At 40.2% G+C, this 133,327-nt stretch overlaps 4 protein-coding genes and 1 long non-coding RNA gene across 9 annotated transcripts; 4 read left to right on the top strand and 1 right to left on the bottom strand.

The window, feature by feature from the left end:
* Positions 1-15,068: 15,068 nt before the first annotated feature.
* Positions 15,069-61,597, top strand: LOC138611490 (RNA-binding Raly-like protein). Of its 4 annotated transcripts, XM_069684642.1 has the most exons (9): positions 15,507-15,557; positions 32,033-32,307; positions 54,043-54,118; positions 55,572-55,619; positions 56,352-56,545; positions 58,551-58,664; positions 58,851-59,008; positions 60,112-60,149; positions 60,864-61,597. In XM_069684642.1, the coding sequence occupies exons 2-8, from the start codon at positions 32,052-32,054 to the stop codon at positions 60,142-60,144; spliced, it is 879 nt and encodes a 292-aa protein (XP_069540743.1). In that variant the 5' UTR covers positions 15,507-15,557; positions 32,033-32,051; the 3' UTR covers positions 60,145-60,149; positions 60,864-61,597. The 4 variants fall into 4 exon arrangements, with proteins under 4 accessions (XP_069540741.1, XP_069540743.1, XP_069540740.1 ...); XM_069684640.1 differs by lacking the exons at positions 15,507-15,557; positions 60,112-60,149 and adding an exon at positions 15,069-15,124; XM_069684639.1 differs by lacking the exon at positions 60,112-60,149.
* A 4,545-nt stretch (positions 61,598-66,142) lies between these two features.
* On the top strand, positions 66,143-79,860 carry lrrcc1 (leucine rich repeat and coiled-coil centrosomal protein 1). Its single transcript, XM_069685171.1, has 19 exons — positions 66,143-66,195; positions 66,628-66,833; positions 67,003-67,068; positions 67,158-67,325; positions 68,321-68,487; positions 69,803-70,018; positions 70,465-70,664; positions 71,408-71,567; positions 73,192-73,340; positions 74,403-74,607; positions 74,922-75,061; positions 76,229-76,430; positions 77,045-77,230; positions 77,472-77,646; positions 78,114-78,277; positions 78,502-78,710; positions 78,892-79,029; positions 79,300-79,435; positions 79,650-79,860. The coding sequence occupies exons 1-19, from the start codon at positions 66,152-66,154 to the stop codon at positions 79,758-79,760; spliced, it is 3,042 nt and encodes a 1,013-aa protein (XP_069541272.1). The 5' UTR covers positions 66,143-66,151; the 3' UTR covers positions 79,761-79,860.
* Positions 79,861-80,533: 673 nt separating this feature from the next.
* On the top strand, positions 80,534-88,266 carry e2f5 (E2F transcription factor 5). The gene is made up of 8 exons (XM_069685408.1): positions 80,534-80,665; positions 82,558-82,667; positions 82,810-82,971; positions 83,505-83,613; positions 83,931-84,255; positions 86,904-87,041; positions 87,375-87,413; positions 88,033-88,266. The coding sequence occupies exons 1-8, from the start codon at positions 80,537-80,539 to the stop codon at positions 88,107-88,109; spliced, it is 1,089 nt and encodes a 362-aa protein (XP_069541509.1). The 5' UTR covers positions 80,534-80,536; the 3' UTR covers positions 88,110-88,266.
* Positions 88,267-90,080: 1,814 nt separating this feature from the next.
* On the bottom strand, positions 90,081-96,579 carry ackr4a (atypical chemokine receptor 4a). Of its 2 annotated transcripts, none has more exons than XM_069684713.1 (2): positions 96,245-96,579; positions 90,081-93,577 (listed from the first exon to the last, which is right to left on the bottom strand). In XM_069684713.1, the coding sequence occupies exon 2, from the start codon at positions 93,568-93,570 to the stop codon at positions 92,464-92,466; it is 1,107 nt and encodes a 368-aa protein (XP_069540814.1). In that variant the 5' UTR covers positions 93,571-93,577; positions 96,245-96,579; the 3' UTR covers positions 90,081-92,463. The 2 variants fall into 2 exon arrangements, with proteins under 2 accessions (XP_069540814.1, XP_069540815.1); XM_069684714.1 differs by lacking the exon at positions 96,245-96,579 and adding an exon at positions 95,684-95,752.
* A 15,853-nt stretch (positions 96,580-112,432) lies between these two features.
* Positions 112,433-116,354, top strand: LOC138611459 (uncharacterized). The gene is made up of 3 exons (XR_011309612.1): positions 112,433-113,422; positions 115,079-115,147; positions 115,743-116,354. It is a non-coding gene; the product is annotated as an uncharacterized lncRNA (long non-coding RNA).
* The last annotated feature ends 16,973 nt before the right edge of the window (positions 116,355-133,327 follow it).

The following is a 133,327-nucleotide window of genomic DNA, read 5'->3' as shown; positions in this document are numbered from 1 at the left end:
ATTAAGGATGAAAGGTGAGTTATAAAGTTATGCTTTCGTTGAGGCAACATCAAGTTGGTGGTTGATGGATGATTGTCAGTGTTAAATCGTGTTTATTGGACTCTGCAGGCCACTTGAGTAATGATTTGGCTCTTTTAAAATGATCTATCATTAAAGTTATTCTGTTTGTGTGGATGGCCCTGAAGGTGGGGACAAAGCTAGCTTGGCTCTTTCTCACGGTAGCATAATCTGCCTACCAGTACTTCTTAATCTCACTATAAAACAATAAATTGATTGATTTGTAAATATAATTAATTAGTTTTAAAAGTGCTGGTTGGTGGATTTTGTTGCTGTTGTACACAGTCTGGTATTGTTGCTAGCCATTACACTAAGCTAAGCTAACAGGCCACCAGCTTGAATTGAACAAGTGAAAGCCGGAGTGCTATCGATCTTCTTACGTAACGTTTGGCAGCAAGGACATAAGAGTGTTTCTGCTTTCTTTAATGAAGCACTAGGAACTGAGAAACACAGAAAATAACATGATAACCCTTAACTTGTACTCTCTTCTACTAAAAGAAACACCTTGACTGCTTTCCTGGTGTACTCTCTGCTTTCTTTTCTTTCATTTTTTATCTCTTTCTTGGCTGCTTCTTATTTACTTTTTAAAAATCGATGTACGGCAGCGTCTTTGGGTATACAGAGCCGTGAAAACCCTGGAAAATTGCAGAGCTGATCATTATCTCGGCAGTAGGGCTTTTTTTTTTTTATCTACAGGTTTATGTGCTTTTAATTTGGTCTGTCTGTGGCGCACAGAGCTGACCAGTCTGCAGCTCGGAGGCAGCCGTACGGAAACAGATGCTCGGCAGATGTCAAGGTTAAAACGTACTCGGAGGAATTCACTTTCTGGTTAATGGGCTGTTGTGAACATGCTTTTCAGGTGTAGCCTACAGAAGAGGAAATAAGGTCTTGTGGAGGTTTATGTGTATGTTTGGGTTGCTTTTGATTATGAGCAAACACGCAAGAAGACGGTTAACCTTTTCTGCTTAAGTGTTTGCAACCAAAACTCCACTTTTCTTTGTGGTTTGGTGGTTGGATAGTAAAAGAAGAAACCCAGGTCTCAAGAGTACGGTGAATTGAGATGACACTTGCTGCTCTCTCGTGTTAGATTGAAGGCGGCTGGCAGCCACGAAGACGATCATTTTCAAGATTTCATCTTAAGATGGAGCCCTGCTGCCTTTTAAAACTTATAAAAGCCCAGCACTCATCTTTTCAGGGGCTACATGTGGGAGAGAAGCCCCAACAGGGAGTGAAGAAAAGGCTGATTCGTTTTTCTGAAGCTGTCAGCGCTATGCGAAAACCCTCACGGGCTTCTTTCAGAGACGTTGAACTCTTCCTGCTGCTTTGTTCCCATTTTGACACACATTGAACGTATTTGCATACTGATATTCGTGACTTTTATTTAAAAAAGAGGGACAATAAAAGGGGACTGATCAATATTCTGTTTAATTATATGGAAACAATATCATGTCGTCTCTCTGGGAGGGTGCTGTGAGTGACGGTTTGAGATTTTACAGCGCCGTAGTGACGGAGGGGGCTGTTTCATCTTTGACAGTAACAACTTCTCAGCACAACAGCCCTCCCATTAGCTCAAGGACTTCCATTAGCTCGCAACTATCCTCACATGCACAAACTGGTCTCCGCAGCTTATTTGAAGGAGCCTGTAGCCTTGAATGTCTGTTAATGTTCCAACCTCGTTCAACCTTTATTTTTTAGCTCATAAAAATGCATCTGTTCTTCCTTCTTTTGTTGTTCTGTTGCCTGACATTGATGCTTGCATAAACACGAACCGACTACCTGAAATTAACAAGGCTGTCTTTGTTATGGAAAGGCAAGAGTGGTCACAATAGTGCGAAATTACCCACCTGATGCTCGGCGGTATGCGCCAGACACACGCACACAGGGAATTGCTTTGCTCTTTCAGTATTTGATAATCAGCGGCAGGAAAAATCAGAATGGGAAAGGAGCAGGCGTAGAAACGTGTGCCCCTCGAGTGCACAATGCATGCAATAAATATGAATGCAAATCACTCTCGCTTCTTATCCTCAGCCAACCCTGCTCTGCCACTGCTAGTAACCGCTGTTGATTTATTAATCTGCTCTCACTAATACCCTCCAATCATGCCCCGTATTGTGAGGCCTGCAGGGACGGAGGTTCAGCCGCACTGTCCACCTCTCGCACTGTGCCACCGCTCCGGGTCACCGTCAGGTCACTGCAACAGAACCTGTTCAATAATTCAAGCGCTGGACTGCAGGGCTGGGACCCACATGTCACACACAATGAGGAAGCACAGGACACTAAACTCCAGCCAGGCGCTCACAGCTCATCATCAGCCGCCGACGGGTAATGAGCCTAAATGACCTGACACGAGCAGAGAGAGACAAATGAAGTGCTGCTGAAGTGGAGAGCACACGCAGGGAGCAGATCTGGGTTTAAGACGCCACCTTTATGCGTAATGTTTATCTAATACTCTTATGGAAATGTGCATAATGAGAGTTAGATGAGAAGATTGCCACTTTTATGTCTGTACCTTAATTACGAAGCTATATCCAGCTGCGATTTAGCATAAAGACCGGAAACAAATGGAAAGAGCTAGCCTGGCTCTTTCAGGCTGAACCACTCTAAAAGATTTTTAAAATCTTAACAGATGTTGAAAATGTGAGACGACAAATAATGATAGATTGAACAGTTTTGTTGCTGTAGTGTGTGGAGAGCAACGATATGACCCAAACAGCACACCACACACAAAGGCCGGAGATATACTTGCTTTTAACTACGCTTTTGCGTGCGAATGATGGCTGCCAAGCGTTCCCTGCGTGTGTAAGGAGCATCGGCTGTGCACGTCCTCAAAAATGAACTGCGTGAGGTGCAGTGTGCACATGAATGGTAGAGGCAGCGTAGAGGCAGAGGGGATGTGACAGTGTCAACACAGCAGCAGGGACAACAAGGGATGATGATAGATCAAGTCCGCAATCCAGATCCGATCCAGATCTGTACGATGTGTCATCACTGCACAGCAACCAACATGCCTGTCAAAATAGCTGGATAAGTTCCATTTTAGAAGTCGCGGGGAAACATGAAGTCTGTAATCATTGCGTCGGTGCACGGAGGAAATTGTTAGAGAAACGGAGCGAGGACGGTGCTGGCGGTGTGTTCTGTACACCGAACACACAATAGCTGTCACTTTTTCTGCCCTGATCTCACAGTTAACATAACAGTAACCTCCTCGAGTGTCGCCATGTCTGTTATTTATATCCCGCACATACAGCAGTTGCATACAGCCTGAGCTCTCTGCTGTGCCCTCTAGTGGTATCCTCCAGTAACACACATGTAGTGCATAGACAAGTAGGTGAACAATTACGTTCTTGACGCAGCCGCTTGTGTATGCGAACGCAAGTATATCTCCGGCCTCAGGGATTCCATTCACCGACAACCAGAGACCCGACTCTCGAAACAGGAAATCTTACAAAATCTCTCCCGGTCGAACGAGACTTTAGAGTAAACAAACATGGCAGACGAAGGGCAGGAAGAATTGGCGATGATGGTTTTTTGGACTTTTTACTGAAAATTCACAAAGAAAAAAACATGGATGAAGTCGTGGAGATGGCGTGAACATAGGCTGTACATGTTACATTCTTATAGTATGATATTCTTGATGAGATTCCTCCTTCAGTCAGTTTCGTTTCACGTGACAATCCAGAGCGGGTGCTGTCCTCGGGGTTCCCCCTACACAACAGGATATCGAATCTTAAATATTGTACATGTCATATATTTACAATTTGAAATCGGCGTGGCCACGACATTGTGGTGAGCAGATCAGGGGAAGTCAAATCACTCCTGACATACCTCACACCACATGAACATCTGATAAGATAATCTTTAGAACCATCAAATATCAGGACTTTGCTTACTCTAGTCAGATGGGAGCATCGTGCATTTTCTTGTAGTGTGGACCTCGCCTGCCAAAGATAACAATCTACAAACCAGCTATTCTAAAGTTCACAAATTAACATCTTGTTTATTTTAATTGTACAAAGTGGAAGTGTGTATACAAATATTCAGGTTTTACAGGGTATGGGCTGGACTATTTCTTGGCTGGGGCCTGTTACTTCCTGGATTCTCTGCTGCTTGCCTGGCATTGCTCCCAGCCAAGAAATAGTCTGGCAAATAGCTCCAATAAAAGAGAGAATTATTGATTTAACACTTCAGTAAACAAGTGAGATACAGCTTGTTACACAGCGCGCTTTAAAGTGGCTTGCAGGTAGTATGATGGAAATCTGGCGCTGTGATTGAAGATGTTACAGGAGACCAAGACGTCTTGTTCACAAGTGTTTTATTGAAGCTCTTACAAAGAGAATTAAGATAAAGAATAAAATAAGTGCACACTGGGTAATGCCTGCCAAATCTTACGATTTACACACTGGGGGGGAATATTTTAACCTGGACGATGCAGAGATTTACTCCACAGTTATTACTTACCAGACTAAAGAGATGATTGTAAAACAAGGAATAATCTGAGCTAATTCAACCTGAATCATGTTGCATGTCTTTGTGTCAGAGCTCATATTTGACAAGAGACAGTTGTGTTGTGTTAAAAAGTCTGGTGTTCAGTTCAGCATACCCGTGTATGTCCTTGGTCTCCTGGGAAACTGGGACCATTCAGCTCCATCAGGACAGCCGAGGAGTCAAACAATCACTGTGTGGACTAAGAGGTGAGACCTTCTGATCGCAGGTTCGCAACTAGAATGCTGAAAGTGACCAGTTGATGTATTGTGTCATTATGTAGAAACCCCAATGTAGGAAAATATCTTTACTATCTTTCGTAGGAAGATGATTTTTTGTTGAAAATGGATCACCATTGCCGGCGTGTTGTTTTTGTGGGGTAAAACTTCTTGGTTTCATGACCCTGGCGTCTCACTGGAACTACTTGTTCTACGTCCGGAACCGGGCAGAACTCCGACCACGGGACTCGGTGAGTAAGCCAATAGCTTTGCATCCACCACACTACTGGCAAGTATTTCATACAACTTGGTGTCCAAAAATCCGAACTATCCCTTTAAGGCCATTGACCAAGCTTCTGTATTTGAGGAGTTGGGAGCGATTAATACAGTTAAAAGAAAACCCTAACATATGAAGTTAAATCATCATTTTACGCACACTAAAGGGAAGAAAAGAGATTAAAAAGTCTTTTAAGGCTTTTTAGACAGTTCTGGCCACGTAGCAGCGCAGAACAATCTGGAACACTGACAATGTTTGTGGTAATAAGGGAGGGCCAGTTCTTTAAAGGTTTACAGTCAACAGGATGGTGCATCGGTCAGGATACAGTAATGGAGGTGAGGATATGTAGTTTCTTTACATACGGCCTTGGAATCCAGCGTTTTTTATTTAAACTCTTTGTTATTCTGTATTGTCACCAGTGTTTCGTCATTTACTCAATAACTGGAATAACACTGCTTGATCCCAGAGGAAGGAAAGGGAGGGATGTAATCTTGCAGGTAGGAACTTAGATTAAACTTTGGAGCGTGGTGAACATGTGAACCATCTCCCATTCATTTCCCATACACCGAGCATGATCAAGAATGTCAATTACACAGAAACGTTGCCTCCTTTTATACATATGAACATATAAAGTCTTACACCTACAGCTGATGAGGTCACCTTTTCCTCTTACATTGCTACATTTAAAGTAATGAGAATATCACACCCCCAGCCCTCTTCAGTTACCCTTGATGAAAATTTAAGTCTGAACCTTTACTGGTGACGGTCCCAACAAGTACCAAACGGATGCACTGAAAGTTTTGACATCTCATGAACATGATATCAAATTCCCTCAATGAGCACCCCATGAGTTTAAACTAAGAGAGGAGTGAACTGAGCGAGAGCATCAGACGTGTCCATCAGCTGAATTAATCAGGAGCATGAGAGTCCTCTCCAGAGTGCAGGCTAACATAACATCTAATGACTCCACGTCTGAGCACAGGGTGTCCCTAATTGAACTTTAAACACTTGAGAAAGACAAGGAGCGAGGGGACGGAAATAACACTGTGTACCCATTACTCTGTACACAGCCGAGGGAAAGTTCAGGCTGAATCCTCGGCGGGATACAAAGATGCGAGTTCCTGCCGAGGTTGAAGGTGCAAGCAGCGAAGCAGAGTCACCATGAATCCTCAGGGTTTGCAGATCACGTCTCTTCTTGGAGCAGCTGCAGTGTCTCGGGTTTGTTCTTACTGAATGGGCATTTCCAGGGAGCAGGTACTCATTGTGCAGTAAGACCTTGCTTTGTACAATAGGCGCATATTCCCAAGTGTGCCATAATACATCATGGAGTTTGCATAGCAGGCAAGTCGGTAGATTCACATTTGCAATTCAAAGCAGCTCCCCCCACACGTCTGCTCGCTCTCTGGAGTAATAGACTCCTGTCATTGATGAGTCCCCGGGGTGCACACAGCGAATCCTTTCTCACGTCGGTATCGATCGGCCCGACAGTCCTACCTGATTTACATTGACAAGAGCATTGGGGTCCAAATGAAAGTAAGCATGTTTTCCAAATTGGAAACACAAGGGACACGTCGCTCCGCAGACAGACAGCTGGGAAGGTAAACGCTGACGTTACCTTGGACTGAACGCTGTGAAAGAGGAGCTGACTTGGCTACTTTTGTAACACTTCCTTGAGAGGCAGTGGTCAATTTAAACGCAGTGTGTTCTTGCGCTCGGATAATTTAAGGCCTGTTTTGTTTAGATAAGGCAGAAGCAAGCCAGAATGTGGAGACTGTTGTGTCAGCATGTGGATGTTTTTGAAGGTTCAATTTTTGGTTTACAAGCACAAGAGTGGAAGATTTTAGCAATTACCCTGCTTTTTTTTCTCTCGAGCAACCCTGTGGTGATGTTTTTCTGTATTATAATTATGATATTGATTGTGCTGTAAACTCACTCAAATGGATCTCTTTCAAAGGTTTGAATCCAAATGTACTTTGATTGAAATTAAAACAATGTATAAGTATGAAGGTGAAACAACAGTTTAAAAATACTGCAATGAAGGTTGTATTACAAAGTATGTAAAGGCTTTTTAAACAATTGTGCCCCTCTCATGGGAGCAGAAGAAACTGCACACATTACTGACATGTTACATTAACAGCCTATATTGAACATTATACAACAGTTGGTTCCAACCTTGAAATCTGATTGGATAAAAGGCATTCCATGAGTGCAGATATAGAGAACGACATCACTGGGACTTTTCACTCTGTGTATCCCTCCGCCTCAGCCAGGTGTTCTGAATACTCTTAATTAACATTACAGCAGACCGTGTATGTCTACATTAATCAAGCTGGTACCTCTGCAGACTCTTACTTCACTGGTTGATGATAAATTAAAACAAACAGATGAATGTACATGATCAAAACACAGCTGATCTGTGGTAACATATAGACACAGAGAATGTTTGGGTTGCTCGGCAACAAAAGTCCAGTTGCTGAACTAGTTGAGTTGGAAGAGCCAAACTGTTGTATAAAAGCAATATCACACATTAGAGGTCATGATGTTATACTGAACGGCACGGCTAGGATTATCTGTGGCCTCATGCCTACGACCGAATTGCAGCTGTGATGATATTCAGTACATCACTCCCTCTCATGTGATATTGCTTAAATATTAGCATTCATTTTGGGCCATGTTTCTGACCACATGATGAATATAATTCCAACATTTACTCTCACAGAGAGCTCCATTTTGGTCTCCACCAATTCTTGAGAAAAATATCTGGCTCTGTCGCTGCGAAAAGCTTCACTACTTTGGTTCACCAGCTACAAACTTAGGGCCCGATCAGACAGGATGCATTTTAGCAGCTTCGGGCCGTTTTTTTATCATTGTTTTCAATGAGAGGGACACTTTTTGCGCGGTGGTTTTGCTTTGCAGATTGTCTCGCTTTTTTCCGCTCTGTGCGCCTCGCGTTTTTGAGGAAACACTCCGAGCGCCTCGAGTTTAAAAAACTTCAACTCAAAGCAGAAAAGCGCCCGACGTCATGGGCGTTTTTTCTCATTGTCCAATCGGATGAAAGGAGAGGCGAGCCTTCTGTCAGTTTACAATGTAATGGTTAGGTTAATGACAGCTAATGATTCGGTGGTTGCCTTAACAACAGTAGGAAAAAAAGCCGCTCCTAGCTGCTAAAACGCCTTCTGTCTGATCGGGCCCTTATATTGTCTTTCTGCTGTTTGGAGCTGAAGAGGTAGAAAACGGCAGCATCTGCGAATAAAAAGCACTGAGAGTGAATCAAAACATTAAAGGGCCAGAAAACCAAAACAATGAGCTGAAAGATGCTAAAATGCTGCTCAGAGCTCAGAGGAACAGTTGAGTCAGGTGATACATTTCTGTAGTTTCCGACTACAAACAGCATATGTCGAATTACATCAAGTGTTTTCCTCCATTTTTATCCAACAATTGTGCAGTGCAGGTCAGCTTTAAAACCACAAAGTGTATCAATGCCGACAGAAGCGCTTTGCAAAGTTTGCATTCCATTATTTTTTTTTCACGCACAGTCGAAGCTTCACTTTCAGTCTTCTGTTCACTAAGAAGAATAATATCATGAGGTGAACGGCTGAGTTTGCCAGGTTAACTCACAGTATGATACAGAGAGCAGCAGCATATGGGCGGCCATATTGAGGAGCCAGATGAACAGATGGACTAAAACCCACATAGTCATTAGGTGTCAGGGCTCATTTAAGAGTCGGTGCCACAGCCTGGATGTGTGATTTTAAAAAAGACAGTATTGCTTTTTAATTTCAGAGATGCAGTCGATGACACAGAGTGAATTATCACGGTTAGTTTTCTTTTAAATTTACAGCTTAGCTACTTTATATTATGAAGTCTAAAGGGCGTTATATGGACCGTTACTGAGGATGCTCCACTTGTACAGGATCACCAAACGACATCACGCACACACACAGGCGGAACATTTTGTTTTAAAGCAGAAACATGAACTTGAACAGTCGTATTTGATGGGGGGGGCAGCTGAGGTAGTGGAGCTGATGTAATTATGTTGTTGACGTCGGCTTTGTGTGATACGAGAGCTGACAGGGGCAGCTCAGGGAAATGTGAGCCTAAAAAATGTCAAGGGTTTCAGTTTCACAGAGGAATGCAACAGATCTTGGGGAAATGTCAGTGTGTAAACACATTAAAAGGTTACGCTTCATCAGACACGTGCACGCCCGGCAGAGGCACGGGCAGACGCATGATCAGCAAGAGAAACGCACACACAAATACACAAACGTAAACAGCGACTGAACCCGTAAATGACCTTTTTGTCTAATCATTATTTTTGAGTAAGCAGCACAAATGGTGTTTTCATGAATCTCGCAGACATTTAAATTGCTTTCTTGTGCGTAATTTCTTAGAGATATGGCAGCGTGTGCAAAGAGAAGCCTGAAAAATGGGGCCGAATGGAAAATACGAGCAACAGAGGGGAGCGAAAAAAGCAGGACAAGCAGTCAGAATATCCTCAGAGCTGTAACTTAGACACCATTAAAATGCACATTTTTCCCCCAGAGGATCCTGAATAATACTGCCAGCATTACACTAGGACAAAGCTTATTTGGTTTGCATACACACACCACTCAGCCACTCGCTTTCACTTCCATTTCTACATATCCTAAATTGTATTTAATAGCTCCAATCAGTGTGCGGATGGTGAATCCCTGCTGCTAATGCACTATGCGTGTTTAAAAAGGGGACACTGTGGGCGAAGCAGCAGTCCCTTTGCCATTAACGTTGCATTACATGTCCTGTCCCTCACTATAATTACAGCTCTCGCTCCGCCAGAGTGCAGACTCATGACTCGACCTGAGGCACAGAATAAATCCAGCCCTATCAGGTGTTATGAGGAAGAGACTCGGCCTGCAAACCACACTAATACACACACACACACACATACTCGCACCTTGTCTGCGATCGCCTCCTTCGCCTGCGTGGCTCGGAGCTGCGAGTGTCAGCCAGAGTATCAACTAAGATGAGCTCCGTGCCAGATACTGTTGGACCCTGCACACAGAGCGTTTTGGTCCCAGCCAGAGAAATCACCATGTGCACTCGGGTGGAGGAAGGTGGATGGAGATGAATAGATGCAGAAGTCCTCGGTCACACTGTGCTGGAGTCGCATCTGCTCAGAGACTTTTGTGTGACGCTGAGCAGAGAGGACCCGCTGTGATTCTTTTTTAGCGCTGCTTTTAGCTGAAGTGACATGCTACGGCGCTGTGATGTGTTGTGTAGGGATAGCAGGCTACAGATTTCCATAACAGGGCCGACAGGCCTCTACTGCAACCAGCTCCAGCAGCAGTTCCTCCAGCTTTTTATCCATCGTGTAAGTTGTGTTTAACCTTTCAGAGTGTCTAGAAACCACTTATTAGTTTCAAACAGGATGCACCGATCGATTCTACAGCAGTCTCTCTCCCTGTAGTCCGCTTTCTCGGCCTATCAGGTCGCGACAGATGGCTGTTCACCAATGAGTCTGGTTCTGCTTGAGGTTTCTGCCTGTTAAAAGAACATTTTTATCTTGCCACTGGCTCTGATAAACTGACTGTATGCTACCTGTGTGGCATGAAACAGCCAATATACAAGTTAATCGACTAGTGGTAAAACATTGTGGAGCATTTCGCAGCTAAAGAACCAAATATTTCCCTCAAAATTAGCTTAAAAGAATGAATACTAACTAATGTTGGTTTAAGAGTTCATTTTATTGTGTTAATACAATAAAGAATAAGCAGGGAATCAGGTAAGGCAAGTCTATTGTATTTAATATTAACATTTTCATCAGTCTAAAAGCGATGTTGGAAAATGCTAACCTAACCAACGTTGTCTGTTGTCTAACACATGGGTCACTGTTTTTGTAGGGTACATTGTAGGCTTCTCCTGTGACTGACTACACTGCAGATTTTAAAATGACTGTTACATGATGGTAAAACTAAACAGTGGTTCAATATATTGACATGTACTAGATGGACAAAACAACAATCTACTCAAATAGGAAGTTCTTCGATGTGTTTGATTTAAATATTGCAGCCTGTTTCAGAAAAGGTCATGATTTGGGCTAAAATAAAAACCAAAGTACTTTTGGTGCCTTAGCCTGACTAAACTGCCACCATGTGTCGACTGTTTCGTGAAGTGGTCAGAGTTTCGTCAAGTTTAAGCACTTCTTCGAGTTTAGGGAAAGGGATTTTCGTTTTGGCTAAAATGATACGTTAACATTAAATTTTAGTTTCACAGGAACACAGTGGTCTGCTGAAGCAGCTTTGCATGCGCTGCTACGTCCTGCACAAACACGGCCATCAGGGTGTTTTTAGGAGTCGTTTAGATGCATCTTTTTCTGCTTCTGTAACTTCCTGTTTACATAATTAACAGCTTTTGATTGGAGGGCGCTAAAGATATTTTCTGGCAACTAGTTTGGGCATTTCTTAAATTCTAATAGAACAATCAAAAACTAGTTTAAGCTTGTTAGTCGTAATTAGGAAAATACAAACGCTATATCGCTGGTGGTGTAAATCTCCACTTTGCAAACGCGTACATTCCAACCAGGCATAAGTGCAATCAGCTCCTTCTAATTCAAGTTATTTGTCTTTCACAAAAAAGAAACTAGATAATTTTAATACCAACAAGTCGCACCTTATAAACTCACCAGAGCACAAGAACACGTCTGACAGACATCCCATGTATTTGCCAGAATCTATCAAACACTGTGTCCTTGTAAAGAGAAGACAAAGAGGCCTGGTAGGACGCGTGCTGCCCTTGCATCTGTCTGTCTGTGCCTATCAGCCCCTTGAGAAGTCATTGATCCATACAGACCCTTTGCTCATATGCCCGGCAGACGCTGCAGCTACAGCACAGACTTCTGCTCCGCCCTGACAGCACGACTGCTCGAGTTTCCATCAAGCACGGGTAGGAACCCTGCAGCTGTCAACCTTACAGAGCGGGATCAAGTGAAACATGATGACAACAGGCCGGGGTCTAGATCTGCACCTTTAATGTCCTGGAGTTACCTTCAGTCAATACTGCGTCTCACCTGTGGGCTCTGTGAAGTCATTACCCGACATTTACTGAGCTTTAAACCCTGTTAAGAAGTGCCTGAGCGTTCAGATCCTCACTATTGATCAATATTCTTATTACGCTCGATTGAACCTCGGTTGATTTATCCTTTAAGTAGTTTTTAATGAGAGAGAAGCAGGAGGTTTGAGTTGTGATGATAAATTGAAACCTTCTTCAATCATTCAGCGTAAGATAACAGCCTTCAGCTGCGAGGATAATTAGCAAAAGGGACCAAATTTATGTAAATAAAATAACGAGCCACGAGGAGCAATGACATGAAAAATGCTGTTTGACTTAATTGTGACAAGATATTCTCTTTCATGTTGTTAGTTAGCTTTGGCCGTCATTTCTGTGACTTGGGAGAACACTGAGCTCCCAAAGTAAATTTCTGTGAGACGAAGACACAAACAGCGAGATCATGAGACAAGTTTTAATGAACCCCTGGTTACACAAAGTTATTAGGGCGAGAAAAACAAACTTCTGTCTGATGTTAACATTCATCACAGCGTGCTTTGACCTACTCTGATCCTCCTGGGCAGTGAGGGATTATTAGCAACTATTCAAATGTGCTTCCTTTTTTACCTCAAAATAACGGACACCTGACTCTGGTTAAACTTTATCACCGTACAACCTGTCCGATCGCCTGACTGCTCATGTTTCTTGCAATCATTGTAGCAATGTTGTTGCTCTTCTCCCAGATCAGTTATTACATTGGTAAAATGATTCATGGGAACAAGCAAAAAAATGGAACTGAAGTTATACTTTGATGTCCCCGGAGTTGCCAGTAGCTTGATTTTGTTACTTGTGGACGGAGCCATACAGGCTGTGTCCTCCATTTCCAGCATAGGGCATAGACATCCACACCATGAAGTAACTATTTGGACTCAGGGCAGTCGTTTTAAGCTTGGATTTTGGCTTTTCAGCCACAGCCATCTTGATTTTGTAAAGCCAGGAGAGAACATTTTGGACTAGAGGGTAGAGCAAGCTTAAGGATGCTAAGTTATCAAAGTTATAGAGTCTATGCCGAGGCTGCACAGCGAGCCATGTCCTTCACAATATTTGCGAGCAAAATTCTCCAAAAGGCACCAACAGCACAAACACGACAGAGGGGTCACACATAAAGTAGCTAAGGTGACACCTAGCAGACAGCTAGCTAACGTGTTTATCTGCTGAAAGGTCCATGAGGGTTGACTCGCTTTTGGAGCTAACCTCAACTGGCAAGTTGAGAAACTGCTTCATTTTTCAGCCAAGACGTTGCAGCTTGTTTCTCTATTTTAAAGCTAACTGTTGATAGCTTTAGCCTCATACATTGTAGGCTACAGACACCATCATATGCTAATTGTTCTTATTACAAACCCTTAATACAAAGACCTTTTTGTATCAATGTAGGGACAACATCCAAGGTCTTTTTTATTTCTGGTTTCCCGCTGGACTGTCTTGGTGCTCTGTAACCATGAAGATGAAGCTCCTGTAACTGTAAGGACTCATTTGTTTTTCCACCCTAACAAAGTGGGTTTGTGGTAGTTTGGCTCAAGTGTCAGGGAAGGTGGCAAACTCGGCAGACTTTTTGTCTCCCCAGAGGTGCTTATTAACTTACAGTGTCAGTCAATTACACATGAAAGTCATTAAAAATCAAAGAAAAACTTAAATTACCTTCTAATTTTTACCTTTAATTAACTTGAACAAAGTGTTTATACGGCTGCACGGCCTCATCTCTCTCCCACTATGGGAGCAACCCTAACTGCCTTTATAGGGAGTTCAATTGAGACCCTAACTTGCATCAGCCTGTACCAAAACCCAATATGGGGTTCTTCTACATCGAACCCTTAGACATAGAAATGAAAACTCATCTTTATTCAACCTTAGCTGATTTACTCAACTAAATTTAATTAAGTAGGTAAGTAATGTTTATACTGTAACTCAAAATGAATGATTCAACACAAAGAAAACATGTCTCAGGAGGGAAAAACCCTACACATGGTGCGGCCCAGCGATGTCACAGATTACATCACAGACACTTCATAAACCAGAAAATGCTGGGCTGGCCCCCCTTCTAGCAGCAGTGCTGCATGAACACACAAAGGTAAGTACGGGCAAAGAAACCACCAGTTATCATGTAAACCTGCAACTTATTAAAGTGACTGAAACTAACTCGTGACTGTGTTTGCTTTAACTTACTCAATTACTTTGATGTGACCTGTTACGTAATGCTAACCCAAACAAACCAGTGATCGGAAGTGCTGCAAAGTTACCAAAGCCAAGGATTATAGCAAAAGGAATACATGTACAGAGGAATGTGATATATGCGAGTGAACATTAGGGACAAGCAGTGAGAAAGGAAAGAGGTCTCACCCACTGTGTCACACTGCCCAAACCTAACCAGGCCTGAATCATATCGCTATCATTTGTTGTTTATGACAAACGGCAAATTGTGACTCCATTTTAATAGAATTTTTCTGGATTAGGTCCTTATGAATTTTCAATTACAGAGCATCTTACATTTGACTCATTTATAACAGAACAGTAAAATAAGTGGAGTTTGATGGGCTTATTTTCAACTTAAATGTTGTGTGGTAGAAAACATGTTCTCTTGGGCCTACTCCTGTCAAGCCTTTACTTACATTGTTATTTAGAGCTGCACTAATAACCCGACTTCATGCATGTATTCACTTTGGTAACCAGGGCAATAAAAGAATAAATGGAGCCTTTTAGGAAACCCTCAGTGTAACCGGTTGATGCAAAGACCCTATTCTGAGAGAGACGAATATCGCTCGGCAGAAAAGAAATCAATGACATTAGCAGAGAAGCTCGTATCCATTACATCGCTGAATGCCTTCGTGTGTGAAGCCCGGACTGATTCAGAAACTCTGGCCAATCCCGAGTCACGTGACCAAACCACCGGCAGCGACTGCGAGCGCAAAAGGGGGGACGCAGAGCCTCGGTGCACACCAGCCTGCACACCACCAACCACCACCGCTATACGCCCAATTTCTTTTTAATAGAAACCTTTTACTCCCGCTCGGTGAGTACATTTTCCACTGCCTTTTTCTTACGCATATTTTTCTCCTCTTTTTCTTGCTTTCTTGTCTTGGTGTTGCGACATGGGGAAAATGTTTTCTCGTTTTCTGCATGCAGTGATTTAAATCTTTGGATGCTGAGTGTTGTTGCTCCGGCGACATCCACAGAGACATATCTCTACGTGATTGCGGACGCTCTTGATATTTTTTCCCCTCCTCTCTCTCTTCCTCTTCTCTTCCCGAAGCAGCTTCTTGTTAGAATCCCCACCTTTTGCTTATTTTCAGCCTTTTTCTCCTCTATCATGGCTTGTTTTGGTGCTGTTTTGGTGCTTTTCTCTCATCTTGCAGTGTTTCTCTGGTGTTGGAGGCTGTGCGTCTCCGAGGGGGGAAAAATATCACTTTTGATTTTCATCTTTGAGGATTTTGCTTTTCTAATAGGTGAGGAATTGAACTTTGCCGGAGTTTGTTTTGGCGTTTCCTTTGTACGTCTTTACGCAGCCTTAACGAGCAACGAACTTTTTGTTTTTCAGGACGAGAATCTCGGACTGAACTGGATTTTTAAATAGTTTTAGATCTTTTATTATAGAACATATCTTTAAAACTCAAGCTGTAACACACATCAAAATCCATATTCCTGTTTCTTTAAAGAATTAATAAAAAGTGATAAAATATGCCAAAAAATGCAGGATTTTTGACCTTTAAAGTTTCCTTCAAGTGACAACAATTAGAACAATTTCAAACAAGTCTAATGAATGCAAATCACTCCTGTGCGAAACAAAACAAAACAGGAGCTACAACACATTCCTGCCAATTGAACCAGACACAGCTGTTCTTCTCCGCCCTGTTTCTCCTGCTACACACACACACACACACACACACAAACCTCGTTGCGTTTGTGAGTGATAACTGGCGGACACATCACACAGAGAAGCCTGGTAACTTAAACCGGCTGAATGAGTCAATGGGGAGGAAGAGAGGAGGAAAGGGTTGGAGGGAGGGGGGGCGTTTAAGGCCCTGGCAAAAATTGTTGCAGCAGCTCATTATGCAAATGAGGCTGATAGATTTTGATGAATAGTTTGACCTTGACATGGAGCCAGAACTCACCCACAAACCTGCAGGCGACAAATTAAAAAACACACAAAACCTCCCGCAATTAGCAGGCTGAAAAAAAGGCGGCTAGGATCACCTCTTTGAAATCTTTCACCAAAGTTTGTTTTTGTGTTCTGTTAAAAAAAAAAAAAAAAAAAAAAAGCTCCTTTAAATCATCCTCAACAGATCCGAGTGAAGGCATTTGACAGCTACTCCAGCCTTCAGACTTTGCAGGTCAGGGAACAGGTGGGGGAAGCCGAGCATGAAATGTGCTGCTACGCAAACAATACTTATCTCTCGCTGGGGATGAAGTGGGAGGCTGCTGCTGGAATAGCCAGCCTATATACGCATGCACAGAATCACATATGAGCCGAGAGGGAAGGAAGGACGGATGGAAGGAAGGAAGGAAGGGAGGCATAAAGTTTCCAGCGTTTGTGGTCCGGTCAGTAATCTGTCCCCGCTCAGCCTGTCTGTACCTTTCTGCACCCGTGGGCCCGGATGATCATTGACCCTTAGCAGGTGTAGAACGGCGGGCCGCCTCAAAGCCACGCTCCACAGAGTCCATCTTCTAAAAGATACGGATGAAAAACATTTTTGAGCTGCTCCAGCTTTCAGACATTAGGTCAAAGAACAGATTAGGGGAGCTGCTTCTCTCGGTCTCTTTTTATATCCCTGCATGTGGAAGATAACCAAAGAGAAAAACTCAGGGGGAGGCAGACAAATAAGAAAAAAAAGGAGAAAAAGTTTTTATTTTATGTTATCAACTTCTCAAAGAACAGTTCTGTGTTACATTATGTATGTTTCAATACCCACTGCTCCTTATTAGATCTCCTATTCTTGGATCTGCAGGCTAACATCCATGCCTGCATTAGTCACATTCAACACGTTTTGGGTCCTCTTTTTTTCAGCAGTTTGGATAAACAACTGCCACTGTATATGCATGCACCTGATGCTCCGCTCTGTTGTGATTCGTGCCATTAGCCCGGCAGCGTCAGTATCTCAGCACCACGGCCAGCTCCTTTTATTCTCCCTTCAAAGAGATTGTGCTTGATTTCAGCACCATGGACAGCAGCCAGCACTTTATTGCTCTGGCAGCTGGAGCGAGCTGATTCCTGCCTGGAAGTCTGGAGTGTCTCTTCTCACTAACCCCTGGCCTCTCCACCGCACACGTTTTATTCTGAGCTATTTCAAGCCCGCTGGCCTCCATTCAAGAGGTTAAAACAGAGGTTGAACCCGAGATAAGACGCAAAATGATAATACTTTCACAGAGTTCCTGTATTTTATTAAATTGTAGAAAAAACTTAATTTAATCTTTTTCAAACTGAGACTGAAATAGCTTCACGTTGTGATGGTAGATCTATGTGTACATCAGGTACTGTTGTTTTTCAATACTATGAGCACCATGAAAGAAGCTTTATTGCATGAATATACAGTAGTTTTGAATTGCTCTATACTGTCAGATAAATCGATTATAAAATGCTTTTCAACAGGCTACATAACACCCAAGATCAACTTCCCTACTTTTTTAGACAAAGTTGCTGTATGTTTGAAACTAGAAGAAGTTTGGTGATACTTTATATTTTCTCACTGACCTTAAAACCTGTGATCCTCAGTGACATAGACCAATGACTCAAAACATGCAGTCTTGTAATCCAGAGAGTTCTTCCGCAGCTGCCAGGGAGTTCATGGAAAGACTGTTAAGTAACTCAGCTCATGTGATATAAGAATTATGATCTGAGGAATAAAAAAAACATCACATATTTGTGTTTATGGGGCAAATAAACAAACATGTTGCAGTGTGGATAATCTTTAGTGTATTTGCCGTCTAAACAACCAATAAAACACCAGCTGTTATAGGACAAACCTCAGCTTCCCACCACTGCTGTAACGCTTAAACAACACCTGTTTGGACTTTGTTTTGCACACATGAAATCTATTTCATGTCTGCCTGTCCTGGGAGGAGTGATCACTCCTCTGTTGTCTTGGGGGGAGTTTACATTTCTGTACATGGACATGAATTTTCCATACTTTTTCATAGGCTTTCCTCCAGAGAACTATCTCTCTGCTTAAACTGGGAGACTGCTGTTCATGCCCTGGGTAAAACTTGAAGTTGTATTATTTAAGCCCAATCCATTATCTTTTGACAAATATCTAACCACATTTTTTGTGCTTAAACTGTTACTGTTTCCAAACACTTTAAACATGTGGAAAATCTTGCAAAATAGTTGGTTAGATTTAGGCACCAAATTTACTTGTTTCATTTTAGGAAATTGGTTTCCCGCAGGACACAAACTTCCGTCTACTAGATGTTTGTTTGACCCATCCATCCACTATAACCTCCTCCCTAACCAAGTGAAAGTCACATACATAAGACTAGAAGCTTGACTGCCATGAAAAAAAGGGAAACTAATCTCAATGTACATTATATAAGATTGACTAGATATGCTGAGAATGAGATCATAAAAACAAGGGGGAAAAAAGCGAGCACGGAAGTTAAACACACATCTAAGAAATTAACAATTTATGTCTCATTATAATATTGTTACAATATCGACATATGTACTAAATTATGTAAATGTACACCTAATGTAAAAGCCCTTGAAAAGAACACATTGGAAAAATTAGACTGATGTTGCCATAGATTTTTTCCATTGTGCTGCTGCTGTAAACACTTACTAAACTACTAATAATGTATTAATCCACACGTGAAAATAGTCCCTAATAAGTTATGTTAAGTTAAGCTTTATGCTTCTGTTTGAGCAACATTTGTAAAAAACTATACTGCCCAACTGTCTTAGGAACGTATTAAGCTTTTAAAGAAATGAAACTATGAATTATTACCTGTTTGTATATACTCACATCTTTAACAGCAGCCAATGGACCTAGTCAGAGCTAGGTTAGGGATGGACTTACACTCTGTTGGTTTTAGTCAATGACTGTACATATAGATGTATATATGTATGGACGATGCGTCTCCATCTGCTCTCATTGTACTGAATTGATGCCAAAATAACCCCAGTGACGGGCGCTGCCATCTTGCGATGCTGATGTCATTTGGAGCCAGAGTTGCGCAGTAGAGATCACACACTTGACTTACCGAAAAAACAGTAAGGATCCTGCACGTCGCCGTGTTTAACAGCTTCTTGTGTTGGTCTGAAGCAGACGTTCACAGATGTGGAAACTTCAATGACTGTAGTGATTGTTTGAGTTACGTTCCAGAACAGATCGGCTGCAGGAGCTGTATTTGTCAACAGAGCTGTCAATCATCCTTTTCACAGCATCAAATAACTAATTAAAACTAAACTTGTCAGAAAAATGAACACATGGACATAAATCAGCATGATAAGAACTAACTATAATGACAGAAACCATGTTTGAGAAAAATTTATTTGACGTGTATTTTGATTTTATAGTTTGACTCATGTCCCATCTGTTAACATGGAGGAGGCGGGCTTTATGACCTATACTGCAACCAGTCAGCAGGGGGCGATAGAGAGGTTTTGGCTTCACTTTTAGGGAGCTGTCATGTCGTCCATCTTTTTATACAGTCTATGCTTAAGTCTTTATTGAAAAAATTACAGAATTTCAACATCTTAATATCCAGAACATTCCTGCTAAAGTAGGTTCTGATGTATAGAATATAAAATGTATTTGTGTTGTTTTAGACCACAAAAAAACCCATGGACCCAGATTTACCATCGATTTGAATGACTCTAACAGTCCCACTAAAGAATAGACACTGAGCTTTACAGATGTCACATTCATTGCATAAATATTGGATGGATTGCGTTAGATTGTCAGGTGTGGCTGTTATGAAATACTTGAGAAAAGAAACTAGACAGAAACCTTTTTCTTTTCTGTCTCAATGTTTCCTGGTGCTAACACAGTGCATGTTTGTTTCAAATAAGTGTTATGTTTGTTGTTTACTAGTTTTAATGTAGCATGTTCTCACACTTCTGTCACTGTCTACTAAATCTGTTTCTTATCTGTTACACAAAATACTGAAAACACTACCAGCTTGTGATGTTTAAAAGCAGAGCAGAGCCCATTTTTTTTCCATTTGAATTGCAAATTGTTCCTGAAACGAAACCATAATCAGTTCTTAGTCTTGTTTTTAGTATTCACAGAGAGGAAACTCCATGTTTTAAATATCCAGCTCAGCTTCATTCAGATTAAACTCTTCCTGCCTCTCGCCCACTTTGACCTTTGACCCCTCAAACCGTCACCTCGATATGACTTTGCCTGTCACTCTGCAGCCTTCTTGTGCCTTAAAGCAGAAAGCAGCTAATTACTCGCAGCTCTAGTGACCCAGTTACTTTAGCCTAGTGGAGCGAACGCTATATTTGGCAGTCACACAAGAGGGGAATTAAGGAAATGGAGAAATTTGTCGGTGCCAAGAGATATGGGAAAGCGTGGCATATGTTCATATGCCCTGGAGCATTGCTGTGGACTCCCCCTGCTACGACAGCAGGTGGAGTCTTTTTCTCCCTCTTTTTTTCCCTTCAAATGCACATATTGATGCAGGAGTAATCCCTCGTTTGGAGTGTTTTCCTCCGTGTGGGAACAGGAAAAGCCTCCAGATAAAACAATAAATAAACTTTTAAGAACACTCAGAAGGCAACAGCACGATACACGATGATGCAACAGAGATTTTCTGAGGCACAATAGTCGGCAAAGGCTGCTGGCGGAGAGAAAACGGGGTTAAAAATGTTCTCTTGAAACAATATGTCCCAGCGGAATCAACAAACATCATCTAAGGCTCTGTTTGCCATCAAAGTCACCCAGTTAGTTGCTCTGTGTATCACTTCTGTAACTGTTTACAGAAGCTAACAGTGCAAACAGTTGTAAGTCCCACAAATGATGCACGCCGACCTCAAAGATTGTCAAGGCACACATAACCTCCCTGATTATAAAAAAATCAGCCCTGCTATTTTTGCACGATGCAATCTCAAATGTATTGCACGGACACCGCTTCTTCTCTGCTCGCTGTATAGGTCACATTGTGCTTTTATCTCCCTGCTGTCATCGCCGGTCGGGGCTATAGGTTGCCGGAATCAGATTATGGTACAGCTCATTTTAGGCACGTGGTCGTCTGCCCTCCGTCGCAACGCTTCACAGAGTTGCCCATAAATTCACTTTGAAGGGAGGAGGGAAGAGGAGAGATAAAGCTGATGGAAATTGGAATGCATTCTCTATACAGAAGCTCTGTATAAGCGTATAGATCACACAGGGGAGCACTGCCTTACAGTTCAAAAAGTGGGTTCATTAAAGGTATGAAAAATATATAAATGATAAAAGGCTGATAGCACGGAAATATAAAAGGATGGAGTCGTAGTAATAATTTATAAAGCAGCCTTACCTACCTACCGCATGATGTATGCCTGCGTTTCCCATCTTTGATATTCTGGTCTGAGGCCCAGTTCTAAGCTCCTTGAAGATGATTGGCATTGCAAATGTCTTTCTCCACCTCTTTTTTTTTTTTTTAAACTTCTCTCATTCCCTCCGTCCATCTCACCCCCTTTATTTCCCTCTCTGCGTCTCTATCTCTCTCCTTTTGTTGCCATTTTCCCTCTCTCCTTCTTCAATTCAAACTCCAGACAGGTATTATGTAGAAGGTAATGGGGTGCAGGAAAAGAGGGGGGGGACGGGACATAGTGCTCCTTCCTTGTTAAGATGTACAGAAAAATACATTCCAGCTACATATACTGAAATAAACAGGCCTGAAAACTGCAGAGCAACTTGCTCATTATATGTGTGCAGAAACAGGCTCTTCTCTATCTTCTCTGCACCGTTCGCCGGTATTTACTGTACAAGTCCTGCAGGAGAGATTAGATTCCACTGGGCCGCTCTGGGCGGGGAGCAGAATGACCCAACAAGGACCTCTATTCATTAAGCCCTTAATTGCTAATTGAGGTCTTTGAATGATTCAGCAATAGCGGCTGCTGTTGGGGCATTAGCTGAGTAATTTATGGCTGCAAGGGAGCAGGCAAAAAATGAACAAGGGCGAGAAACTGTTATTAAAGAGGACATTGGTGCCTGCGCAGCGTTGTTATTAAACAACAACCTCATGTTAACCCCCAATAGTCTGTTTAATACGCTTTTAATGGCTGGTTTCACCATTTGTCTGTGTGGAGTTCAGTTCATTACATACTGTGATTAAATACCATTTAGCTGTAATACAGTTTGACTTTCCACCCCTCATTCAATGTTAATTTAATATTCTTTTTTTGTAAGCACATTACTTACTTTGTGAAAGTTCTACATTTTTTAAAAACATCTTTTTTTTTTTTCTTGTTTTCCGAATGACTATCAGAAAATTATAGCAGTCGGGCCAAAATCATTATTTCTTGCTAGAAAAACCTCCCAGTGGTCCTGTCATTCCTGTGCTCAAAACACAGCAGACAGAGGAAAACAACCCACAGGCTTCCTGCACTGCAGCACAGTTAAATTTAGACTGTAAAAAATGAAATTAGATTTCAGTCCATATTTATTCCCTTGTGATGCCTTTGTCTGAAAAAATGTGTCACAATGAAGAATAATATAAAAATGTAAGTCTGAACAATATATAAAGTACGTAAATAAAACTATGAATTAATGCTAGTTTAATATAAAGATTATTATCACCTTTTTGTCACCGAGTTACACAAAGCTACATCCAAAAGACGATAAGCTTAGTTTACAGCTAACGGTTGGTTAGCGTTAGCCTAAAATCTAGATGCAGCGGGGAAACAGTCAGCGGTTAGCTTAGCTCTGTACCAAGAATAACAAAGATTTAATAAATGGGATATAACTTGTTAATTATAAAGCTTAAGAGGTGCTTACAGGTGGATATTTTACCTTTAGACAGAGCTGGATGTAAGTGACTTGCTTGCTAAGCTAAACTCTGCTACAAGCCTCTTATTAGCACGCTGAAATAAGAGGGGTTTCAGTCTTCTCATCTCTCAGCAGGAAAGTACATGACTACACACAATCTGTACTATACACTTTTTATTGTTAAATTTAAGGTATGTATTACATGTACGAGCTACATTTAGTCTGAAAGACAACGGTGTGAAAACAAATTAGGTTTTATGGGGACGGAGCCAGGCTAAATGCTAGCTACCTTCAACGCCAAGCTAAGCAAGTATCTTCTGGCCAGGGCTTCGTATAACAAAGAGACACAGGAGTGTTATCATTTATGATATTAAACTAGTTCAGTACTTAATGTTAGTTTTGGGGAATACAAATTGAATAAAAAGTATTAAAGAGCTATAGAGATGCTTGTAAATCAGTGTTTTTCTTTGAACAGAGCTACATGTAGTGGTTTCCCACTGTTTCAACTATGCTAATGGTAGCTAAGCTAAACTGCTCCTAACACAAGCTTCTTAAAAGCACACAGAGAAAAGAGCTGCATAAATCTTTACTAATGTCAGAAAGAAAGCAAATTATTACCTCTCATGTTAGCTATCAGAAATCTGTTCAATGCTCATTTCTCTTTATAGCTAATCTGAGTTAAAGTCATCATCACACAGTGATTAAACGCCATTTAGCCAAAATAGAATTACACCCTCATTTGCTCGAGCAGTTTGAATGTCTTGCTTTTAATTCAGAAGTTTATTGTAAAAAAATATATATTAAATGATGCTTCTTTCTTTGTCTGCACCAGACAAATGAAAAAATGTAGCAGTCAGGTCAGCTTCAATCATATATTCATCTATAAAATCTCCCTGTGGCTTGGTTATTGGGTGATTTTTAACACTATATTCTGCTTTTATATGAGCATTTTGATAGACCCTCACTCTTAATGCTGCATATGTGCTCAGAAAAACAGCAGGAAAATAACCCATACCTGCACTGCAGCACAGTTCGTAAATTTAGACTGTATAAAAACGTAATTAGATTTCAGTCCACATTTATTCTCTTGTAATGCATTTGGCTGTCATTCAAAATGAATGAGGCACAAAGAAAAAAAAAAGCTTATTATGGACGCATATTTCATTCTGAGAGCAGACATATTTTTTCCAGGGAGGCAGTAAAAGTTGAGGCTTAGTTTGAGAGATGTTTGTCTCTGGAGCCTGAGAAGGCAGAAGGGGACGTGTCGATGTCTCTGCAGGCCGGCTATGAAGGCATCTACAAGTTAAACTCAGCTTTATTTTCCTCCGTTGAAGATAGTTGAGGTTAGATGCTTTCGGTTGTACACTGTCAACTCGCTACAGATAAAATACTGTAAAGCAACATTAAAGCAGTGGGGAGCAGGTTTGGCCTGAATGCAGCCGTCACATCCCGTATGCATTTGTCACATTGCATGAGGAGTTTTCATGTTTGAGTCAGTGAGGAGAGATCAGGGAGGGAGGACGTGCTAAAATGATTACTCTCACCACTTCCTCGCTTCTTTATCTCAGGAGAATTCAGACTCTGAAGCCCCTGACAGCCGGTGTGAAAAGGCCCAAAGAGGATCCATGAAATACTTACACTTGGAACCTTTGCAGCACAGGAGGAAGCTGCAGAAAATCGCTGTCAAGCACTCACTTCTCTGTTATAAGAAAGACTTTCAAGGGAAAAACAAAAAGTCTTTGGACGGAAAAACATGCCAGTGATGAGTTGGGAAGCATCCACAGCTTCACTGATGCATGAAGATGTTATTTAGCATTAATTTCCAGAGCGAAAAGTGTGCCAAGATGAATCCAAACCCAGCTCTCTCCTCCTGTCAGACCGCTTTGAATTCAGTGAGTGTGTTTCCTGGCCTGGGACGTTTCCACCAGAGTTTGCCAGCAGTAATGCCACATGTTCTTCTTAAAAGTCTTTGAGGATCTTAGAGAGTCATGAATATTGTACATCTTTTTTTTTGTTTTAAATTTTGAATGAGCTAGAGAAATAATCTAAAAGGCTTTCAAGACCATTTTCATTAAAATCATATAATTAAGGGCAATTAACAAGATAATCCTCGAGCAGATCTGGGATGTTAATCTACGATGATATACTGTATATGTGTGGGAAGAGAAAGCTTATGAGGGCCTCAGCGGGCCGCAGACTGCCTGCAGTTGTTTTCAATACCAGCTGCAGCCTGCGGTTTTCAGAGCAGGAGTTCAGTGGTTGCTCAGTGACCGTTTGATGCTGTCAGCTGCTAATACAAGTTTACAGACTTAGTAGAAAACTACGAACCATTAGCCGAGCTAATGTCTTGTGTCCTTAAGCAAGTTTGCACCAGCCTTGAAATTCAAAAGGGACACAGTTACTGTTTCTTAGTGGTCCATAGTTTATGATACTGTGTCTGCAGGCTTTAAAGAGGGTTAGATTTGTTTTAACAGTGAGGGTCGGATGAGACGATGAGACCAAGCTAATGTCTGTGTTTAAGTTTTGAGACTGCAGCAAGGCGACAGTTAGCTTAGCACAAAGACTGGAAACAGGGGGAGGACAGTTAGCCTGGCAACAAGTGAATTAGAAAAAATCAGCCTAACAAAACCTCTCTAACTTATTTGTTAAATTTGAACACAAACTGAGGTTAACCCATCCAAGAAACAGTCCCTCAGATTACTCCAAAATTCGTTTTTCTTCTGTTGAACAAGTTTAAGTTTTACAGGACGTTACATCCTTTTTCTGTACCGCTCATCCTCAGGGTCACAGGTGGGGGGTGGGTGTCGAGCCAATCCCAGGGGTCATTGCACACACAGTGGGGTATAATGCTGACACATTGAGACAGACAACCAGGCTCACAATTACATATGGGCAGTAACCTAACCTTAACATGTCTTTGGACTGTGGGAGGAAGCCAGAGTACCTGGAGGGAACACACACACACACACACAGGGATAACATGCAAACTCCATACAGAAGTCCAAACCGGGATTCGAACCAGGAACCATGAGGGCTGTGAGGCAACAGCGCTAACCACTGCACCTACGTGCAGCCCCATGACGTTACACACAGTAGCTGTTTCTAGCAAACTACACAATGCTAGCCGCTTTCCCCTGCTTCCGGCCTTAATGCTAACCTAAGCTAACGGGCTAAACTTGCAGCTAACTGTAGTGGCTTCATACTAGCTGCGCAAACTTGACAGCGGTGTCCATTAATGTCATCTCTTCCAACAGAGTATTTTGCAGCAGATATTTCTGTCTCTCTTTCTAATTTCTCAGAACCCTCCTCACATTTTAAAGTGGGCGGCGCTCAGTTGGATAAATATGATGTCACAAACATTTGTGCACCAATCAGAGTCAAGCTACATTTGAATCAAAGTCTGATGACAGTTGGTGTGTTCTTTGACTGCCTCGCAGTCCTGATAAAGCAGCATAACTTAAATAAAATACAATCTATATGTTTTTAAATCAATGTTCTTATATACTGTTTATGTTATAAAGAAATACTTTAAAAGGCTTTAAGAGTGATTCTGCTGTACATACGAGCCACATTTGAGTTCTTCCTGACTAGCTACTGCAGTCTTTCTAACAAAACAACATTCAGTCACACATTTCAACACGTATTTATTAATAAAAAGCCAATTAAAGCTTGCATTTGGAACTGCATCCCAGCTCTGCATGGGCCTCAATTAGGAGACTCACATTTTCTACCATTAAATCTTCTTATGAATGTGTCCTTCCTTGCCCAATCAAGCGTCTAATGGCCTCACCTCTGTGCGTTTGCCTTATGGAGGCCATTCAACGCGCATCACATCCATCAGTCGCTCAGTTGGTCGGACGTAACGCGGAGCTGTGCGGCTGTTCAAAGGTGGAGACGGAGTGAATGGGTTGTGATTTGATTGGATTGACTGGTGGGCTTTTTAGTCCTCGTCTCTGTTGATAATTAAGTTAATCAACTCCATAAAACTCAATGACGGCATCGCCACTTTATGGGCCTGCAGCGGTGTTAAATTATCTCCCTTTCTGTGAGGTGCAAAGGGAGATTTTTTTAAGAACATCAAGGGGGATTTAGACTGGATTATGTGTGGGTGAAGGCAAAGGATGAAGGGAAGAACAGGTAGGATGGGGAAAATTGTGATGGGAAGTTTGCCCGAGAGACGAGCGACTGTGGAGAGCGTGTGTGTAAGTGTATTATTATGCGTGTGGTAGACATACATATATATATAGAACATTTCTGTACACATCATTACATTTTCTATCCTTTCTCTGCACTGACTCATTTCTATTCAGGCTCATTAGGGTTTGAGTTGGAGGCATAAAGACATTCACAGATTAAAATACATTCACAGGAATGTCGGTCGTCTTTCATTCGGAAGGTTGGCGGTTCGATCCCCAGCTCCCTCAGTCTACATGTCAAAGTGTCCTTGGGCAAGACACTGAATCCCAAATTGCTCCCGGTGTGTGAATGTGATGACTGACAGTTGGGCACTTTACGTAGCAGCCTTTGTCATCAGTGTGTGAATGGGTGAATGTGACATGTAGTGTAAAAGCAGCTTTGAGTGGTCTCAAGACGCTAAGTAAGTAAAGTCCATTTACCATTTACAGAAGGAGTCTCCTGTTCTGCTGAGCTGCAAGTCTTCGACAAGTTAACAACTTGTCTCTCATGGGTGATGCCCCAAAATTTTCCGGCCAACAACCCACAAAATGACTCAGATGAATCACAAAAAAACACCTTAAACTCTCAAATCCATAGGGTTTATTATTAGACTTAAGAACCAAATCATTAAACAACAAGACCAGCTAACACAACAACACAAAAAGCCCCATCTAAGAGGCGGAAAGACAGCAGTCTAAGCAGCCTCTGACTTCTGCGGTCGGCACTGGATTTCTCAGCACTGTTCAAAGACCAGGTGCACCTCATTAAGTAATCCATTGGGAATAGACTACAGAAGAGGAAAAGGGACAAACACAACAGAACAGCTGTGTTTGAAATGGCATACTATATACTGTGTACTTTATTCTACATACTACATGCTGCGTTCAGTGGTAGTATGTAGTACGGAGCTGTTCAAATATATTTTGCGTTATGGTAGGCGGCAGCTTCCAGCTTTGGAAAGCAGAAGTAAACAATAGCCCGCCAATAGCAAACAGCTGCTTCTTAAACTGAAGCAAACCCCTTCTGCTCTTCTGCTACTGTCTGACATTTCAACTGCCGATACATACTGGTGATTTTTTCCGAATCAGTACGACATCCAAGTATTTTTGGGATACTGTAAATTTAGCTATTGTTTGCATACTGCACACTACCACATTTTGGCCATGGACAGTACGTACTGCTTAAATAGAATGCCATTCCGAACACAGCCTTAGACTAACTAAGCGCTACGAGAATAAAAAAGTGGATGATTTAGCCCAAGGTGAATGGTGTTTTTCCTTGGGCTTTGGAGAATTAAAACCACTATTGCACCATTTTCTGACATTTTACAGACAAAACAATTAACCAGCAGATAAACCGATAGTGAAATAATCATTAGCAGCAGCTTTAATCGAGAACACCAAAGGAAAAGCTTTGAAGACATTTGGAGAAAAGTAAAATGTGCACATTAAAAGCCAATAAAATGTCCAAAAATACATCAGAGGCTTGTTTTGTCCACAAAAAGCTGCTGATACTCATAATTAAAAGCATGGAGGCAGAGACATTATCCTCATTAAAACTTAACGTGATTAATTTATCAAAATACATTAACATAATAACATATTAATTTTAATTGGATCCATTGTTTAAACTTCAGCATGAACAACAGTATTTTTTTCTGTAAGGTGAGTTTACCACAACTGAGACTCCTGTCCAACAGTTTTACAGATTCCTGCTCCTCCAGCCTCCTGAGAGCGTCTCCTGTGGTAATAATGTGTGAACAGTTTGTTGAATCTGGGTTTAAAAGCCCCGTGGTGGAAGGATAAACACACACACACACACACATGCACACATACACACACACACACACACACACACACACATACACACACACAATTCCTCACCAACAGGGAATTTAAAGAACAACCTGAGAGGTCCTTCCGTCATCTGTGAGTGTGTGTATTGCCATGGTGACACTTCCTGATCCCCCTCCAGAGGCATTATGGGAACAAACAGTGCAGGCTGCAGGAGGGCTGTCATTTACTAAGAGTGATAGTGTGTGGCTTCATCTTTTTTTCTTTCAGTTTACCTGGTTTGTATTTCACAGAAATGAAGCTTACATCGATGCACTGTGCAGTCTGTGTTACTTTAAGAGCAGTGGAAGACATAGTCAGAATCTTTGGCTAAATAAAAGTACGAATTCAGTTAGTAAAAGTGCTCTATTACAAATAAAAGTCCTGCATTCAAATTTAAAGTAATATTACTCAGAGTAGAACTTAAATATCAAAAGTAAGAAGCAGGAAAAGTTTAATTGCTGATACACCATCAGCTTTAACTGTTGCTGTTGATTATGAAGTCACTGCAGGTAGTTGTTTCCAAAGCTGTGGTCAGGAACACTTGAGTATCACAATCATATATTTTCTGATACTACATTGATCCCTAGAAACACTGTCAATTTTTTATCCAAAGTTTACTTAGAATTGTATTTATTTTTAAGAATTTTGTTTGTTGACATTGCACAAAAAGTAATCTCTATTTACAGATTCGACATAGAAATGTAGATGGGGACGTGGATTTCCGGGAAGGCAAGTGTTCTGTTTGAACTACACTTGTAGTCAGAGTAATATTGACCAATCACATATCAGCAGGCTGTGGTGTATGCAGGAAAAACAGTCCGTGAGGAGAGCAAAAGCAGGCGGAACGTGACTCGCCGTAATGACATCCCGGCTCCCATCAGCATCATATTACGCTTCTTATTAATCTCTATAACACACATCAGCATGCTAACAGCTAACAATCTGTTCTAGATCTAAAATTTAACTTGAGATGAATTCCCATGACGCTGTCACAAAAGCCGTTCAGATTTCCCGACGTCCTCGAATGCATCAGGTCGATGCGACCTCCGTTCAACAAACGAGCATTTTAAAAGTTTTCTTCTCCTCTTGAGGACAGACCTGACAATGCTTCAATTTTACTTCTTACAAATCTGCATCATGATGTTGAAATTTCAGCAACGGTAAGACCCGTTAATAACAAATAAATCACAAGAAAACGGTTTCTCTTTCTGTAACAGTGTGGCACGCGGAAAAGGAAGTCTTGACGGGAAGTCGTTTATCGCTTACTGCCTGGCACGTTCACCGGTGTCCCCAGAGGTTATTTGGTCTCAGACTATAGCCGAGTGGATCCGAGATTGAACAAGAAGTAGTTCAAACTAGTTTCATGTTTCATATCCCAATGTTTTGTTTGGAAAAAAAACATTAAATTAATGTGTGAATGTGTGTGTGAAAGGATGAACGCTGACATGTAGTTTAAAGGGCCTTGAGTGGTCTAAAGACTAGAAAGGAACTATGTAAGTGCAGTCCACTTACTAATTACTATTTGCAATGATATAAATAGTATATAAAATTGAAATATGTCGCCTTACATTATTGCAATACATATAATATATTGCATTGTAACCCCTGTATCGTGATGCATATGTTATTACCACATTCTGGACCGATAAAAGGGTCACAGTGATTCCCGGCCTCACTGCAGGACACAGAGTTTTATATGCTGATCATCTGGTTTACATAAATATCTTAATCTGTAAAGTAACTAGTAACTATAGTTTTAAATACAATGTACAATATTTCCCTCTGTAATGTAATAATATAAAAGTATAAAAAGCACAAAATGGAAATACAAAATACCAGAAAACTGTACTGAAGTATAGAACCGTCAACCATCAGTACTTGGAATACCTGGAAGTGCCTGAACCACGTGTAAAGGCTTCTCACGTGGAGGAAAATATGAGGTGAAACAGTAAGTGAAGATCCTCGTGAACTCAGTGTGAAGTTTCTATTTTCAAAGGTGGGAACACAGATCTCATCTATAGTGAGAATCACACGTCTGAATTTCAGACACCAAGTCAGAGTTTCTCTTCCCTCCTGCAGACACAAATCTGCCCTTAAAGAAAAGACTCAGATTACAGCGCACAGGTGGAGATAAAAGGAGAGCCCCCAGTGCAATACGATGATTCCAGAGCTGAAATGACTTTTTAATTAATCAATTTGTGGAGAAATGTAATGAACACGTTAAAGTGGTTAGTATTGGCATAACAAAAATGACCATAATTCGCCAGTTTTAGCCGATATAATCTGGCAATTTGTCATCTGTTATTATCAGAGTGAATTACTTTTAGGTTTAGGGCCAAAATGATTTGGTTCCAGCTTCTTGAATGTATCGTTCCTCTGTTTTTTAGTTTATCTTATCTTTGATTTGAGTTATCTTTGGGTTCAAAACTGTTGGTTGGATAAAACAAGACATCTGAAGACATTACTCTGGACTCTGGTTTGGATGGGACGGACATTTTTCACCATAATTTATTATGTTTTTTTGATGACTGCATGATTGATTGAATAATCAGGAAAATAACTGACTTACTAATCAATTTAGGAAGTAATAATAGTTGCAGCTTTAATCACGTCCAGTGGTGCTTTTCAAAATCGTGATAAAAACACAATTTTCTGAATCTGTATGGACAAAATAATTACCCAGAAAACTGAGTACAGAAAATTAGTAGTTGCAGCCTCTTATTATTCACTAAAGTTGCAGCTCTCAAAAAATCCAGCCTGCGAGCAGCACATTATAAATCTTCAACATGCTTTTCAAAGCTTAAGAAAGCATTTTTTCTTTATCCTGTGGGGTTTAAAGTGGATTTGTAAAACACAGATTATTAGAAAACGTGCTATTATCTCCAACATTTCCAGCTCTGACATGTTGTCTGGTGCTCTCTGTGTGGCTCTCTGTGTGTAACCTCCTCAGTCTAACCTTCCTGGCTTTCTGAGCACTGTGCAAACTGTGTCTCCCAGCAGGCATTGCTGCAGGACTAGGATGACTGGGAAGACCCAGACCAGCAACGTGACCAACAAGAATGACCCGCGCTCCCTCAACTCCCGCGTCTTCATCGGCAACCTCAACACGGCCGTGGTAACCAAGGCCGACATCGAGGCAATCTTCGCCAAATACGGGAAGATCGTGGGCTGCTCGGTGCACAAGGGCTACGCCTTCGTCCAGTACGCCAGCGAGAGGAACGCCAGGGCCGCCGTGGCCGGGGAGAACAGCAGGGTCATCGCCGGACAATCACTAGGTAATGATGCTCTGAACAGTTTTATATTCTAATGCCTGCAGACCACAATGTAAATATATATATAAAACAGAAATCAAACTGGAAACTACACTTAACTTGCTGTGTATGAAGTCTGCACATGGTGGACCTACACTATTCTATAACAGCTACTCATTAGGGGCATGTCCAGGCTTTCTTGACTGGGGGGGGGGCAAATGGGGCACTGACTTATGCAGGGGGGCATGAAATATGAATGGGTGCACACACATGGCTGAATAGCATTTATTTACCTTTTCTATCTCTACTAATCATATATACTTTAACTACTAACATTAAGATATCTTACATATGTTATATTCTTGTGTGTAGGGTTTTAATAAAACAAAATAATATATAACATAATAAAAAATGTATCTCTAAAAGTCACTGTATAAAGTACTAACAAAAGAAAATGTGCTACATTGTAATGTACACAAGCTACCAGAAGCAACAGACCCCAGTTAGATGATTTGAACATGAGTCCCGCCTCTGACAGGGAAGATAGCCAATCATAGTTTAGGATTATGGGGCGGCACTTGGTTTGGCCAATCAGATTTTAGGGGGGGTCCTATGCCACCCCAGGCCACCCCCTGGAAACGCCCCTGCTCTCTTCCACTTTCTATCACTTATTACCCAATGATATGACAGCGCATAAAAGCTGCTTAAGGTTGTAACAAGTAGTCAATACAAGTTTTGGTTGTTAGATGGACCTCAAAAGGTCATCACTGTTCCCTATGCACATACTAATCTGCTGGCTTAAATTATTCCGCAATCACGGCAGTAGCACGACTAAACTGAACACGTCTATAAATGAAGAGGACAAAGCTGGCAAGAGGTCTGCTGGGTGGAGGCTCACCATCAGCCTTGTGTAGTTTATCCCTCGGGAGTTAGTGGACCCCGCTTGGTCCTTTGTCGGCATGATGTTCAGCAGGCAAGCAAATACGAGGATATAGTGGAGGTGATGAAAAGAAAAACATTTCTAGCAGCAAAGAGCAGAAATGACAACTAGCCCTTTGTTAAAGGCCAAAGGTGTTATGTGTTCGGGTGGTCCGTTTGTTTGTCCCGTTCTCTTGAGCATGATATCTCTGAAACACCTCAAGGGAAATTCATACACTTTGGAAAAAATGTCTATCGGACTCAAGGATGAACCGATTTTTTGGTCAGAGGTCAAGGTCACTGTCCAATGCTTCTGATACTCTGTTATAAGGTATTCACTGGAATCATACATGTAAGAAAACTCCCCACCAAGCACCAGCAATTTAAACTGTGACACATGCATAAGTCTGTTTAATGCACCTGTGTGAGCAACAGAGACACCTACATGTTTCATCTTCACCGAGGGGGGAAAAAGAACATGCATATCTAGTTCAAATAGTTTCAATAACTCCTTTTTATTTAGACTTTTAAAAAACATTATTGTGTCTAAATCTATATTATTTGTAGCAAAAGCAATAAAAACTCAACAGGAGGCAAGGAAAGAGTCATAAAAGAAGGGTCGATACCAATAATAAAAGATAATTTCATAAAAGCAAGCACATTCAAAATGAAGATTGTACATATGATATAAATAAAGTCAGTCTGAGACCTTAAAGCATGTTCTTTCAAAATAAAATAAAAATGATCAACTCTTATTTTAATCAATATTGCCTGCAGACCTCTGGTTCACAGAAGCTCTAAGGTGAATCTTGATGGAAAGTTTAATAATTTGAAATAATAATAATAATCATAATAGAAATAATAAGAAAGGTATGACGAGTTGGAAGATGCTAAAATAGAATAATTAATTTAGTTACATACAGGCTTCAGCAAGAACGAGAGACAGGATCTGACATATAGAAAGACAGTAACAAGGAGGAAACATTCAGGGCCCACTCCTCTGAGGCCTTCAGTGGATCCCTGTAAATCTTCCTTATATTACTTATTGATCAGCTCACAGCCTCCTCTCATGGAAAATAAAAGTCTTCCCCGAGCCCTGCTCTCTCATTAAATATGAATAAGAGTGCTCCGGGGTCACATCTGTAATTCCGCCTTGTGTTTGCTCGGTTTCATGCATTTTTGCTGTGTGAAATTACACAAGGGAGAGGTAAAACTGTAAGGCTGAGTTGTGTTCATACAAGTCATTATATGAGTCAGTATTACTATTGTTAAAATTTATGACTGATATCCTTTAGTGCCTGTAGCAGAACTGGACTCAAGCTGCTGGTCAGAGCCAACTCAGGTTCTTTTTGTGGCAATGTACTTTTTAACCTCATGTACAATGTAACTTTATAGATTAAACACTAGTCTTGTTATTTTTGTACTTTTGACAAATTAATAACACTGTACTTGAAAATGTGGCAAACACAGTCAAAAAAAGAGAGGCCTGATCCGTCACGGTTTAAAGAGAGTTAAACTTTTGGAGTCAAAAACTCCAGGTATTTGTAGTTTTGATTTTCCTGTTCAGTGAGGGATTATTGCTCACATTTCAGATATGCTTACTTTCCCTCCAAGTAAAGAGGTTTAGATAATCTGTCTGAACTGCTGGCTGTTTGAAACCTTATGAAGAGGAAGAGCAGCAATTTACTAGCAATTTACTGTCTCAAAGTGAGAGTGGAATAAACTTCCCGAATGCAACTCAAAAACACATGAGGAGCGTTCTTCTGTCAAAACATTTTTTGCTTCACATAGCAAAGAAATTTGTATTATTTCTAAAAAACAAAACAGAAAAACTTGGAACATCTGATGACTCCTATTTTTGTATTTTTATCAGATTTTGCGAAATTGTTGCAATGGTCCCAGAAATTGGTATCAGTATACAGTTCTGTCAGATGAATTCACTAATTAATTCTAACCTAAATGTATACCACTACTGGCTGTATATATTACTTATACTCATGCTAACAGATTCAACATTAGCCCACCATTTAAGCAATGTATCCACTACTTTAGCTCACTATTTAAAGTAAGCTAACTATTGCAGCCATTCATCCAGTACTTTAACTAACCATTTAAAGTAAGCTAACTATTGCAGCCGTTTATCTACTACTTTAGCTAACTATTTACAGTAAGCTAAGTATCGCAGCCGTTTAGCCACTACTTTAGCTAAGAATGTAAAGTAAGCTAACTATTGCATCCACTACTGTAATGCAATGTATCCATTACTTAAGCTAAATGTTTAAAGTAAGCTAACTATTGCAGCCATTCATCCACTACTTTAGCTAACTACTCAAAGTAAGCTAACTATTGCAGCCATTTATCTACTAGGCCTACTCTAGCTAACTAATTAAAGTAAGCTAACTATTGGAGCTGTTTATCCACTACTTTAGCTAACTAATTAAAGTAGGCTAACTATTGCAGCTGTTTATCCACTACTTTAGCTAACTAATTAAAGTAAGCTAACTATTGCAGCTGTTTATCCACTACTTTTGCTAACTATTTATAGTTGGCTCACTATAAAGCCGTTTATCTACTACTTTAGCCAACTATTTAAAGTAAGCTAACTATTGCAGTGGTTTATCCACTACTTTGGCGATCTATTTCAACTGTAAATGGCCTTATTAGCCATTGACTACAAACGTTTTCAATGTAAGCTAACCATTTATCTTACCAACTATTTATCTTACACTTTGTGTTTGTGCTGGCTTGTAAACGAGTTTCACACAGTCATACATAATTTCAATATTGTGTTCAGGTGTAGCAGCTTATTCAATATGTCGATATGTTCTTTTCATGTAATCATATTTTCACATCATGTCTTATTAGTTGAGCTACCGCATAATCTTTCCATCTGCGGAAGTGATAAGTGATAAGGCTTAAGAAAAAAAGATCATATGCCTTGAAGTGTCATGCTGTAGATTTTTGCAATCCTGGAGACCTCATTGGCTCCTTTTGCTTGCTGAAACATGCTGAAACATCTTTAAAGGAGGCATTTGAAGCTCTTTCTGGCACCAGTATCAATAAAGTGTATCAATCAGACATTCAGGTAGACATTGGACCTCTGATTAAAGCTGTATGTAAAGGCTGCTCATTAATAGGCCCTGATTTCTGACAAGACAAATAGAGCACATTTATAAATACCACAGTGTTGGATGTTTCCGCGCTACAGAAATATTTACACTGTTGTCACATTTCCTGTCTGCATCACTGCATCCACTTAAAGAGGCTCCTCTCATTCCTCGGCACACTGACAAACAACAAAACTGTTATATTTTCTGAGAAACACAAAAGCATCATGGTTTACTCAGAGAAAGGAAAGGACCTAGGTGAACATGTGTCTCCTAAACAAAGGCACTGGGATGTGAAATCACGCAGAAAAATGCTTCATACTGCAACAAAGGTGAAATATTCCTTTGCATACTGTGGCATATTGCTTCTCTTATTGCTGCGTTTCTTTTATCGTCTTTGGACACACATGCACACACACAGTAAATTCAGTGTAATAACAGTGCACCGAAAGTGTCAGAGGTATAAGAAAGCTGCCTACAGTACCGTGACGTCTCTTTGGAAATCATCTTTTGTGCCTTTATTCTGCTGCCCCTGTGAAATTTAACCCTCGCGGTCATCATCTTTTAAACATGAACTTTGTATTTGATTAGGCTCGGGGACGATATTGCCAGAAGTGGGTTCCGTCTGCACGAGATATGAATGTTTGATATTTCCTTGAGCACATTCTTCTTTTATTAAATTACACACAGAGAGGAGCGGCACGAGGGAAGGTTGTGTAAAGGTACGACATGTGACAGGAGGGTCAGATGTAAACCTGTATAGTCCCAGAGTACCCAGCATGCATCTCGGCCTGAAGAGCAACCAGAACGTCCCACGCTTCACTAGATTTAATAGCTGAAGCTCCAGAGATTGCTTTCCTCGATTTAATTCCTTCTGACAAGACTGGATTGCCGAGACAATGGCTTTAAGTAGTTCATGCAAATAAAAGTGACAGTCGAGCTCTGCAGTCGGCTTCAGACAGCAGCTACTTAGATGCTGATGAAGATGTCTGCAGTGGGAGGGTTTCATTCTTGTTTTCTCTTCGACTCAGCATTTCTACTTTCTGCTGTTGTGGATGAAATCTTGACGTAGATGTATTGATATTTTTTTTAAGGCTCATTTCTTATCATCAGAGCTCGGTGTGATCTGCTATCCAATCATCTTCTGGTCAAAGAGTGTAAGAGACTTCATGTGTGAAAGCTGTCTGATGGTCTTTGAGCGTCTCTGTGTGGTTGAAAAACTAACTGCAGAAGCCCATGTTAATTTCAAGGTACTTTAATTTGGTAATGGAGGTTACATAAAGATGATTTTTTAATGTGATAAATTCTTTTGAAATCGGTTAGGAAGCTTGAAAAGTGTAGAAAAGCTGGAGTTAGAGACAACTGTGAGGAAAGGTGTCTGCATTTCAGGTGAAAGTGAAGCATCTGGTCTGCCATTCAAAACCTCAATCTAAAAGTTTGCATTTCTTAGAAGAGCGTTATTTATCGGTTTACGTAGATAGAGACGGGAATAAATAAGTGTATACTTCATCTAACTCCTCTTCCGACATGTACTGTTTACTTTGTGTTTAGTTTTGCAAATGAGATTGTTGTTTAGGTTCACTCTTCTTTCTTTTGTCGTAAGTTTAAGTCTCTTATTTTATTTACAGAAACAAAGGAATGAATCAATAAAATATAATTGTAAAATAAGGGAACACAGTATGAATCAAGTTATAAGAAGTTTCAATCGAAGTATGATTGAAAGATGGCATCTGTTTTCATCATGTAAATGCTTAATGTTCACTTGATCATTTTTGAATGTCTATCTCAAACTTTACCCTGTTTACTCTGAAATATTATCATACATCTGCTCTGTCTACCAAGCAGTTTTTTCCTGGCATTCATGAATTTTTCATCTGCATGAACACTAGATGGTGCTGAGAGAATAGCAGTGAGGGCGCCGCCGCCATAACTGGGACATCTTCTACCCTCCCTCAGCATGTATGATTCATTTATATCCTCAGCAGTCAAACTCGTGCAGGAATAGCCTGCGTGTTGTGCAGAATATTCAATCACATTTTGCTGTTTATGAGGCATTAAAAGTTGCATTTTTTAGCAGCTGTCTATGCTGTTTGTGTGACTTGGAAACTGTTGACACATGGAGTGTTTTTTATTAAGTATGACAGTGATCACGCTGCTGCGGCTGCCACTCATGCTTGGTGGTTAAAATGAGGATAAGGAGCCTGGGATAACCTTCAGTAAAACCCCAAAAGAGAACATACAGCATGTCTTATGTCTTTTTCTCTCCCTACATCAGATAATTAAAGATGTATTTTTAATATTTCTCCAAAGATGTCCAAGTAAGACAGCAGTTTGAGGACGTTTGATTCCAGCGGCCGGCCTTGAAATAATGAATCTGTCACACTCTATCTTTCACCAGCTTCTTGTCTTTTCTTTACGAGAACAAAGAAACTCGGGGACGATTAAGACACCAGGCTGCCTGCGAGACAGCTGCACACCCTGTGTCAGTGTAATTAGATATTACAATTACAAGGCTTCATCTACAACCCGAGCGCAAAGGCTGCAACAGCTGGGGAATCAGTCGGCAGTCTCTCCCCCCTTCCGGTGCTCTCTTCTTTTTCAGTCGGTCCCTTAAATCCACAGTCATTCTACTTTAAATTACATTTAAAAAAAAACAGGAGATGAATGGGAGACGGTGACAATAAGAAGCTGATTTTCTATTCCGGTGGATCAAAGTGTGACTGTTAGACAAGCGAGGTCAAACTGTATTCTTCTGCATGTTTAAAGGGAGAAAAAGCAGGATGTATTTTTAAGACCAACCTTGAATATCAAACAGGAGCCGTTCATTTCTGACACTTTCAATTAAGTTTGTTACAGAAGAGTTCTGTTAGTGAGTCTGAGAGAATTAAGACAAGCTTTAAAGCAGGACATTTTTATCTGAACTTTCTATTAATGTAATAAACAGCACATCCATTTTTCTCACGTATCAGGAATACTAATTTTATTCCATGCAACATAAAGTCCTTCTTTTTTATTATTATTAGTTGATTTATTCACTTTACCCTTTTTTAATGTGTGTTTTATTTAAACATCATGCCAATAAAGTTTTGTTCAATTGAGAGAAGAATCTTTGCATTTACGAGAAAGTATGACGAATAAAGTAGTTTGACAATGACAATACAGATAAACAAACTTATTCAATAGAATATACAAATGGATATTATAGAGCCTGGATAAATACATTGTATCGGTAACAGACTGTGTGTGCATGTGAATATTTATGGGTCTTAGAGTGTACTTTACATGTATGTGACCACTGACTCCTTTAAAACTTAAGTGTTTACATCCCTGCTGCTGTTTAAAGCTACACCAAACAAAATCCCACATAGACTGAGCAGTTCGCCGTGCAGTTTAGTGTCTTTCAGCTCGTTGTTTTGGTTTTCTGGCCTCCAGTTGGTTCAATCTCTATGCTCTCAATGAATTGTTCTCAGTTAAAAACAGCTCTCATAAACGTATTTTACAGTTCCTTTCCTGCACCAAGTTTGCAACTATCTGATGAACATCATGGAGCATTTGGAAGAATTGGTGGAGACCAAAAACAGAGTTAAAAGGAGTGTGAATACTGGATTTTGTCAGGTGGACAGATCATCTTTCAGATAGTTATCAACTATTTGAGGTCCAGACTGTTTGCTGGTTATACAAAACATTAGAGGTAATGTTCTTTTTTTAACGTGTGATCTTAGTTTTTCACTATTTTCTGACCTTTTAAATAGCAAAAACAAGAGAAAAAGAATGTTTTAGTTGCAACCCTACACATCATGTGTATTTCACAGCCTGACTCCAGCATGTTAAGACTCTTTTAGTTTCAAATTAGGCCGGTAAATATATTAAGGAATTCTGTATTGGTTTTTTTTTAACACAGTTAAAAGATAACTTAACAAATTTAATTTAAAAAAATGGTAAATTAAAATGGTTAGTCATTTTTTTCTAAGGTAGGTTCTACAGCCTAGAAATTACTTATAATAGCCAACTACTTTATTGTATAGACAACATTTTTCCTTAACACACACCTTTAAATATTTGGCTTCTTCTGCTCCCTTTTAAACTGCTACACAAATAAGGGAGGGACAGACTAGTCCAAATACTATGACTTAGTTTGTAACTTTGATACATAAGCTTTAAGATTTAAATGTAATGTAAATTCACACCGGCTAATCTGTGCATCTCATAATGTTGATATTTAGTTCAGTTTCTGCTCCTGTGTTTGGAGCATGGAGGAGTATTTGAGGAGCGAGCTCCCCCTGGGATAGTTTGACAAATGGTACAGTCTGAAGCGGCTCTGCTGTGAGTCTGGGGCTGGAAGTGCTTTTCCGGCAGTCTGCCTGTTTTTGGGAAGAGGAAGACAGAGAGTAAGAGGGAAGCGGAGTCGTCTCAGCCACAGCAGAGTTAACCTCGTTATGACCATGTACAAAGGCAGGCGTCGCAACCAGAGATGTGAGTACGAGCCGTCAGTCACTGATGACGAAGTGTTTATGTCGCTCAAGTTTACGATGCTAGTTCTGACGTAAAGTTGATTGATTTCAGTCTTTCTAGTGGCTCGTTTCAATTATTTTACACTGCTATTGCTGTACTAGAAATATAAGTTAATTTGAATCATAATTTCTTCAGAAACTTGCTGATCGACTCAACATGTATGCCGTGGATTTGTGTTGTCTTTCCGTTGATTGAAATCTGTCTCTACACTGTCTGTCCTGTTTCCTTCTGTTGCTCAGTGTGTGATAGCATTCAAATGTAAAAGAAAGAAAAGTAAACCGCTTTTATTTTGAAAATCACTGTTTAAAATAGTGTTGTAGCACATATCATGCGAGATATGTGGAGAATGAAAGTAAGGCTACTGACGCAAATCATACAGGGCAATTATTTACACACTTATGCTAATATGATGGTAATTTACCAAATCAGACAACATAAATTCATTTTCATTCATTTTTTAAATTTGAACAGGAACTGTGTGAGACTTATTGTTCTCAAAGACTTGACCACAGAAAGAGATGGCAGCCTAAAGGGCTGAACATGTATCTAAATCTGATTGGTTTCTGTGAAGAAGAAATAAGGGTGGTGGTCTTGTGATGCTCAGAGGGTGTTGAGAAGTGCTGTACTGTGAGTAAAGTGAGTCGGCTGGTAAATTTAGTGCAGCAGCAGTGAGTGATGGCAGCTCCAGGTGTGCTGTGCACCTGTGTACATAAGAGACTACGTGCTGGTGGAGATATTAAAGCATGGCTAGCAGATCTGTGACTAAATATAAACATTAAAAGTACTTACACCTATATGCACTGAAAATCCAGTATGTTCTGCTACTCAAATCCTTTTATTTAAATATTTAAATTTAGTGCCACAATAGACCATGGTTTTCATGAGCATACGGCCTTTCTCACTGCACACATTTTGGCTTGTCACTGCAGGAAAACAAAGGCGTTTCTTTTAACATCAGTGCTGGTTTTGTTCAGTTTAAATATAATTCAGGACAGTTTGACGGTGAACCAGCGTGCACGGAAGCACCAACATCATTCATGTTATTATCTACCCCTGTGCTACATCTCTCTTCTACCGTGGCATGTCAAAATATCTCAGTGAATAAGGCCTCTTAATAGGTCTGCATGATTATGGCCAAAATGATAATCACAGTTATTTATCACGATTTTTTATTGTACTTTCACAGACACAGGTTTCATACACTCTTTGCATATATTTTTCTTGCTTAAGGGACCGTTTCGGGGGACCAGCTCTTCGTCTTCTGTTTCAGACATTTGACTGTTTCTCCCAATGACTGTATCTATAGATGGACAACGCGTCTACATCTGCTCCCATTGTACGAAATTGATGCCAAAATAGCCCCTGTGATAGGTGCTGCCATCTTGCGATGGTGACGTCATACGGAGCCAGAGTCTGCGCAGTAGAGATCGGCGAGTGAAGCGGCCGTAGCCACTTCCGCTAACCCAAACACACACACTTAACTTACTGAAAAAACGGCAAGGATTGCGCACGCCGGCGTGTTTAACAGCAGAACAGCTTCTCTGTGTTGGTCTGAGGTTAACGTTCACAGGTATGGAAACTTCAATGACTCTAGTGATTGTTTTAGTTACGTTTCCACTCGCGGATCGTCCTCTACTCTTCTCACCAGGAACAGATCGGCTGCAGGAGCTGTGTTTGTCAACAGAGCTGTCAATCATCATTTTGACAGCATCAAATAACTAATTAAAAATAAACTTGTCAGAAAAATGAACACTTGGACATAAATCAGCATGATAAGAACTAACTATAATGACAGAAACCATGTTTGAGAAAAATTTATCGGGCGTGTATTTTGATTTTATAGTTTGACTCATGTCTCATCTGTGAACATGGAGGAGGCGGGTTTCATGACCAATACTGCAGCCAGTCAGCAGGGGGCGCCCGAAATGTTTTGGCTTCACTTTTAGGGAGCTGTCATGTCGTCCATCTTTTTATACAGTCTATGGTTTCTTCCGACCGTCTCTGTTGTTTACTATTCCACTCTAAACTGCTGCTGCAAAGTAGGCGCTCATGTGAAGACAAACCTCTCGATCGCCCCCTGGGGGATGGGCTGTTAGGTTAGAGAGCGCTTGATTTGATATGCAGCAGAGCACGCATTTTAAACGCTAATATCACCGTCAATCAAAAGCCAAAATTGTGATTGCCAGAATTGTGCAGCCCTACCTCTTAATCAAGCTATTTTTTCCTCAAGTAACTGATTAATAATTTGGTCAGTTGAATGTGGAAAAACGGGGAAAATTTCCATTTATTACTTACCCAGTAATTTCTGAACACATAAGAAGAGCATTTAATGACGTAATTTTAGGCAGCAGGAAATTTCTTTTTTTCCCTTTTCTATCCTGATAATTCTATCAGAAGATCTCAGGTTTTATTTGCAACCCTTTTACTGAAGGCGGGATCCACAGGTTGGAAACCGTTTACATAAATTAGCATCAAACGTCAATGTTTTGCAGGATTAATCACCTAATCGTTCCTGCAAATAGCAGTGAGTGATACATAATGCTGGGCAGATTTGTGATGCTTCCAGTTGTTACTTGGCACTGTGTGTGCTGTTGATGTTTCCACAGTCATGTCACGCACGAGGAGGCCAAGTTTGAGCTCAGAAGTACGAGTGGTTTTCAGCAGGTGGCAGCTGCTGGTTAGTTTTCCAGCTGCTTGCACAGATTCACCAGCCTGTGGTTTTTGTTGAAGTGATGGACCTCCTCGAGGGGTTAAAATGTTTGAAAGTGTTGCACTTAGGAGCCACATAGTTTCATCATGAGACAAAAAAAGGCAAAGGAAAAGGAAGGAAAGTGTATTAACAGCTCAGGAGAGATGAAAGACTAAATGATTATTACCTCAGGCTAACGGCAACATGCTCATTATGATTTAATGCAATAACATGTACCAATGGTAAGACGTATCACAGCTGGTTCAAAAGTTAACTTCTGTACTGCTGCTCTGCGTCTTTGCCTAATAATTATACTCCCAATGCGATATAGTGAACACTGTCAACACGAAACTATAGCTATCCCACGTCATGTTCTCCCTAATGGACCACAGCTCAGCAGGTCTCATGAAAATAATTTTATCATAAGAACGGGAGCCCGGGGACGAGCTGCCAAATTTATGTGCTGCCAAAAAAAACATTCTCCTTAAGAGGGCGAAAGAGCAAAGTACAAGAAAGTCATTAAGCAAGGACAGGCCGCTGTGCAATTAATCCAAGTGTCCCCTCGAACCATAACACAAAAATATTAAAGCCTCAAGGTTCTCGTCATGATTGGAATCACTCCCAGCATAATACACTCTGTGGTGTGTGGCCTCGTTTTACAAATGAACAACAAATAACGCAAGTTCATGTAGCTTACAGTCCATCACTCGGAAGCACGTTGGGTGATAGTCGTTCCCCGCCCTGTGTCTATGGTTTTACATACAATATGTAAGCCAAATATACGGTGGCCCTGAAGTGCAAATCACAACGGCAAAAGAGAAAACACAACAGCAAATCAGAAAACAACGTTTCATGTCGCCCTACCTTTTCCGGTTTGGTTAATGTTGTTGTGTTTTCTGATTTGCCGTTGTGATTTGCACTTCAGGGCCACCGTACAAATATGATACATGTATAAGATTTCTACAGTTCAATTCAGGATATTCAAAACTTTATCTTAAAATAGCCCTATATACACTTTATGTTGGCAAAATTCAAGATATCTCTTATAGGGGTGGGAATCGCAGGGTAACTCACAATAAGATATGATACGCGATACGTGACCCACGATAACGATAACATCACGATACAGCAATATCTGATAACCTGAAGAATATAAAATGCTGTAAAAGTAAAATGCATGATTAATATATATTTATTTTTATCCTGCTGTCAACTTCTTCTTCAGCTAATTCATTTCCGTTCACGTCACCCTCATTCATGTCATAAGCGCCACTGCGAGGAGTCGTGAAGTAGTGACGGGGTGAGTCAACATCACTGGGGAATCGAGTCAGGAAGACGATATATTGCCGTAGTAATACTTGGTCCCAGCCCTAATCTCTTAGTACATAAAGAATGAATCATTGAGTTGTATGGCTAATCTCATTAAAAAGGTTCTTATTTAATCAATTATTTGTCTCAATGTCTTTTAGGCGATGACTTTACAAGGCTTTTTTATTCAGCCAACAGACTGAAGCAAAAAAAAAAAAAGATGGATAGTTGAAGAGGTCAGCTGTGACTGTGGGTGAAAACATGTAAGCACCAAAGGGAAACAGCAGGTCTCATTGTTCATACAGTGATGTGCTTTCAACCATCACAGGCTGGCAGCCCGGTGGGCCCTTTGATGTAGGCCCCTTTTGACTGGGACCTCTGGGCCAGAGTAACGTATTCTTGCCTCTGGTCGTAACAACTTTTCTGCTTGGCTTAGCGTCTAAGAGACTGCAGAAAAACTAAGCTGATAAATAAATAATCACAAAAAGCTACGATAGAAGGAATATAGATAATGCTCCATCGAGGGCATTTAGGGTTGAATATAAAAGATTCCTTTCAGTGTTTTCTTTGTCACAGATTTAATTAATGTGGCATGTGACACTGTACGTTTCATGGAACTCTGATAGAAGCGGTTGCTATAGTAACGGAACTGAACTTCAGCTGAAACCAACTGGTGACAAAATACAATTTTTAAAGTGAGACATTTTACACTTGTGTTTTGTACTAAAGGCTAACAGTAACACACATAAGAGTCAAAATCATATAATTAGCATGCTATTGCTGTCGTTATCATCCGTCTAATGTTAGCTGACATAAGCTATCATTAGCTACAGCACTGATCATACAGGGGCCTGTTTTACAAAGATATTTTAGACAGGTCTGATTTTCAGGCCAGTCTTTACTTTGCTCTTATAGTCTAATATAACTAAGACTATTTAACAGAAAATAGACAGAATAGCCAATTTTACCCTTTTAAGTTAGCCCCGCTGGCTAACTCTTATTAAGAGCTGTTATTCATGGAAACAATCAACGACTGATCAGACTGTTTTAGTTTGTTGCCAGTGTTTCATTATCTGCTTTTTTTTGGTAAATGATAATCCTACCTGTTTGGATTTGGTTGAATAGTCAAGAACTAGACAGCTTTAGAATGAATTTAACCACCTAACAGAAGCGTGTTTGATCTGTGCCAAAGTCGAAGCCTATTTTTGTGAAGCTAACATAAAAATGGTTGATTGACTCTCCATAATAACACTCCATATATCTACAATTGCATTGCCAGTATTTATAATTAGAGTGACAAAAAAGAAATGTGAACAGAAAGGTCATTATGTCCACACCAGGCACACGCTCTTTCCCAACCTGTCACTCACCCCCACCCCGCTTGAGAAAACACACTCTCAGGTGTAATAAAAAGCCGAGGCTGCCTGTGCCCTTGAGCCCACATCGGAGATTATTCAAGTCCACGCTGTCAGATTTACAGGGGTGCGAGAACACTGTATAGATTGAATCTGCAATCGCTGTCACGCAGGATGTCTTTGAGTCACACATTTGTATTCACACAGGTGCCTGGATGATCTCTTCATCAAATACTGCTCACCTGCTCTCAGGATGCGTGTCAGAGCGGAGTTTGTTCTGAGCCGGGAGAGATCCTCTGCCTGCCAGAGATTATGTTTAGGGATTAGTTCAGAGAGGAGATGCATTTTCTCATTACTTCTCTTGGTCTACATTAATCACCCACATAATTCTTTTTACATATAGGAGAGGAAGCACTTGTTTAAAATTAGGGCTGCATAATAAATTAACCCAAAGATTAATTGGTGGCAATTTAGTTGTTGACAAAAACTGCTTTTCTGGTTTTTATTTTGGATTCAGGAGGGACACGTTGCAAACACAGGCATTTGGTAAAACATGCAGAACAGCAGCTAGACTTGAAAACTAAGAGCTAATAAGCACTTAGTATTTGTTTATTTATCACACTCTATATTGCTTATTGCAACATCATACAATGTAATCACACAATACAGAGTTTTCTCATATTGTGCAGGCCTTTTTTAAATAGACAACCACTTACATCTCTTCCTGTTTAACATTTAAGCAATATCAAACAAGGCAGCGCTGTTGTGCTGAATATCAGCACGACTTTGATTTGGTCAAAGGCATAAGGCCGCAGGCAGAGTGCCGAAGATAATCATAGCGTGCCGATATTCAGTACAACAGCACGACCTCAGGTGTGATATTGCTTTCATACAACAGTTCTTCAAGCGGCGAAGTAAACAGTAATAAGCAACAATAGATTGATATTTTTTCGTTGTGTAATCATAGCTCCGCCTACACAACTACTTCAGCATCTTTCCCTGCACTCTTGCTACTCTGTTTATAAAAATACATGTTATCACAGACCATTTATCTGTCTGCAACCAGTAAAAATTAGAGACTGTTGGCGGCTTAATCAATCTAGACGAAGACCTTCTGCTGTACTGTTAATTAACTGTATTCAGAACACCCAAGGTGGACTGATGCACACTTAAAGTTGAAAGTCCCTGTGCTGTTATACTCTTTATCCGCACTAATGGAATGCCTCTTGTCCAATCAGGAATTATACAACAGTTCGTTTCAGCAAGTAATCTAACAGCCGATAATCAAGCAAGAAAGAGTTAAAGGCCAAGTTGCCTGAAAATTGCTTACACTATAATACAAAGTTTGCTTAACTTAATAGAAGCAGCACACAAGCGATTCACTTCTTTTTAAACCAAGCTCATCCCAGTGGACCTATTTAAATGTGTGTTTGTGTTTCTGCGCCCGGCCCGGCTTTAATGACTCGTCCACACCTCCAGAGACAAAGAGCTCAAGGGCACGCTGAGCTGAGCAGTCTATAACTAACTAAAATAGACACACACACGCAGCGTCACACACACGGGTGATTTAGCTCAGCTTCATTAATATGAATGAACCCAAACTGTGTCAGAGGGCCCTGAGGTGGTGATGATTGTGTTCCTGAAGGATCCAGCAGTGGATGGATGAAACTATTAGTGAATGCAGCCACATGTTAACAGTGGCTCGGTTAAAATAACATCCAGTAAAGCTGGAAATTGATGCTTTTATTTTGTACACAGGGGCAGACGATGTCAAGAAAAACAACCCTTTGTAGTCTGGTGTGTGACCATAGACTGTATAAAAGGTTGGACGACATGATAGCCCCCTTAAAGTGAAGCCAAAACATCTCTATCGCCCCCTGCTGACTGGCTGCAGTATAGGTCATTAAGCCCGCCTCCTCCATGTTAACAGATGGGACATGAGTCAAACTATAAAGTCAAAATACACGCCAATGAAGAATTTGTCAGACGTGGTAGCTGTCATTATAGTTAGTTCTTATCACAATGATTTATGTCCAAGTGTTCATTTTACTGACAAGTTGAGTTTGAAGTAGTTATTTGATGCTGTAAAAAGGATGATTGACAGCTCTGTTGACAAATACGGCTCCTGCAGCCGATCTGTTCCGGATTAGCAGAGTGGAGGAGGAAACCTAACTAAATCAATAACTACAATAAGTCATTGAACTTTCCATAACCTTTAATATCTGCTTAAGACCAACACAAGGCGCTGCTCTGCTGCATACTGAGTAGACGAGCAGGATCTTTGCTGTATTCTCGGTAAGGAAAATGTGTGTTTTGGGTAGCGGAAGAAGCGGTGCTAGGCGATCTCTACTGCACAGGCTTGCAGGATTGCAGCACCTGCTTCCAGGGGATATTTTGGCTTCACTTTTGTATAATGAGAGCAGGTGGAGACGTGTCGTCCATCTTTATATACAGCCATTGCGTGTGACTTACAAACTAGACCGAATAAATCTGTTTTACCAGCTCTAGACAGTCGAGTGGCTTGCTGAGGGCCACCCTCGCAGCATTGTCAGACAGCATTGAAATCTTTAAAAAAAGCCTTTTAGGGGTGGAGAGGGGATAGCAGTGGTTTTACAGTACCTCTGTCTGACCCTTTTTTTTGTTGCCTGTGAATACGTCTGCTCTATTCTTCTGCGACCAACTTTCTCATAATGCCTTCAGCCTGGAGTAACTTTTTATTTTCCCCTGAATGTGATCTGCACAGTTTACAGTATCAATCAAGTCCTAACTGGCTATTGCTTAGCAACACAGCCTCCATCTCTTTTATCTCCATCCTCAACCTTTTTATGGATACACGTACAAACAAGTCGGTCTCTCTCACACACACACACACACACACACACACACATTCATGCCATTATATGAATGTACATGTATATAATTAGTTTAATGACTGTAATTAATCAGAGGCTCAGTGTGTGTATGGGGTTGATGGGGGAGTTGGTGGTGTTTTGTTCGAGAGTGCTTTTCAGTGCTCCACTCTCTTTGATGACCCCAACATGGGAGCAGAGGAGAGAACACTTTACAACATGAACCATTCCTCACGTCTTCCTGCCGCCTAATGATAATGATACAGCTGTTCCTGTGCACCTGAGAGCTACCGATACATCCTCGATCCATTAGTCCATTAGAGAGGGAGCGAGGAGAGGAAGGAGAGAGGCAGAAACATGGTTAATCTGCAGATAAATGTTGGAGGAAGCAGACACAGGTGCAGCTGCTGGAGTGTGAATTTGGAGGTGTGAAAAAGAAACACAGAGATCTTTTATAATGTAGTCAGAGATATCTTGAGTTCTTTACTTCATCAGTGCATAATTACAGCCATAGACTATAAACATAATAGATGTGGCCACCGTGACGTCGCCTTTTGGTTTGTCGACTGCCTTTTTGAAGCCTCAAGTTTGGCATTTCAGCAGCCGTCATGTTGGTTTCCTGTTACAATATTTAGACGAGCGGGTGGAGCTGGAGAGGAGCGAGGGGTTAGCACACTCAGTCGTCAAAGCTAAAGAGTCAATCTCTGATCCCATCGGCTAAAGTCTGAGACGATATAGCCTCTGGGGACACCGGTGAACGTGCCGGGCGGTAAGCGATAAACAACTTCCCGTCAAGACTTCCTTTTCCGCGTCATCAAATGAGAACACTTGCCTTCCCGGAAAATCCACGTACCCGCCTACAGATTCTACAATGTAGAATCTGCAAATAAAGATTACTAAAGAGTTTATGCTGTGGCTAAATCTTAAGCTAGTTACCAGAAAAAAATATTTAATATGTCATAGTAGCTGACTGAAGTTATTCTTTTTTTTATTACACTAATGAAGCTATAAGAGTGTGTAGAACTTAGACGACTCGCCACTAGCTCGTCTGAATCTCCGATGAGAGTGCGTCACGTACCGCTTAGCCTAACTTAAATAACCGGTCTTTTCATCACTACCCTCCTCCGTAAGCTCTCTGGGGAAAAGCCAAAAACATTCCCGACTCCTGTGCACTGGCCAACAAATACATAAATGTACGACAAGCACTAAACAAGCTAACAAGCCAAGTATGCTGAGCGCAGACACGATACCTGCTGATTAATGCTAGCATATACATAACGTAATACTAAACTTTCACTCACCAAAAAACTGGAGCACAGACTGCTTGGATGACCTGTTAAAACAATAAACAACTCAACAAGACATAATATTTGTCCCGTATAAAATCTTCAAAAGGCTCAAAAAACACGGTCAAGAGGTTGAGTTTAGCGACTGAATTAGCGGAAATGACACCTAGCATACAGCTAGCAGCACCCACCGGTACTCAAAGCAACCACATAACCACCTAATTATGTAAAACTTTCAGCCTTAATACAATTTAAACCCTTGAGTTATATAAAAACTCTCCTCTAATTATCATCTTAACCAATGGGGAGGGAAAAAAAGTTTGAGCTGCAACGCTTTCGGCGAACGTCTTGACTTCAGCTCCTGTTATGACATTTACTGCTGCATCATCCCTAAAGACAGTTGATGTAAAGCTGCTGTTTTATCTGTGCAACTTTCTGCAGCTGTCGAGGGTGACTCATCCGTCAGACAGGGATCTCTGCTGCTTTGTCAGTGTGAGCGCCTGTGTGTGTGTGTGTGTGTGTAGTGGAGGTGGCGATGATATTTGTTTGTGTTTTCGTGTATGACCTTGAGCAGCACTCAAGGCTGATTGAGTTTGAGTTTGAGCAGAAACGACGACGACGACGAGCCAGCAGACTGAACGCAGTGATACCAGCCTGGTTCAGAGCAGTGTGGATCTTGGCAGGTGGAAGCAGCTGTCAGTCTTGAAAAGAGCCATGTGGTGTGTGCGGATGAGTCACAGTTGTCGGCTTTTTCATCTTTTCTTTTTACTAATTGAACAAAAAGTTCAGAACACTTTTTTTGGCAATTCATGTCTCAGTTGTCCTCTTTATCTATGTCTCTTTGAGGGAGCCGGTGGACTGAAGTGAAATCACTAAATAAATCAATGCTTTCTACCTGAATTCACCTGACTAGGCTCATCACACACAACGCTATACTGTAGTTTCCCAGACAGCACAAACTTCTGCAAACTAAAGGACCGAATCTGGGACTTAAAACCACGATGACTTTCAAACCGCAAGTTTTGCTGTCCTTCCGACAGCTCAACAGAAAATCAGTTGCCAATTAAATAAATTGGCAACCAATTCTTGGCCTTTGTCTTCCATTACTGGACACACTTTTTAACATACATTAGCTACAACAAACAGCAAACCGTGCTCCCCCAAAATAAGTTTATCTCATTATCTCATATCTCATATCTCAAAATAATATAGACCTTCTCTGTAGAGAAAGTGTCATGAGATACTTTTGTTCTGATTTTGAGTTTTATTGATAAAGACTGATTGGACAACAGCTGCACTACTTGAAATGGAAATGTGTTTACTGATTGAAAAAGATAGAATGATAAAACAGTAGCTGTGTCCCAACACAACAACACACATTCATCCATTGTTTTAACTGGCCAGCATGATAGCGTCATTCCTGAAAAATGGTTTTATAACTTTTAAGTGTATTTTAGATGTCACATAACTCGCCACAATTTATCGTTCAAAAGGAATAGTTTAGATGATAAGAAAGATACCAAATATCTCTCTGTTAAACAAGAAGCTAACTCTAAGCAGCTAGTTAGCTAAGGTTAGCATAAAAGCTGTGTCCCAATCCAGGGGCTTCAGCCTTCAAAGGAGGCACTGTACAGAGGATGAGTCATTCATCACCTGTGTAAGCCGAACTGAAATGAGATGGTCTGGTCTACGGAGGATTTCCTCTTTGCGTCACCAGTTGTTCCCGCCCTTACCCTTGCATCACCAAACGCTGCTCCTATCGCCTAGCAACAGGTAGCTAGTGGGCTAACTAGCTAGCATAACAAATGTCACGTAACTTAACCTTTTATTTTAAAGAATTTGTTTCAAGGGCCCTTTCGTTTTTTAAACATGTGTAACGCTAGCTATTCAATTGAGTTGAAACCATAAAACTTTTACATTTAAAGTGTATTCCTCGGCCGCGTACGAGTCCGCCATCTCAATGAATCACGAGATACGTTGGGCCGCAAAGGATACACCTGATGGATTCTTCGTTGCCCGGGAAAAGGAGGACGCATTTGTCGGCCACATCTGAAGGAGCCTTCGAATTGGGACAGCCTTCGACGCGCCACTGTGACGCAAACGGCCTTCAAATAAGTGTTCGAAGGCTCCAGCCCCTGGATTGGGACACAACTAATGTCTGCAAAGAATTTTGTTTGAGTAGTGATTAAGTAGTAATCAGTAATAAAGCTTAAAAACATTCTTTTTCATTGTTAAGTTGATGTATAACTCAAACTATGAAAGGACTAAAAACGGAAACCATATTTTCACCACAAAAGCTGATGTCTGCTCGTCAGCCTTGCAGCCAGTTTTGAAAAGTATTGTCGAGTGCTAGCCATGTTTTTGGCGCTCACAGTATAATTTGTGTGTATTGTTGATACAGTTAGTGATACTGTTATTGCTACTTTTGTTTTTGCCATGAATATTTAATAATAAGGTGTCGTAAAAGCTCATTATTCATGCCTCTTCTTGCATTGTTTATGAAGCATATTCTTAAAACATTGACTGCAGGCTTTTATTGTGAAAGTTCAGCTTTGTGTAAAGCTGGAAAAGTTTCCCACAAGAAATCCATTTCTGGAAGATTTCAAAAAAAAAAAAGAAGAAGCGAGGTTACCCAAGAGGTGATATTTAGAAGACAGACAGAACGAAGTCTGTTTGATGTGTCGGTGTCAGAGAAGTTGTTCAGGGGAATCAGCTCTCAAGCGTTTGTCAGCAACACTCTTCCTCTAATCTCACCTTGCACTCTCATCCTCCTCAAGAGAAAATCCTCTAATAGGCCGTGTCACTCTTCTCCCAGAGTTGTGACTGAAAGTTGCTCTGCTGGTTTTTACATTACTTTTGTCAAAAAAAAAAAAAAAACCCATTGATGTTTAGTGTGGTGTTTTTTCTTGGAGAGGATACATCGTGTTCCTGGGGTTTGTGTTGAATTATTTGTGGTCAAAATATACAAGTTCTTCGACTTTGATCAGACTGTAGCAGATCAGATTTGTTTCTCCACAATCATACTTTTTAAGTGACCGGATTTGATTTGTGTGTCTAGACCACCAACCTATCTGTGTGGGTTCTTGTAGTAATGACATAGGTGTTTGTAACTACCGGTGCATACACTGTTCATGCGGCTTTCCAATGTGGAGGCCTGAAAGATGGAGCTCCATTACCTTCCCTTCCAAACAATCAAGTTGTCAAGTTGTGTTGCAGAATTCCTGGAGGAGGCTGGTATACATCCAGCTCTGCCAGCAGCAGCATGAATTCTGCTCAGCCACTGAGCGCAATTGTTTTCCCACAATAAAATCAGGTTTTAGAAACCAGAGCCTCCAGTCTGAGACACAGAGATACATAGAGACATTGTAAAACTGCAAATAACATTAGAGTGTAAATACATAGTATTCTTAATAGATGAATCTATCTAATGATGGTTTTGATAAATTATTTTGCCTGCAACCTATCAGTTAATGATGGCTTGTGTTGTTTCTTTAACTCGTCATGCATACATCCAAATTGTGATGCTGCATTCCTTTCCAAGCTTTTATATCTTCCAGTGACCCTGAACTTACATATATGGTAGCATGTCTTCAATTGATGTTCTTCTTTCACCTTTAAAACTAAATATAATCTGGTAGATGAAAATGTGTGCTTTAAAAAAAAAAATTAAAGACCTGTTTTCTTTATATTGAGTGCTGTTCCTGTGAGAGATCAATAAATTGATTTTGTTTCCAGATATCAACATGGCAGGAGAGCCAAAACCATACAGGCCCAAGATGGGCTCCAAGAGGCCTCTCTCGTCCCTCTACAGGTCAGTGTGAAACACGTCTTTTTTTTACTATGTCAGTTGAATATTTCTTTGCTGACCTACTTTTCCCTCTGCACTAACTTTCTGCGACATCTGTGAAATATGTGCTCCTGCACCTCACTGGTAGGTCTAGCACTTCTGTAGATAACAGCCGACACAGCCTGTGCACCACTATGTCTCCTGCTATTACACAGTTTCTCATTTTTGACATTTTCGAGTGCTGTTCAAAGCAAAGAAAAAAAACTTTGCACAGGAAGGGACATGGTTGACATCTGAACACACTTAGAAAAATACAAAATAGTTTTTTGTCTGGGGTTTTAAGGAGATAGTTTGACATTTTGGCAATCGCTTAGTCGCTTTCTTGTTAAGAGTTAGATGAGATGATCGATACCACTCTTAAGAAAGCTAAACAGAAGCTGGAGCCTGGAGATTGTTAGCTTGGCATAAAGCCAAGAAACAGGAAAACGAAATCTACCCACCTACACCCCTTAAGCACACTTATAAAATATTACATCTAATTGGTCAAATCTGTAAAAAAAAAATGGAGTGTAAGAATGACTGCTGTTGCCAGATGTTTTCCCTGTTTCCTGGCTTCATGCTAAGTTAATTGGCTACTTGCTGCTTTATATTTAAAGCAATGGCAATATACTCAATTTCTGGCAGACAGAAGAGTACCAATAAACTAGTTTCATATCTGACTCGTAAAAATGATGCTACAGTCCTCAGCTAGTTAGTTTAGCCTAGCTGAGTACAAGGACTGGAAACAGAGGAAACAGCTAGCCTGCCTCTGTCTGATAGCAGAACATGTTGCTTAACAACCCAAGTTACGGTGTTTACCTTTTTTATTGAATCTGAACCACAAAAACATATTTTAAAAAATCATGTTGTAGTTTTATGTGTGCTAAGGCCTATTTGTTTTGACAAGTTATTAAGTCATGCTAGCTGTTTAGCTCTTAGTCTAAGCTAAGCTAACCAGCTGCTGGTTATTGTTATACCAGATGTGTTGGGAAACACATATTTATTACATATTTGCTTTCTGGCAGAGCATTAGATAAGAATAAGAATCTTTACTACTCCTTTATTGGCACAGCTAGAAGCTAGTTAGCTTAGCTAAGCACAACTACTGTATTTGTTCTTCACCAGGAAATACTCCAGCACATAAAACATCAAACAGGGAAATTGTTGTTTTTGCTCTTTGTCTTATGTGCGGCTTGAACACACAACATATACTATGTTAACTAACAAGCTTTAGAAAATGTGTAGCCTAATTGTTGGATAAAACTATTCTAGCTGTTTCTAGTTAACCTAAGCTAGCCTGCTCTGGCCTTATATTAACTGTTCATACGAGTGGTGTCCCAGACTGTCCACTTATGTCTTCAAGAAACCACAAAACAGATTTCTTATTCATTTCCTCTCAATCTTTCCTGTTTGTCTTTTGTTTCTGTTTGTATCACAGTGGCTACGAGTTTGACTATGACTACTACAGAGATGATTTCTACAGCAGGTATGTAAAACACATTATTGTGTGGCAAATAAAACCGCACTCTCTGGCTGTATTTTGTCCCTTTTTATAAAACTTTCCATCTCGTTTTTCAAGCCCTCTTTCTCCTGATGTTTCGCCCTTTACTCTTCACCTTCCTTTTCACTTCATGTCTGAGTCAGCTCCTTGGATAAAGATGAGTTTTGAGCAGAATGGCCCCATTTCCATCAGAGGCAAAGTAACTACATTATCATAGGCATAATGAATGTCGTATCGGGGAGGTTTTTATTCCTCTCCGTTGGGCTTACTAATGATGCTTTTATCCGCATAGGCGAGTACAGAATGTCAGATAGTCCCCCGGCTGGTCATTTGCACTGGTGAGGCAGAGGATGTATCTTCCTTCTGACATTTTCATTGGTTTGTTTACTTCCTCTAGTTTGCAATATCCCTGAGAGTCAGATCCCTCAGCTTTGAGTCATTATTGCTATTTTGGCAATTTGGTTTGTCATAGGCAGCGGGAGAGAGGATTTGATTGAATGGCTGTGGTGTTGTTCAATATGTACCACTTCCATTCAAACATCCTCTGCAGCTTTTCTATTAAGTGGTTTGTGAGCCCCTTTTGTTGCTCTAATAAAAACACCAAGGGCCAGCAGGAGTGACTGCTGGAAACCACAAACTTGACACACAATGCCCATTATATATTTTCAGAAATGCCTCATAAAAATGTGTTTCTCTGTACTGTTTTTGTGTCTTCAGACTCTTCGAGTACCACGGTCGTGTCGTACCCCCGACCCGGGCTGTGATTCCCATCAAACGTTCGAGGCTAGTTGTCCCGTCCACACGCAGAGCCAAATCCTCCTTTCCAGTCAGGACCTGTTCTTCCTCTTCCTCCTCCTCCTCTTCCTCCTCCCGAGCGCTCAATGTCGGCTCTGCCATTACAGCCCCTAAACGTATGTTCTCTCTATCCCTTTCTGCTCCTCTGAGTCACCTTTTCTTTCTCTGTTAAGAGGAATATTCCTAGTTTGTTATGAGGGGTCTTATGGGTGTAGTTTTGACCATCATTTCTTTATGATGTGATTAGAATTCACTCACTAAAGTAATTAATAACATCTCATCTTTAATTGAAGTTAATCTCCCTGAAAAATCTACAACCAAATAAACCAGCATATCTTAACTTAATTAAAGTTTGGCTGACCGTAGCGATGAGAAAACTGGTTGTTTAATTTTACGTTTCCCGGTACGTGTCATTTACCCACCGATATCTCACCGAGCGAGCAGCGAGTCGGCTACCTCTTTAGTCTGATAAATAAACAACTGCAGTTAGTCACCACCACAAAAAGAATTTCCTCTGTGGGAAACACGAAGTTCAGGAGTTAATGGATCAGACAGAGACTGTGGCACAGAAGCCACTCGGTCCTCTCCAGCACCACCCTCTCATCCAAATATGGTCAAATGGCTCCAGAAAACCAACATGCCTGCCATTTTTCGGCTACATTTACACAGTCGAGAAAACGATGGATAACGTCACGGTGGCTATGTCCATTATGTATACAGTCTATGCTTCAAACCAATGACTGTATATATCGATGGACGACGCGTCTCCATCTGCTCTCATTGTACAGAATTGATGCCAAAATAGCTCCAGTGATAGGCGCTGCCATCTTGCGATGGTGACATCATTTGGAGCCAGAGTCTGCGCAGTAGAGATCGGCGGTGACACGGCCATAGCCACTTCCGCTAACCAAAACGCACACTTGAATCACCGAAATAACAGCAAGGATCGGCCGGAATGTTTAACAGCAGAACAGCTTCTTTGTGTTGCTCTGAAGCTGTTGTCACAGATATGGAAACTTGACTGTAGTGATTGTTTTAGTTACTCTCTCCAATCCTCCTCTACTCTGCTAATCCAGAACAGATCAGCTGCAGGAGTCAATCATCATTTTGACAGCATCAAATAACTAATAAAAAATAAACTTGCCAGAAAAATAAACACTTGGACATAAATCTGCATGATAAGAACTAACTATAATGACAGAAACCATGTTTGAGAAACATTTATTTGCCGTGTATTTTGATTTGATAGTTTGACTCATGTCCCATCTGTTAACATGGAGGAGGCAGGCTTTATGACCTATACTGCAGCCAGTCAGCAGGGGGCGCTTGAAATGTTTTGGCTTCACTTTTCATGTCATCCATCTTTTTATACAGTCTATGGTTCAAACAGACATCATTACTAGTTGGTAAACATTTAATGTAGCTGCTATATAGCCAGATATTTCCCAGATGGTGGAGAACAAAACAGATAAGAAGAGGGTAAACATTGGACTTACATTCATCCAGAAGTGGTGTCCAGAAACATGACATAATGTTGCTCTATAATGATCTCTCCTTATCAACTTGGTCAGTATTGTGTTGACAGCGTGTTGTGCTGCACCCACGTAGCCTTGAAAATCAGTAAATATAGGTTTATAGAAATTGTTTTTGCTTACATTTTTTTATTACAACAATTTAGTAAAAAGTACTTATATTCTTTTTTGTTGATAGTTACCTGGGAAGACTATTATGTGTGTCTGTTAAATATGAGACGACAGCTGGTTAGCTTAGCTCAGCACAGCACAAAGACAGGAAACAGGTGGAAGCAGCTAGCCAGGCTCCGTCTGTAGCTATTAAACTCAGCCAACTAGCACATTCACTTTGTAACTCTTTGCCAGAAAGTGAAGTAGCAAATAGCAATAAGACCAAAAATGTCCAACTGTTATAACAAGTATTTTCCTCGCAATGCAAAACAGTGAAGTACCATAAACCTTTCACTAATTGTGCTTCAGACATATTTCTGACTGTTAACTGTCAGACTTGTCAGAGCACTACAGAAGATGTATCTGTTGTAACTGTGTCTGTCTCCTTTTAGACATCATATTGATTATTCTTTATCGCTTCATTAATGTATGCTCGCAGTGAAGACAGACCAGCTCCTGACAATCAAGAAGGAGCTGTCACAGATCAAGACCAAGATCGACTCACTGCTGGGAAGGCTGGAGAAGATCGAGAGGCAACATCGCTCTGACGCCGGTGAGATTTGACAGCACAGACTTGTCTGCATGCATACATGGAAGAGACGGAGGTTTTGAAATGAAACAGGGCAGAGTGAAACAGAAAATATTAAAGCTTTATAGTGTTTTAAAAATAAATCAGTCAGAATCTGTCATGCTCTGATGCTAACTACCAGTCTCTCTCCGTGCCTCTCCTTTTCTCCAGAGATGCAGAGGAAACAAGAGGAGGTGCGTGAGTGTCTTCATGGCGACACTGCAGACCACTCCGGTGAGGAGGAAGCGGAGGGGACGGCTGAGGTGGAGGCGGGGGAGATGACGGACGGTGGTGAGGACGACTTTGAAGACGAGGGCACCAGCGATATGGTGAGCGGGCCAAGTAGCCATTTACAGTCTGAACAAAGAGAGAGAGCAAGTGTACACATCTCTTGTGTGTGGTTGTTTGTATTAGCTGTACATCAACCCTATGTGTTATTTTCTCATTTTGGGGGGAAAATTAGATTAGAAGATTGATTCCTCTCTCATGTATGTACATTAAATATGAAGCTACAGTCAGGGTTTAGTTAGCTTAGCTTAGCGTAAACAGGGTGAAAGAGGTAGCCTGGCTCTGGCAAAGTGTAACTTAATTTAGCTCCCAGCACCTCAAAAAAACTTTTTATCTTTAAAAGTACAAAAGTGTTAAAACTTCTTTGTAAGTTTTATGAGCTGTTATAATTCTTGCCTCTGAGCAGGTGCAAGGCCAGCATGAAGTCACTGGTCCCATTTAAATGATAAGCTGTGTCCCAATCCAGGGGCTGCAGCCTTCGAAAGGCGTATTTGAAGGCCGATTGCAATTCGAAGGCTCCTTCAGATGCGTTGGACAAATGCGTCCTCCTTTTTCCGGGCCACAAAGGATCCACCAGGTGCATCCTTCATGGCCCGACACATCACGAGATTCGTTGCGCGCCAATTCAAACGAGATGGCGGACTCGCACGTGGCTGAAGAATAAACTTTTTTGGTTTCAACTCAGTTGAATAGCAAGCGTTACACATGTTTAAAAAAATGAAAGGGCCCTTGAAACAAATTATCTTTACAATAATAGGTTAAGGTTACGTGAAGTTAGTTATGCTAGCTAGTTAGCCCGCTAGCTACCTGTTGCTAGGCGACAGGAGCAGCGTTTGGTGACGCAAGGGTAAGGGCGGGAACAGCTGGATATGCAACAGGCTGCAGCCCCTGGATTGGGACACAGCTTTTAAGCTAACGTTAGCTAACTAGCTGCTTAGCATTAGCTTCTTGTTTAACAGATAGATATTAGGTATCTATCTTATCATCTAAACTATTCCTTTTGATGATAAATTGTGGCGAGTTATGTGACATCTAAAATACACTTCTAAGTTATAAAAACATTTTTTCAGGAATGACGCTATCATGCTGGCCAGTTAAAACAATGGATGAATGTGTGTATCTCACTGATGTCTTTTTATTGCAGATAGAGAATCACATATCGGACATTGACAACTGAGAAAGGTCAGTTTTTGATCCCTGCTCGAAACGGCATATTTTTTTATTTATATGGGAACAAACCGTCAATTTTAGATTGTACTAAAATCAGGCAAAATGTGCACATGACCTCTTTTACCCCAGCAGCAACATGAACTAAAAAGATCTGATCTGTTATTTTTCCACTTTTAAGTAGAGCCAGAAACACTGCTCCTCTAAATGGCCTGTCTTTCTCTGCGTCGGAGCGAGCGAGCGTCAGGAAAAGCAGCCACTCTGCAGTTATCACTGATGACTGTCTGAACAGCCGCATAGATACGACTTTGTCTCATCCGCTCTTTCCATCAAACAACATTCAAATTCCCTGATTTTCTTTATATGAACAAATAGCTTTTGTTCATAAATATTGTTGTTTAAGATTGAATTTGCCTCTTGGCTGACATTTCCTCCGCGCTGTCCTCAAGTGCCCGATAACGGAAATAATTTTCGGCCGCTCTGAGCGTGATCGATCGTTAAGATGAAGGATTAATGAACTGTTTGTGTTCAGGTGGATATCTCATATCAGGAGCATTAGTTTGTTTTTAATGTTAGTCACAGCCCACACAACACCTCTGTTTATCCACCCACCTCACAGGAAAAGCACCTGAACTGTTGCCACTTTTTTTCCTACATACTGTGAAAGAAAGTCTGGCAAATTTAATGAATTTTCACAGCATTTTGTCTGTTCTTCTCATCTTTTTCAAGTTGGGGAAGTCTATCTACAGTACAAGGAGTTGGAAGAATAGATACCAGCATTATCCTTCTTCATGAAGAAGGTGTATTTGAAATTTAAGGAGAGCTACAAGGGGAGTGACTGGCAGCTGAGGAAGAGTTTTTCCGACTTGTTTGTTGCTTGTTTGCCTCATTAAAACGTGACACTCCTTCATCAAAATGCTGGTTATGAATATTCTCCAGACTACTGCAAGATCAACTGGAAAGAGCAATCAATAACCCCCCCTTTCAAACTGATTGCCTCTCTGAAACATAAGGACGATATATTGTGTGCTTAATATAATATGGTCTGTATTGTGCATAAAAATACAGTTACGTGATCAATCCGATGAACCATGACCTTCTGTTGTCCTTCAAATGTTTGTTCGTTCTGTTTCTGTGCATTGAAAACTATGACGAGCCGCGACGCCGGCAAAGAGCTGAATATGAATGTAAGAGGAACACGTTTTCTTTCACACTTGATAATTCAGTGATTTATTTGTACATTTGGCTGAAATGTACAGTCTGTAATTTATTCACATTGCGCCCACACAGTATTGTATGCATATCATTTGTTAAACATAAGATGCATTTTCGAATTCTGTTTTTTTTTACTATCAGCATGTTAAAATGTGTCTGTTATGGATCATTTGTACTCATTGCATCTGTTGTACAGCTATGGATGATATCAGTTTTTTCAAATAAACCCGTTCATCCCCCCCCAAAAAAGAAAAAATGGTGCCTGTCTGAGCTTTTGGCTTTTTTTTTTCAAATATAATCTGGAAAAAAATGATACACACTGTTTCTGTGGAGCTCTTTTGCTCAGTGCTAAAACTTTTGTTTCACTGAAGGCTTTCAAAACAACTTGCACCATCTTTTTTTATCAGCCTTGTATCAAGTTTTTCTCCAGCGTATAAGGATTTTTGGATTTGCTAAAGTTCCTGTATGAACACGCATATGTCTGTCTTTCAGTAAGTTGGTGCAACACATTAGTCAAGTAAGAAAAACCCAAACAACTCAAGAACAGACTGTCATGAAATTTTGTACAGACATTGGTAGTTCCCAGAGGATGAATCCTGCTGACTTTGGTGATTCTCTGACTTCTCCACAAGTGCAGCACTTTAATTGTATTGGCAATCCATCCAACACTTTTTGAATTATTTCATTCAAAACGACAAATGTCAACCTCATGTTGGCACTGAAGTTCAAATTTGAGGTACGTGTGCTACACTATACTTTCTGCTCCACTACATTACAGAGGGACATGTTGTACTTTATACTGCAGCTTTTTCACTATTTTCTCAAGCTTCACAAATCAAACAATTAATTGACTAACGTGAGAAATATATATTAAAAATATATGATGTAATGAACACTAAAATTCTGTTTATACATGTATACATGAATGATAATTTAATTATAAATGTAAACCTATCATTTCAGGTTTCATTTTTCTGCATTGAGTGGTTGGACTTCTGAAACTTAAAAGTTTATGAATACTTTAACTTAGGTTACATTTTCAATGCAGGACTTTTACTTGTAAAGGAGTATTATTACGATGTGATATTAGTTATTTTACTTAAGTAAGGATCTAAATGCTTCCTCCACCAACGCAGAACACACAAATGTTGTTGTTGTTGCTCCGTTTGTCTGTCTCTATCCTGTCTCTCCCTCTATCCCACTTTTCGGCCCATCCAGTCGAGGCAGAAATCTGTTCAACATGAGCCTGGTTCTGCTCAAGGTTTCTGCCTGTTCAGAGGAAGTTTTTCTGCCACTGTGCCAAATGTTGGTAAGTACTGTTCTTGGTGTCTTGAGATAGCTTTGGTTATGATTTCAGAATCAGAAATACTTTATTAATCCCCGGGGGGAAATTTGTGAATTTGGCGCTGTATAAATAAAGATTGATGGATTGATTGAGTGATTGAGAAGTCTGCCTCCATTTGGATGAATGTTAATGTCAGAGAAATTAAAATCTAAATCATCATGGTTTTCCCTGGACAATATGATAGGAAGATTTGTAAGTTGAAAAGTAACTAAAATGTCAGACAAATGGCAAAGTAAAAGTATAAAATGTGCCATATTTAACATGTTGTGAAGTAGAAGTAAACAGTTCCATCAAATGGAAATACGAAAAGTATAAATACTTGGGGTGGATATGTTCTTATTTTCAGTCTACATGCAAATTATGACTCAAACTTTTGTCTGACTTTTCTCTCCAACTTAATCTAATCTAATTTTCAGAACAAATGAGGATATGCAGATGAAAAAAAGGCACAGAATGACGTTAGATGAACAAATTCTCCACTCAAGTTTAATTATAGCATTCCTTTACATTACTCCTGCTCTGTAATTGGCTTTGAGAATATTCATGCCTTTTTTCACACAGTGCCCTTGAAAACTATCCTATGAGAGATAAGTGGTGGCGAGGCAGATGGCATTTGTAATTCACTCACTTCATTAGCACCAGATCATCATTTGCACAGGTTAAGGAGGGTTGCTGGCTGGGTTGCAGGTATAATTGGTTCTATCATCGCTGGCCAACAGCCAGTGAGTACAATGATCAGTCATGCAGCTCCTCTAATACGGACAATGTTCAGTGTGTGATGAAGTTAATCAATCAGCAGCCTGTAGCTGCTGGAGGAAGTATGGGTATAATAGGGGTCAGGATCTTTTATAATACATCTGTGATTAGCCATAGCTGAGTGAGGATGCACAACTTAAAGCAGGCACTGTATCACATGTCTGTGAGTCAAAGAGTGAGCTAGTTTTATGAATGTTATCTTACAGGGAAAGCAAACATGAAAGGAGAGAATGATAATCATTATATTCTGCAAATTCTTCAATCATCAGCTGTATATTCTTTTAGGTATTTGTTCTGCTGGATCTGTTTCACTTTGACTCTATTGATGCCCCAATTTAGGTTGTATTTTTTCCATCCATCCATCCATTAACTATACCGCTTACCCTGTTCAGGGTTGTGGGGGCTGGGGCCTATCCCTGGAACCAATCCCAGGGTGTATCCCTCAAGAGGCTGATCACCAGTCAATCACAGAGTTGGCACATAGAGACAGACATTGACACTCACACCTATGGACAATTTCGAGTCCCCGGTTAACCTAATGATCTCTGGACTGTGGGAGGAAACCATGCACGGGACGAGCATGCAAACTCCACACAGAACCAGGAACCTTCTAGCTACCCCCAGCTAGAAGGTTCCTGGTTCACAGCACTAACCACCGCACCACTGTGCAGCCCTTTTCCATCCATTCACACACTAATGGGATGTAATTCATCTCCTATTTGCTTACACTCAAACATTTATTATATTTATATGGTGTAATATTTATCATGTTTTATATACATTTGTAATAGGTAGCATAGCTTCAAATGCCAGAATTTGTTTGCTTTTAGCAATATATAAATAAATCTTCTTCCAGGTTTGAAGATGCCTTGAAATTTGTCATGAATTTACTTTATTTTAGCCAAAAGATTCTACTGTGTCTCTGTGTTCTTTACAGGCCTCCTATACACAGTGTGTTATGTACAGGCATCACAGGGAGATTATATTCAATTGTTTGTGAAATTATCTGATGAGCAACAAGGATGTTAATGGACATTTCTTCCTGTCCTGTTTAGCAGATGAAAATAGTTTAAAATATTCTACGAGGGTTAACTTTTAAGCAAAGAGAAATTGAATTTTTAGACAATGAATTTAAGGTTTCTTTGTAATAAATCCATCATTTCTACCAAATACCAAAACGTCTATGTTTGGCAGGCATAAAATGATGTTTCTTTTATCTGAGAACTGCAGTAATTACAACGTTTTTGTGTGAGATTACGGAGAGAAGCAGCTGGTACTTAAAAAGGAATCAAGCATGAAGATGTGAGAAACTGGAAGGAAGCCAACAAACATGTGATTTTCCAGCTTCAAGGGAAGCAAACACACACAAAGAAAACAATGACAAAGTCAACACAGGGAGTGATGGATGCAGAGACACATACACACAGTAATTATGTGTGAGTGATTAACAGTATGTAGCTGGAGAGATAAACATATCTATAATGATTATAATTGCTGTATGACATGGAACACAATTTGCATATAGACAAACAATAAATGGTTTCTTTGTCTTCTCAGTTTAGTTGCTATGCTTGATGATTTTTGGTTTAAAAACCCAATCAGTGAGCTTTAAAGTTTACTCTTGACCTTGAAAACTGCTGTGAAAAAAAATCACATCTACGGGTCCATTTAGTAGCGTCTGTTGCTTATAAAGATCACGTGATACGGGCAAAAGGTCCAGATGGCACTGAATTGAAAATTGTTTAGTCAGCTACTTAATCAAGACTGAAATCATTTTATGCTGAGTCTGAAAGAAGGGGGCCTTTGCATTTAAGAGGAATTCTTTTTTACATCTTATTGAGGTACATCATGGGAAATGTAGGATCCAGCGTTTTTGGGGCTTGTCACATACTGGGAATTAAGAAAATCATGATATATTTTAATCTGTTCCATCTGTCTTGTGCATTTAATCCAACAACAAAAACATTGTAATACTAAATTCCTAGGGCAAGTTAGCCAATGATTTCTGACATATTGTCATGTTTTCATATTTTTTGTATACATGAGTCCAGATCTGATACACCACCTCTTTTAAGTGGCAGAGTCAAAATTCAGGCTTGTGATGTACTTCATACAAAATATATCAAAAGAATTAAAACATACAACCACTTACTTGGATACTTCCCATTTCTGCTCCAGAGCACGTACAAAATATCAAATATATATTATATTAGATATTAACCTCCAATATAACATTAACTACACTTTTATCATCTTTGTTTACTGAAAAAGCACGGATGCAGGACGTCAAAGTTTCCCGGATGTTACCGTTAAACACGTCATGTAAACAGGAAGTGGGATACTAGAAGCGGCTAATTCAACTCGACAGCGCAAAGGCTAAAAACAGCAGCAACACTTTTAAGAACTCAGAAATACTGCTTTGGATGTTAGCAGTCATAAAACTACACTTTTTGGCTTCTCCAGCGTTTGTAGCTGTGCCTTTTATCTGTTCTGAACAAGTTTGCCTTCTCAGCGCTATTGAACTTTTGCTAGGATGCTAGGTGGCTACGTACTAGCAAATAATTTGCACGCTTAGTATCCGAATATGACAGCAATGGTAAATATCTTTGTTTATTAGATTACAGACTTGATGCTTAAATATTATACAGTCTACAGTACAAAGTAGATAACTGATTTATAACGTTGGCTGGATGTCGTCGTTATGGGAGACAAGGAGCTGAGTCTTATTGACAAAAACATAACAAGGTAACGTTTATGTTGACTTCTAACAACTTTTTACGTTCAGTAGTTAACTAAAGACCTGTCATGTCTTGAGTTGTTTAAAAGGTTGAATTAATAGCAAAGTTTGGAACGTTAAAGTACACAAAGAAAAATACTCTATTTCAAGTAAATGTGTTGTGTGCACTTAGAGCGTCCTGCAACTGTGACCAGCCCAGTACACGCCTGTGTCATAGTCATGCTGTTAATTGTGCTCAATAACACCGTTTTAAACGAATTTGTGAATGAAATTTGAGATAAGTAATCACTCTGTGTCATAATAAATAATAATAAATAATCGTATGTTTACATATATTTAAGAAATACTACCCTGCAAAGCAAATGTGTCTGTGAACGAAATGATCAAAGGTTTTTCTTGCATTGCAAGTCTGCTGCCTCACTGTGTTACTTTCTTTTTAGTTTGCTAGATGTCCCCCTAAGTCCGACTGTTACATCGCTCAATCTGCACTGCAATCAAATCCAAAGGATCGAGGGCCTGACCTCAGCTTGGCACCTGCGACACTTAGACCTTTCCTCCAATTGCATTTCTAAAATTGAGGGTCTAAGTTCCCTTACTTTCCTGAGGACTTTAAATTTATCCTGTAACTTAATCGCCAAGGTTGAAGGTGAGTCTTTAGTCAGCGCTATAGTCAGACAATAAATATTTCAGCTTTGAAGGTGTTCTCCAAGTAATAATTCTTCATTACAGTGTCTTGTCTCTACTCTGAGTTATCTGCCGTTGCTTTATGGGCTGTAAAATCACTCAGTTGTTAATGTCTCCTCCCTTCACCTCAGGACTGAATGGTCTTGTGAACCTAACAAGATTAAACCTATCCTACAATCAAATAAACAACCTCACTGGTGAGTTGTATAATGACTGAACACTTTTCTCTTTCCACACGGTAATAAAAACACTAATTAGTGGCTGACATGTCAATGCTCTCGGTCAGGCTTGTTGTATCTTCATGGCACGGAATATAAACTGAAGCACCTCGGTCTCCATGGAAACAGTCTGGACAGCATCGATCACCTCCTGCAGTGCCTGCTGGGATTGCAAGGTTTGAGAGAGGTCACTTTAAGTGAGGATGGCAAAGACAACCCTGTGTGTAGGTCACCAGGTAAGACATGAGACAAACTCTAAACTCACTTTCTAGACTGCACCTCAACACCACATGCAATCATTTACCAATTACCAATTTTCCAAGACATCTAGTTCTGAATACACTTAATGTAAACCACGTGTAAGATTCAAGTTTTGTACCACAACAATACAAAAGAAATGACAATATTTCAAATTTTAACAGTGATATTTGTAAAGGCTGTTGAAACTAGTGTTCACAAGCCTGATGGCCTACACTGTAATGTTATACAACATATTAAAGTTCATGGTAATTTTTGAGGTTTAGATTTTGCTATTCTGTTTACGCCATTTGAATCAGTAGGGGTTGATTAACATTAAAAACACCTGTCATTATAAATAATAAAATTCACAATAACCATAAATCGCAGCCTTCAAAATCAACACTGTCAAAAACTGTTTGATATTTTTCTCTGTTGTTGACGAGTCACACTCTAATCAAGAAGAAAACAGTTTCTGCAGAATAACAGCCTCATAACTCTCCCCTGTATAATGTCTGCCATGAAATCACAAAGGAAATATGTGGTAGTCAAACGGACACTTTGGTCTATTTATTGTTAATGCATCTCATGTCTGTGTCTTTCCTAATTAGATTTACAGCGGTGATCAGAATGTAAAAATCTCTCCTATGCTTTCTTAACTAATGCTGTGCACCCATTATCCTTATGCTCCTGTTCATGATTAATAGGTGTTGAAAGTGTGTGTTTCAAACCATGAGGTCATATTTAAAAGCTTTCTTACAACCCTGCCACTCATTATGCATGGATGCATTTTTATTAGCAGTACTCGGGTCTCATTAAGTGAGCCGCATCAATAGTGCATCAATGAGGATGACAAGCGCAGAAGAGAGGTTGTTCATTAAGATATAGATTATTTGACTTTATGCAACATAACCGCGATTACATCTGATGTTTTATCCGAGTCATAAAGTCCCTATGTGACCATACTGATTATTAAGTGTCTGTCTCGCTGCAGGCTACAGGGAGATTGTTATGCAGTCGTTGCCACAGATCTCTGCTCTGGATGGGTTGGACCGACTGGGAAATCTTTCACATCTAGGTCTTGGAAGTCCCTGTGATATCCCAGGACTGGAGGATTATGTGGACCTCCTGCTGTCCTCAGATACCAGTCACAACGAGGTGGTGAATATTGATGCCATACTACCATTAGTAGCATTATAGTTATACTATTTATTTAACCAGGAAGTCCTTTTTAGATGAATTAGCTTTTTGCTGGAGACACCTGGCCTAAATGGAAGCAGAAGTGTAAACACAAGAAATCACAGAAGATCAGACACACTTTTTTACTGTATTTATGTGTAGTAGAATAAAATGAAGACATTAAAGGTATAAGCTCAAAGATTTTTATTTAAATAAATGTCTGTTAAGTCACTATCCATCGCCAAATGAGGTAACTCAATGGTGATTGAGCCTATGGCCCACTGATGAAAGCCTTTGCATTTGCAGTATTATGGACTGGGAGTTTGGTGCGACTTTCGCAGAAAAAATCACAAGCGGCGCCCAGTTAGTGACACATTTTCCATCAGCCAGCAGTGGTTGGTTTGCCAGAGAGGGTAGATGGGGCTAAGTGGCTGCTTTTCCTGCGAGTGTTGCGAGTAAACAGTAACAAAGTAAAGATCGATGACGACAGATACAACTTCAAAAATAAGTGAAAATAGTCTAAACTGCCTAAAAAGGAAAGCGACCGTCAGCGAGGAAAATCAAGAGTTACAGCCATTACAACTGTAGCCAACTGTAGACGTCACACATGCAACACTGTCCGGATATCTGGGAAGTGTGCTCCTGCAATTACCATTTATCGCCATAGGTGCCGCCAAAGAGAACCAAACTGAGATCTTTGAGATTATAACTTTAAGTAGAGAGGCTTTACATTTGAACTTCACAAAATGTTGTTTGAATGATCTGCATACCTCATGTAAAGGGCACATGAAGCATAAATATGAAGTGTATCTTCATAGTGAATAGTATGAAAATTCAATTTTGCAGACCAGAATCTTGTCTTGTCTTGTCTATAATGATTGTATAAATGTGTGCAGAATATCAGTATTACACTCTGTAGGCCTTTAATACGTAAGCCTCTATCTTTCTAACTCTGCTCACTTTCAGAAAAGGGAAAGTGCTGAACATTGAGACACTGTGTCACACTGTAGCCCTAGTAGTCTTTGTAAATAGCAGATTCTCATTGGGTCACTGAAAGGCTGGAATAATATGCAATTCGGGGAAATTATACTAGCATAGTGAAAGTAGGAGAATCTAATCCCTTTACCAAAAAGTCAATTTTATACATTCATTGCACCATATGGCAATATCCATCTGTCTGTCAAATTAGCAAATTAACCAGCTGCAGTGGAGCGTAACCCCGTCACTGTGGAAATCTGATATAAGAGTTTTCTCAGGAAATTGGGGGGAAAAAAGGTAATTTAAGTTTCTATTGCAGGTTAGAGGGGATGTTCCTCTCACCACGCCCCGCATCGACGAGGTGCTGACCCAGTTTCGTCAGAGGATTACCTCCGAAGCAATCGCCGATCAAGTCACGCAACCAGCTCATCAGAGCTTCCAGCCGGCTCGCTCCTCTGTGGCTGATCCAGCAGACCCTGTTAATGAACAACGCATCAGGAATCTGGAGCACCAGGTGTCCCAGCTCATCCAGCAGGTGCATATTTAACACTGCTGACAGCCATTAACTCGCTTATGTAGAAGTAATGTGAGGTTTGGTATACAGCAGGGGAGATAGTATATGAAAGATTAACAATTTAGTGGTTATATATTCGTATTAAGTGATAGCATTTGGCCTTCATACGCAGCTAGGGATTCTCTGTTCTCTGTGTTTCAACATTATTCTATTATGCTTATTGGTGCTGCTAAAATTGTCAGTTCTTGCATAAGTATTTTTGGTATCAACGCAGAATCTAAGCTGTTAATTTTTTACCTTTAGTTAGAAGAGTTCACATCTGAATTATATTTACACAAGTCAAGTGTTAAATTTATGTTGCGTCCTTGCCTATCCAATTCCCCAGTGTTTAATTTTTAATTTTTATTTTTTTACATATCATCACATATTATTCGCATATTATTAATATTTCTGTGATATGGACTCAGGCACCTGCAGGTGACAAATGCACTAGTTCTGCTCATCCTGTGACGGCGGTACGGAAAGCCAAGAGGGACACGGATCGCACGTCAGAGAGTGAGTGCGACAGCGGAAAAGAAAACAGGAGGCGCACCAGGATCCCCAATTATCGTAACAGCGTAACATCGAGGACGAACCCCAAGGAGACCAAGAGCAGGAGATCCGACAGGTGAATCTGTACCTGCTTGTCTCTGCACTGAAAAAACAATGTTTGAGCTATAAGGTTAACAACTATGTCGATAAAATAATATGTTTGCTGTTATTTTTATATGTGTAATACCCGATTTTGTTATAGAAGCAGAATTCACTGTAAATGTTCTGAAATTAAACAATATTAGAGGCTTTTAGGGAACAAAATCAGAGAGTGTACCTTTAAGGAATGATAATCACATTAATATACATGCCAAAGTTTGCTGACACATGTGTTTACAATGTAGACAATAGCAATGTCTGCATTCATATTAATCAAACTTACCACCTGCAGCAATGGATATTTAACGTTTCTTCAGGTATCAGGAGGAAATCTCTTTGTCTCTCAGCTGAAAGGGTTAATGCTGAAACATTTTTCTCTCTGAGCAATATGGAAAACTTTCCTCCTCTCTGTTAGAAATTAGAACTGTCACCTCGCTCCCATGATTAACGACCGTGCTTCTACGGTCAACCCCCTCGTCTTACTTCATCAGCCACTGATGACATGTTCTCAGGATTCAGTAATTTCACTTAAGTCCCAACTGTCCTCATCAAAGGCAAGGTGATTTTCTTATATTGGGCCCAAATCCAATTCAAAGTTGTTCAAACTTTGCCTTCCGACAAAAGTAATCTGCTTTGACCTTTATAGAGCCAGACATTAGCTTCAGGGCTATAATCAATTTCACAGCCGGTCCAATACCTGTGATTTTGTTTTATGTGCAGCGATCAGGAGAATCATAAACAGAGGAGTTTAAAGACGGCTGTGGGGACCACGAGGAAGGCTGCCGGTGCAGGGGGTACCACAAAGAGGGCACCTATGAGAGCTGCCAAGACCTCAAGCGACGTGAAAATCAAATCCACAGAGGAGGAGGAAACCTACAGGGTACAGCATGGATAGGTCACCTGCAGCCTGAATGGCAGCTTCTATTTTTAATGAATGAATGTCATGTGCAAAGGTCATAGACATGGGAGTAGACATTCTGTGTGCCTTGTGTGAAGGCATACTTGTTGTTGAAGGTATTGTATGTGTTCTTTTTAATTTATACCAAACCTTTAGACAAAAACAAGCACATACAGGATACAGAGATACTTTTATAAACGACTACAAGACAATAACAAAACAAGAGCAAAGTCAACATTTTTCATTCAGCATTCAATAACTCAGAATAACCTACAAACACCAGGCCCCAGTGGTTTTATTGATACTTACCTGAAACAACTTGATATCTAGTCACAAAACATCCTTACACCACCTGCTTGATTATCAGAGTTAAATAATTAATCCATCTCCCGCCTCACCCCAAATGTTCAGGAATGCATACAACCATTCATGCATACAACAACATAACATTATTTTTTGAGTTAGTCATTGAGTAACACCATCAGATGCAAAATGTTAAAACATGCATACTCATTCATAGTATATGTACCTAATCACTCCGCCTTTTCATCCCATACGGGAGCCCTAAGTGGACATGCATCCATATATTTTTTTCACCCTGTTTTCCTGTGATAACGAGTTAATTTCAGTTGTTTTCTCGAGATCTGGACTTATTTTTCTCGTTATCTCGAGATAACAAAGCTGGTTTTCCAATTATAACAGATTCATTTATTTCATCTCAGTTACAAGCTTGTTTGGCCTAAATAACGGCATCATTTTCTGGTGATCTAGAAAACAAAACAAAACAAAACAATTGGATGGTCATTGATATTACAGACCAGGACATGTCATGCTGCCATTTCCCACACTAATGAGGTAAGTTAAGCCTGTTTCTATGTTTGTTTTGTGCTTTTGCAGCTCTGGGGATACGAGCTATTATGATCTGATTACATGATCCGGTTACATGTTAGATAAGTCAAGATCATGAGAAAACAACCGTAAATTAATCGTTTACACAGGAAAATGGAATAAAGAAAATGTATAGATACATGTCTGCTTAGAGCTTCTGTAATCCCATTCAGTATACTAGCTAAAATGTCTCTTATTATTTAACCCCAGTCATGACCCAGGTTCAGAGTATTCCATCCTTCTGGTACCAATTTATCATGGCACCCCTTTAACATTATCAAATGCCTACATTACCCACGATGCAACCTGCCTGCCAAATGTAGGCACAGATATTCAAGTGTGTTATGCTAGTAGCAGCTTATGTAGCCTTAAACCACTAGCTCCCAGCAGAGGTGAGGACTAAGTTACTGAGATCTGGCATGCTCACTTCCTTTTTTTATTTCCACACTTCAACATTCTTTCATTTTCAAACTTTTAATGTTAAGCCCACAAATGACTCAAGTGACATCACTGGAGGCCGATTACCAGTCTTCACTTAGCTCCCTCTGGAGACACAAAAGGCTTTTTACCATTTGTGCAGTATAACTTTCCAAGACCTGTAAACCCACTGTGAGTGTAGTTTCCCTTTTATTCTTCATCAATATTCTGTTCAGGAGCCTACTGATACCTCAAGAAACTGTTCCTCCCTTAGTGTTTAATGTTTTTGTCTACATCTCAGACTATTGTGGAAGAGCGTGACGAGGAGAGGGAGAGGCGGTGGAAGGCTGAGCAGGCTGTGAGGAAACTGACAGAGGACCTAAAGTGCCTGCAGTTGAAGGTCGGCGATGAGAAAGAGCTTCAGAGTATGGCCCTGCACACCACTGACAGGCAAGAGGACACACAGATGCACAAGTTGACACGACGAACCCTCTAACTTCCACATGAATCGGCACAGCAGCTCCAATGCAGATATCATGATGAAAAAGGATAATTGAACTTGTCTCTGTGGATTTTCGTTGTCAACTGCATAATGGATTCTCATCCATTTCTACCCTTTTCATCTTTTATATTGGCTCTCCTGAGATCCGGGCCTGCTGCCTGTCTCGTACGTGAACAATGAGTATCCATCCCAGCATTTAAAATCCTCACTATCACTTGTCCTGTAGCCTCTCATGAAGTCTAGCACACTCTTTAGCTCCATTACCCCTAAAGTATGCCTGCAGTCGTCTGTGATAACACCGCTATTTAGTATAAAGATCATTAGCCGATGCACCCTTCCTGCTTTTATACCTTGTATTTAAATTCCAGAGGCTGTAATTATCTATAATTAAATATGCTTATCTCTTTCCCCACACACGTGTAATAAGGTTATCGGTGAGCAGTCTTCCTCCTGCACTGCACAGATAGAGCCATGTGTTGTTCTAATGTGCATTTAGTCTTACTTGCATCACAGCCTACTTAGATAAATCTGCATTATGGCTGTAATTAGAAGCCTGGTGACGTGCATATGTCAGCATTATTACATGAATCAATTTCCACTGTCACTTTCTAATGACACCAAACATGCCTGCTTCCGTTGACTCCCTCGCTCACCAGGAGATAGATTACAGAGACGTGACTCATCGTACTGTAGGTGGTCGCATGCACACGGGTTTTGTAGTTGTACTGTGTGTCCTGAATTCTCCCAGCTTGTTCATTCCGCCTTTTTATTATGCTATTTTCCCTATCTTATTTTTACATTTTCACATTTCCATTTTCCCCCCTCGAGATAAAGAGAAGTCTCACTCAATCTCACAGACTATCACATTTCTAACAGTGGGACATAAAACACAAGGACAATAAAGGTTATCACGTAATTGGCTGCGGCTGCCTTTAACAGTTTACATACACAATAGAAATAGATATTCCTGCTTCTCTTGCAAACTGTTATCATGCTTTCTCCTCATGCAGGCTGAAAGAAATGTTGCTTAAGGAGCGATCGGGGCGTTCTGAGCTGCAGACTCGTGTTGAGGAGCTGGAGGGGAGGTGTCAGTCTCTCACCCAGCAGCTGGAGCAGGCCCGCCGCAGTGAGGAACAACAGAAGACTGCTCTGAGCAGACTGGAGGAAAGCATCTCCCACGGAGAAGCGCTCAGGGCTCGCCAGCAGGCTGAAGAGGTACAGGAGCCGGTTTAGTAGTCCTGAGAACACTTGTTTCACCATTTTGATGCACACAGTTTCAGGTTATTCCTATCAATTCTTTACAAAGAGTCTGATTTATTTAAAGTCATTCAGATATATACACATGTACTTTCTGTTACACCCTATTGCCTACCACTGAACATGATAACTCCCAGTTTCACTGCTATTTGACAATATGATATACTCTCCAGCAGAACTAATGCAGACAGATGAAAGGATTCAGCACACAGGGACAGTGGGCTCTAACATAAGTGGCATGCTGCTGTAAAACGTGTGCTCACCTTCCGCAGATGAAGCGGCACCAGGAGCTGGAGAACAAGGCAGCAGCTCTGAAGAGAGAGTTGGACATCCAGAGAGCCTCAGTGCGTCAACAAAAAGACAAAATGCAGCAGCTGCATGAACTGCTGGCATGCAGGGAACAAGAGCACAGGTACACCTGAACCTAAGCCTCCACCTCTGTGCTATTCTGTCTGGGTTAAAGTGGACACTATATATATTTCACAAAACTATTTTGTCCCCCAACATAACTTCAACTCAACTTTAACTTTATTGTCCCCTGAGGGAAATTTGCTTTGCAGGCAGGTAAAAAACATAAAACATAATCAATCAAATTCAGATACAAAACTGGAATGGATAAGGACAACTGAAGGCGGTACCATCATTACATTGTTGAGAAATAGATGCATAATAACTGTTCATTTTTTTAAATTAAAATTTAGTTGTGTGATGGCTTGTGTTATGAATGAATTTTTCATCCTGTTGGACTTAGCCTTTGGCAATCTAAATCTCCTGCCAGAGGGTAGGGGCTCAAACTCGGCATGGAGATGATGATCAAGACACTGTATGATGTCCTGAGCCTTACAGTTTACCCTCCTGCAAAAGGTTGTAGGAGGTAGGAGGTAGGAGTGTTATCACAACTTAAGTTTTGGCTTTAAAAGTCTAAGTTAGACAAAATAACGTTGTAATCTCAAAGATTTCAGTTTTGTTCTCTTTGGTGGCACCTATGGCGATAAACGGTAATTGCGGGAGCACACTTCCCAGATATCCAGAAAGTTTTGCATGTGTGACGTCCACAGTTGGCTCTGGTTGTAACTCCTGATTTTCCTCGCTGACGGTCACTTTCTTTTTAGCGTGTTTGGCTTCATCTGAGCGTCGAGTTTGTTTCTTTTTCTTTGGATTTTCACTTATTTTTGAAGTTGTATCTGTAGTCATCGATCTTTTCTTTGTTTGTTCAGCCATAGTAGATTACTGTTTACTCGCACTTGCAGAGACACTGCAAGCCACTTAGCTCCGCCTACCCTCTCTGGCAGACCAACCACTGCTGGGTGATGGAAAACGCGTCACTAACTGGGCGCCGCTTGTGATTTTTCCCGCGAAAGCCGCCACAGACAGCCAGTCCATAATACTGCAAATGCAAAGTCTTTCATCAGTAGGCCATAGGCGCAATCACCATTGTGTTACCTCATTCGGCATTTATTTAAATGAAAATCTTCGAGATTATATCTTTAAGATCCAGAAATTAAAAGCTCTGTTGTGTTAATGCCACAGTGTTCCCTAATGTGTTCAGTATTCCCTCCTTGTTTGTATTGTTTCACAGAAAACAGCTGGAGTTGCGGTTGCAGCCTGGTGGGGCAGATTTCCGTGACGCTGTGGCAAAAGAAGCTGCATCAGTGGAACAGAGACACGCCCACAGTGAGGCAGAGCTGCAGGAGAAACTGGCAGAGGGCAGGAAACGGTACGCTGCTCTGGAGGACGAGTTCCGCATGGCGCTGACCATCGAGGCTGCCCGCTTCTCTGAGGTCTGCTTTAACATGAACACCTGCCACACAGATGGCCTCTGATCACTGAATAGTTATAAATTTAAATGGCTCCCCTTTTGCACAGACCAGCTGATAAATGATTACTGTGCCCAGTAAAAAGTGAAATGATTGAACTGGAATTGAACCCTATCTAGACTGAGTTAGTGGATTTTTTTCTGCCTGATGATGAAAGCTGAGATTGAATTACGATCATCACCAGAGAAGAGGTCTGATTGCTACAGGAAGAAAGCTATACTAAAAGATTGGATTTGAATCTGTAGTTTCTCTGTTTTTTTTTTTAAAGATTTCAGTCTGCCCGTGAACAAAAGTAATCTAGTCCTGATTGCTATCGCTGGCACATTCTTCTTCTGTACTGTGTCCAACCTTTGACCGTTGGAAAACTGTATCAGACACAGTTTGCCGGTGAAACCATCAGTCATGGAAACCTTTGAAAGATTGCTTTCTTTAAATCTGTAACTCATTTTTGTCAGACCTCAACTGTAACATTGATTGATAAAATTGTCAAGCCATTAAATGCCTGAAGTCACTCACTCTGTCAAACTCCCAGATGTCTCATTCACATTCAGTTCCACATCCTCGCTCTGCTTCTCTAGGTAAAGGAGGCTTGTGATCAGATGACTGCGGAGCTTGTTGGGGTCAAGGCGACTCTCGCCAAGTCCCAGGAGAGGGAGAAAAAATCGGGCTGTCTGGTGCAGGAGCTCACAGCTATGGTCAAAGAACAGAAGAACCGCATCTCTGAACTCATCAAAGCCAAGAGAGACGCTGTCACTGATCTAAAGGTACAGCAAAGAAGCAAAAGAGTGAGATCTGTTCAACATTAAAAGTCCTGAAAGATGTTTTGATCAGTTGAATATGTAGAGATGATCTGTTCTGGGCATCAGTCTTTTACTTTTAAGTCATTTTTCAGCCCAAGCCTGTAGTTGTCAGGAATACTGAACGCCCCTGCTGCCTTTCCATCTGTCAGCCAGGACAGATGGCTGTTGATTATTAATACAGTCTCTCTGTCTGTCCCTCTGACAGACCCGCCTGCATTCCTTGGAAGCAGAGGTGGAGCAGGACCGGCGTCTCGGCCTGCAGCTCGAGTTGCAGAAGAAAGACAAGGCGCGATTGTTGTCTCAGCTCACAGCTCAGGAGTCTGTGATAGATGGTCTGAGGGCAGAGAGGAGGATCTGGGGCCAGGAGCTCGCTCAGCAAGGTGGGAGACGTCCAGAAGGGTGATGCGCTTTACTGTCAATGAGCTTTATAGTGCATGACACACATTGTAAATCAACAAACACTGCTACAGGTCTGCCTTTTGGTCCGTCTTACTCAATAATGCCTTGCCCCAGTGGATGACAAAGAGGGTTACTCTTGACAATTTGGAGATTCTGCTTTAGGGACAGTAAGAAGGAGATATTAGATCTTAATACTGTATGTGCTGATTTTTTATTTCATGCGTGTTAAGTAAAGTCTGCCCTCTAGTGTTTTTATACCGACGCTACGACACACTTCAGATAAGGCTAGACAGGTTAATTGTACACATCTCTAAATCTAAATTCTTTGTTTAAGAGAGAAAAGTCAAAGAATGAGGATAAAAAATATGGACAATAGACATTAGAGTTCAATATTCAGTGCTGTCACGAGAGACATGATCAAACTACAATCTGATGTTTCTCTCTCTAGGAGCGTCCTTGGCTCAGGATCGCGGACGCCTGGAGGCCAGGATCGAGGTGCTGGGCTCTGAGCTGGAGACTCAGAAGAAACACAACGAGAGGGACAATGATGGCCTAAAAATCAAAGCCAGAATCATTGATGACCAGACTGAGACAATTCGCAAACTCAAAGAGGTTGAAAAATACTTTCATTTTTTAAATGAGTGTGTTTTTCTTAAAGCAGAACAACCACCCTATCATACCAGAGCATGTCAATACTTTAAGTCCATATTTATACTTTACCATGAGCTTTGTGTGTTTATATGAATGTTTACATTTCTCTATCACATTTATCCTACTTTTATGTCAAGACAAACTGAAGTAATTTCTTTGTCTCCTCTGCTTTCCTGCTGTCTCAGTCCCTGCAGGAGCGCGATGATCAGATCCGCAGGCTGCGTGAGGAGGCGGTCCAGGCCCAGAAGAGGTTCCAGCAGCAGCTGGAGGAGGAAACAGCTCGGCAGGCTGAGCTGAGGGAGCGAGTGGAGCATCTGAGCCTGCGCAAAGAGGAGCTGAAACAGCAGCTGGATGATCGGGAGGCAGAGCTTGAAGAGCTCAAAAGAGTATACAGGCAATAACAAACAGACACACACTAAACTATGCTTTATGTGTTAATGTTTACATGAACGTTATTTAATGGAAATATGAAATGTTTTTAGCTCTCCCCACTAAACCAAAACCTTCAGTATGCATATTTACAGCTGCCTAACACAGCTCCTGCCTAAAGTCTACTTTATCTGTCTTCCTATTAGGGATTCCAGTAAGAAGTGGCAGGAGAAGGCAGAGCTGCTCACTCGGCTGGAGAGCCAGGTGAAACGCATGAAGGAGAACTTTGATTCCAAGGAACGCTTGCTCCTGGAGGAAAGAGATAAAGCAGCAGAAGCCCACAAGTACAGCATGATTTATAATAGAACAAAAAAAAATCTTCAAAATCTCCCTCTCCTCTGCCCGTAACTAGAGGAGCATACTTATGTACATGACCAAAACACACTGACATACAGCAGTATAGCAGTCCAGTAGTACTGTAGCTTTGAGTAACAGTTGTTTGTTATTTAGTCCCAATTCTGGGACACTTAATAAATTCACATGCTCATTGTACTCAAGCCACAACATCCTCAAAGTGCCTTACTTGATGTTTCTTTTTGTCATCCGTCAAGCAGTGCTGCACTGGAGAAGTTGCACTGTGTGGACGATGCATTTCGTCGACAGTTAGAGTCTAGCCAAGCTGTCCATCAAGCTGAGCTTCTTCGAATGGCCAATGAAAAGCAGAAGCAGATTGAGCAAGCCAATCAGAAGGTAAAAGAAAGACACTTTTCACAGAAATTCACATTTTAATGACTTGCTTTCAAACAGTTAACTTATCGTACGTCTATTCATGCTAATTTTGATTCCTTGTATTTCATCCCCGAAGGCTTTGAAAGTCTTTGATATGGCTTCAGTTTGAGGACCAAACTAGTTAGACATTATATTGATTAATATATTTAAGCTGTCTATGTTTTTGTCCCTTCAGGTATTTGAAGTGGAGGTGGAGATGCGTCAGCTGCTGGAGGAGACAGAAACCAACAAGAGAATCGCGGAAGAGAAAATGAAGCGTCTTACAAGTGTACTAAAAGACTTCTAACACATAACATGCGTCTTCTTAGCAGCTATGAAGTATAAATTTGAGCAATACAGTAAAGTTGTACATAACGGTTATTTCTGTTAAGTTATTGTTTTATTTTATCATGATTCATCTAATAAATTCTTTATAGAACATGTTTTTCTCATCTTAATAAATAATCTTAATAAAAATGTATTAACACAAATTCAAGATAAGAAAAGTGCCATTAAAATTGAAAAACTAAAGGAAGAGCACCCACATTTTGTACATACTTGAATAAATGTACCACTGTACAGATATATCTATAGATCCACTGAAATATTATGCTCTGGTTTTTGAACTGACTTCTTTAAGTCAGCTTTTTTGTCCCAAGTCATATGAGATACTTCTCAAAATAAAATAGTACATCAGAATTATTTTGTCATTAGTTTAACTTATGATTATTTTTACTTTACTGAATTTGCATATAAAACGTACTTTTGTCTCAGTTAAGTCCAAATAACTGAAGTAGATGCTTGACTTTACAGTACCCGTCTGTCCGGTTAAAAGGGGGAGGGCGGGGTCAATTTTGGGTTGGGGAGGGGCGTCGCTGACAGGGAGGGCACGAGCTGGACAAGGGTTGCCATGGCAACTGAACCCTAACGTAACGTCCGTTGATTTAAAAACCCTTCAGGTACCGCTGTCGTACTTTGTAGGGAACGAGAGACGTTATGTGAAAGGAAAGTTATATCTGTTTTTTGTAGTTAAATTCAGGCAGCTAATTAAAAAGAAGAAAGACTCTCTTTTATAGAAAGAAGATGGAGTTTGAGACGACGGAGGCTGTACGTTCGACACCGAGTCGCCATGAAAAAAGTTTGGGGCTCCTCACGATGAAGTTTGTCAGTCTGCTTCAAGGAGCGAAGGACGGCGTCCTTGATCTGAAAGTGGTCAGTGAAACGACGATGGCAGGCTCAGTGCTGCTGTGTGTAATGTTGTTTGGGGGTATAATTAATCGGTGTGTGTTTTTCTGTTCAGCGAACAAAGAGCTGTCAGTCACAAATGGAGCCGTTCAGGTGCATTGATTTTCTTAACAGGTGTGCTAGCTAGCCGCCATTACACTGGTCTGCTCGTTTGTGGTTGAATAAAACACCAACTCACGAGCGTTTAAAAAAGAGCCGTACTGGTATACAGAGGGCGCGTGCACCTTGCTGTCAGGATGTTAAATACAATATATAAGCTAATACTGTGAATAAAAAGTGATACCAGGGCTTTTTTTGGTTAAAAATCCAATAGAACATCTCTTCCATAATCAGATATAAAGCAGACTAACAAAACAACACTGAAGTCTGGAGGCGGTCCCTTTTAACCTAATTATAATTGAGTGTATTGAGCCTGTGATATGGAGCCTCTATTGAAATAATTACTGGAGAATTAGCTTAATTAAGTCAGAGTGAATTTAATTGCTAACTCCCTTGAAACCCTTTTAATAGCCTGTGGGGATCCCTAGAGGTAATGTGGGAAACCACAACAGTTCAGTTTGACACCAGTCTGACTGTCTGACAAAGAGGGTCCCAATGTCTGTGGATCATCCTCACATTCTGGGATGTCCTGACAAACAAATATGGAACCAGTGGCCTATTTAAAGCTCCTGTGAGGAGTTTTTTGCTGGTTATAAAACTGACTGACATTAATTCTGTCTATAAGAACTACAAAAGCAAACCAGACCATCAGCGACAAGATTGAATACTTTTATATAGTTGTTTTTCATGCCTGAAATTGCTGGTGGGGGTAGGTGTCAGAGGAAGTGATTAACTGCAGGCTGCCTTTGTTTACATTTTCCAGGTTACACATTTAAAGTGAGTATTAGTGTTCAAAATCGCAAGACTCTTTTGTTAAAAACACCACTTAAGCATATACAGGACAAAATCAAAAGGTATAGCTTTGTCCACAGGGCAACACAAACTGAAAGTTCCTCACAGTAGCTTTAATTGATCATTAATTTGGATGAATATTCTTTTTACATCGAAGGGAACTTTATTTTGGTTGCTGCTTTCTGTATATTACGTCTACCTTACCTGAATATCTTCACATTTTCCACTGTTTTGTTGGGCAATGAATACATTTAAAGATCTTTCTTTGAACTCTGGGAAACTGGGATGGAACATTTTCTCAGTGTTCTGATGTTTTATTGAACAGTAATCGAGGAGATGACAGACAGGTAAATTGATAATAAAAAAGGTATTAGTAGCAGTAAATGTGTGCCGTTGAAAGATTACTGCCTGCCATCTCTCAAATTGTCTTAAGGCTCACTGTTATCGGCAACTACTAAGATCTAGATATTCGGAGTTGACGCTGCTGTTTTTTAACCCCTTCCCCCCAGTTAATAAAGTCACAATACACTTTGTTGTAGCATCAAACCAGCCACCCTAAGTCTTTTGACCTGTGGATGTGTCTTTGCCAGACCTACCTGAAGTGTCTCCCTCAAATCTACCTTCTATTCATCTCACTGATAAGTAGTTTTCCCTCTCTTCTTGCGCGCCAAAGCTGGGTAATGTTTACACAGCAGGCTTCTTAGACCCTTTTCCCTCCTCCCTCCTCCTCTGCTATTGTATAACTGTCCTCTTCTGCCAGTGGGTTTAATTTGCTGTTTGTGCAGCTTAATTTGCCAAATCCTTCATTTGCTGGCCTTGTTTGAGTCTCTTTTTTTTTCCACCTCAAGACATTCTTACCACTGAATTTTCAGGTTCCTTGTTAAAAGTGATGCATTTTGTCAACAAGGGCTTATATTAAGCTGCCACTGAGTACGCCGCTTAATGGAAATGTGTGTCTGAATTAACAGGCCGCAGACAGCTTGGCAGTGAAGCAGAAGAGGAGGATCTACGACATCACCAACGTGCTGGAAGGAGTGGGATTGATTGAAAAGAAAAACAAGAACATAATCCAGTGGAGGTTTGACAATACTGTTTTCATAGTTCATAGTTTAGAATTAGTATTTTCTTCCTTCCCTACATTGGCATTTTAATCAGTAGTTTATACTTGTGATCACACCTCATGCTTTCTCCTCTCATGTATCATCTTCCCTGGGGTCCAGAGGAGAAAACTCAGGGAGCCAAACTCAGGAGGTGCTGGAGCAGGTGAAGGTTTTAAAGGCCCAAATCTCTGAGCTGGAAGCCCAAGAGAAAGAGCTGGACAACCAAAAGGCCTGGCTGGAAGAGAACATCAAACACCTCAACCACACTCCCCCCACCAGCACATATCCTTTTTTATGACACCTGGCTTCAAATTGAGATGCTTTGCTTTTACTTATTTAGATTTTTTGTCTCATATTTTTGGTCAATCTCTTTTCTTTATCCTGTACTTTAATATCTTTACTTTTATGAAAGTAGATGCACACATCCCAATACCTTCCATAAAATAACCTACGTTTCAGACTGATCATATTAAGTGTTTAATACTGAGGTTTGGGTTTGATGATATGAGTGAAATTGTACTTGTATTCGCATGTATTCTTGTCTCTTACAGTTTGTAATTCTAGTCCTCTATAGGCCCCTTTCATTGATTTCTGAGGTTGAAAAAACACCCACTTAATCCCTTTAACATTGTTTGCTTTTGAACAGAGAAATCACTACAAAGGGAGGATTATAAATATAATTGCTATTGTCAGTCTCTATTGTGAAATCACAGCCAGGCTAATCCTGACTTTACAATACTGTGTTTTTCCACTATATTGTCTCCATTTTCCTCCCAGTAAGTCCCCTTGCTCCCGTTTCCTTAACACTTCTCCACTTATAAATTTGTGACGCATGAAGACATCTGCAGCGCCTTCAGTGGGGACACACTTCTTGCCGTAGTGGCTCCTGCAGGGACTCAACTGGAGGTACCGCTACCTGAAATGGTGGGTCAATTCTTACAAGCTTTCTATACTGATTGGGATACTTTGGTTTTGCACTATGTCATAATAGTAACAGTCTGAAGAAAGATCATTCACAATATTTATTCCTTTTTTGTTTTTCATGTTAAACCGCATGTAGTGTGTTTATAAAAGCATGTCACTGTGATAGTCATGTGACTTGTGAAGTCTAAGTGAACATGTAAAAACAATCTTGATGATTAAGCACAGGGTTGCAGTCACTTGGGGGCAGCAGAAACCTGTCAAATATTGATTTATAGCTATATAAAGATGATAAATGTACCTCCTCTGCTGCTCCTTAGGGCCAGAGTGGTCAGAAGAAGTACCAGGTGAACCTACGCAGCCACTCGGCTCCCATCCAGGTCATGCTCATCAACCGGGATTCAGACTCCACGGTACCTGTGGTCTTCTCTGTGCCGCCCACTGACGACATCTGTCCAATGCCAACTCCACCCAGTACCCCCGCCAGCCTGCAGAGGTTCCCTCTCTCCATGTCCCAGTACTCCACCTCCAACACAACCTCCTCCTACTGCAGCCAGGACTCTCTCTGCTCAGACCACCAGATGGTGCTGCCAGGACGCGATGAAGTGCTGACGCCATCATCCACCCCTCCTGATGAGCAGATGGGTAAGGACAGGGACTTTTGTTTATGTTCATGTAGAAAGGGTGCTTGTAGACTGTGCTACTTAAAATGTATACAGCTTAATGTGGGTCAGACTACAGGAGTTTTAAAATCCTGATAAATTTTAAAAGGAGGACGGGCGTTCCTTTCTTGTTGAATAAATAGTGGCCTGAACAAGAAACTTGGCCCTACAATAACCCCAATGCATCACACTGGAGCAGTTTAATTTCTCTTCCTCAAGCATGCGCCAGGATCTCACTGAAATAACATCCTCCACCCAATGAGTCAGAGGACGTTGCTCCCACTTGTAACTGACATTTATCACTTTTGTTTTGTACCGTATCATAAACCGTGTTCAGGGGCCACAGTGATGCTGGCCGAATACACTGGAAGTGCAAGTGTGCTATACGTACAGACTCTATTGCTACGTAAATTTGGAGATGATTTGTGGCGCTGATGAGCTACTCCCAAAAAAATTACAGCTTATTTTTTAACATTATGTCAAGCTGTTCGTCTTTATTGAAGTTTATTTAATTTGACATAAACATAGCAACAGCATAGGAACTGCAACATACAATGATACACAAGCACTACATGCACTGTAGTTAGAACTGTAAACTGTAAAGGAAAGACAAACAAATTTGGTTTCTCTGAAAAGTCATATTCTCTGAATGGAGATCAGAAATATCAGATGTCAGCCGCTCCTGGAATCCAGGAAACGTTTCAAAAATGCCCCTGCTTAGCAGACATAAAACAGACTTGTCAATCATAATGGCAAATCAAAACACATTTCAAGCAACTTAAAGCTCTCAAGAAATGTAATTCAATAGTGGTAAAATAATCACAAATGGTTGTTTGAACTGTAAGCAAATGGTCAGTAGTTTTTAGCTGCTACATGCAAAACCTTACATGTGCTCATTTCAGTGACTATTTTATTAGAAATGTAAACATATTAAGACAGGATATTTCAAATTTATAAATGCAACGGATACAGAAATTTGAAAACACTGTTTGAACTTAAACACCATATTATGAATCCCTTAAAGCAGCTATAAGGAAATTTAATTTTGGGTATATGCGGCCTCTGTGGACAAAGTAGTAGGTCTTAACTCTCATGTCTGATTCTGTCCTGTACATGCCTGTGTAGTATTCTCTAATGAATCTCCTGCTTCCTTTCACCTGACTAATATACAATTCACCGGGCAACTTTGACATGGAAGTAAACTAAGCTTCTTTCGTCTGAGTACCTTAAATTGCTACGGCTCAATCGGACCCAGTGACAGGCTTGTTTTGTGTGCCAGAGGGAGCAATGTACCACGATCATAGTTCAATATATAGAGAATAGTCTTCTCAGTTATAGTCTGGTTTGCATATGTAGGTCACAGAGGTGTATCAGCTTTAAACTGAGACTGTTTCACAACCGGTTAAACACTCCTCAACGAACATTTGAAATCTGCCTCTCCTTGAAGTTGCAATATAAAATCTATAAGACCATTGAATAAGGGATAAATCCTCTCCCTTTTCAAGTGTATTCCTCCATCAACCTTAACTTGTAAATTTTCTGTCTGATTTTATTTTTATGTCAATTTCTTTTAATTTGGCAGCTCAGGACCAATTCAGATTTCTAGGAACCTTCCACAGCAGCCTTAGTGGTAGGGCTTTTAGCCCAGCTGCGCATGTTAAGTAAATAAGTCAACTGACCCCTTATAAGTCCTGCCTCCCTTAATTAATGTTGTTAGGTTAAACAAGCGTGAAAAAAAACCAAACATTTACTACATTATCCAATTAAAGCATGTAATCACAATTCTTACTTTTATTACCGAGTAAAAGATGCAAAATGAGGATAAATGAATCAGCAAAATATGTGTGGTGTCTCCGGTTTACGTTGACAAAGAGACATATGCTACAGTCACATACACATATATCACACATGATACCCTGCATTACCCAATTTTGCAACCCAGACAGCATGACTGTGTCTGCATCTGTTCCTGCATCAAGTCATGGGAACGGACTAAACATAGATTCTTCTCTGTAGGAGACTTCCAGTATGTCTGACAAACACACCACTTCCTTATCCGGATGTAGGTTTATAAGAAAAGGATGAGTCACAGTTATTCTGAGTGTGTAAGCATAGATTAAACTGTATAATATGCTGTCATACTGAAACTGCAACACGGTCTAACACTTCCAGAAAAATGAGGAATTGTGCAAACAGACTGAAAACAGAAACACTGATTTTTTACTGTTATACATCACAAGATTAGATACCACTCTAATATGTGAGTGGTATCAGTATTGTCAATTTAATCTCAGGAATGAAGTAAGTGAACACACTTTCCAAAATGTTAATCTTTGCAGAATTCAGTTATCTGGACTTCAGTGCACTTGCAGACTTCCTAGCTTAGGGGGTTTGTTCCCATGAAGTTTGTTGGTACTGTGGGCTGTGCATTTCCTCAATTAAGATCACAAGAGGCCTTGAGCTTACTTCTGGGAACTCCCAGAGTTGAACTGAGGTTGTCACAGTGCTTCACATCCTAATATATGATCCCTGCTCCATATAACTACATTCTGTAATGTCGCTAAATTAATTTCCTTAAGAGTTTCACTGTATGACTAATTATTGTCATTGAACCTCCCGTCCTCCCTGCAGAGTGTCACGGTCAGTCAGCAGCAGTGTTGGAGCAGCAGCAGATAGACCTGGCGGACCCAGATTTCCAGTCTGTGCTGGAAGTGAGCGGCCTGCTGAAGCTCAACGCTGCTGGAGACAACGTGAAGGACGACAGAGAGGGTAGGGCACAGGGATGTGAAAACAGTCACACTAAACATAAAGTAGTTTTCTTCTTTAATTTAATCCAACAGGGGAGCTTGGGGGATGCTGTTAAACTGCTGCTGTTTTATCTTTTTTTATTTCAGTTAGTAGTTCAAGCTTTCAGCTCTCAGGTGAATTTATTCACATTTTTTATCCCAATATCTGAATAATAAACTGATAACCAAAATCTTTATATGCCATTTAATCCATTTGATAAGTTCTTAATTGATGTGTATACAGTATATACTACAGTATAGTCTAGAACAGTAAATGATTCAGTATAATGTGAAATACAATGTGTTTGTCTTGTAGGAGCTGTCGACCTGATTGATGAGCTAATGTCTACTGATGGTAAGCATTTTAAAACCTGCTGTAAATTACTTTATAAAATTAAAACTGCCTAAAAACATTTAAGTTACAGAATATTTAAATGGATACTCATCAAAGCTCAGACTCTATAGCCATGGTAGCTGCTTTATGAGGTAGTGCTTCAGCAAAGCATTGTTTTGAGCTGCATTATAACATCAGCATGCTAACATTCTCACAGTGACTGAATCTAACATGTTCATGTTGAGCAGGTATAATGTTTACATTTTTTACCATCTTAGTGTAGCTAGTTAGCATGCTTACGTTCGCTGGGTAGCACTACACACAAGTGCACTACAGCTGAGGCTCATTTTCTTAGGTATCTTACTTTGAATAAAAGTTCTTACCTGATGATGGCACAAGAGAAAAAGTAAAAAAAGTTATGGTAACCATGACCATGTGGAGATTTGGTTGGGAAAGATGTATGTCTTTGCCAATTTGTATGGCAATCAAATGTACAGATTGGTCAATCAACCTTTTTGGGCCAGATTGAAGTTTGTTATGTTTCCATCTCTACAGCTCTAACACTAGCATGCTTAAGAAAGTAAACCCAGGCTTTCTAGCCGTCTCTTTCTCATGTTTTTTCTCTGGTTTCTTCGCACAGGTATGTACTACAGCTTCAACCTGGACGACAACGAAGGAGTGTGTGACCTGTTTGATGTGCAGATTCTTGATTACTGATGGCTAACGGCTTCAAACACACTTTTTTTTCACTTTTTGTTACAATTTCACAGATGATACTTGCATAACATTATCATCTCTAAAAAATACCCTCTGCACACATTGGACTTCTCCATTTAACTGCACTGGCCTTTTGCCCTCACCCAACACAAAACAAAGTGCCTGATATATTTTAAGATATTCATGCAACCATGATTCTTTTGTGTTCTAGGTTTTAAATGGTTTACTTTCGTTACATTTCATTCAGCCTTGTACTGCTTTGTATTGTTTCATATCCAGTGGAAAGCATGAAACTTGAACTGCTTTACTTTCTGTAGTTAAGGAACAAGTTGTGACTGTTGTGCATTAGTTGGTATCCACAGTAACTCTTAACATGTCAGCATTGGCTTCTTTCTAGCATTTAAAACAGGGTTGATGATCTAGTTCAGGGTATGTATGTAAGTAACTTTCTTTACATGTAAAGTTCACTTTGTAAAAACTTAACAAATTCCATAGTTATATTTTATAAAATGGCATATTGTATTTAAATGTGAATGTTTTGGTTACGTTTTGTAACCTTGTTCTCATGTGAAATGCCAGAAAGTTTTCTTTTCTAAATTATTGTGTCACTGCCATTTTTGGCTGTCTTGAGTTTTTGTTTTAAAAAATATATCTTATAATTACAGTTATATATTTGAAAAACAAATATTTTTTACTTAAGTTAAGAACAAATAATTCTTGGTTCTAGTTTGTTTAAACTTGTGCTGGTTGACTGCCTTAAATTGTAATTTAAAAATATATAAATTATCAATATTTCTGATCTGAAAATCTAATGTTAAGAGCCATGAGTGGCATTTTTTGTATATTTATAGTTTTTTTTATACAAGAAGTTGTTTTTTTGTATATTTTGTTTACTTGCAAACTTTTTGAAAGTTTTTTTTTTTTCAATAAAAGGATTGAATCTTGCTTTATGAACCTTGCGTTTCCAACAGTTAGATTTGCATGTTAAAATACTTTTTTTGTTTTGTTTTGGCTAGCTAAAATGCTTAGTTAACAGATGGAAAACTTCAGTCAAGTCGTTTCCACATGAGACACCACACGTGACAGATCATGACCTGCAGCATCACTTGATAAATCACTTGATTTGCACCGGCTGCGATGCAGGAAGACAAAAAAACCCACATTCAAATTGCAATGCAATCAATGAGGAACTTCTGAAATGCTAACAGGCAGAGAACACTCAATGTGTTTTACATTTTGTCTCAGAGATTAATTCCATTACAAATAACAAATGTATAACATGTAAACTATGTAGTGGCGTTATTTCTGTCTCATATACAATTGGATCCAACGTTTTAATCTACTAGTGTTGACAGGCTAACAATCCTTCCTGTGTCAGTAACCCGTAAACTTGTACCGACCAAGTCCAATTGTGCAACTTATGAAATGCTCCCGCTGCTGCCCTAATATTCTCCTTAGATGGTTTTAATAAACGAGATGTAAATAGTCAACACTTCTCAGGCCATTCTCAGATTATGTCCAACAGGCCTTTAACAGAAGTTATGAAGCCACTCTTGTAAATGAATGACCTTGACAACTTATTTTAATTAATTGATATAGCTGTTTTTCAAGGTAATTACTCTGTTGACCCCACTAGAGAGACTGGACAGTTGGCTGGAATTTCTTGCATAGTGCTTTACTGATCTGAATCAGTTTCATATTTCAGTGCACAAAAACAATGTGGTGTTCCCCAAGGCTCCATTCTTGGGCCTCTACTGTTACACATCTGCTCCCACTTGCACAGTCCATGGAAAACAACAAATTTCTTCATTATCTAATTATCATAATTATGGAGAGAACACATATTTCTATCACAATATCTCAGGGTGGTCCAATTCTAACCCTATAAGAGTATTTTGATTTAAATGTCAGTGCTCATTTCAGTCGCTAACGTTAAATAACACAAACCAGGCCAGAAATCTTTGTGTAGTTATTTACTCAGAACAAATGATAATTTCCACATTAAGAGAAAAATACAGCCTTATAGAGGTACATGCAGTATATCAAGAATTAAAGAGCTGGTGTCTTAGCAGGAGACTTTATTTTAGTTGGTTGACTGCTATGATGCTGCCTATAAAGTTTTACACATCATTGAAAGTCTTTGGGCAGAAAAATATTTCTAATCTGCTGCCTCGTACAGACTTCTGAGAGGATCCGGGACAGGTCATTTAATTTGTCCTTTTATCTTGTCTTCAGGTCTTTATGTCTCTGTAAAACTCTTTAAACTGCCTTAAAGTGGACCTTTAAAGGTACTATCCACACTAACGTGCCATGCTTTTCCTTTGAAACAAGGACATGTAACCATTTCGCAAAGGGTAAACAAAAATAACATCGACCTGTCTTTATCTCAATAGGTACGGCTTGTGCTGATAATATGGTGTTTTTCAGTGTCTTCAACTTGATGTTAAAATGTGTGTAACCCTCGCTCTTACAGCAACTGCACACCTCCATGCAAACAATCGGCTTTAATCGGCGATAAAGAGAAACTTTTGTAATGATAAAAAAAAGATTTGCAACTATCAAGAGAAGTTTCTTTTCAACATTTCATCGTCCCCTCATGAAAAGTTGTTTTGCAGTGTATTGTGCTGACTTGGCTGTGTGCTAGGAGGTAAACTGTAAAGTATGTGTGCTGTAAATGTGTCTCAGATGTTTTGAGGAATTTAGGAAACAACAAAACTGTGGCTTTCTGCCTTGATCTGTTATCTTTTTATTCCAGGAAAAATTGAGGTCATCTTGAGCTGATAAAAACAAATACTCCTTCAGGATCCTCACTTCATGTTGCCAGTGCAGGCATGTGTGCTACATCTGGTTTATAGTCTGTGCTATGAGCCTGTTGATAAGGAGTATTTATTCAAGCAGATTATAATCAAAGCAAGCAGGATAAGCAGTCGAGCTAATGGATGGATGGATTATTTCAAAGAAGCACTTACAGTTATTTGCCAAAAGAACAAATTTCCAGTTTGTTCAAGGCGCCACAAAAAACCCCCAGTTTTTTATCTTGTGTGAGTCATGTGTGATGAAGAGTATCAAGTTCATGTTTTAATCTTCTTTGAACTTCGGACTGTTTGGGCAGCTGGAAAGTTTCTTGTGAAATCCCAGTAGAATCTCATGCTCTTTGTAAACAAACAACCAAAGGCAGTATGAGACAGATTTTCCTTAAAAACAATGCATAGCCTCAAAGAAAAAATCACTCTCAATCATCACTTATGACCCACTAGAAGTGTGTTGCATTTCTGGGCATGAACCTTTGGGCAGAGGGTTTTGTAGCCTGTAACCAATAACCGCACAGAGGGTGTGAGGGCACAATTCCAAAAAAAACAAAGTGAGCAATCTTGAAGGTCGCCACGCATCCTATTTCGAACTACTGGTGTCATTGGGTCGAGAAGAAGAATTTGAATGTTGTGTTCACAAACTGCATATGACAAATCATGCTAACTCTTCCTTTAAGCTTGCTTACAATTGTGCAAAGAGGCATTTATGATAGTGTTGATCACAGTTCAAAAATTTAGTGTCATGCCTATTTTAAAACATGCAAAATGAAATATTTCTTCTTATCGAGGGTACAAAAACATAAACATAAGATTGGTTTGCCAGTACATGTCTTTGGCCCTAAAAACTTTTGGCTAGAATAGATTGCATTCAAATTTGGTACAGCCATTCATATCCCATTAAGGATGAATTCTGTTAACTTTGGTGATTACTAGACTTTTTATTCATCAGTGGGTTAAAAAACTTTGTTTTATGACAAAAAACCTTCAAAGCTAATGACACACTAAAAGGCCTTAGCTGCACTTTTTAGCTTTTAGCTGTTTTTATTGTAAATAAGCTAATTTCAGGATGCTAAGGCAACTATAGTCATCATGATACCTGCTAAACATAAGCATGTTAGCATTGTCATTGTGAGTATGCTAGCTCGCTATTACCACACCCAAGGGAATACTTAAGAGCGGGAAGCATGGCTGTTGTCTCTTAGTCTTGTTTCATTTATTGTTAAAGTCAAGTTTCAAAGACTTAAATGAGATGTCGGCTATAAACAGTTAAGTCAAGTGAAATTATACTTTTTCGTCACACTGAACCAAAGATGCAAATGAATATTTTCATGCATCACCCATCTGAGGAAAAAAAAGTTCATTTTTCTTTAACACATTTTTAATAAGCTGGGAAGGAAAAAACTGTTAAAATGTCTGTTTTTGGTGTGTTTGGATTTCTAAAATGTCAAACTTGATGATTTCCACACATGCTGCTGCTATTTTCTCAAAAACTCACTACAGTCATCCACAGACACATCTCTCACTGTGAGGCACTATGGGTTAACTCATATTGGGAATGTGTTTGTCTCTCGTGATGCACTGTGGGAGTTAAATGACATCTCTAGTCCTTCCTCCACTGCAGGATTTTCCCTCCTCCTCTTCCTCCTCCTCTCCCCAAACTTCTTGGCCAACTTCATCATGTTCTGCCTGAAGGACGACCCCATGAAGGCGTAGAGGATGGGGTTGAGGCAGCAGTGAGTGAGGGCCAAGTTCTCTGTCACCTGCGCTGCCTGATCCAACACTTTACTCGTCCCGCAGTGGGTCACTAAGAGGTAGACTGAGTCCATCGCTCGATACACCTTCAACACGTTATACGGCAGCTGAGTGACAACAAACACCCCGACTACCATCAGTAGAACACGCAGAGCTTTCCACTTCCTGCCTCTGCTCTCGATAGGAAGACCCTTTAGCGTCCGGCCCACGCTGCAGTAACAGATCACCATGACTGTAAGAGGAAGCAGGAACCCCAGCAGCACCTCCACCATCTCCAGAGTAGCTTTTCCTGCTCCAGCCATCGACGCAGGGTAGATAGCCAGACAGACGCTCCTATCAGACGTCCATCTTACTTCTGAGAGGATCAAATCAGGCAGACCGAGTAACAAAGCTGTCATCCAAACAACCAAACACACCTTCCAGCAGTGTCTTCTGTTGAACATCCTCCCCTGCCACCATCTTTGCTCTTGTCCTTGCGCTCTAGCTAGCGCTAAGTAGCGATCCAGGCTGATGCAGGCCAGCAGCAGCATGCAGCAGGTGAAGTTGACCGTGTAGCAGGCGGACACGACTTTACAGGCGGCCTCGCCCAGCTCCCAGCCCCTCGCCGCGTCGGCAGCCCAGATAGGCAGCGTGAGGAGCAGGAGCAGGTCAGCGACGGCCAGGTGAGTCAGGAAGGCGTCCATCATGGTCTTGAGGCGTTTGTGGTAGGCGTAGACGGCCACGACCAAGGCGTTTCCTGCCAGTCCCACCACCAGACACACAGCGTACATGACAGGAAGGAAGATGGCAGCAAAGGAGCGGATGTCGTTCTTCTTACAGAGGGCCGGGTAGTCTTCATAGCTGAAGTTGAAGCTGATGTTTTCATGGTAATAGTAGTCGTCCTCCTCTGAGACATCCATGATGAAGCTGTGACAGAGGACATTTTGAATTTAAACTTTTACAATCTTACTTATAGCTAGACTCATAAAGTAACAGACTACACTTACTATGTATGTACTGTTAGTCACCATGATTTGGCGGTTGGACTATCTTTTGATTTTGTAATTGGACAAATTTGGACAAAGCAGTACTTGCATTGTTGATCGTCATTTGAACGTGTTGTCTGATTTTGTGTCTGAGAATGAATGAAAATGTTTTCCTTATTTCCTTTTTTTAATATAGTTTCCTTCTTATGCTTTCCACTGGGATTTAAAGGAGCAGTGTGTGAGATTTAGTGGTGAGATCACAGACTTTAACCACTAACTGCTCCGTTGCTCTCTATTTATAAGCATTTAGGAGAATCTACAGTGGCCGTGAAACCAGTGAAAAACACAAAAGACCAGCTCTGGAGACGGTGTTTGGTTTGTCCCCCCTGGGCTTCTGTAGAAACATGGCTGTGCAATGATGGACTCTGTGGACGAGGACCCACTCCCTCTGCAGCTATAAAGAGCTTATTTTAAGGTAAACTAAACAAAATGATTCTTGTTTTTTAGGTGATTATAGACTAATGAATAATAAATATAATAGAGATTATACTCCAGTTCTGTTTTTTTTATTTTACATTTAATGTTACACTCTAATCCTGTAGATCAAGTCCCTGTGATTTGATTGGATTGTTAACAACGTGAGCATGACCTGCTAGCACCCTTACTACTTAAATATTGCTCTGCTAGCTCACAATACTTGAACTTGTTTCAAATACAAATACTTGAAACAAGAACTTCTATGTTCTACTCAGAAGAAACCTCATTCAAAATCACTTCAAATATTTGTAACAACACTTATAACTAAAAACCCAGCCTTGAGATGGAGCTGTTCTTAACAGGCTCTCTGCATTCAGACAAGGACTGTAGTTCTCTGGAAATACTATGCAATGTTTGTTAAATATTATTTAATATGTAAAGCTTTTTTTCCTGCTTTAAACACTATTTCCTATAAGCCCTTGACCTTTGCAGGCTAAAGGTCATGGCTGTAAACAAAAGGCTGAGGCAGTGGGCGGATTCAGACGAATTAATGAATGAATGAAAGTAAAGATTACAGCTATAAAGTAAAAAAAATGATTTCAGAAGTACGTTGAAGTTAATTTTGTGGATCTGGAAAAAAAATAGTAAACTCTGAAAGAGATACTAAGATGTAGTTTTAAAGCAGGTGCTTTGATGAATGCTGACTTGTCTTATGGGAAGTAAAAATCAGGAACTTCATTCATTTTTCCGAAAGAAGTGACTTCACGGATGTGGTAACCCAGTCACCTAAAATGACACTTCACAAAATGTATATATCGGGCCTGAAATCAAGATGAGTCATCGGAAGTACTTTTACATTTTAAAGGAAGGGATAAGAGGATGTTTTATGTTAATAAAATTCATATTTATTTATACAACAACAACTAAATGGATTTTTAATACAAAGAGCACAGAGCTTGGAAAGTGTTTGCTTCTTCATTTCGATTTGTTTTAAAACATTTAAAGTTCGACTTGAGCTAAACTGTGCACATACTTAGATTAGATTGGTCTTAAATGTCTAAAATTAGCAAAGGTCAGTATAATTAGTAGTTGAGCGCTGTGGGAGACGGCTGCCTCTCCAGTAGCTCTTCAGTTATTTTGTTATCTAATTTTGTACTTTTTTATATATATATATATATATCGATATATAGATATATTTTGATCTTTATTTTTTACCCTCTGTGTGCTGATTCTTTCCTATTGTATTGTACTGTATAAGCTGCTTGAGACTGAATTTCCCAGAGGGAGTCATCCCAAAGGGATCAATAAAGTTGAGTCTAAGTCTAAGTCTAAGTCTATAATTTACTATAACGACTCAACTAAATCCACAAGCAGCTGAAGTGATTTGATATTCTCATTACAATAAAACTTTCAGAGTCTCTTTCAGCTTGACTCATGTAACCCCAAACAGATTCAACATCGAGTTTTAAACCCTTTCAAACCTCGGGTTTTATAAAATATGACGTCAAAAGATTTTGTGAATGTCGGCTGATTACTTTGCTACAATAACATCAGAGTCAACAAGACCTACCTTTAGACATTAAGTACAAATTTGAGGTGAGTCCAGTGGTTCTCAGCAGCTGATTTGGCTCAAAGCTATATGTCTAAGTTCATTATAATAATAACTTAGATTTATATTGCCCCTTTCAAGAAACCCAAGGTCGCTTTACATGGGAGTTCAAACATAAACAAAAAGTTTAGCCACATAGAGCTCTAAAAAGTATTTACCTCCCTAACTAAAGCACAAGTACCAAAATAACTGTAAAATTCTCCATTAGAAATAAAAGACCTTCACCACGCCTCCCCACCAGCTGTCCTCCTTTGTAGCTCCTGCATCAGCTAACAGAACAGAGGGGCTACATAAAGCAGCTTACAGCACAGTAGTGAAACCTATTCAGACATATCAAAAACATACTTAGATTTAGATATCGATCATGTTTTCTCCCCTCATTACTTAAAAATGAAACCCAATGCTGATACCTCATTGGCAAGTAATCCATAAATCAGATAAAAGAAATGTAAAATTGCAACATTGAATTCAGCTTCTGGATTTGACCCTTATGTAAATACCGCTAAAACTGTCCAGTCTTACCGTCAGTCACTGCTTTCCCTCCCTGGCCCGAGAGTCTAGAGTCAGTGTTGTTTAAATCCAGCTGAGTCTGGTTGCTGCTCTCTCTCTCTCTCTTTCTCACACTCACACTGTAGACGCGCTTGAGCGAGAAATGACTCAGAGAGAGAGAGAAGGAGTGAGAGAGGAAGACGCAAGAATCTACAGTCAGAACAAAAACATTAGTTTGAGGTGTTTATTGAGTAAATGCTTTATTTTTTATTTTAAAAAGCATGCGCATGTTGACAATGTGAGCAAATCATTTCAGCACCAACAACACAAACAGGAAGTCTTTACACCAAAACAATAAAATGACTCAAGTTAAACCTGCACTTCAGCAAAGTTTAAATCTTAGCAGACAAATAACATCAATATGGAGACTTGTCAAATGTGGATTTATAAATACTGCATCTTAAATATGCAATGGTATTCAAGATTTTCTTCTACTGCAAGTCTGGGCATGTGGTGTGTATCTTGAATTTACATACACGCCCATGTTAATAACCTGGCTGCAACTGGAACCATGAGGAATGTGGAAGATTACCTTTTGCTTTTAATCTGTCAAGATTTGGCAGCTGCCCATATTCCCTTTTGTCTTTTCATGCGCTACAGCTTTTTATAATGTTGTTATAAGCTCATCCAAGTGTTCAGTATTGTATTTGTTATCCATGACACTTGAATCCCTAAGAGGAAAATGTCGCAAAGAAAATGGAGATTATAAAGAAATAAGGATGTCAAAGTAAAAGTGTTGTTATAGATTTGGACAAATACTTTATGCTGTGTTATAGTACATTTGTTATATATTTTTTTAGCACTGTTTAAAATGGCTGAAAAGTTATGTAAAGTTATGTGTAATATATAATCTTCTTGTACTGTTTTTATCCAATCACACAGAACAAAAGCTTTGTGTTTATCCACTCGCAGTAGAAATATGATCAGACTTTTATAACAGTCCAACAAAAATACATTTTAAAGTTAATCGAGGACTTTCTTACTACAACAGAAAAGCTCCTCCCAGTCTGTGGATCTTCTTAACCCTGAGGATCCAGTTGATCTGTTGTGTCTGTATCCAGAGTGGCTGCATCAGTAGAAGTGAAGGTTGATGTGAGCAGACACAACACGAGCAGCAGCGCTGATCTGTGCATGACTGATGGACTTTCATACAGAAGTTTGGTTCAGCTGTGAAACACACGTGTGTAGACTCACCGCACAAAGAGGGGAAATTAAGGGGTCGGCAATAATGATACAAAATGCAATCCACATCTGCACCACATATCCTCACAGAAATCTAAAATGTGTTTGTGTAAGCACAACTCCTAATCTGTGTGTGTTTACCGGTTGTATCTGCTTCCTTCCCCTTCTGTCCCTCCCTGATCACATCAGTAACTGTATCCAAGCAGAGAGTAGAGTTACATTTGGGGACCTGGTTGAGAATTCCTCCTCCTGAAACTGAGCTCGACAATTGGTCAGAGTCTCCTTTCCAGCACACTGGAAATATGTGTCCAAGGGATATCCAGTGATCTCTGCCAGGAATATGTGTCAGGCTTCCCACCAGGTTTTCTGATTCTACGTCTTCAAAGTGATCTTTCCATCGCTTGACAATATTTCCAGTCAGGGTCAGCAGTTCTCCTCAAAGATCTCCAAAACTGAAAGACCAAGAACTCCTCCCACATTTTTGTTTTTGCTTCAGTAAGTGCAGAAATGTCTGGTATTATCTGCTGCTTGAGGAGCCTAAAATGCCTCCTTCCTCACCTTGACAGCCTTGACATTGAATTTGTTTTCTCTCAAGGTAATTGTTTGGGCAGAATTCACATATAAACTAATGACTTTAAGTGTTACATTATGATACTAACTCAAGATTAATGAGAGTAATTTCCAGTGATTTCTGCTGTCTATATTCACATAACAACCAGTGATGCTGAATGACCTAAAATATTGTGTTGGTTGACAGGATGGACGGATGGACGGATGGACGGATGGCATCACAGCAGCAGGTTATCAAAGCGACTACAGCACATGAGAAAATAAATACACAGTAAAAATAACCCTAACACTAGAAGAAGGAATATATACATCCAGGAATTCTAACAGCAATAACAAATAATAACCTCAACTATATTCATCTAAAATGTAAACTAACATATAATTAAATACTAACATATATAAAAAGTAAAACTACTTAAGTAAATCTAAAGTATAAAACTAACATAAGTTAAATGTAAACAAACATTACAGGGAGGTAGAGGTGTTAATGTACTGTCTTCACAGTTGTAAATGTGCAATTACAGTGTATAGGTTAATATGCAGATACAGTGATTCAAGGCGTTAATGTGCCCTTACAGTGGACAGAGATGTTAATGTGCAAATACACTGATGAAGTGGTACTAAATGGCCCCATACAGGCTTCCCCCTCTCTCTACGATTGAATAACAGAAGCCTGAAACATGATGCGCTCCTTGTGTGTTGTTATTTCAGACACTTTATTTAGTTTGCAACATGTACACAAATTGAGCTTTTACTGAAAAGAAATTAACACTTGGAGTGAATGATTACCTCATTATTTAATCAAGGACACAAACATTATTTGATTGAGCTTCCAGTATTTTAGGGAAGCCATGGTTTAATTCATCTTCTCACTGAAGCAAATTCATTAATTAAAAAGGAAAAATCACAAAACAATGTGGCAACAAAGCAGCAAAAAACTATTTTAGCTATCTATATATTAATAAGTGTTTTATTTCATGACAGCTGTAGTATTGACCCTCAATGTAGCTTTAGAGTGCTAAAGCAGGTTAGCTTTCAGCGTTCTTGGAGAGAAGATGGAATCACTGCAGGTTTTTAGGTCTTGGCTTTGACTCAAGGATCTCGGGTCTTGCTTGTGAGAATTTCTGCCGATCACTGACAGAAAACAGAAGAAAAATCAATGAAACGGAGGGCTGGGGTAAGAAAAAATCTCAACGTGTGTAAGAGCGAAATTACAATTTGTTTTTTAAAAATGCATGAGATCTGTTTTTAATTAAACAATTTAACACAGACCTCAGTAGAGACGTCAGTTCGTCCAACGGCAACACATCAGGACTTGGACTCTAATCACAGAGAAAGAGAGATCAAAAGTTGGCTCTGAATTCACGACAGCTTAAAGAAAATGCCTGCAGGTGAGGCACCTGAAGGCAGCACGATCCGCTGCACACACCTCGACTCAGTGAAGGCCAGAGCGGGTGAGATCACAATGTGTTATTGCTGTGATCTCTGACTAACATGGCTGCTGATACTTGACCCGCCTTTCTTTTAAAGTTATTTGATTTTGTTGATATTTTGTTACCTGTGTGGTTGTTTCCATCTGTCCAGGTTGTTCCTGTGAGAGAACAATCACATCTTTTTATTATGTCAGTACTGTTGCCAACTGAATAAATTTATTACTACTGTGCTGTATTTTGTCGATGTAGATTGCAGTTGTAGGGTGTTGCACTTATAATACATCTTTAAAAAATACTTTCAAAATTAAGCACATTCACCTTGCCGAAGAGAGTACATGCACCTGGCCTCCACCAGCAATTTGAATCATATCTTCTTTCTCTTCTCTGTCTACTCTGTAACAATCAGTGAGAATACATACAGACATTTTTATGCACAGAAAACAACCTTATTCTTCGGCTGTAATTAATTCAAAGTCACTTTAATTAATCTTTGCAGTGACCCCAAACTGCAAACACAAACAGAACAAAATCAGCATGTTTCTATCTCTCAGAGAAATGTTTGACCTTTAGACAAACATCAAACATCAGCAGAGAAGCTCCTGCTTGGATCTTCTTACCAGAACAAGAGACTCTCTTTTTTGTTGACGATCATGAGTTGGGATCGGAGGAGCTGCATCAGTAGAAGTGAAGGTTGAGATGAGCAGAAAAACCTGCAGACACAACACGACCAGCAGCACAGATCTGTCCATGATGACCTGAAGAGTTCGATACAAACAAACACTTAAATACTCGCTAACATGTGGGGAAATCCCCCAATTGCACCATAATATTGACGCACTGACTGAAATCACTTCCGGAACATCCCTGCCTGGATCAGTAAACACGCTGTGTGCCAGCAGCTGGTTAGACATGAAAGTGTATCGATCCCCTGGGAGAAAAAGTTCCACATAATATCCTAACTCAAATTAATACCAGGTTAAGTCTTAAAAGTGACTCTTGCGTGCTTGTAAATGTGCTAAATGATTAGCTGTGTGTTGCTAATGACATGATCTAACAAAAATATAACTGAACTATTGCCAGGAGAGTCTTTAAAAGTAGCATTGTTTGGCAACATAACTAACTGTATACAGATTTTCAGTGGTAGAAGTAGTACTAAGATCTTTAACTTGCCAGGTAAACAATCTGAAAATACTAATATAAAGTATAATCAGAAAATGAAGACATCAAAAAATAGTTATGAAATGGCATCTGTTATGTTTATATTTACACAGATTACATTAGAAGACTTACTGATTAAACAATGTGTAAGCAGCAATTTAGTTTGATGGTTCAGTCCAGGGCTTGTTGGTTCAGTCCAGGGCAGTCTTGTGACAATTGCTGGTGTAAGAAAGAAGAAAAACTAAAGGGCGTTGCTACATAAATATGTGTAGATAGTTTATTTATTTTTTGCTATTTTATATATTAAAGAATAATGTATAGATTTATCTCTCTGGCCCAGAGCAATGTGAGAGTTTTAAAGGGAAATGTCTCTTTTATTTAACAGCAAACGTCTGAGGCCTTTATAGTAATGGGTCACATGTCAAAATGTATGCAGTCCCCTGTTTTAGTTTTTTGTATTTTATAAGATTATTAAATGTTGTTAAATGTAAAATGTTGTAGGACTCAAAATTGATTATATTCAATGTTGTTTCATGTAAAATCTTTGGAGATCTTTGCAAATTAACCATTAAGTTCAGCTGTTGAGCAAAAAGTACAATAACATTTCCCACCCAAATATAGTGTAGTGTAGTAAACCATCTGAACTTTAAATGTATACCTGTGAATACAGAGAAAAGTACTACCTTCTTTTCTTTACAAAGTAGGGAGAGCTCATTATTTGCCCACCCAGCTGAACACTGGACACAAAATACTGCACTACTCCTATACTTTGACCTCAAACACACCAAATGACTTATTGCTGTAAAAGAACTGAATAACTCCATCTTGTGGCTATGCGGTGTACTACAAGGATTAATTTATCCTCATTAAAACTACAGCAGAAAACATGTTGGCAGAGATCTCAAATTCTTTTAGGTATAGAGGTATGGAAAACTAATCTAACCTTTTCTGGTTCTGATTTCGCTGAAAGAAAAAAGAAAGAAAGAAAGAAAAAAGCAGTGATTACCTCAATGACCTTTAGTTACGCACAATTAGCCTGTGAGTTGAGCGGTGGAACAGCTGTAACAGCTCCGACTTCATGTAGGCCTATTCACATGACATCCGTGAACCAAAAAAGCAACGAAAGTTCGGCTGGACGTACCTATGTTTTTGACATATCTGATAATAAATCATATACAGGCCTTGCGGTTAGTGGAAGTGAATGCTAGCCGACAAGCTAAAACTAATTTTTTTTTGTCATATTTGCTTAAACTGTCACTTTTAACCTGCAGTAGCACATGAGAGAGATAATCTGTAAAAAAAAATCATGTTCCTCTGGCTTCTCCTACTGCTCCAAATGTATTCGCAGGAATCCTCCGCCCCAGAAACACAACAACCAATCAGAGCCGAGCAGTCACTCAGGCTGCTGTCAATCACACGTTGCCAGCGCCATTCCTCCGCGCATGCTCACAAGGTCAAGCTCAATTTCTTCAGTTGCTCAGCGTCAGGCGGTTTGTGTCCTCAAAGGCTTAAAAACAACCACCGGGAATGAAAAAACTGCCCATCCCTCCATTGCCAACTACGGCTTACTCTACAAAGACCGAAGAAGACAAAAGAAGACAAAAGAGGAGAAGCTGTCTGCTTGACAGGTAATTACCCCAGCATAATTTCTGCTGTATTCCTTCACATTGCTAAGATGTCTGCGGTTACTGCGAAGCTGTGTTATTACGTTGGTGGGCTAACGTTAGCTTGTTGTCAATGTGGCTGCTGCTCGGCGTTGTTTCACGGCGGAGTGGCTGAAAATATGTTTGTGAAGTGTCCAGGTAGTGGTACTGTTTCGGACTTTCTCCTGATAGTTCTGTGTGTCTGTGCTCTCACGGCTAAATGTTCTCAACATACATGTGTTACTGCTTAGTTGGCACTGTTGTTTCCACAGTCTCTGTTATCAAACTAAGTGCTTGTTTGTTTGCCGATTAGAATTTGCTGCAGATTCCTTTCACAGCAAAACACTGATTTCTGCTTGTTTGATGTGCATCTGCTTCGATATTGTTGGTGGTGTAATACAACGGCTGCGGTTGTTGTCATTTCACGTCTTTACCGGGGTGTCCGCCATTGTATATCTGGCTTCTTCAATTGCCGTGGTTACTAGCCTGCGCGCGCATGACAGCCTCCTCTTGGAGGGCTTTGGAAGCAGGACTGAGCGCCGCGAAGAGAGAGTTGGAGGGACTTGGAGGTTGTGATCTTTCAAATTTTGAAGTAATGTCCTCTCTCTTCTCCATCTTACCTACTACAGCTTTAATGAGGTATCTCTGATTCTGATTATATTTGCAGCCTGTTGCATTGAGAGGCTGTGAGGATACTGTTCCTTTTAGACTTAGACTTAGACTTAGACTCAACTTTATTGATCCCTTTGGGATGACTCCCTCTGGGAAATTCAGTCTCCAGCAGCTTATACAGTACAATACAATAGGAAAGAATCAGCACACAGAGGGTAAAAAATAAAGATCAAAATATATATGTATCTATCGATATATATATATATATAAAAAGTACAAAATTAGATAACAAAATATATAAAATGTACACTCTTAGAAAATATACAAGTAAACAGTGGGTAATTGACCTGGTATTTAGTTCGATTAAACTAAATTAGGTTATTGCACTGTGGTGAGAGATTATTGCACATTGACAGATTTTTATTGCACATATGACCCTTTGAGAAATAAATAAATATTACTATTGAATAAAAGAAAATAACTACTATTAACTTTGTGAGGTGAATTAGTGGCTACCGCTTGTGAGAGAGTCTGTCCCTGTTACCTCCTCCCCCTAAGTGAGGAGTTGTACAGCCTGATGGCATGAGGGACAAAGGAGTTATTCAGTCGGTTAGTCCTGCACTTTGGAAGGAGCAGTCTCTCACTGAACAGGCTCCTCTGGTTGCTGATGACGGTGTGCAGAGGGTGGCTGGCATTGTCCATAATGTCCAACAGTTTGTTCAGTGTCCTTGTCTCTGCCACCGTCACCAGAGGGTCCAGCTTCATGCCGATCACAGAGCCGGCTCGCCTGATCAGTTTATCCAGTCTGGATGTGTCCTTCTTGGATGTGCTGCCTCCCCAGCACACTACAGTGTAAAAGAGGACACTGGCAACCACAGACTGGTAAAACATCCGCAGCAGTTTGCTGCAGATGTTAAAAGACCGCAGTCTCCTTAGGAAGTACATCCTGCCTTGTGTCTTCCCGTACAGGTGGCTGGTGTGTGTTGACCAGTCCAGTTTGTTGTCCAGACACAGCCCGAGGTATTTGTAGGAGTCCACACTCTCCACCTCAGCTCCCTCGAGTAGAACTGGTCTCGGCTTCGGTCTGGACCTCCCAAAGTCTATGACCAGCTCCTTTGTCTTAGAGGTGTTGAGCTCTAGGTGGTTTGTGCGGCACCAAGCAGCAAAGTCCCCCACCAGACTCCGATACTCCTCCTCTCTGTCATCCCTGATGCATCCAACGATGGCTGTGTCATCGGCGTACTTCTGTATGTGACACAGCTCAGAGTTGTGACAGAAGTCCGAGGTGTACAGGGTGAAGAGAAGAGGGGCCAGCACTGTGCCCTGGGGGGCTCCAGTGCTGCTGACCACAGTGTCAGACATGGTGTCCTTCAGCCTGACGTACTGTGGCCTGTCGGTGAGGTAGTTGGATATCCAGGCCACCAGGTGGGGGTCCACTCCCATCCGGTTCAATTTATCTCGAAGCATAGGGGGGTGAATGGTATTAAAGGCGCTGGAGAAGTCCAAGAAGAGAATCCTCGCTGTGCCTCTCCCCTTATCCAGATGGGAGTGGACTCGGTGTAATAGGTAGAGGATGGCATCCTCCACACCAACACCTGGCTGGTAGGCGAACTGCAGGCTGTTCTGGGCGTGCTGCACCTGGGGTCTGAGGAGGCTGAGGAAGAGCCGCTCCAACGTCTTCATCAGGTGTGAAGTGAGTGCCACCGGCCGGAAATCATTCAGCTCACTGGGCCGGTTCTTTTTAGGAACCGGGACAATGCAGGATGTCTTCCAGAGGGTGGGCACTCTCCCTAGCTGCAGGCTGAGGTTGAAGATCCGTTGTAGTGGTTCCCCCAGTTCAGCAGCGCAGGTCTTCAGAAGTCTTGGACACACCTTGTCCGGGCCTGCTGCTTTCCTGGGTCGGAGCTTCCTCAGCTGTCCTCTGACCTGGTCTGTGGTGATGTGAGGTGGAGATTGTGTTGAGGTGGGGGGGGGGGGAGGGGGAGGAGGAGGGAGGTGCTGTGGTGTCTGGGGGGAGGTGTGTTGTGGGAAGAAGGAGAGATGGCTGCAGTGCGGGTGGGGGGGGTGGGGGGGGCATGGGCTGGTTGAACCTGTTGAAAAAGTCATTCAGTTCGTTCGCCCTCTCCACTGTCCCCCCCACGGCTCTGGTCTTTGTGTTGTGACCTGTGATGGTCCTCACACCTTCCCAGACCTCCCTCATGTTGTTCTCCTTCAGCTTCTGCTCCACCTTTCTCCTGTAGCTGTCCTTAGCTTCCCTCACACGGTGTTTCACCTCCTGCTGTGCTGCCTTCATGGCCTCCCTGTCTCTGCTCCTGAAGGCAGCCTTCTTCATGTTGAGGACAGCTTTGACTTCCCGCGTTACCAATGGCTTGTTATTAGGGTAACAGCGGACAGTCTTAACAGGGGAGACCACGTCTGCACAGAAGTTCAGGTAATCTGTCAGACAGTGTGTCAGCCCCTCGATGTCCTCATCATGCTGGTTGATCAGCACATCCCAGTCTGTGGTGTTGTAACAGTCTCTCAGGGCACTTTCCATCTCAGGGGACCATCTCCTGCTGGAGCGAGTTGTTACCGGCTGCTTTCGGACCAGGGGGGTGTACAGTGGCTGTAGGTGAACCAGGTTGTGATCAGACTTCCCCAGTGGGGGGAGGGGTGTGACTCTGTATGCATTTACAAAAATTAGTAATGATATTGATGCTATTGATGATGATGACTACATTGAGGATGTAGTTTATACTGACTAGGATTTTCATGATGATGATGATGATGATGATGATGATGATGATGATGATGATGATGACTATACTGATCTTGTTGATGTTGCTGATAATTATTATTATTATAAAAAAAATAAATAGACGCCCTATACACTGCCTGTTGGCACCAGTGTCCGATCGCACTTGAAGCTGTTTGTTGGCACTTTCGTTGCTTGAGTTGTATTAACTCTCAGATTTACAGCGCTTTGGACAAAAGTGTCTGCTAAATTAAATTGTAACAATAGTATAAATCTCAAATATAAATATCATACATTGCCCGTTGTATTCCACTTGCGTCTCGCTCTTGGAGGATCCCTGGTTCGAACCTTAGTTCGGACGGACACGGCAGACTCTAGTGGCCTAGTTTGTGGGTTCTCTGCACGTGCATCAATGGGTTTCTCACCCGGCAACTCTGGCAACTCAAGCTTTACCATAGCCAAAAGAACATAAAGACACGCGTGCGTCGAAGTTAGGAGTTTTTTTCTTAAAATAGGCTAATAAAAGCTTACCGTTGCTAGCTTACGATAGCTGTCTCGCGGCACGTCAAGTCTGATTTCAATTGCTCTTTTTGCTTAATGTTTTCTTGCCTTTATTTAAGGACATTTTCCAAAGAAAACATAAAATCAATGGAAAGGAATCGTGTCCTGGCATTTGCAGCAGCTTTAGGCCTGGAAATTGTACCCTCGAAAAAACGAGTCCTGGTGCTTGAGACACACCATTAGCTTCTCCATCGCCATTGTTGTTGACACCGCCCTTTGTTGATTTTTTTATTGGTGAGGGAGAGGGCATTTCTTGTTTAATCGCTCCCCCTTTAGCACAGTGGCCTCGTGGTCAAATTTTAAGTTGACTGAACTTGAGAAAATAAGTTGAGATAGCCTACATTTGTATCGATTGAGAGCAAATAAACTATCTGAGTCAAATCACGTTGAGGTTAACTGAGTTGTACTTTTATCATTGAGTTCACTTAGCTTTTCATACCATTCAGTTGCTGTTGAACTCTCTTGTTTTGTCATTCACAGTCATTCAGTTTCAAATAAATAAAATATGAAAATAGCAGGGTTTTTTTTAAATAATGTATATATATGTTGTATTACTTTCTAATATATATTTGTATCCATAGGCCTGTATATAGACGCTAGTTTTAGTTTTTAGTGTCTAAGTGTTTGTGTTAGTTTGTCTAACCTGTCCTTGTTTTAAGTGTAGCATGTCAATTTGTGTGTCTGTACATTGTACATTGAGAGTTAAAAAACGGAGTCAAATTCCTTGTTTGTGCCCACATACTTGGCCAATAAAACTGATTCTGGTTTCGCTCTGTTCAGGCTGCAGGGAATGTAAAATTAAACAATGGAACCAAGTAAAGAAAAGATTCAAGCTTTTACATCTTATTAGCAGTAGCAGTTTTATTGTAATTGTATGTATTAAAAAAGTGTACTGAAACACATACTGCAGTGAGTGATTCTCTGTCTGGCAGCAATAACAGTGACGCATAAATATAAATGAAGATTGCTTTAAAGGGCAATTTATGAAACACATTTTGAACGTTAGAAATGCCAAATTACAGAGCAGATAACTTGAACAGATTATTAAAAATAGGCAGTAACATGAGCGCCAGACTTAATTTCTGTGGAAGTATTATTCAGTAATGAATCAATCCTTCACCGGATCCATCCAGCTGTCCATCCGGCCTTCTGTCTGGTCTGGAGACAGAGAGAGAAAGAGAGAGAGACAGAAGTTTGGCAAAATGACTTAATTTAATGTTGCTCTGATGTATTTCTACTGTATCTCACATGTTTTTGGCTAGATAGCTGGTCAGGCAAACATTAGCTTAATAAGTTAGTTGACAGTTCCATATCTGGGGGGGAAAAGTCTGCCCTCCTAAACTCTATAATTGTGTACTGCTTTAGAGGGTACGGTAGCTCAGTCAGTGGGGACTTGGGAACCGGAGTGTGGCCGGTTCAAGTTGGGCCTGATAGCTGGAGAGGTGCCAGTTCCTTTCCTTGGCACTGTCGAGGTGCCCTTGAGCAAGGCACCGAATCCCCCAACTGCTCGGGGCGCATGTCCATGTGCAGCCCCCTCACTCTCACTCTCCATTAGTGCACGTCCATTGGATGTGTGTATTTCGGGCCCATGTGCGTGTAGCATGTTTGTACTAGCAGAGTGAAAACATTGAATTTCCCCTCAGGGATTAATGGAGTATGTTGTCATCTTCGTCGTCATACAAAACTTATGAGAAAATGTAATGTAAACATTTTTCTATTATCATGTGCACAAAAAGTTTAGTTAATATATATTATGTCTTTTAATCAACCAAGTTGGATGTACTTGTGTTGACATGAGGAATAATCTCTTACCTGTAATGAGGAGGAGGTGGATTGGGCTGTAACAGAAACCGAGTGAGTTTTAGTAATTATATTTGTGAATATGTAAATAACAACAATCAGTTAACAGAAATATCATGTGTACAGCATCCTCTGCGTTTTGAATAATAAGCAATTAAAAGGTTGAAATCAAACAGTGTGGATATTTAGCATCTGCAGGTTCTTGTAGATTTTGTTCCCTTATTGTAAGATGGAAATAATTAAACCGTGTATTAAATAAGATTAGCCTACCATCTTTGCCCCCATGAGTCCACAGCCGTTTGGTCTCCGGCTACAGTTGGAATAGCGCCTCACAGATAAAACCTTCCTGCCATTATTGGTTCTCTGCGCCTGTAACAAACTGCAAGTGTTATCTTCCCACAGATGGTGTAAAGCACATCTTAAATTCGAACAAACAAAGTTTTTAACTATTTTTAGATTACAGCCTGCACCGTGTGAATACTTGGTGCTTATGGGGTCGTACAATGGAAGAAGAGGAATTAGCTTGCAATTCAGTTTGTTCTGTTTCATTGATTTTATCATGACGATATTTAAAAAATCTTTGCGAAGTTTTGCAACCCTGTCTTCTAAAGATCAGAATATATTTGCAACAGTGGATGAGTTATGAACAAAAAATGCTGCAGATTGTTACATTTTCTAATAACATGTTTTATATTCAGTGCATTGAATGATCAGTGAAATGTTCTCTGGCAAAATCTTGTAGTTGTATATAGCAAAATATCTGCTCTTCCAATACAAAATCCTCTCGTAGTGACGACAGCATTATTAACATTTCTTAAGGTTCACTATGAACCCCTCTGAGACTCCGGAGGAGTGGTTAAATGTCCTTAATTTCCTAATTGAATAAGAATAAACATTGTCTATGAACATAAATTAGGCAGTAAATATGTTTTTTAGCCTGACATCAAAGGGAAAAACAATTTAGACACTTTAGGTTCTTCTGTTTTTAAAAAAATAAAGTGTAAAGGTCAGCCACAAACACAACTTCTGACCCCCTTTATTCACAGATCTTTTCCCTTTTGCCTACCTAAGTATTTTGTACTCCATGTGTATAAGATATTTATATCACAAGTTGCATGATGTAATTTCAAAGCTTTAACAGCATTGGTCTTTTATAGATTTGTAAACATATTTTACATTCACAGCGACTTGTGAGAGATCATAATTTTAAACAAAAACCGTCTCCCAATACTTTAATCTACTTGCAGTGAGAAAGTTTTCTTACCGGATCTGTCCTCAGAGCGGCTCCATCGGTAGAAGTGTAGTTTGAGATGAGCAGGAAAACCTGCAGACACAACACGACCAGCAGCACAGATCTGTCCATGACTGATGACCTGAAGACTTTGATGCAGCTGTGAGACACACGACTCTTTATACACTCACTGCCAACCAAACGCTGTCATGTGGAGAAGAGGAAGCCATGAAGGGGGTGAGTGCAGATGCAAGATAAGGCACGCAAAGTTACAATTAGCGACTGTTAGTTTATTCAAAGTAATTTGTCTATACTTTTGACTTCTGGTATGTTTAACTGATACGTCTGCTTCCTCTCATGCAGCCCCTCCTTGGACATTTACTGATCATATCCATTCAATTAGGACACAGGTTTAGAGAGAAATTGCCTTATGTAAGTACATCAAATGTGTTCTACTAGTTGCAAAAACTAGTGAACTAAATCCATTATTAAGTTTGAACCTTTCCCAAGTTTAATTTAATGCTAGCTAGGTTGGAACAAGTCATTAACACGTCACTAAATCTGGTTCAACATCTTAAACTGAACTTACAATATTTTTGTTCACTGTTTTAGAACAGTAACATCATACTTTTGATCCAATGTGTCTGATATTGATGTCTGCACATCACTATTTAGAAAACTTGTTAAACAAATGACAACATGTCACTTTGAGATAACTCAGTCTGGCCGGTCACCACCGCCAATTATTAGAGCCCTGATCTTACATACAGTGCTTGTATCATGCATGTTATCATTCATTAAATCTTTACTGTCAGTGACTCCAACAGTGAAATGTTCATACTGCAACATCCCTCTTCTTATGTCAAATAAATGTCTCGTCACTTCCCGTCTGGATTACTGCAACTCCCTCCTCTTCGGCCTCCCTCACAAATCCATCCATAAACTTCAACTGGTCCAGAATTCAGCTGCCCGTATCATTACTCGAACCCCCTCCATCCACCACATCACTCCTGTCCTCCAACAGCTCCACTGGCTCCCGGTTCAGTTCCGTATTCAATTCAAAGTCCTCCTGTTAACATTCAAGGCCATCCACAACCTCGCCCCCCCATATCTGTCCGACCTCCTCCATGTTCCCACTCCCTCCCGCTCCCTCAGATCCTCTTCCTCCTTACATCTGTCTGTCCCCTCCGCCTGTCTCACCACGATGGGGAGCAGAGCATTCAGCCGCTCTGCTCCCCGTCTCTGGAATTCATTACCACCCCAACTCAGAAACATCGATTCATTCCCCGATTTTAAATCAAAACTCAAAACACATCTGTTTAAATCTGCCTATTCCACATGACGCTAATTGCTTTGTCACTTTTGTTTTTCTTGTTTTGTTTGTTTTTTCTCTCTCTTTTAATGTGTATTTTGTGTATATATATATATCTATGTACGGTGTCCTTGAGTGCCGAGAAAGGCGCCTTCAAATAAAATGTATTATTATTATTATTATTATTATTATTATTACAATGTATTTCTTTAATGTTAACGAGGCCTTATGTTGAAATGTAACTTAATACTAGTTTAGTGCACTTCTTCATCCTTTCATCAAACCTATCCTTGTCTGTGTTTTGCAGTTTCATGATGTTTGTCTAAATTAGAGATAGACCGATATCGTTTTTTCAGGACCGATACCGATTGTTAGTAGTCAAGGAGGCCGATAACTGATATTTGGAGCCGATATTCATTTGCAGTAAAAGTGAAAATATTGGCATCAAAATTTTGAATAATACAAACTCCAACACTTAACTTTGTGTAAATGCCTTTAAGCATATGTTTATTAAACAAACAAACAAAAAGCGCAGGGAGTTCCCAGGGTCAGCAGCATCTCTTATAAAGTTAACTGAAAATTTAAATAAATAAATAAATAACTTCCTGAAGTTTTATTAAGTAAATAAAACAAAGTTAAATAAAATTAGCAAAGAAATGAACTTTTTGTGTGAGCACTCTGCATGCACAGCTTTCACTGCTGATTAGCTGTTACCCGTCCCATGGCTCTGCATGTGACCAATCAGTGCTGTGGGTGGGACAATGCTGGAGACGGAGTAGTGACTGCAGACAGAGCGGCGCGGCTGCATCAGAGCCAAAATAACCCAGTTTTAAATTGATCTCTTATCGGCCGCTAAAAAAAAAAAGGCCGATGCCGATATGCATCAAAATGCCGAATATTAGCCCGGCCGATAATCGGTCTATCCCTAAGCTAAATGTCTGCTTTTCTGTGCACACAGGGCAACCATGCAAAGAAGAAGAATCTGCACAAATGTCAATCTTGACTGAATTCAGGGCAGCACAGTTGTGATCGTTCTCACCGCTCAGCGACCAGGTGGGAAAATGAGAGACACAAAGATTTCAGCCGTTGTTTTTCAGTGAGTCGCTGGTTTTATTGTGAAATGTGAAAAACTTGTTGACTCATGCAGCGCAAACTGTCAAAAAGTGTTTCATCAACTTTATTGAGCACAGCAGGGAGGGATTCTCTGTCGTTCTCTGCCAATTCACTGATCTCACTTTAAACCAGTGATTGTCACCAGAACAAGAGAAAAGTACAGGATAACAAACAGTGCTAGTTACACAAATTAGAGCAGCGTGTTTGTGATGCAGCAGTTACATGATAACTATATTTGATTTGTTTAAAAGTAGCTCAATAAGCACAGTGTGGATCAGCAATCGTTCAGTAGTAATACATTATCTCTGGCTCTGTGTCTGGTCTGGAGACGGAGAGAAAGAAGAGAGAGACAGAAAATGAGTTATAGATTACATTTAGCCGAGAAAGAAGAATGTCACAGAAAAATGTTTTTTCTTCTTTATTAATAAAATAAAATAACATTTAATCATCAAACATGATGTAAAAACTTTTTAAAGTTTGTCAGTGAATCATTTCATAGTATTACTGTGTGTTATGTCCATGTTGGATGTATTTGTGTTTGCATGAGGAATGATCTCTTACTTGGGAGGAGGAGGTGGAGGAGGGGTGGGGTGGGGTGGAGCAACGCGGCCCAACGCTCCACATGCTCCTGGTCTCAAGCTGCAGTTGGATGTGGGTCCGTATCTTAATTTTCTTCTGAGGCTTGTTTCTTTTCTTTTCACCTAAATAAATTGCAATTTTCATCTCACAATAAATTGATTAACTTTCCATCCATCCATCCATCCATCCATTCATTATCTACACCGCTTCTCCTGTCCATGTTTCCAGGGGGGCTGGAGCCAATCCCAGCTGTCATTGGGCAAGAGGCGGGGTACACCCTGGACTGATCGACAGTCAGTCACAGGGCTGACACATAGAGACAGACATTAAGACTCAACATTTAACCCAACGAGCATGTCTTTGGACTGTGGGAGGAAGCCAGAGGACCCGAAGGACACTCATGCATGCAGAGGGAGAACATGCAAACTACACACAGAAAGGCCCCCTACGTCCAAACTGGGATTTGAACTAGGAACCTTCTAACTGTGAGACAACAGCGCTAACCACTGCATCACTGTGAAGCCTTTGATTAACTTTAAAATGCAAATTCAATCACAATAAAATGTTTCATAATACATTAGATTGCAGCCTGCACAGTGTGTATAAAACATATCAATACGTATTGGGTAAATGAAGTTTATGTCTGGACCCTGTAAATATCTGTCCTAGGTAATTTACTTTAGAAGGTTTTTAAAAGTCCCTTTGAAACACAAACTTCTTACCCTCTCTTGACTTGTGCTTCCTCTCTTTAACCTCCCTGTAGGTACACAGTAATTATGTAATCTGATATCCCTTATGTCTTACGTTGTCATTTACAAGCTGTAGTCTGGAAGCATTACCAGTCTCAGTCCTTTGCAGATTTCTCCCAGCAACATGTTTTTTATTTCGGCCTAATTGTAAAGAATCTTAATTTTAAACAGGGACTCGTGAGAGATCATATTTTAAACAATAAACCTTGTGACAGTACCAGAACTTTCTTACACTTGTTGGATTTTCTTACCTGCTCATGTGGCTGTTGCAGATCTGTCCTCAGAGATGCTCCATCGGTAGAAGTGAAGGTTGAGATGAGCAGGAAAACCTGCAGACACAACACGACCAGCAGCACAGATCTGTCCATGACTGATGACCTGAAGACTTTGATGCAGCTGTGAAACACACGACTCTTTATACACTCACTGCCAACCAAACGCTGTCATGTGGAGAAAGAGGAAGCCATGAAGGGGGTGAGTGCAGATGCAAGATAATGCACGCACAGTTACAATTAGAAACTGTTTAATCAAAGTAATTTATCTATAATTTTGACTTCTGGTATATACAGTACTTTGCAAAAGTTTTAGGCAGGTGTGAAAAAAATCTGTAAACTAAGGATGCTTTCAAAAATGGAAGTGTTAATAGTTTATCTTCATCAGTTAACAAAATGCAGTAAATGAACAGAATAGAAATCTAAATCAAATCAATATTTGGTGTGACCACCCTTTGCCTTCAAAACAGCATCAATTCTTCTCGGTACACTTGCACAGTTTTTTCTTCTGTGGATGTAGGCTTCCTCAAATCCTTCTGTCTCTTCTTGTAATTCCAGACAGACTCCATGATGTTGAGATCAGTGCTCTGTGGGGGCTGTACCATCACTTCCAGGACTTCTTGTTCTTCTTTACGCTGAAGATAGTACTTAATGACATTGGCTGTACGTTTGGGGTTGTTGTCCTGCTGCAGAATACATTTGGGGCCAATCATACGCCTCCCTGATGGTATTGCATGATGGATAAGTATCTGCATGTATTTCTCAGTGTTGAGAATTAACATTAATCCTGACCACATCTCCAACTCCATTTGCAGAAATGCAGCCCCAAACTTACAAGGAACCTCCACCATGCTTCACTGTTGCCTGCAGACACTCATTATTGTACCGCTCTCCAGCCCTTCGGCGAACTGCCTTCTGCTACAGCCAAATACTTCCAATTTTGACTCATCAGTCCAGAGCACCTGCTGCCGTTTTTCTGCACCCCAGTTCCTATGTTTCCGTGCATAGTTGAGTCCCTTGACCTTGTTTCCATGTCGGAGGTCTGGCTTTTTGGCTGCAACTCTTCCATGAAGACCACTTCTGGCCAGACTTCTCCGGACTGTAGATGGGTGTACCTGAGTCCCACTGGTTTCTGCCAGTTCTGAGCTGATGGCACTGCTGGACTTCTTCCGATTCAGAAGTAAAATAAGCGTGATGGGTTTTTCATCTGCTGCACTAAGTATCCTTGGCCGACCACTGCGTCTACGATCCTCAACGTTGTCCGTTTCCTTGTGCTTCTTCAGAAGAGCTTGGACAGCACATCTTGAACCCTCAGTCTGCTTTGAAATGTTTGTCTGGCAGAGACCTTGCTGGTGCAGTATAACTACCTCGTGTCTTGTTGCTGTGCTCAGTCTTGCCATGGTGTATGAACTGTGACATGAAACTGTCTTCCACAGCCTCACCTTGGTAGCAGAGTTTGGCTGTTCCTCACCCAGTTTTAAGCCTCGTACACAGCTGATCCTGTTTCAGTTAATGACTGGGTTTCAACCTACATGTGAAATTGATGATCATTAGCACCTGTTTGGTATAATTGATTGATCATACACCTGACTATAATCCTACAAAATCCCTGACTTTGTGCAAGTGTACCTATAAGAATTGATGCTGGTTTGAAGGCAAAGGGTAGTTACACCAAATATTGACTTGATTTAGATTTTTCTTTTGTTCACTCACTTATCATTTTGTAAATTGATAAAAATAAACAATTATTATTGATATTTTTGAAAGCATTCTTAGTTTACAGCATTTTTTCACACCTGGCTTAAACTTTTGCACAGTACTGTATGTTTAACTGATACGTCTGCTTCCTCTCATGCAGCCCCTCCTTGGACATTTACTGGTCATATCCATTCAATTAGGACACAGGTTTAGAGAGAAATTGCCTTATGTAAGTACATCAAATGTGTTCTACAAGTTGCAAAAACTAGTGAACTAAATCCATTATTAAGTTTGAACCTTTCCCAAGTTTAATTTAATGCTAGCTAGGTTGGAACAAGTCATTAACACGTCACTAAATCTGGTTCAACATCTTAAACTGAACTTACAATATTTTTGTTCACTGTTTTAGAACAGTAACATCATACTTTTGATCCAATGTGTCTGATATTGATGTCTGCACATCACTATTTAGAAAACTTGTTAAACAAATGACAACATGTCACTTTGAGATAACTCAGTCTGGCCGGTCACCGCCAATTATTAGAGCCCTGATCTTACATACAGTGCTTGTATCATGCATGTTATCATTCATTAAATCTGTACTGTCAGTGACTCCAACAGTGAAATGTTCATACTGCAACATCCCTCTTCTTATGTCAAATAAACGTGTTAAATATATTTCTTTAATGTTAACGAGGCCTTATGTTGAAATGTAACTTAAAACTAGTTCAGTGCACTTCTTCATCCTTTCATCAAACGTATCCTTATCTGTGTTTTGCAGTTTCATGATGTTTGTCTAAATGTCTGCTTTTCTGTGCACACAGGGCAACCATGCAAAGAAGGATCTGCACAAATGTCAATCTTGACTGAATTCAGGGCAGCACAGTTGTGATCGTTCTCACCGCTCAGCGACCAGGTGGGAAAATGAGAGACACAAAGATTTCAGCCGTTGTTTTTCAGTGAGTCGCTGGTTTTATTGTGAAATGTGAAAAACTTGTTGACATATGCAGCGCAAACTGTCAAAAAGTGTTTCATCAACTTTATTGAGCACAGCAGGGAGGGATTCTCTGTCGTTCTCTGCCAATTCACTGATCTCATTTTAAACCAGTGATTGTCACCAGAACAAGAGAAAAGTACAGGATAACAAACAGTGCTAGTTACACAAATTAGAGCAGCGTGTTTGTGATGCAGCAGTTACATGATAACTATATTTGATTTGTTGTAGTAGCTCAACAAGCACAGTGTGGATCAGCAATCGTTCAGTAGTAATACATTATCTCTGGCTCTGTGTCTGGTCTGGAGACGGAGAGAAAGAAAAGAGAGACAGAAAATGAGTTATAGATTACATTTGCTGAGCTCCACTCTCCTTTACTGTTGCTGTTGAGTTAGACAAAAGCAGCTTTGTGTTTGTAGCCTGTAACCATCATCTTTGCTCACCGTCACTAGAAGCTAACGTTTGCTCCATTAGACAGTTTAAAACTACATCTCCAGGGTACCTTAATGTTTCCAGGTGACCTTCTTTATACTGGTAATATTGTAAACATAGTCTTAAATGTGCACTTCATGGCTACATATTGTTCCTGATATGATATTAAGTATAATGCAGCTTTCACGTCATGTGATGTAGATGGAAGGGATGTGGAAACATAAACTTTAACAACAAAACCTCATCACAGAAAAATGTTTTTTCTTCTTTATTAATAAAATAAAATAACATTTAATCATCAAACATGATCAATTAATCATTTTATAGTATTAATGTGTGTTATGTCTTTTAACCTTGTTGGATGTATTTGTGTTTGCATGAGGAATGATCTCTTACTTGAGAGGGGGAGGAGGAGTAGGACGAGGTGGATGAGGAGGTGGATGGTGGAAGACCTGCCCTGCGAATCCACATGCTCCTACTCTCCAGCTACAGTTGGATGTGGGCTTGTATCTTCTGACTCTTTCTTCTTTTCTTCCCAGCTTCAAAAAAATCTAATTATTATCTCACAACAAATTGATTAACTATCCATCCATCAATTATTTAAACGGCTTCTCCTGTCCAGGGTTCCAGGGCGAGAGGTGGGGTACACCCTGGACTGATTGGCAGTCAATCACAAGGCTGACACATAGCGACAGACAACCTCAAGCAATTTAGAGTCAACATTTAACCTAACAAGTATGTCTTTGGACTGTGGGAAGAACTGGAGGGAACCCACACATGCGCAGGGAGAACATGCAAACTACACACAGAAAGGCCCCCTACGTCCAAACTGGGATCTGAACTAGGAACCTTCTAACTGTGAGGCACCAGCGCTAACCACTGCACGGTGCAGCCCTCGATTAACTACAAAATTCAATCCTAATAAAATATTTCATAATACATTAGATTGCAGCCTGCACAGTGTGTATAAAACATATCGATACGTATTGGGTAAATGAAGTTTATGTCTGGACCCTGTAAATATCTGTCCTAGGTAATTTACTTTAGAAGGTTTTTAAAAGTCCCTTTGAAACACAAACTTCTTACCCTCTCTTGACTTGTGCTTCCTCTCTTTAACCTCCCTGTAGGTACACAGTAATTATGTAATCTGATATCCCTTATGTCTTACGTTGTCATTTACAAGCTGTAGTCTGGAAGCATTACCAGTCTCAGTCCTTTGCAGATTTCTCCCAGCAACATGTTTTTTATTTCGGCCTAATTGTAAAGAATCTTAACTTTAAACAGGGACTCGTGAGAGATCATATTTTAAACAATAAACCTTGTGACAGTACCAGAACTTTCTTACACTTGTTGGATTTTCTTACCTGCCCACGTGGCTGTTGCAGATCTGTCCTCAGAGATGCTCCATCGGTAGAAGTGAAGGTTGAGATGAGCAGGAAAACCTGCAGACACAACACGACCAGCAGCACAGATCTGTCCATGACTGATGACCTGAAGACTTTGATGCAGCTGTGAAACAAAACGACTCTTTATACACTCACTGCCAATCAAACGCTGTCATGTGGAGAAGAGGAAGCCATGAAGGGGGTGAGTGCAGATGCAAGATAACGCACGCACAGTTACAATTAGAAGGGGTTTGTTTAATCATGAAATAATTTAACCGTAATCTGCTTCCTCCCCTGCAGTCCCCCCCTTGGACATTTACGTTAAAACAGATTAACAGATTAACAGCCTTATGTAAGAACATAAAATGTAAGCTTGAAGTTACATAAAATTCATGATATTCTTCAAAGCCCTTGTCTGCTTTGATTTCACAAAAATAAATGTATTATATAGTGAACATGATGTTTAACTCCTGGGCTGTAAATCCATGAATAAGTTTGAATGTTTCCTAAGTGTTATTTAATACAAGCTAGTTTGACAATCTGGTTCAACATCTTAAACTTAAACTTGTGTAAAAACTTAAATAGTTGATATGAAACATCTGTTGGGCGTTCTGATAACTTCAATAAATCATCTTTGTAAAAGCTTCACAAGCTGTAGCACCGCTAAAGAGAATAACTAGGGTTAAAAATATATATGGGTTAACCCTATAAACTTGGGTTTCTATACAGAAACAGATCCCACTTCCCTATCAACTGAAGAAAAGTTATTATTGAATCAGGCTTTTTGTCAGTCCTAGATTATGGTGATATAATCTACAGACAAGCTGCTGCTTCCACTGTCAAATCCCTAGACTCAGTTCATCACTCTGCTCTTAGATTCATGACTGGAGATCCCTACAACACTCATCATTATATTCTGTATAACAAAGTTGGTTGGTCTTCTCTAACACAGAGGCGTGATAAACACTTGTTTCTTTTTAAAGTCCTTATTGGACATTCCCCACCCTCCATATCATCCATGCTGAACTGGACCACTGGAACCTACAAAACTCGTTCGACTGCTTCAAGTCCCTCGCGTTCACTCTGAACTTGGAAAATCCACCTTTAGTTTTTGTGCTCCGTACATGCGGAGTTACTTACAACACACTCTCAAGATCGACACTCTAATAACTTGCGAACAAATGAAGGCGATGGTCTCAAACCACTTCACCTCAGCTTGCAATTGTTTTGATTGAAGATTGTGTTTTTGGTTGTTTTAATTGTGTCATTTTCTGTATCTCGACATCATTGCAAATGAGAGAAACCTCAATGATTTTCGAGGCTTAAATAAAGGGCCAATTAAAAGGTTGAATTGTTAACACAGATGATAACACGTTATTTTTATCCAGCCTTTAATGTTACTATTAATGAAAACTTAATATTTATTTTAAATATTGAGTATATTTAACATTATTTTTGAACACTATTTTAGTGCAGTAACATGCTTTTGTTGTATGCACATCACTATTTAGAAAACTTGTTAAACAAATGACAACATGTCACTTTGAGATAACTCAGTCTGGCCGGTCACCACCGCCAATTATTAGAGCCCTGATCTTACATACAGTGCTTGTATCATGCATGTTATCATTCATTAAATCTGTACTGTCAGTGACTCCAACAGTGAAATGTTCATACTGCAACATCCCTCTTCTTATGTCAATAAACTTGTAAAATGTATTTCTTTAATGTTATCGAGGCCTTATGTTGAAATGTAACTTCATACTAGTTCAGTGCACTTCTTCATCCTTTCTTCAAACGTATCCTTATCTGTGTTTTGCAGTTTCATGATGTTTGTCTAAATGTCTGCTTTTCTGTGCACACAGGGCAACCATGCAAAGAAGAATCTGCACAAATGTCAATCTTGACTGAATTCAGGGCAGCACAGTTGTGATCGTTCTCACCGCTCAGCGACCAGGTGGGAAAATGAGAGACACAAAGATTTCAGCCGTTGTTTTTCAGTGAGTCGCTGGTTTTATTGTGAAATGTGAAAAACTTGTTGACATATGCAGCGCAAACTGTCAAAAAGTGTTTCATCAACTTTATTGAGCACAGCAGGGAGGGATTCTCTGTCGTTCTCTGCCAATTCACTGATCTCATTTTAAACCAGTGATTGTCACCAGAACAAGAGAAAAGTACAGGATAACAAACAGTGCTAGTTACACAAATTAGAGCAGCGTGTTTGTGATGCAGCAGTTACATGATAACTATATTTGATTTGTTGTAGTAGCTCAACAAGCACAGTGTGGATCAGCAATCGTTCAGTCTACCACATTATCTCTGGCTCTGTGTCTGGTCTGGAGACGGAGAGAAAGAAAAGAGAGACAGAAAATGAGTTATAGATTACATTTGCTGAGCTCCACTCTCCTTTACTGTTGCTGTTGAGTTAGACAAAAGCAGCTTTGTGTTTGTAGCCTGTAACCATCATCTTTGCTCACCGTCACTAGAAGCTAGCGTTTGCTCCATTAGACAGTTTAAAACTACATCTCCAGGGTACCTTAATGTTTCCAGGTGACCTTCTTTATACTGGTAATATTGTAAACATAGTCTTAAATGTGCACTTCATGGCTACATATTGTTCCTGATATGATATTAAGTATAATGCAGCTTTCACGTCATGTGATGTAGATGGAAGGGATGTGGAAACATAAACTTTAACAACAAAACCTCATCACAGAAAAAAAAAATTTCTTCTTTATTAATAAAATAAAATAACATTTAATCATCAAACATGATGTCAAAACTTTTTAAAGTTTGTCAATTAATCATTTTATAGTATTAATGTGTGTTATGTCTTTTAACCTTGTTGGATGTATTTGTGTTTGCATGAGGAATGATCTCTTACTTGAGAGGGGGAGGAGGAGTAGGACGAGGTGGATGAGGAGGTGGATGGTGGAAGACCTGCCCTGCGAATCCACATGCTCCTACTCTCCAGCTACAGTTAGATGTGGGCTTGTATCTTCTGACTCTTTCTTCTTTTCTTCCCAGCTTCAAAAAAATCAAATTATTATCTCACAACAAATTGATTAACTATCCATCCATCAATTATTTAAACGGCTTCTCCTGTCCAGGGTTCCAGGGCGAGAGGTGGGGTACACCCTGGACTGATTGGCAGTCAATCACAAGGCTGACACATAGCGACAGACAACCTCAAGCAATTTAGAGTCAACATTTAACCTAACAAGTATGTCTTTGGACTGTGGGAAGAACTGGAGGGAACCCACACATGCGCAGGGAGAACATGCAAACTACACACAGAAAGGCACCCTACGTCCAAACTGGGATCTGAACTAGGAACCTTCTAACTGTGAGACAACAGCGCTAACCACTGCACGGTGCAGCCCTCGATTAACTACAAAATTCAATCCTAATAAAATATTTCATAATACATTAGATTGCAGCCTGCACAGTGTGTATAAAACATATCAATACGTATTGGGTAAATGAAGTTTATGTCTGGACCCTGTAAATATCTGTCCTAGGTAATTTACTTTAGAAGGTTTTTAAAAGTCCCTTTGAAACACAAACTTCTTACCCTCTCTTGACTTGTGCTTCCTCTCTTTAACCTCCCTGTAGGTACACAGTAATTATGTAATCTGATATCCCTTATGTCTTACGTTGTCATTTACAAGCTGTAGTCTGGAAGCATTACCAGTCTCAGTCCTTTGCAGATTTCTCCCAGCAACATGTTTTTTATTTCGGCCTAATTGTAAAGAATCTTAACTTTAAACAGGGACTCGTGAGAGATCATATTTTAAACAATAAACCTTGTGACAGTACCAGAACTTTCTTACACTTGTTGGATTTTCTTACCTGCCCACGTGGCTGTTGCAGATCTGTCCTCAGAGATGCTCCATCGGTAGAAGTGAAGGTTGAGATGAGCAGGAAAACCTGCAGACACAACACGACCAGCAGCACAGATCTGTCCATGACTGATGACCTGAAGACTTTGATGCAGCTGTGAAACAAAACGACTCTTTATACACTCACTGCCAATCAAACGCTGTCATGTGGAGAAGAGGAAGCCATGAAGGGGGTGAGTGCAGATGCAAGATAACGCACGCACAGTTACAATTAGAAGGGGTTTGTTTAATCATGAAATAATTTAACCGTAATCTGCTTCCTCCCCTGCAGTCCCCCCCTTGGACATTTACGTTAAAACAGATTAACAGATTAACAGCCTTATGTAAGAACATAAAATGTAAGCTTGAAGTTACATAAAATTCATGATATTCTTCAAAGCCCTTGTCTGCTTTGATTTCACAAAAATAAATGTATTATATAGTGAACATGATGTTTAACTCCTGGGCTGTAAATCCATGAATAAGTTTGAATGTTTCCTAAGTGTTATTTAATACAAGCTAGTTTGACAATCTGGTTCAACATCTTAAACTTAAACCTATGTAAAAACTTAAATAGTTGATATGAAACATCTGTCGGGCGTTCTGATAACTTCAATAAATCATCTTTGTAAAAGCTTCACAAGCTGTAGCACCGCTAAAGAGAATAACTAGGGTTAAAAATATATATGGGTTAACCCTATAAACTTGGGTTTCTATACAGAAACAGATCCCACTTCCCTATCAACTGAAGAAAAGTTATTATTGAATCAGGCTTTTTGTCAGTCCTAGATTATGGTGATATAATCTACAGACAAGCTGCTGCTTCCACTGTCAAATCCCTAGACTCAGTTCATCACTCTGCTCTTAGATTCATGACTGGAGATCCCTACAACACTCATCATTGTATTCTGTATAACAAAGTTGGTTGGTCTTCTCTAACACAGAGGCGTGATAAACACTTGTTTCTTTTTAAAGTCCTTATTGGACATTCCCCACCCTCCATATCATCCATGCTGAACTGGACCACTGGAACCTACAAAACTCGTTCGACTGCTTCAAGTCCCTCGCGTTCACTCTGAACTTGGAAAATCCACCTTTAGTTTTTGTGCTCCGTACATGCGGAGTTACTTACAAAAACACTCTCAAGATCGACACTCTAATAACTTGCGAACAAATGAAGGCGATGGTCTCAAACCACTTCACCTCAGCTTGCAATTGTTTTGATTGAAGATTGTGTTTTTGGTTGTTTTAATTGTGTCATTTTCTGTATCTCGACATCATTGCAAATGAGAGAAACCTCAATGATTTTCGAGGCTTAAATAAAGGGCCAATTAAAAGGTTGAATTGTTAACACAGATGATAACACGTTATTTTTATCCAGCCTTTAATGTTACTATTAATGAAAACTTAATATTTATTTTAAATATTGAGTATATTTAACATTATTTTTGAACACTATTTTAGTGCAGTAACATGCTTTTGTTGTATGCACATCACTATTTAGAAAACTTGTTAAACAAATGACAACATGTCACTTTGAGATAACTCAGTCTGGCCGGTCACCGCCAATTATTAGAGCCCTGATCTTACATACAGTGCTTGTATCATGCATGTTATCATTCATTAAATCTGTACTGTCAGTGACTCCAACAGTGAAATGTTCATACTGCAACATCCCTCTTCTTATGTCAATAAACTTGTAAAATGTATTTCTTTAATGTTATCGAGGCCTTATGTTGAAATGTAACTTCATACTAGTTCAGCGCACTTCTTCATCCTTTCATCAAACGTATCCTTATCTGTGTTTTGCAGTTTCATGATGTTTGTCTAAATGTCTGCTTTTCTGTGCACACAGGGCAACCATGCAAAGAAGAAGGATCTGCACAAATGTCAATCTTGACTGAATTCAGGGCAGCACAGTTGTGATCGTTCTCACCGCTCAGCGACCAGGTGGGAAAATGAGAGACACAAAGATTTCAGCCGTTGTTTTTCAGTGAGTCGCTGGTTTTATTGTGAAATGTGAAAAACTTGTTGACTCATGCAGCGCAAACTGTCAAAAAGTGTTTCATCAACTTTATTGAGCACAGCAGGGAGGGATTCTCTGTCGTTCTCTGCCAATTCACTGATCTCATTTTAAACCAGTGATTGTCACCAGAACAAGAGAAAAGTACAGGATAACAAACAGTGCTAGTTACACAAATTAGAGCAGCGTGTTTGTGATGCAGCAGTTACATGATAACTATATTTGATTTGTTTAAAAGTAGCTCAATAAGCACAGTGTGGATCAGCAATCGTTCAGTAGTAATACATTATCTCTGGCTCTGTGTCTGGTCTGGAGACGGAGAGAAAGAAGAGAGAGACAGAAAATGAGTTATAGATTACATTTAGCTGAGAAAGAAGAATGTCACAGAAAAATGTTTTTTCTTCTTTATTAATAAAATAAAATAACATTTAATCATCAAACATGATGTAAAAACTTTTTAAAGTTTGTCAATGAATCATTTCATAGTATTACTGTGTGTTATGTCCATGTTGGATGTATTTGTGTTTGCATGAGGAATGATCTCTTACTTGGGAGGAGGAGGTGGAGGAGGGGTGGGGTGGAGCGGAGCAACGGGGTTAAACGCTCTACATGCTCCTGGTCTCCAGCTGCAGTTGGATGTGGGTCCGTATCTTAATTTTCTTCTGAGGCTTGTTTCTTTTCTTTTCACCTAAATAAATTGCAGTTTTCATCTCACAATAAATTGATTAACTTTCCATCCATCCATCCATCCATTCATTATCTACACCGCTTCTCCTGTCCATGTTTCCAGGGGGGCTGGAGCCAATCCCAGCTGTCATTGGGCAAGAGGCAGGGTACACCCTGGACTGATCGACAGTCAGTCACAGGGCTGACACATAGAGACAGACATTAAGACTCAACATTTAACCCAACGAGCATGTCTTTGGACTGTGGGAGGAAGCCAGAGGACCCGAAGGACACTCATGCATGCAGAGGGAGAACATGCAAACTACACACAGAAAGGCCCCCTACGTCCAAACTGGGATTCGAACTAGGAACCTTCTAACTGTGAGACAACAGCGCTAACCACTGCATCACTGTGAAGCCTTTGATTAACTATAAAATGCAAATTCAATCACAATAAAATGTTTCATAATACATTAGATTGCAGCCTGCACAGTGTGTATAAAACATATCAATACGTATTAGGTAAATGAAGTTTATGTCTGGACCCTGTAAATATCTGTCCTAGGTAATTTACTTTAGAAGGTTTTTAAAAGTCCCTTTGAAACACAAACTTCTTACCCTCTCTTGACTTGTGCTTCCTCTCTTTAACCTCCCTGTAGGTACACAGTAATTATGTAATCTGATATCCCTTATGTCTTACGTTGTCATTTACAAGCTGTAGTCTGGAAGCATTACCAGTCTCAGTCCTTTGCAGATTTCTCCCAGCAACATGTTTTTTATTTCGGCCTAATTGTAAAGAATCTTAATTTTAAACAGGGACTCGTGAGAGATCATATTTTAAACAATAAACCTTGTGACAGTACCAGAACTTTCTTACACTTGTTGGATTTTCTTACCTGCTCATGTGGCTGTTGCAGATCTGTCCTCAGAGATGCTCCATCGGTAGAAGTGAAGGTTGAGATGAGCAGGAAAACCTGCAGACACAACACGACCAGCAGCACAGATCTGTCCATGACTGATGACCTGAAGACTTTGATGCAGCTGTGAAACACACGACTCTTTATACACTCACTGCCAACCAAACGCTGTCATGTGGAGAAAGAGGAAGCCATGAAGGGGGTGAGTGCAGATGCAAGATAATGCACGCACAGTTACAATTAGAAACTGTTTAATCAAAGTAATTTATCTATAATTTTGACTTCTGGTATATACAGTACTTTGCAAAAGTTTTAGGCAGGTGTGAAAAAAATCTGTAAACTAAGGATGCTTTCAAAAATGGAAGTGTTAATAGTTTATCTTCATCAGTTAACAAAATGCAGTAAATGAACAGAATAGAAATCTAAATCAAATCAATATTTGGTGTGACCACCCTTTGCCTTCAAAACAGCATCAATTCTTCTCGGTACACTTGCACAGTTTTTTCTTCTGTGGATGTAGGCTTCCTCAAATCCTTCTGTCTCTTCTTGTAATTCCAGACAGACTCCATGATGTTGAGATCAGGGCTCTGTGGGGGCTGTACCATCACTTCCAGGACTTCTTGTTCTTCTTTACGCTGAAGATAGTTCTTAATGACATTGGCTGTACGTTTGGGGTTGTTGTCCTGCTGCAGAATACATTTGGGGCCAATCATACGCCTCCCTGATGGTATTGCATGATGGATAAGTATCTGCATGTATTTCTCAGTGTTGAGAATTAACATTAATCCTGACCACATCTCCAACTCCATTTGCAGAAATGCAGCCCCAAACTTACAAGGAACCTCCACCATGCTTCACTGTTGCCTGCAGACACTCATTATTGTACCGCTCTCCAGCCCTTCGGCGAACTGCCTTCTGCTACAGCCAAATACTTCCAATTTTGACTCATCAGTCCAGAGCACCTGCTGCCGTTTTTCTGCACCCCAGTTCCTATGTTTCCGTGCATAGTTGAGTCCCTTGGCCTTGTTTCCATGTCGGAGGTCTGGCTTTTTGGCTGCAACTCTTCCATGAAGACCACTTCTGGCCAGACTTCTCCGGACTGTAGATGGGTGTACCTGAGTCCCACTGGTTTCTGCCAGTTCTGAGCTGATGGCACTGCTGGACTTCTTCCGATTCAGAAGTAAAATAAGCGTGATGGGTTTTTCATCTGCTGCACTAAGTATCCTTGGCCGACCACTGCGTCTACGATCCTCAACGTTGTCCGTTTCCTTGTGCTTCTTCAGAAGAGCTTGGACAGCACATCTTGAACCCTCAGTCTGCTTTGAAATGTTTGTCTGGCAGAGACCTTGCTGGTGCAGTATAACTACCTCGTGTCTTGTTGCTGTGCTCAGTCTTGCCATGGTGTATGAACTGTGACATGAAACTGTCTTCCACAGCCTCACCTTGGTAGCAGAGTTTGGCTGTTCCTCACCCAGTTTTAAGCCTCGTACACAGCTGATCCTGTTTCAGTTAATGACTGGGTTTCAACCTACATGTGAAATTGATGATCATTAGCACCTGTTTGGTATAATTGATTGATCATACACCTGACTATAATCCTACAAAATCCCTGACTTTGTGCAAGTGTACCTATAAGAATTGATGCTGGTTTGAAGGCAAAGGGTAGTTACACCAAATATTGACTTGATTTAGATTTTTCTTTTGTTCGCTCACTTATCATTTTGTAAATTGATAAAAATAAACAATTATTATTGATATTTTTGAAAGCATTCTTAGTTTACAGCATTTTTTCACACCTGGCTTAAACTTTTGCACAGTACTGTATGTTTAACTGATACGTCTGCTTCCTCTCATGCAGCCCCTCCTTGGACATTTACTGGTCATATCCATTCAATTAGGACACAGGTTTAGAGAGAAATTGCCTTATGTAAGTACATCAAATGTGTTCTACAAGTTGCAAAAACTAGTGAACTAAATCCATTATTAAGTTTGAACCTTTCCCAAGTTTAATTTAATGCTAGCTAGGTTGGAACAAGTCATTAACACGTCACTAAATCTGGTTCAACATCTTAAACTGAACTTACAATATTTTTGTTCACTGTTTTAGAACAGTAACATCATACTTTTGATCCAATGTGTCTGATATTGATGTCTGCACATCACTATTTAGAAAACTTGTTAAACAAATGACAACATGTCACTTTGAGATAACTCAGTCTGGCCGGTCACCGCCAATTATTAGAGCCCTGATCTTACATACAGTGCTTGTATCATGCATGTTATCATTCATTAAATCTGTACTGTCAGTGACTCCAACAGTGAAATGTTCATACTGCAACATCCCTCTTCTTATGTCAAATAAACGTGTTAAATATATTTCTTTAATGTTAACGAGGCCTTATGTTGAAATGTAACTCAAAACTAGTTCAGTGCACTTCTTCATCCTTTCATCAAACGTATCCTTATCTGTGTTTTGCAGTTTCATGATGTTTGTCTAAATGTCTGCTTTTCTGTGCACACAGGGCAACCATGCAAAGAAGAAGAATCTGCACAAATGTCAATCTTGACTGAATTCAGGGCAGCACAGTTGTGATCGTTCTCACCGCTCAGCGACCAGGTGGGAAAATGAGAGACACAAAGATTTCAGCCGTTGTTTTTCAGTGAGTCGCTGGTTTTATTGTGAAATGTGAAAAACTTGTTGACTCATGCAGCGCAAACTGTCAAAAAGTGTTTCATCAACTTTATTGAGCACAGCAGGGAGGGATTCTCTGTCGTTCTCTGCCAATTCACTGATCTCATTTTAAACCAGTGATTGTCACCAGAACAAGAGAAAAGTACAGGATAACAAACAGTGCTAGTTACACAAATTAGAGCAGCGTGTTTGTGATGCAGCAGTTACATGATAACTATATTTGATTTGTTGTAGTAGCTCAACAAGCACAGTGTGGATCAGCAATCGTTCAGTAGTAATACATTATCTCTGGCTCTGTGTCTGGTCTGGAGACGGAGAGAAAGAAAAGAGAGACAGAAAATGAGTTATAGATTACATTTGCTGAGCTCCACTCTCCTTTACTGTTGCTGTGGAGTTAGACAAAAGCAGCTTTGTGTTTGTAGCCTGTAACCATCATCTTTGCTCACCGTCACTAGAAGCTAACGTTTGCTCCATTAGACAGTTTAAAACTACATCTCCAGGGTACCTTAATGTTTCCAGGTGACCTTCTTTATACTGGTAATATTGTAAACATAGTCTTAAATGTGCACTTCATGGCTACATATTGTTCCTGATATGATATTAAGTATAATGCAGCTTTCACGTCATGTGATGTAGATGGAAGGGATGTGGAAACATAAACTTTAACAACAAAACCTCATCACAGAAAAAAAAATTTTCTTCTTTATTAATAAAATAAAATAACATTTAATCATCAAACATGATGTCAAAACTTTTTAAAGTTTGTCAATTAATCATTTTATAGTATTAATGTGTGTTATGTCTTTTAACCTTGTTGGATGTATTTGTGTTTGCATGAGGAATGATCTCTTACTTGGGAGGAGGAGGAGGAGGAGTAGGACGAGGTGGATGAGGAGGTGGATGGTGGAAGACCTGCCCTGCGAATCCACATGCTCCTACTCTCCAGCTACAGTTGGATGTGGGCTTGTATCTTCTGACTCTTTCTTCTTTTCTTCCCACCTACAAAAAAATCTAATTATTATCTCACAACAAATTGATTAACTATCCATCCATCAATTATTTAAACGGCTTCTCTTGTCCAGGGTTCCAGGGCGAGAGGTGGGGTACACCCTGGACTGATCGGCAGTCAATCACAAGGCTGACACATAGCGACAGACAACCTCAAGCAATTTAGAGTCAACATTTAACCTAACAAGTATGTCTTTGGACTGTGGGAAGAACTGGAGGGAACCCACACATGCGCAGGGAGAACATGCAAACTACACACAGAAAGGCCCCCTACGTCCAAACTGGGATCTGAACTAGGAACCTTCTAACTGTGAGACAACAGCGCTAACCACTGCACGGTGCAGCCCTCGATTAACTACAAAATTCAATCCTAATAAAATATTTCATAATACATTAGATTGCAGCCTGCACAGTGTGTATAAAACATATCGATACGTATTGGGTAAATGAAGTTTATGTCTGGACCCTGTAAATATCTGTCCTAGGTAATTTACTTTAGAAGGTTTTTAAAAGTCCCTTTGAAACACAAACTTCTTACCCTCTCTTGACTTGTGCTTCCTCTCTTTAACCTCCCTGTAGGTACACAGTAATTATGTAATCTGATATCCCTTATGTCTTACGTTGTCATTTACAAGCTGTAGTCTGGAAGCATTACCAGTCTCAGTCCTTTGCAGATTTCTCCCAGCAACATGTTTTTTATTTCGGCCTAATTGTAAAGAATCTTAACTTTAAACAGGGACTCGTGAGAGATCATATTTTAAACAATAAACCTTGTGACAGTACCAGAACTTTCTTACACTTGTTGGATTTTCTTACCTGCCCACGTGGCTGTTGCAGATCTGTCCTCAGAGATGCTCCATCGGTAGAAGTGAAGGTTGAGATGAGCAGGAAAACCTGCAGACACAACACGACCAGCAGCACAGATCTGTCCATGACTGATGACCTGAAGACTTTGATGCAGCTGTGAAACACACGACTCTTTATACACTCACTGCCAACCAAACGCTGTCATGTGGAGAAGAGGAAGCCATGAAGGGGGTGAGTGCAGATGCAAGATAACGCACGCTCAGTTACAATTAGAAGGGGTTTGTTTAATCATGAAATAATTTAACCGTAATCTGCTTCCTCCCCTGCAGTCCCCCCCTTGGACATTTACGTTAAAACAGATTAACAGATTAACAGCCTTATGTAAGAACATAAAATGTAAGCTTGAAGTTACATAAAATTCATGATATTCTTCAAAGCCCTTGTCTGCTTTGATTTCACAAAAATAAATGTATTATATAGTGAACATGATGTTTAACTCCTGGGCTGTAAATCCATGAATAAGTTTGAATGTTTCCTAAGTGTTATTTAATACAAGCTAGTTTGACAATCTGGTTCAACATCTTAAACTTAAACTTGTGTAAAAACTTAAATAGTTGATATGAAACATCTGTCGGGCGTTCTGATAACTTCAATAAATCATCTTTGTAAAAGCTTCACAAGCTGTAGCACCGCTAAAGAGAATAACTAGGGTTAAAAATACATATGGGTTAACCCTATAAACTTGGGTTTCTATACAGAAACAGATCCCACTTCCCTATCAACTGAAGAAAAGTTATTATTGAATCAGGCTTTTTGTCAGTCCTAGATTATGGTGATATAATCTACAGACAAGCTGCTGCTTCCACTGTCAAATCCCTAGACTCAGTTCATCACTCTGCTCTTAGATTCATGACTGGAGATCCCTACAACACTCATCATTGTATTCTGTATAACAAAGTTGGTTGGTCTTCTCTAACACAGAGGCGTGATAAACACTTGTTTCTTTTTAAAGTCCTTATTGGACATTCCCCACCCTCCATATCATCCATGCTGAACTGGACCACTGGAACCTACAAAACTCGTTCGACTGCTTCAAGTCCCTCGCGTTCACTCTGAACTTGGAAAATCCACCTTTAGTTTTTGTGCTCCGTACATGCGGAGTTACTTACAACACACTCTCAAGATCGACACTCTAATAACTTGCGAACAAATGAAGGCGATGGTCTCAAACCACTTCACCTCAGCTTGCAATTGTTTTGATTGAAGATTGTGTTTTTGGTTGTTTTAATTGTGTCATTTTCTGTATCTCGACATCATTGCAAATGAGAGAAACCTCAATGATTTTCGAGGCTTAAATAAAGGGCCAATTAAAAGGTTGAATTGTTAACACAGATGATAACAGGTTATTTTTATCCAGCCTTTAATGTTACTATTAATGAAAACTTAATATTTATTTTAAATATTGAGTTTATTTAACATTATTTTTGAACACTATTTTAGTGCAGTAACATGCTTTTGTTGTATGCACATCACTATTTAGAAAACTTGTTAAACAAATGACAACATGTCACTTTGAGATAACTCAGTCTGGCCGGTCACCATCGCCAATTATTAGAGCCCTGATCTTACATACAGTGCTTGTATCATGCATGTTATCATTCATTAAATCTGTACTGTCAGTGACTCCAACAGTGAAATGTTCATACTGCAACATCCCTCTTCTTATGTCAATAAACTTGTAAAATGTATTTCTTTAATGTTAACGAGGCCTTATGTTGAAATGTAACTTAAAACTAGTTCAGTGCACTTCTTCATCCTTTCATCAAACGTATCCTTATCTGTGTTTTGCAGTTTCATGAGGTTTGTCTAAATGTCTGCTTTTCTGTGCACACAGGGCAACCGTGCAAAGAAGAAGGATCTGCACAAATGTCAATCTTGACTGAATTCAGGGCAGCACAGTTGTGATCGTTCTCACCGCTCAGCGACCAGGTGGGAAAATGAGAGACACAAAGATTTCAGCCGTTGTTTTTCAGTGAGTCGCTGGTTTTATTGTGAAATGTGAAAAACTTGTTGACTCATGCAGCGCAAACTGTCAAAAAGTGTTTCATCCACTTTATTGAGCACAGCAGGGAGGGATTCTCTGTCGTTCTCTGCCAATTCACTGATCTCATTTTAAACCAGTGATTGTCACCAGAACAAGAGAAAAGTACAGGATAACAAACAGTGCTAGTTACACAAATTAGAGCAGCGTGTTTGTGATGCAGCAGTTACATGATAACTATATTTGATTTGTTTAAAAGTAGCTCAATAAGCACAGTGTGGATCAGCAATCGTTCAGTAGTAATACATTATCTCTGGCTCTGTGTCTGGTCTGGAGACGGAGAGAAAGAAGAGAGAGACAGAAAATGAGTTATAGATTACATTTGCTGAGAAAGAAGAATGTCACAGAAAAATGTTTTTTCTTCTTTATTAATAAAATAAAATAACATTTAATCATCAAACATGATGTCAAAACTTTTTAAAGTTTGTCAGTGAATCATTTCATAGTATTACTGTGTGTTATGTCCATGTTGGATGTATTTGTGTTTGCATGAGGAATGATCTCTTACTTGGGAGGAGGAGGTGGAGGAGGGGTGGGGTGGAGCGGAGCAACGGGGTCAAACGCTCTACATGCTCCTGGTCTCCAGCTGCAGTTGGATGTGGGTCCGTATCTTAATTTTCTTCTGAGGCTTGTTTCTTTTCTTTTCACCTAAATAAATTGCAGTTTTCATCTCACAATAAATTGATTAACTTTCCATCCATCCATCCATCCATTCATTATCTACACCGCTTCTCCTGTCCATGTTTCCAGGGGGGCTGGAGCCAATCCCAGCTGTCATTGGGCAAGAGGCGGGGTACACCCTGGACTGATCGACAGTCAGTCACAGGGCTGACACATAGAGACAGACATTAAGAGTCAACATTTAACCCAACGAGCATGTCTTTGGACTGTGGGAGGAAGCCAGAGGACCCGAAGGACACTCATGCATGCAGAGGGAGAACATGCAAACTACACACAGAAAGGCCCCCTACGTCCAAACTGGGATTCGAACTAGGAACCTTCTAACTGTGAGACAACAGCGCTAACCACTGCATCACCGTGAAGCCTTTGATTAACTATAAAATGCAAATTCAATCACAATAAAATGTTTCATAATACATTAGATTGCAGCCTGCACAGTGTGTATAAAACATATCGATACGTATTGGGTAAATGAAGTTTATGTCTGGACCCTGTAAATATCTGTCCTAGGTAATTTACTTTAGAAGGTTTTTAAAAGTCCCTTTGAAACACAAACTTCTTACCCTCTCTTGACTTGTGCTTCCTCTCTTTAACCTCCCTGTAGGTACACAGTAATTATGTAATCTGATATTCCTTATGTCTTACGTTGTCATTTACAAGCTGTAGTCTGGAAGCATTACCAGTCTCAGTCCTTTGCAGATTTCTCCCAGCAACATGTTTTTTATTTCGGCCTAATTGTAAAGAATCTTAACTTTAAACAGGGACTTGTGAGAGATCATATTTTAAACAATAAACCTTGTGACAGTACCAGAACTTTCTTAC

Source organism: Semicossyphus pulcher, unplaced genomic scaffold (assembly GCF_022749685.1).
Source record: "Semicossyphus pulcher isolate SPU_LCO1_2020_fin unplaced genomic scaffold, fSemPul1.0.p SCAF_7, whole genome shotgun sequence".
Lineage (NCBI taxonomy): Eukaryota > Metazoa > Chordata > Actinopteri > Labriformes > Labridae > Semicossyphus > Semicossyphus pulcher.
Note: the sequence above shows the minus strand (reverse complement) of the source record. Positions and strands in the feature narration are given on the sequence as shown.

Bases quoted from the DNA above. Each gene is read 5' to 3' on its own strand.
- LOC138611490 (XM_069684640.1), top strand. From the start codon at position 32,052: ATGACTGGGAAGACCCAGACCAGCAACGTGACCAACAAGAATGACCCG. The intron at 32,308-54,042 runs GTAATGATGCTC...TTTTGTTTCCAG, and splicing joins CATCGCCGGACAATCACTAG to ATATCAACATGGCAGGAGAG. The intron at 56,546-58,550 runs GTATGTTCTCTC...GTATGCTCGCAG, and splicing joins TGCCATTACAGCCCCTAAAC to TGAAGACAGACCAGCTCCTG.
- lrrcc1 (XM_069685171.1), top strand. From the start codon at position 66,152: ATGGGAGACAAGGAGCTGAGTCTTATTGACAAAAACATAACAAG. The intron at 68,488-69,802 runs GTGAATATTGAT...TTTCTATTGCAG, and splicing joins ATACCAGTCACAACGAGGTG to GTTAGAGGGGATGTTCCTCT. The intron at 77,231-77,471 runs GTACAGCAAAGA...TCCCTCTGACAG, and splicing joins ACGCTGTCACTGATCTAAAG to ACCCGCCTGCATTCCTTGGA.
- e2f5 (XM_069685408.1), top strand. From the start codon at position 80,537: ATGGAGTTTGAGACGACGGAGGCTGTACGTTCGACACCGAGTCGCCAT. The intron at 87,042-87,374 runs GTAGGGCACAGG...TTTGTCTTGTAG, and splicing joins CGTGAAGGACGACAGAGAGG to GAGCTGTCGACCTGATTGAT. The intron at 87,414-88,032 runs GTAAGCATTTTA...TTCTTCGCACAG, and splicing joins TGAGCTAATGTCTACTGATG to GTATGTACTACAGCTTCAAC.
- ackr4a (XM_069684713.1), bottom strand. From the start codon at position 93,570: ATGGATGTCTCAGAGGAGGACGACTACTATTACCATGAAAACATCAGC.